The sequence below is a fragment of the Natrix helvetica genome, assembly GCF_964273705.1.
Source record: "Natrix helvetica genome assembly, chromosome: Z".
Classification (NCBI taxonomy): Eukaryota; Metazoa; Chordata; class Lepidosauria; order Squamata; family Natricidae; genus Natrix; species Natrix helvetica.
This window is the reverse complement of record NC_138554.1, coordinates 143098430-143227817: the sequence shown is the minus strand read 5'-3', so window position 1 is coordinate 143227817 and position 129388 is coordinate 143098430. Positions and strand designations below refer to the sequence as shown.

General features: G+C 53.0%; 5 protein-coding genes across 7 annotated transcripts in view; 4 read left to right on the top strand and 1 right to left on the bottom strand.

Annotated features, from left to right (window-relative positions):
* Positions 1 to 13978: 13978 nt before the first annotated feature.
* On the top strand, positions 13979 to 20929 carry LOC309381915 (calcium and integrin-binding family member 3-like; the record flags this gene model as incomplete). Of its 2 annotated transcripts, XM_081933239.1 has the most annotated exons (6): positions 13979 to 14029; positions 14365 to 14399; positions 17307 to 17418; positions 19382 to 19529; positions 20306 to 20501; positions 20878 to 20929. In XM_081933239.1, 6 exons carry the CDS (start codon positions 13979 to 13981, stop codon positions 20897 to 20899), a joined length of 564 nt encoding a protein of 187 aa, XP_081789365.1. In that variant the 3' UTR covers positions 20900 to 20929. The 2 variants fall into 2 exon arrangements, with proteins under 2 accessions (XP_081789365.1, XP_081789366.1); XM_081933240.1 differs by lacking the exons at positions 14365 to 14399; positions 17307 to 17418.
* A 19957-nt stretch (positions 20930 to 40886) lies between these two features.
* On the top strand, positions 40887 to 65044 carry LOC309381561 (sushi domain-containing protein 2-like). Its single transcript, XM_081932717.1, has 14 exons — positions 40887 to 41078; positions 42771 to 42975; positions 47338 to 47489; positions 47916 to 48083; positions 49203 to 49374; positions 50007 to 50208; positions 53700 to 53785; positions 54071 to 54339; positions 54830 to 54982; positions 56181 to 56339; positions 57276 to 57530; positions 61310 to 61582; positions 62224 to 62406; positions 63452 to 65044. The coding sequence occupies exons 1-14, from the start codon at positions 41015 to 41017 to the stop codon at positions 63517 to 63519; spliced, it is 2409 nt and encodes an 802-aa protein (XP_081788843.1). The 5' UTR covers positions 40887 to 41014; the 3' UTR covers positions 63520 to 65044.
* On the bottom strand, positions 65039 to 89359 carry LOC309381562 (SWI/SNF-related matrix-associated actin-dependent regulator of chromatin subfamily D member 3). 2 transcript variants are annotated; one of them, XM_081932718.1, is made up of 13 exons: positions 88773 to 89359; positions 76992 to 77248; positions 76287 to 76329; positions 75322 to 75444; positions 74908 to 75030; positions 74633 to 74728; positions 73511 to 73612; positions 71686 to 72090; positions 71155 to 71252; positions 70777 to 70912; positions 67864 to 67986; positions 66635 to 66736; positions 65039 to 66536 (listed from the first exon to the last, which is right to left on the bottom strand). In XM_081932718.1, the coding sequence occupies exons 1-13, from the start codon at positions 88848 to 88850 to the stop codon at positions 66483 to 66485; spliced, it is 1740 nt and encodes a 579-aa protein (XP_081788844.1). In that variant the 5' UTR covers positions 88851 to 89359; the 3' UTR covers positions 65039 to 66482. The 2 variants fall into 2 exon arrangements, with proteins under 2 accessions (XP_081788844.1, XP_081788845.1); XM_081932719.1 differs by having other exon boundaries at positions 71686 to 71847; positions 88773 to 89355.
* A 14057-nt stretch (positions 89360 to 103416) lies between these two features.
* On the top strand, positions 103417 to 107894 carry LOC309382057 (ATP-binding cassette sub-family F member 2). Its single transcript, XM_081933510.1, has 14 exons — positions 103417 to 103666; positions 104112 to 104324; positions 104418 to 104600; positions 104700 to 104871; positions 104961 to 105056; positions 105151 to 105253; positions 105361 to 105456; positions 105544 to 105663; positions 105756 to 105845; positions 105935 to 106045; positions 106156 to 106218; positions 106388 to 106516; positions 107017 to 107220; positions 107445 to 107894. The coding sequence occupies exons 1-14, from the start codon at positions 103504 to 103506 to the stop codon at positions 107583 to 107585; spliced, it is 1884 nt and encodes a 627-aa protein (XP_081789636.1). The 5' UTR covers positions 103417 to 103503; the 3' UTR covers positions 107586 to 107894.
* A 6316-nt stretch (positions 107895 to 114210) lies between these two features.
* DRC11L (dynein regulatory complex subunit 11 like) overlaps positions 114211 to 129388 on the top strand; it is a gene marked incomplete at its 5' end in the record, with an annotated part of 16706 nt that continues 1528 nt past the window's right edge. The window contains 16 exons of the mRNA XM_081970701.1: positions 114211 to 114290; positions 114403 to 114730; positions 117989 to 118108; positions 118191 to 118379; positions 118665 to 118736; positions 119266 to 119471; positions 121228 to 121312; positions 121416 to 121547; positions 121646 to 121721; positions 121995 to 122101; positions 122509 to 122619; positions 122697 to 122734; positions 126414 to 126496; positions 127967 to 128082; positions 128780 to 128971; positions 129237 to 129323. Coding sequence (XP_081826827.1) covers positions 114211 to 114290; positions 114403 to 114730; positions 117989 to 118108; positions 118191 to 118379; positions 118665 to 118736; positions 119266 to 119471; positions 121228 to 121312; positions 121416 to 121547; positions 121646 to 121721; positions 121995 to 122101; positions 122509 to 122619; positions 122697 to 122734; positions 126414 to 126496; positions 127967 to 128082; positions 128780 to 128971; positions 129237 to 129323 — 2022 coding nt within the window. The remainder of the gene's footprint in view (positions 114291 to 114402; positions 114731 to 117988; positions 118109 to 118190; positions 118380 to 118664; positions 118737 to 119265; positions 119472 to 121227; positions 121313 to 121415; positions 121548 to 121645; positions 121722 to 121994; positions 122102 to 122508; positions 122620 to 122696; positions 122735 to 126413; positions 126497 to 127966; positions 128083 to 128779; positions 128972 to 129236; positions 129324 to 129388) is intronic.

Sequence of the window (129388 nt, the reverse complement as noted above, 5' to 3'; positions counted from 1 at the left end):
TTAAAAGCAAGACAAAAGTTAGCACCACTAGCCAGGATGTTAGGAACATGAATACTCGCTTGTAAGAAAACCCCCAAAACATAGAGGTGGCACACTTTGCAAGATAACCGTCACCTGGGGTGAAAAACAGGTGACCAGAAATCCAAATAACCAATCAATATTATCTGTTATGCATGCATTATTAGGGGAAGGGCAAAGGGTTGAACGCGACCATCCCTTGACTATAAAAATTGCTGTAAGATTCCATTCTTGACCCTTGGTTAGCTTTTCAAACCGTGGTCCTTCTATCGTGGTACCAAAATAAAAGTACAATTATATATCCCACCTTGTGTCCGGTGACTTATTGGCTTCGAAACCAAGCAAGAGCCCAGTTTTGGGGACAACAAAAGCACCACCATTCTATGCTCCTCTAAAGGTGACAAACCGCTTATGTTGCCCTTCTTCCCATGGCTGCAGACTTCTTTTTTTTATATATAAAGACTTTCATTATTTTTCAGTTACAAAAATAAACATTCCATCTTTCCTTAACCAGTGTGTCATCTGGGTGCAACATCGTTCCTCTTTTGCCACATCTTTCACATTCATATTAACATTATTTCCCTAAGCTTAATATTATAATATATTAAATATTTAAATGTTTTAAAGCTCTCCATTTTTCTTCTTAATGTCTTCTAGTAATAATATCATATAAACATTAAACATCATTATTCTCATCATACACAGTTTTTATCTTATTTATATCCCTATCTAAGCGTATTGTCTACTTATTTTTTAGATTTCTTCATTTCCAAACTCCATTTCCCACCCCCAACTGTTGGTAAAATACTTCCCAGATCATATAATATTCAGTTTGCTCTTTCTGCTTAATTGCTAATGTTAATATGTTCACTTCTGTGCATTCTAATATTTTCCTTATCACCTTCTCATCAATCTCATCTCTTTTCTAATGTTGTGCAAATAAAATTGTGGCTGTGGTTAATACATGAATGATTAAATATACATTCTTTTTATTATAAATTTCAGGTAGAATTCCTAGCAGAAATGTTTCTGGCTTCAGCTCAAATGTTTCTGTTGTATCTTCCTCTCCAATCGTGTCTTAATTTTTGTCCAATATTTCTTTGCCTCTCCACATGTCAATATAAGATCCAGGTATTTGGTGGCACTTCCAACTTTCAGTTGAGTTGTCTTTAAACATCTTTGCCAATCTCACCGGTGATAGATGCCATCTGCAAAGCATCTTAATTTTATATGCAATTGACATTGTTAATTTGTAATTCCCATCCTATAATTTCTGCCATTTATCCAATTCTATCGTATAGCCAAAATCTTTCACCCATGGCTGCCGACTTCTGTGCCGGCATTCCTCAGAGCGACCTTCCCAGCCGACTTCCTGTCCATCCTTCTAGTCAACTTCCTTGCGCAGCAACCTTCTTGGCATGGTGAACTTTCTGTCTGACCACTGCGGCTGTCCCCCGGTTACTTTAAAAAATGACCTTTCTATCATGGCCGACTTCCTGTCCTTCCTTCTTAGTCACCCCTGCGCAACTTCCTTGTGCAGCAATCTTCTCGGCATGGTGGGATTTTAACGGGATTTTAAGTTTATTATTCTGTATCTTTATTATTAAACGGCATATTATTAACATTAATAGGGCAACATGAGACCCAGGAGCAGCATCACAGGCAAGAAGAAGGAATCCTGCTTCAAAAGCCTTAAACTGAGTTATAAAGACCCGTGATAGCTTCAATGCTATGACTAAGGGACAGAAATCAGTGCCATCCTGCGGTCTGAGCAGGTATTGCAGCCACACAAAAATCTTTTTAATAGCATTTAAGTTTATTATTCTGTATCGTTATTATTAAAACATTATTAACATTCACAGGGCGATAGGTCTACCAGCGTGAATTATAATCTTTAAATGCCATCGAAAAGGGTTTTTTGTGGCTCGGATGCCTGTTTTGACCAGAGGATGGCAGTTTTCTGTTTCTTAGCAATAGCATTGAGGCCATCAAAAAGGCTTATCTTGGCCTTCATATTAATGCTGTGGGACAGAAAACTGTGGCATCCTGTGGTCACAGCAGGTATTGAAGCCACAAAAAGAAATACAACTTTTTCATATAGCCCAATCTACCAAAAAAACTGACCGTAAAAGACAAGACTAGAAATAAAAATTAAAATAAGGAAGAAAATGATAAGAGAACTTCTATCTGATCTGACAGATTACATCCCAGAGTTCTGAAGGACCTGGCAGTTGTTAGCTTTAAAAAAATCTGGAGAACCGAGAAAGTACCTGAGGATTAGAAAAGGGCTGATATGGTTTCGAACTTGAAGGGGAAAAAAAGACAAGCTTACGAAACTACAGACCAATCAGCCTATACGTCAATTTTTGGGAAGATCCTTGGAAAGATAATCAAAAATTAGATCTGCGAACATCTAGAAACAAAAAGTGATAGCTAGAAGCTGGCATGGGTTTGTTAAAAACAGACCATGCCAAACCAATCTTATTTCATTCTTTGATAAATTGACTAAATTAGTAGGCCAGCAAAATTCTGTGGATATAGTATACTTAGATTTCAATAAGGCATTTGTCAAAGTAGACCACAACCTACTTCTTGGTAAGCTAGAAAAATATGGGATAGTCAGAATCACCACCATTTGTAACTGGCTGACAAACCGTACTCAACGAGTGGTCCTTAATGGTACTATATCCACATGGAGAGAAGTAAGCAGTGGGATACGACAAGGCCCCATCTTAGGCCCTGTACTTTTTGATATCATCATAAATGACTTAGATGAGGGAATAGAAGGGGAACTCATCAAATTTGCAGGTGACACTAAGCTGGCAGGAATAGCCAACACCCCAGAAGACAAGCTCAAGATCCAAAAAGATCTTGACAGACTTGAAAAATAGGCCTTCATCAACAAAATGAATTTTAATATGGAGAAAAGTAAAATTTTACATTTAGGCAGGAAAAAAAACAAAGGTATAGATTACAGATTAGGTGAGACCTGGCTTAAAAACAACATACAGTGGAACCTCCGGTCACGACTGTAATCTGTTCGGTCGTAATTAGGACTTCAATCGCAACTTGATTTGGTCATGACTGGAAGTGAGACTGACTGCGCATGTGCAAACCCCCCCCCTCCCAAATGGTGTGGAAGGCAAAATCACCATGGCTGTGTTTGATCACCACCCAAGGATGGTGTTTCGACCAGAGTGAAACGTATCACAGATTTTTTTGGTCGGCACACGATTTGGTTGTGGTTGGAAGCATTCATGACCCGAGGTTCCGCTTTACGAAGGATGATTGCAGATTTGGGGTTGGCTAGTTAGAGAAAAGAAGGATTAGGGATGTCATTACAGCAGCATTCCAGTATTTGGGGGGCTGCCCCAAAGATGAGGTGGGTGGACACAGCCTATTCTACAAAGCACCAGAAGGCAGGACAAGAAACAATGGATGGAAACTGACCAAGGAGAGAAGCAACCTGGAATTGAGGAGAAACTTTTCAAACAGTGAGAACAATGAACCAGTGGAACAGCTTGCCACAAGAAGTTGTGGGAGCTCCATCACTGGAGGTTTGTCAGAAGAGACTGGACAGCCACTTGTCTGAAATGGTTATAGTCTCCTGCTTGAGCAGGGGGATGGACTAGAAGACCTCCAAGGTGCCTTCCAGGTCTATTCTAGTCGAATGACCTTAAAATCCCATTAAAATGGTCCCCCCCCCTCCTTTTGGGGCTGCGATTCCTACTTTGACCACAGGAGGACATGTTTTCTGTCCCGTATTCAAGCCATCATAATCATTTTTAACTAGGTCTAAGGCTTTTGAAACAAGTCTCCGTCTTCTGTGCCTGCTCTGCAGCCCCTAGGTCTCCTGTTGCCCTATTATATTAATGTCATTTAATAATGAAGATACAGAATAATAAACTTTAAAAACCAATTAAAAAGGTCTATTTTCTTTTGTGGATGCTATTCCTGTTTTGACCACAGGAGTACACTATTTCTGTCCCTAAACATTAGCATTCAAGCCATCATAGGCATTTTTAACTCCATTTAAGGCTACTGAACAGGTTCATATTGGCTTTGGAAATTTTATTAAATGAAATTCGGAAAGACCAGGGAATAAAAGGTTTAAGACTCAAAAATGAAGAATATAAGGCCCAAGCCTATGCCGATGACTTAGTATTTGTACTAGAGGACCCATTAGAATCCAGTCGGAAATTAATTCAAAAATTAGAAGAATATGGCGAAGTGGCAGGATTAAAGATCAATAAAAACAAAACAAAAATGATAACCAAGAACATGACAAAAAAGCAAGAAGAGGAACTGGAAATAATAACCAATATGCAAATAACTAAGTAAGTGAAATACTTGGGGATCTGGGTGTCAACAAAATGTTCCACAATTAAAGATGATAACTATAACAAATTAGTGATACAAATAAAGAAAGAGTTAGAAAATTGGAAAAATATTCAACTATCACTCATGGGACGTATAGCGACAATTAAAATGAATATTTTACCAAGAATTTTATTCCTGTTGCAAGCCGCACCTATTAATCCAGGTAAAAAATTCTTTCAACAATTAAATAACATAACTGCTAGGTTTATTTGACACAGACGAAAAGCGAGGATTAAACTAAAGTCATTGCAAGACAGCAAAGAGAGGGGAGGTTTAGCATTACCAAATTGGGATTTATACGCATCGGCAGTATCAATAACATGGGTGAAGGATTGGATAGAGCTAAAGAATAAAAGAATTTTGACCCTGGACGGCCATGATTTGCAAGCAGGCTGGCACACATTCCTATGGGATGATAAAAATAAAACGCACAAATACTTTCAAAAACATTTAATTAGAAGAGCGTTATTGCAAAAAATGGCTTAAAATTAAAAAAAAACCCATTACGTGAAAATCCCGAATTGGCTATCACTGACAGAAAGGACGACTCATCCAAATTTTATAGATTGGAACAAAATGCTAAGATGTAGAGACTTAATTGATAGACAGGGAAACTAAAAAACAATTGAAGAATTGGCAGAACAGAACATGAAAGTGGACTGGTTAACTTACCTTCAAATCAAAACTAAATACAATAATGATACCAAATTATATGACATTGAAACAGAATCACATGAATTGGATAAAATCATTCAAAGCCCAGATAGAAAAATGATAGGGAGAATATATAAATTTCTCCTGAAATATAAAATGGAAGAAGAAATTGTGAAAGAACAAATGATAAAATGGGCGCAGAACTTTGGATATAATATTGAATTAGACAAATGGGAAAAATTTTGAGGAACAAACTTAAAAATGACACTCTCGGTTGCATATAAGGAAAACCAGTATAAAATGTTTTATAGATGGCACCTGGCACCAACAAGGTTAGCTAAAATATCATCAAATACCTCCCCAAAATGTTGGAAATGTGAATCGATACACGGAACGTATTACCACTTATGGTGGACCTATGAGGAGGCTAAAAAGTTTTGGAAAAAGATCAAAAACTGGCTGGAGGCAATAACGGGAGTTAAAATAGAATGGAAACCAGAAATCTTCTTATTAGGAATATTGCCTGCGAAATACAAAAAAGAAATCCAGTATTTAATACTACATATAATAACGGCGGCAAGGATTGCCTATGCCCAGAAATGGAAAAACAAGCTAACTCCAAGTGAAGATGAAATAATAAGAAAGGTTATGGACTGTACTGAAATGGACAAACTAACTAAAGAAATCCAGGGAAAAGAAGAATCAGAATTCTATCAGATATGGGATAAATGGTATAGGTGGATGGAGGAAAGAAATAAGAATCAATGAAGGAATGTAACAAAATCCCAAAATAATAGTTATGGGTAAAATAAGAAACCCAAATAAACCATAATCGAATGAAAAAAAAATTAGTTAATTCTAGGTGATAAATAAGTAGAATGTGGTAGCTCTTATAGATTGTTGTCGGTTTTAAAATGTTTATTCGCTGGCAGATAAGCCATTATGACATTTATTATAATATAAATATGAATGATTCTAGATAAAAGTACTTTCAAACAAATATAGTTAAATGAGAATGTTGGTATATTGACGGTATAAAGATTTTTGATTTAAAATGTACAATTTAATTTGAATGAAATATAAAGAATGATTGTAGTAATGCACGGAATTTAATTGTAATCAATCAACATGCTTGCTGGAAGATGTATTGAAGAATGTTTTTTGTGTGTGTTTTCTGTTTAATTAAAAAAAAGGCTACTGAACAGGTTCCCTTCTTCTGTGGCTGTGTTGCAGCCCCGGCGCCTCCTGGTGCCCTGTTAATATTAATAACAATAATGAAGATTGTTTGTTTGTTTGTTTGTTTGTTTTATTGGATTTATATGCCACCCTTCTCCCAAAGGACTCAAAGCGGCGTACAGTGTTAAAAAACACATATTACAAAAGTTAAAAGAAAATTAGAAACAATCCAAAAAACAAACCCCATTAATATAACACTAACATTTAAAAAATAAGTTAAAATTAACAGGCCAGGCCGGCTTGCTGGAAAAGCCAACTTTTTAGGGTGCTTCGGAAGGACCGGAGGTCAGGGATTATGCGAAGCTCCGGGGGCAGCTCATTCCAGAGGCTCTCCCCCTGGGGGTCACTAGCCGACACTGTCTGGCCGATGGCACCCTGAGGAGGCCAACCCTGTGGGATCGCACTGGAGGGTGGGAGGCTACTGGTGGCAGTAGGTGGTCTCGCAGGTACCCTGGGCATAAGCCATGGAGCGCTTTAAAGGTCATAATTAACACCTTGAATCGCACCTGAAAAACAACCGGCAACCAGTGCAGGCCGCCTAAAAGGGGTGTAACATGGAAGCACCTAGGTACCCCCATGATAATCCGCGTGGCCACATTCTGGACCAGCTGAAGCCTCAGGGTGCTCTTCAAGGGCAGCCACATGTAGAGAGCATTGCAGTAGTCCAGGCGAGAAAGGACGAGGGCATGAGTGACTGTGCATAGAGCATCCCAAACCAGGAAGGGGCGCAACTGGTGTACCAGGCGAACCTGGTAAAAGGCCCCCCTGGTCACGGCCATCAGGTGATCTTTGAAACTAAGCCGCGTGTCCAGGAGGACTCCCAGATTGCGGGCCCTCTTTGAGGGGGCTAAAATTTCTCCCCCTATCGTCAAAGATGGAACAAGATGCACAAATCGGGATGAAGGAAACCACAGCCACTCAGTCTTGGAGGGATTGAGCTTGAGCCTGTTCCTCCCCATCCAGATCCGCACAGTCTCCAGGCATTGGGACATCACGTCAAGTGCATCGTTTGAGTGGTTTGGGGTAGAGATGAAAAGTTGGGTAACATCAGCATATTAATGATACCGTACCCCAAAACCATGGATGATCTCGCCCAGCGGTTTCATATATATGTTGAACAAGAGGGGTGAGAGAACCGACCCCTGGGGCACCTTACAAGTGACACACCTCGGGGTCGATCCCTGCCCTCCAGTAAACACGAATTGCGACCGATCCGACAGGTAGGAGGAGAACCACCGTAAAACGGTGCCCCCCACTCCCAACCCCCCGAGTCGTCGCAGTAGGATACCATGGTCAATGGTATTGAAAGCCGCCGAGAGGTCTAATAGGACCAGGACAGAGGAGCAGCCCCTGTCCCGGGCCCGCCAGAGATCATCGACCAATGCGACCAATTCCGTCTCCATGCTGTACCCGGGCCTCAAACCCGACTGAAACGGATCCAGGTACTGGGGAAGCTGACGTGCTACCACACTCTCGACAACCTTTGCTACAAAGCGAAGGTTGGAAACCGGACAATAGTTGGCTAAAGAAGCTGGGTCCAGGGAAGGCTTCTTATAAACATTTATTTATTTATGTAACAGACATATACAGGTTATCTTATTAGGAGTAACATTTTTTCCCTCCCCTCCCCCTCCCCCCACCCACCCCCCCATTTCCCCACCCTAACCCCTGACTTCCCAGATAGAGTCAGAAGCATAGTTACCAGCAAATCTGAAAAACAAGTATCCCAATAATAATATGCATATATCAGAATAAGAACAAGATAATACAAAAAAGACAAAAAAGGAGAAGAACCATCATAACCTCCTTTCCAAAACCATTACTACATATTTATGAAACATTTCTCAACCAAATCCCATAGACACTTCCTTTGAGCCGTACCTTAATTTTACAAAATCAATCCAGGGATACCAATCTATAGTATACTTATCGTAAGAGTGATCTTTTAGGTATACAGAAATTTTATCCATTTCGGCAAGATTTGCTACCTTAGGTATCCATTCTTCTATAGAGCATAATTCTGCTTTCTTCCAATATTGTGCTATCAGCAGTCTAGCTGCTGTAATCATATACAATATTAATTTAGTTTCAGCAACAGTGCAGTCAGGTACTATGCCCAATAGAAAAAATTGGGGAGCAAATTTAATTTTTCTTTTAAAAATCTTCTTCTGCATTATCCACCATATTTTAATCCATAAAGCCTTAACTTTCTTACAGGACCACCAAATATGAAAGTAAGAAGCGTTTGAACAATCACACCTCCAGCACTTAGGATTGTAATTTGGATACATTTTAGACAGCTTAGCTGGATCTAAATGCCATCTATAAAACATCTTGTAAAAATTTTCCCTTAAATTCTGGGCTTGCGTAAACTTCCCATTTCTAATCCAAATCTTCTCCCATGTATCTAACATTATAGGTTCCTCTATATTCTGTGCCCACTTTACCATACAATCCTTAACTAATTCAGAAGCAGAGTCTCTCTTTATCAAAATATTATATATTCTTTTAATATGAAATTGTCCTTGGTCCCTAATTTGCTCAGTCAACTCATCATACGTATTCTCAATACCTATCCTCATATCTTCCTTGAACCTAAATTGTAACTGTTGATATTGAAACCAAGTCTGTACAATCTTTTTATCTATTAGTTCATCTATCAACTTTAGCTCCCAGTGATTATCTACCCAATCCAACAGTTGAGCATATGTAGTTTCATCGTGCCTCTGTGTTATACTAATATTTTCTATCATATGCCTTGGTATTACCCAGTCAGCAATCTTACATTGCATATTTGGCTAATACTTCTTCCAGACTCTTAACAACGCAGACCTGTATATATGCGTTCTAAAAGCAAAATCCTGCTTTTTACCATACAGGGAAGGCTTCTTGAGGAGGGGCCTCACCACCGCCTCCTTCAAGGCGGTGGGAAAGAACCCCTCTCTCAATGAAGCTTTGGTACTTGCCTGGAGTCAGCCTCTTGCCCCTTCCCAGGAAGCCGACACTAACCAAGAGGGACACGAGTCCAGCACACAAGTGGCAGCACTGAGTCTCCCCATAATCCTGTCCATGCCCTCGGGGGTTACAGGGTCAAACTCATCCCAGATTGTCTCCACAAGATTCATCCCCGTCGACTCGCCCAAATCTACCCAGTCAGAGTCCAAGCCTGTCCGAATCTGAGCGATTTTATCCTGCAGATACTGAACAAATTCCTCAGCCCTACCCTGCAAGGGGTCTTTCCCAGTTCCTTGGTTAAGTAAGGAGCGGGTCACCCTAAACAGGGCGGCTGGGCAGTTATCTGCGGACGCGATAAGAGCCGTAAAATGTTGCTGTTTTGCCACTTTTATCGCCACTAAGTAGGATTTAATATGAATTCTTACTAGTGTTCGATCAGATTCGGACCGGCTGGCCCTCCAACCACTCTCTAGGCTTCTTTTCCGGCGTTTCATCTCCTGGAGCTCCTCGGTAAACCAGGGAGCCACCCGGGATCGACACCGGGTTAGAGGCCGCAAAGGCACAATGCGATCCAAGGCCCCAGTGGCCTCCCTATCCCAGGCTTCCACTAGGCTTCGGTCGAGTTGTGAGCAAGGGATTCAGGAAAAGTCCCAAGCTCCATCAGGAACCTTTCAAGGTCCATCAGGTGCCTGGCATGGAACCATCTAGTTAGTTCCACCTCCCTGCGGCAAGGGGTAGCAGTATGGAAGTCAAGCCTGATGAGGAAATGATCAGACCATGACAAGGGTTGAATAGAAATATCCCCTAAATCTAGATCATTCATCCACTGCCCAGAGACAAAAATCAGGTCGAGCGTGTGTCCCCCATTATGGGTGGGGTCTTGAATTAACTGAGTTAGGTCCATAGCCGTCATAGAAGCCATGAACTCCCAAGCTGACTCGGATGTCTCGCCAATGGAAGATACAGAATGATAAAATCCTATTAAAAACTTAGAATAAAATAGAACAACAAAGTTGGAAGGGACCTTGGAGGTCTTCTAGTCCAACCCGCTGCCTAGGCAGGAAATCCTTTAGACAAATGTGTCAGGGGAAAAAACACCCTGTTGGAGATCAATGGACCGTGGCTGATTCCCTTCCGCATATCTTTTGAGATATTTAGAAAAGAAATAGTCTTTAAGAAAATATTCTAATTAATAAACAAACTTTAATAATAAAATAATAAAAGTAAATGAAACAGAAAATAACTAATTGGTTACATTTTGATAATGAAAGCTACGTTTGCCAAAGTTGGCTGCCGAACAAAGAAGAGAGGAATTTGGAATGTGTAACGCGTGCGCAATAAATCACTTTCAGATAACATTTTGTTTTATGACCTGCGCAATAAAGCTTTCTTAGTTTAACTCTTGAATGTCAGTTTAGGCAGTTCAGGCCTAGCAAACTTTTTAACATCGTGACAAAATGGTTATCCAACATCTTCTTAAAAACTTCCAGTGTTGGAACATCACAACTTTTGGAGACAAGCTGTTCCACTGATTAATTGTTCTAACTGTCAGGACATTTCTCCTCAGTTCTAAGTTGCTTCTCTCCTTGATTAGTTTCCACCCATTGCTTCTTGTTCTACCCTTAAGTGCTTTGGAGAATAGCTTGACTCCCTCTGATATATTGGAAGACTGCTATCATGCCTCCCCTGGTCCTTCTTTTCATTAAACTAGACATACCCAGTTCCTGCAACCGTTCTTCATATGTTTTAGCCTCCAGAAGCAGAAGCAAATAGATGCAGAAGCAGAAGGATAGAAGGAGAAGAGAGACAGAAGTGGTAAAAGACAGACAGAAGCAGACACATGGAAGCAGAAGCAGAAACAACAATAAGTAAAAGCAGAAGAGCAAAGATGGAAGCAGAAGCAAACAAAAAGATGGAGGCAGAAGATGAAAGGTAGAAGTAGAAGCAGAAGAAAACAGAAGCAAAAGCAGAAGAAAGAATCAGGAGAAACAGAAGAAGAAAAAAGCAGCAGAAGCAGCAGCAGCAGGAGGTCTATGGAGATTCTCCGTCATCCAGGTCATGCTTGTCCCAAAGGTGCTTTTTTCAAGAGACAACTGGAATTTCTAGTTTTTCTTTGAAGACGTTTTGCTTCTCATCCAAGAAGCTTCTTCAGCTCTTCCATTCCCCACCATCTAGTCAGAGCTGAAGAAGCTTCTTGGATGAGAAGCGAAACGTCTTCAACTGAAAACCAGAAAGCCCAGTTGCCTCTTGAAAAAAAAAAGCACCTTTGAGACAAGCAGAAGTAGATAGAACACAGACGCAAAACAACACAGACAGAAGATAGAAGTAGAAGAAGACAGAAGCAGAAAAAGAAGATAGAAGCAGAAAAAGAAGATAGAAGCAGAAGACAGATAAGGAGGAGAAGCAGAAGAAGGAATATGTTACTCTTTTTCATGGGAAACAAAGATCTGCCTCAGTCCACTTTCGGTAGGCAATTTGAACCAATCTCATCTGGACCAAAGTTTTTTGTTCATACGTGGCTTGAATTTAAAAAAGGAACTTGTGCTGCTAAACCATCCCTTTTCCATCTGTAAAGTTTCTTTCCTAACTGGATAATGGCAAGAAAACAATCAATATCAGTATAAATCATAAGGACACAAGCAACGAAGTTACAGTCCCTCGGTCATAAGTGGGAGGAGATGGGTGATAGGAATGAAGAGAGTTTGCTGAGCTCTCCCACCATTAAAACTTTCCTTGCTTGGGAAGGAAAACGGTTCAAAATAGTTGCCTTGGACTTCTGCTCTCTGCCTCTAACCCGAAGGCTCCTTGGTGGTAGCTGGTGTTCTTTCGACAGCCACCTCTGTGGTACTTTGATCGGTCCCTCCAAATAGCTCATGGTTTTAAAGAATTATAATTACCATATCGCTCCAGAATGAATCATAAACGACTTTTAAGTGGCCGTGTTGACTTTCAGAATTGTAGTATTTATTTTGAAGTTGTCTTTTTGTAGGGTAAGTGAAATGTTGTGAATGGGGAACAGGCGAGGAGCCATATTCCAACAATGCCATTTATTCAAGATAAGAGCAGACTATAAACCAACATCCAGTTTCCGGCCAACAGCTCCTTTTAAGGGAAGCTCTCAGCCAATTAACCAATAACTTTAAAATACATCCCGCACTTGCACGACAGTAGGAAAAGCCTCTGCTCATGCCTGCGTGGACTTTACTTTACTTTATTTCATATTTCTAGACCGCCCCCTCTCCCAAAAGGGACTCGGGGCGGTGTACAATCAAGGTAAAACACAAATAAGATACATATCAATAAATACCTATATACATAAATAAATAGAGGAGGCTATATACAACTGTACCATCAAGTAAAGTATTAAGAGCAAATTTAAAAACAACCCCTAAAAATACACCCATAAAATTCCCCAAGTAAAATATCTGCCAGGAGGTAAGATAAAACTATGCGTGGGCCAGGCCGGCTAATCGAAACAGGTGAGTCTTTAGTTTTTGTCGGAAGGAGCGGAAGTCGGTGGTAGTTCTAATGTCGGGGGGGGGGGGGTCATTCCAGAGGGACATAAGAGTAAGGCCCTCTCCCGTTCATATATTGTATTTTGCATGAAATTGATACAGCCCAAGGAAGTTACTTTTTCTTCTTTGAAAGGTTCTTCAGGGTTATTTTTGTAACGTATGTAAAAATATAACATTGTACCCAATGAGGCAAAGGTGTCTACTACATGAGCTCAAATTTAAAAGGAAAAGTGAGACATATGAAAAATGCTGAAATGGGGGAAACTCTGATGACCTGGAACGGGGGGTGCCCTCTCTCTGTGCCTTCACCCTGACCCTCATTTCTCTCCCAATTGAGGCTTTGGCCAAAGTCCCTGAGGAACTTCCCTTCTAAGGTGGACCTGGCTCCTCCATGGTGCTGGCTGTTCTTCTGGTGAACTTTCCTAACCTCCCACCTTCTTCGGAAGTCTTGATCTGGAATGAGGCCATTCTCTTTCCGTGCCAAGCACTTCTTTGGCCCTAACCCTCTTTGGTGCCAGCACGATGCCGCAGCAGGCGAGGGCCAAGTAGAGGTTCTTCCTGCCACTGATTTGGCTTCCACCATCCCTGTTGGATGCCATAGATGGGGACGGGCATCATGTGGCATTCTGTGCAGGGCATGCGTTGACAGTCCAGTGCCATTTTTGACAGTCCAGTGCCATTTTGACTAGATGGCGCAACGGCAGGATTCCACCAATGGCCGGTTGATCCTGTACAAATGCCAGCTGGACTTTGACAGCAAACACCCAGGAACTCATCTGTGGTTGGGAGGAGACGGTTTGTTGTAACTCTGATTGTAAACCTTCACACCCAAACAACTGATCTCCACACAGAAAGCAACGGGAAGTGTTCAGTGCTTGTGTGAGACAGAGCACATCCAAACCTACACCCATTGGGTAGCAAGACAGTTTCCAAAAAGCCATCCGATGCAGCTGGGTGCCCATGATGTAATCTGAGCCTGTCTGGCGCACGGCAGAAGCAGGGGGTGCTGGGCACTCACCACGTGCCACCTCCGCTCTGAAGATTTGATGAAATGCCCCTATTATGATCCAGAGATCCGTGGAGCAAAGCAAGCAGACACCTGATCCTCTCCAGCCTCCCAGAGCCCAGGGCTGGAGCTCTGCCTAATCTCCATCTCCTGCCTCTCTGGAAAGCCACCTTGGGGGCCGAGGAAACCATGGCTCACTGCGGGGGGCGCAGAAATGGGTAACAAGCAGACCATCTTCACTCCGGAACAGCTGGATGCCTATCAGGTTAGCCTCTCCCTCCCTCCCTCCCTCCCTCTCTCTCTCTCTCTCTCTCTCTCTGTGCTGCTGCTGCGTTTCTCAGAGGGGAGGGGGTTTGCTGCTCCTTGTCAAGGGAGCTTCTCCTCAAGGTGGGATGAATAGGGGAATGGGGAGGGGGTGGGCAGGGATGAGGAAGAACTTCTCCCCAATGGGCCTTCATGCAGGCAAAATAGGGGGTGGGGGGCAGGAGGGAGGGAAGAAATCTGTCAATTAGTAATAGATGATGCAAAATCGCCCAGCATTGAGGAATCCTATGCTAGCTGGCTCTCACGCTGCTCTTTTATGTTGCTTCCATCTTTCAGGATGTCACGTTTTTCACAAGGAAAGAAATCCTGAGGTGAGACCTGCGGCTGCACTGTCAATTCCTAGATCCAAAAGAGAAAGTCAGGAGAAGGTTTTTTTAGGAGGGTTGGGATAAAAGGGGCAGGTTTTTCGACTTCGGGGAGCTCCTTATTCTAGCTGGGAAGTGAACGTTGCCCAGGCTTGGCACCTTCTCCTTAGGCTGGCATCTGCACAGAGTCCCAGGCAACAGGTGGACAAGCAAAAGCCACCATGTGTCCACTCAGAAGGGAGTAGGGAGCCCCCCTCCACTACGGCATCCTTGACTCCAAGCCAAAGTGCACAAGATAACCACTACAATTTAAAAGCAATGCAATTTTAGGACATCAGTTTTGAACATAGATTGATTGGCACCCGACCCCCTGCTCCCTACAGAGGCCCTCTCTTCCCTGGGTCCTAGTTCTGGCGAGAGGACAGGACCCCAGGCACATTGGTCAGGATCTCCGAGGGAGGATACTCTCCGTTGCAATTAGTGACAAGCCGTGTCCAGGGAACACAGCTGGGGAAAAGCCTGCCGTTTGTGAAACCTAAGCATGAACCCATTTTCATCTCTGGGATGGGAGCCAAGGCCATAACTGCACCATGAACAAGGCCTGCATTATTAATGGGGAAGGGAGGCTGTTCGAAATGTTGGCTTCCTTCTGCTCTAACCCTAACTGACCAAGGCTGCCCTGAAAAGAGGGTCTGCTCTGCCCCCCCCCCACTGCAAGGACAGTGCTGACAAAGATGCCCGCCAAGGGAACGCCTCTCCTCTTGACAGCCGTCTGTTTGGGAAATGCCCCATTGCTACTTTTTCACCACTTCGGCCCCCCAAAGTTCCACGTTTGAGGGGCCAATAGCAAATTAAACAAGGGATCCCATCCCACGAACCACGGAAAGAAGCAACACACTTAGGTCGAAAACCGAAAGGCAAGCGGAGGAAGGAGGGAAGGGTGTGCAGGGGGAGGAAGGGAGAGCAAGAGGGTGGGGCTTTGGGGCAGCGCAAGCAGCAGCCAGGTGAGGCTGACCAAGCGTTTGCGTGGATTGGCCTCAGAAACTGGAATCCATCCATCCTCTATCCCAGGGTTCCCCAACCTGTGGGCCACGACCAACGCATGGGCACACGCGCACAGCCCCACTCAGGCAAGGGTAGTGGGGGGGCTCATGGCCCCACTTGCGAGGTGTCAGGGGTGCTCAGGGCCTCACGCGAGCATCCTCGCACAAGCAACAGGAGAGCAGCGTTGTATCCTCACCCCATCCTTCATGTTCCTCCTCTGGGGGCAAGGAAGGGCAAAAGGAGAGGCCCCACTGAGGCCACATGCACGGAATTTGCACAGCCAAAATTCAGCTGCCAAAAAATATTCTAACGGAACCGTTTTTCTGGTGGGAATAAAAGTGGTCGGTTTGGAGGCAGGAGGCTGTTGACTTTGTCCTTCCAGATTGACAAATTTCAATCAGTGCTTGATTTCAGACCCAGCTGAGACCTTCTGAGTTGGAGAGAGGGCGAGTGTGTGTGTGAATGTTTCCTGGTTATCAGTTGAAATAGATTCAAGAGTTCATAGTTAAGTAATTTATTGACAAGTTGCATGAAATTGCACAAAGTTTGTCTTAACCCCCAACATAATATTGTAACAAGTGTGTTCCTGGGATGAGGGGGAGGAATCCTTCTGGGGCCAAGTGGGCCAAATAAACGAGATGATGATAGATGACGTAGATTGGGGGGGGGAGGGGGGGGGAAGGCTGGCAAATAGTAAGAGCTGCAGAGCAGCCTCTATCGGACAAGCCCAAAGGACTCCAATGTCCCACTCTGGGATGCAGGATCTGACCCCGTATTGACACCTAGGGGTCTGACATGGGGAATAGGAATAGGAATAAAAGTTTAGCTTGCATCAACAGGATACACTTAGCAACTCAGAGAACGCCCCGTTTTTCTCCTTTGGTCCAAGGGCTAAACCGGAGGACTAAACCCCACGACAAACCATTGAGGGAATTCGGTGTATCTAGTCTAACCAAGAGGAGGACCAGGGGTGACATGATAGCAGTCTCCCAATATTTGAGGGGGGTTGTCACAAGGAGTAGGGGGTGGACCTATCCTCCAAAGCACTTGAGGAAGGTCAAGAGATAACGGCTGGAGTCATGGGTGCTCCGTCTCACACACACACACACACACACACCAGACATTTAAAGTGCGCCCAACTGTGATTCAGGGAAATTCACTTTCATGCAAAGACCGGTTCCAAAACCACCATCATGGCTGATGAAGAAGTGGCTGGAGGGAGCTGGGAATGTTTCATTTTGAGGTGACCGAAAGGTGGGATAGGAAGATGCTTCCGGAAGACCTCCTGCAGGAGGGTCTTTCAAAGGAAATTCTACATCCTGGAATTCAGAACCCGGGACAAAGTTGCAGGAAGAAGCAGACGGTTAGAAAAAGCTTGCGAGAAGAGCAGCAATTCAAGAGCGGCTCGACTGCTCAAAGAGCCAGCTCGGTCTAGCGCTAAAGCCCCCAGGCTAGAAACCAGGAGATGGGGAGTTCTAGTCCCACTTCAGGCATGAGAACCGGCTGGGTGACTTTGGGCCAGTCCCCCTTTCTCACTGCACAGGTGGGGAAACTGGGAGAAGGAAGGAGCCTTCGTGTGTTCCCCGCCTTGAGTGATCTATAAAAATAATACGGGTGGGATAGAAATACACAAACAAACAAACCCTAAGCAGGGGTGCCAGAGCAGCCAACAATGTTGCCAAGGCTAAGGGTTCCCTTGTGGTGGGAGTGCTTTGCAAGCCTCGTGCCAGCCGGGAAGATTTCCTGGTGCAGGGCAGCGTTCCTGGCCATCTCTCTTCTTGGCTCAGCAACTGATGGCAGGTGCCCGCGAGGCCAGGCCTGGGCCCACCAGCCGAGACAGAAACCTTTCCTCTGCTTCCTTCCTCACAGGCTGTTTGACAAGTACCGCGACTTGGCGCCCCAGTTAGTGCCACAAGACTACACCAGGAAGCCCAGCGTGAAGCTCCCCTATGAGCTCATTGCCAGCATGCCGGAGCTCAAGGTACAAGGATGGGTGGGAGCAGGGTCTCCTCTGCAGGGAGGGTGGCCAATTTGGGACTGGGCATGCTTGGGACACACATGAGGGGGTGGGTGGGTGGGGGAGGCAGGACATCCAGGGCAGGTGCTGCCTGGCGGTGGGCTTTGGGCCTCTCAGCCTGACTCTGTGCCTGGATATCACCAAGGAGTTTGCAAGACCCAGGAGGATTTACAGCAGAGTGATGGCCTTGGGTGTGTGGGTGTGTGCTGTGAGAAGGGGAGTCCATCCCTAACCCTTAGTCAGCCAAGACTGCAAATAGTTCAGTGGGGCAAACAAGGGGAGTCATGGGGGCCTGAAACCCACAAAGAGCCTTAAGAACCTTAACCATGGCTGCTCCCCTCCCCCTTCCTTTGGTATGTCTAGCCATGTTTTCCTTGAGGGAGGGGTCGCCTGCAATGCCAACTGGGCCCCACCCTTGAGAGACACCCTAAAATACCCCAAAAAGGGAGGCTAAAGTTGCTCCCCTCCCCAATGACACCCCATCCCTCCCAGCAGAGTATAGATAAATATCCACTGGAGAGCATTTAGGGTGGAAATAGGAAGGGCAGGTGAAAAGAAGGGAGGAGACTTGCAGCCAGAATTCAGCCATTTGGCACCCAAATTCAGCCGCAGCATCTCCTGATTCCTGGCACAGGGAGGTACTTTAGCTCGTACCTCAACCCAGCGAAGGGGGAAGCAAGGCAACGGGTGGAGGTAGCTTTAAGGGACCTGAATTGGGCTTCCCCCCTTCTCTTCTCCTTCCCATCCCTGCTGGCTCTTCTAGATGTCAGTCAGCGGGCAGACACAATCTTGGTCAGGTGAACTGGGGCCTGCTGGAGTGCCAGGGGTACCGGCATCTTCTTAGACCAGAGTGTTCGGTACTTAGATCTGGCCCACGGGGTCGCCCTGGAAAAAGTCAAGGAGTGGCCCATGGTGCCACTGCCAAGACCACCGGGAGCCTCTTTTCGCTGGCAGAGTGCTCGGGCCACCACGAGTGCTGACATCAGTGATGTTGAGCTGGCCACCCCCTTCCCAAGGTCAAGTACACCCTGATGCAATGAAATTGCATTTGACACCTCCGCCTTTGACTATGAAGCAGGCTTAGGCATTCTGGTTGATTAATCAAACTCTTTCTTAATTAATATCGGAGACTGATGATTGAAGGCAAACAAACAATAGGTGGTTGACAGTTGATAGGGAATTTGTCACAAATGTCTAAAGCGAACATGCAAAATGATCAAACAGGAAGCGGGGACTTTCCCTGACAGTTCTGAGCTAAAAGAAATTGAAATTGAAAGGAATCCGGGAAGAAATGTGGAGGCTTCATTTGGATCCAGGAGGAGCTTCAGGGAAAACGGGCAAGGACTCTTTTTCTCAGGCCAGAGAAGGAGGAAGAGCCACCTCCTCCTACTCAGCCTGGAGGACTACGCAGGTACTCCCACCCTGGAAGAAAAGGCAGGAGGAAGCTCTTGCCCATCATGGCTTGGAGGGGGCTTTTGCGGCGGGGGGGGGGGGAATGCCTTCCTCAAACCATAGTTCCCCCAGAACAAACAAAGGCCTCGAGGGCAATTACAGCACAGGGCTCGGGGTCAAAGTCTAAGCAGGCCACCTGCTGCTAAGGGAACCGGGCGCATTCGGCCTCATGGAGAGAAGGCTCAGGGAGGTTAGCTGTCTTCCTGTCCAAGGATTCTCCATGGCACCTGAGGGCAGAAGCAGAAGCGGGTGGAAGCTCATTGGAGGGAGATTCAGCCTGGAGTTCAGGATAAATTTCCTATAGTCCATGGAACAGCTGTGGGGGCTCCATCGTTGGAGGTTATCAAGAAAAGATGTGGCCCCCTTTTGTCCAGGAGGCTACAAGGTCTCCTGCCTTCGGGAGGGGGTTGGACTAGAAGACCTCCAAGGTCCCTTCTGGGCCTGTCTTACGATTCTACGCCTTCTCCCCCCGCAGGACAATCCCTTCCGCCAGCGCATAGCTGAGGTCTTCTCTGAGGACGGGGAAGGAAACATGTCCCTGGATGACTTTTTGGACATGTTCTCAGTCATGAGCGAAATGGCCCCGCGTGACCTCAAGGCCTATTATGCCTTCAAAATCTACGGTGAGTGGGCAGGTGCCAGAGGGAGGGGGGTATCCGCAGGGAGGAACCATGGGGCGCTCAGAGGGAGGCAGGGAGCTGCAGCTGCCGCGTTTGTCCCTCCCTCATTAGCACCACCAAGGACACCAAGGTCTCCAGCCAGGCACGCTGGGCTAATGGACCAGAACTCCCGGGGGCCCCTTCCTTTCCTTTGAGGGGCAGGGGGAAGGACCGGCCATCACTCAGGGTCACACCTGCAGTAGAGGGGAAGGAGGAAGGGGGTCCAATCCTCCTTCCTCTGCCAGGAGCTACTGAGGATTTAGAGGGAAGCCGTTCCAGGTGCCTCCACCAGCATCCGCTCCCCGTCCTCTGCTGGGAAGCTCTCAGGGCTGGGAAGCACCACACCTTCCTTTTGGGGGGGCTCCATGGAGGCTCAGCTGCCTATCCACTTTCTGTCTGTGTGTGTGTGTGTGTGTGTGTGTTTGTGTGACTGTCAGCCGTTTTCTTTGTTCTTCATTTTGTGGGAGAGGCAGGTGTGTGTGCGTGAGCAGCCGTTGCTCCTGCAAGTGGGGCTGTGCATGTGGGCACAGGCGTGTGCCCCAGCCACCCACTCACGGGGCCCAGTTGTGAAAAGGCCGCAGCATCCCAGCAGTGGGCCGCAGACCGACAGGTTGAGGGGGGGCTGTTCCAGAGGAAAGCAACGGCTCTTCCTTTCCATCTGTGGAGATCAGAGGCTGAGGGTGGGCAAAGGGAGGGTCTCCTCTGGCTGTCACTAAGCGTTGCGGGGGGTCCTTCAGCAGACTTCAACGATGACAACTACATCTGCAAGTCTGACCTGGAAAAGACGGTCAACAAGCTGACCCGCAAAGAGCTGACCCCGGAGGAGGTCAGCCTGGTGTGCAACAAAGTGATTGACGAAGCCGACTTGGACAACGACGGCCGTCTCTCTCTGGAAGACTTCCAGCACATGATTGTCAGAGCGCCCGACTTCCTCAGGTCAGGGGGTCTTCTTTCCGCAGCCCCACACCTGTCTCTCCCGCTCCCCCCAATGAAGAAGCCGGCCCTCCCTTCAAGCCAGCTGGGAATCCCAGCCAGCCTGGGCTTTGGGGAGCAACTTCCCAGAACCCCCTGAAGGAGACTAATGGGGGGGGGGTTGTGGAAGGTGAAGCCCAGGGGTCTGGGAGGTGCCAGGCCTGGAATAAGTGGCTTTGGCCAAACGTTTTGTGATTAAGGCTTTGATTAAGATCTCTGACTGCTCCCCTCACAAAAGCTCCTGAGTAAATTGTGGTTTCTTTCTTTCTTTCTTTCTTTCTTTCTTTCTTTCTTTCTTTCTTTCTTTATTTATTTATTTATTTATTTATTTATTTAACAGCACCTTTCACATTAGAATCTGACAGGCTCTCCAAGCGATGAACCTCATCCATACGCCTTCCCAATTCCCTTCTTTCCTTCTGGTGCTGAGCCGGAGCCGGAGCGGGTGACACCTGCTGCTCGCTCGGATCTCTTTCAAGCCGTCCAGACCCTCCTGGTGGCCAGAGGGAAGTAAATGCTCCGAGGAGGAGGAGGAGGAGGAGGAGGAGGAGGAGGAGGAGGAGGAGGAGGAAGAGGAGTACCTTTCCTCCTAAGTACACAGTTATGAAATGGGAATGGATAATTTTTTAACAGTAGGAAGACATTTGATTTTGTTTTTATAAGTCAGAATTCTTATCGATTTGCTTCGCCTGTGTAATGAGCCAAACCATTCAAGCACCAGTCGCTGCTACTGGCTGAAACCCATCGATGGATTATGGAGTATTAGGGGCAGCAGGAGTCAGATCTCATGCTCTGGGCTGAGTGCAGGACATTACTGGAACTGACCAAATGACCCTGAAGTGGACGTTCTCCATCGGGTATGGGGAGCGGGGGGGGGGGGGGTTTCCTTACGGGAGATCGAGCAGAGCCTTGTGCCTCAGAAAGAAACTGCCAGCCCTCTTCGGCTCTTCCTGGCTGTGAAATAAAGAACCTGATTGGACAGCTAAAAAAATCTGGGATGGTTTGAATTCAACTATATTTCATCGCGTGAGAATAAAGATAAAAGCCCAGGGGAGTCCATCCTTGTTTCCCATCACGTTCCTTTGGAGGGGGTGGAAATGTTTTTGCATCAACTGTCCGCCTTTCTTCCTAGGCCTGTGCACCTTAAAAGTCCTCCGTCCACATGCCCCGTCCTTAGTGACGCTCGTCCCCGTTTTTAAGCGACGGGGTCTCATTGTATCACCTTCCTCATCCCCAACTTGCTACATGACCAAAGTAGAGGTCTTTGGTCATCCTGAAATGTGACCCCAAACTTTCCCTAGCCCTAACCCGAACCCGAACCCTAACTTTCCCTAAACCATCTTTCCCAGCAGTCTCCATGTTTCCAATGTCTTTTTCCCCCACTTGAAACTGAACCCAGAAGGACGTTTCTTCCAACAGAAGTCTGCTGGATTGCCAACTTCCAGAATTTCCAACCGGAGAGGAAGAAAAATCAGGCATTTATACTTCCTTTACGCCCACAGACGTCAAGGCAAAGCCAAGCCAACTCTCCCTCCCCTCCCTCCGTCATCATGTTGAAAGAAATGTCCTCCTGGGTTTGGCTCCAAGTGGGGAAAAAGACACTGGAGACATGGAGGCTGCTTGGAAAGATGGTTTTAATGGTGGAAAAGACCACATGGCTTGAGTCCTGAACAGAAAAGGTGATCACATGCTTCAATGTTGGTGGAGAAGAAGAGAAGCTGAGTCCCTGGTTTTATGCCCTCTCTGGCCTTTGATCTTGAGCTTGTATTCTGATTGGTTGTCAGACTCCCATGGGGCCATACAGGGGCAACCCTCTAGGCTGCGTTTTGAATCCAGGTTTGGTTGAGTTCTCAGATGCCATGTGGTGAGTTGGGTAAAGGGCCAATATTATCATGCCTTAATCCCATCCCCCTGGAGCTGAAGGGGAGAAGAACTCTTTATTATGTAAAGGGACAGGCTTGGCCTTCTTAATGGCCCATTGACAAAGTGGGTGGAGGCAGGAAGCTACAGGGAGCTATTCTCTCTTTAAACCATATTTCTCCATTTTCACATCCAGGGAAATATTCTGCCTTTTCAATATTTTCTAGGATATTTCATTTTTCTGGGAGAGGGCTGGGTGATAACTTTCCACAATCAAAACAGGAATCTGGTAGCACTTTTTTCAACTAACGCATTTTACGAAAACTCAAACTTTCCTGACCTGCAGCTCTTCACGAGATATACTACATCACAATATTTATTTATCCATTTAACAAACATGTACAGCTGCCCATCTCCCAGAAGGAACTCTGCACGAGGAGCAGGTTTTTTTTTTAAGGCACAGCAGTGCATTACATAGCAACGCATGGCGACGCATGGCATAGAAGGGCAGAGCATAGCAGTGCAGAACACAGCAGTGTAGAGCATAGCACATCATAGCAGTGCGGTGCTTTGCATTGCATAGAAGCGCAGCGCATAGCAGAACATTGCATAGCACAGCAGTGCGTTGCGTTAGATTGCGTTAGTACAGCAATTCAAAAAAGCCACTTGAAGCACGAAAGCTTGTGCGTGTTTTTTTTAAAAACCGTGTTAGTGGGGAAAAGGCGGTTTGTGTCCGCTGCAGACTAACATCCCCCTCCCCCCATTTAAAGCAGGGGGTTGCAAAACAACCTTGGCACTTTTAAGAAGTGCAAAGCCAAACCCGGGATTTTCCAACCCACGTGCCCTGCAGGAGAACAAGACAAGCCTGGGCAGGTTCCGTTATAGAAACAAAAAAAACAAAAACACAAGAGAGAGGGGGAGGGGGGGGAGAGAGAGAGAGACCCGATGTCATCACCCGCCTCGCACCAATGAGAAACAAGGACTCCTTGCTCACTGCCCAATGGGAGGCAGCAGAGGGAAAGTATTTAAGCTCCGGAGACGGCAGGAGCCCCGCCGTGGCTTTGAGGTTCTCCTCTCTTTCTAATCCTAACTCACTGTCGGCTTCGGCGGCGCTTGGCCTCGTTCGCTGTTTTACTCGGTGGCTTTCACCAAACTGAAGCTCCAGAAAAAAACGCCAGTGATTCAGGGGAGCCTCCTCCGCTAGCCAGCCACGCGTTTCCACCCTTTCTCCGCCTTGGGCGTGCTGGCCTTCCCAGCTGGCACCAGCGCCCCCAAGGCCGCGGTCAGCCTGGTCCGGGACACTGCTACTGCAAAGGGTTCAGCCCTGTCCACTGAGGCGGCGGTGAGTCTTACCGAAGGGCGAGGGACCGGGGGGGAAGGGCTCGCGAGGGCTCAAGCATGAAGAACAAAAATGAGCAGTGCCTCCTGTCCCACTCACCCCTAATGAGTGGGGTGAGTGGCCGGCACCTCCCGGACACTCCAAGCCGAGGCTCCTGGGGAGAAAGGGAAGGGCTGCAGGTCGCCCAAGCGAAGGTCTGCTCTCCTCGGGCTGTGCGGGGCTGCTTTCCCGGCATGGCGACCATGGTTTAAGCCGTCTCCACTGTGGATTGGCCCAAAAACCTGGCAGTTGCTTCTGCATCTCACGGTCTTTCCCTGCGTTGATTAAGGGGTGAATGGTGGGGACCCTCGAAAGAGCAATGTGGGCAAAAGAAAGTCGAAAGAGTGGGCCTCGTCCCGGGGACACGCTTAGTCCTAGCTGCCAGCCCCGAAAGAACAGACTCCTGAATGAGAAATAATCACGTAGTACCAGGGGTTTGCACAACGTGTAACGTGTTCACACTGGTGCAATGGGTCTGGGGGTTAATAGGATTTATTGGGTTAGGGATATTGTTCTCTTTTTTGGTCCTCACTGAGTTGTGTTGTGTTGGGGTTGCGTTGAGGGAGCTCAACCAATCTCATTGTAGGCATGTTGTGCCCTGACACAGAATTGCTATTAGAAATGCTTTTTCAAAAAGGCAACTGTTTTTCCCCCCTTGAAGACTTCGTGCAAGAAGCTTCCTCAACTCACTGAAGAGCTGAAGAAGCTTCTTGAATGCCCTTTTTTCAAGGGGGGAAAACAACAGTCCAGTTGCCTTTTTGAAAAAGCACTTTGGGGACAAAGGTGACCTGGAGGATTGAGAATTTACACAGACCTTCTGGGTGGTGAGGTTGGTTGGTTTCTTCCTCCTACTTACACATCTCTTGAGACAACTGTGGCCTGCAGAAGCATTGGAAAACCCTTCAGCTTTTTATGTTTTACTCTTTTTTCTTAATGTGAGCCCTCCAAAGTTTAGGTTGCATACAAGTTTAATAATTTTTTACGAATATATTTTTGGGTGCTTGTCTCCACCGTAAGTAACGGATATTTTGCCCCCCCTTTCTAGGTGGGTGGATGACTTGCATGGTTAAACACAAGGCTTACGTTGGGGGGATCCCCCCCTTTTCAGGATATTTCTAGATTAAAGAAGTACCTTAGTAACATTCTGCAAGGCAGACCAGTTTTTTAAAAAAGGGGGGTTGGCTTCTCTTCTGGCACCAATACAGAAAATTATGAAATTATAGGAAGTTAGCACCCACCTCTCTCCTAGAGAAATGGAATATTTTAAAAAATATTAAAAGGACAGAATATTTCCTCTAAATGAGAGACAGAAACTCGGCTCCCCTCCACCTTTGTCAATAAGCCATTAAGGCCAGTCTATTCTACATAACAAAGATCTACTCCCTTCAGCTCCAGGGTGATGGGATTAAGGTATGATAGTATTAGCCCTTTACCCATCTCACCACAGGGCACCTGGGAAGATTACATCATCACCTAGCAAATCAAGTAAGCCTGGGAGACAGCCTACATGTTAGATACTTGCTCTAACTACAGTGGTTTCCACCAAGGTCCTCTGTTCTGGCGGGAACAGAGGTTTAATCCTATTGGTCGAAGGGTCTGACAGCTCCCTATAAAAGGGCTGCTGTCAGACTCAACCTTCGCTGTATTGTTCTCACTTGTTATACTTAATAAAGAGTTGTTGTTACCGTTAAGCCTGTGTGTGCCTATCCATTACCCAATCTAACACTGGCGATGAGGGAAGATTGGAAGGCAACTAGGCAAACTGAAGAGCGTAGCAATCCAGCAAGTACATCCAGCCCGGAGCTCAGGGCAGCTTCGAGCAGCCATTTTGAGCGGCAAACTCAAACGCCCTCTGAACACAAAATGGCCATGCACGCCCCACCGACTCTGTATGACCCAGTCACTGAGCACTGGGACTCGTACATGCTACGATTTGACTGCTTCCTCGAGGCAAACGACCTCATAGGCCTTTCTGAAGGCCGCAAGAAGAACATGTTCCTTGGGCACTGTGGCCAGGAAGTGTTTGAGATGGCGAAAGACCTCTCTGAGCCAACACTCTACAATCAGTCGCCTGGTCCGTGCTTCAGCAGACGCTAAGGACTCACTATGCGCCCAAGCCATCCAAGCATGTTCACCGGCATGAGTTTAACATCAGGAACCAGAAAGAGGGCGAGTCGATTAATGAGTATTTTGCAGCGCTCCGCAAGGCCGCAGCCTACTGCAAATTCCAAGACCTGGACAAGCTGATTCTGTAACGCATAATTTGCGGCGTACGGGACATTAACCTACAGAGGAGGTTACTTGCTAAATCTAACCTCACTCTACAAATCGCCTTGGACGAAGCCAGGGCGTCCGAATCAGCTATCAAAACTACTGAGACTCTGCAACGCCAAAGCACTCCACAAGACGCACGGAAGAGTACACACGTACATTGCGAGGCTGCAGAGCCCGAGAGCTCAGAAGGCGATGAAGATGACAGCTGCTGCATGCGCAGTAGCCGCGCCCAGCTAGCGCGCAAATTCAAATCATGTCTCCCGCCTTGCACTAGCTGTGGAGGAGACCATGCCAGATCAGCTTGCCATTTCCGCGATGCAACCTGCCAGCGCTGTGAGCGAAAGGGGCACATCGCCAAAGTGTGCCAGAGCGAATTCCCTGCCACTGCCTGGCAGCCTAGAAATGCACCAAACCGCCAACAGAGGCCCAACCAAGGGGCCTGGCAGAAGCCATCATGGTGCTCAGAGGATGACAATAGAGTCACCTACCACATGTCAATCGGCCAAGTCCGCACCAGGCGGCCAAAAAAGCTGAAGGTCACAGTCCTCATCGAGGACTCTCCATGTGAGATGGAGATTGACACAGGGTCATCGCTGACCATCATACCATGGTCTACCCTAAAGCAGCCTATCCCTAGCCTAAAGAAGCAGCATCTTCGCACCCCTGACATCCGCCTACACGATTGCCAGGGAAACCGGGTCCCCATCATGGGCCAAGGCACCTTCCAGGTGAAGTTCAAGCAGTTCAGTGGGAAACTCCCAGTGACAGTGGTCAGCGGCAACCTGCAGAGCCTCCTAGGGCTAGATTGGTTCCAAGCCCTGGGCCTAGAGGTGACCGGTATCAACACCTTGAAAGACGACGGTGCTGAAGCCATCTTTAAGGAGTTCAAGAATGTCTTCGGCACCGGTCTGGGTAAGTATGTGGGGACTCCAATTTCCTTTAGTTTGGACCCCAACATATCCCCAATAAGGCTAAAGCCCAGGAGAGTACCTTTCGCTCTCTACCCCAAAATTGACAGGGAAATTGACAAGCTCGTAGGCCAGGGAAACCTAGAGCCAGTTGATCACACACCCTGGGAGACCCCTGTCAAATCGATGGGTCTGTCTGCATCTGCATGGACTACAAGTGCACAATAAATAAAGCGCTATAAGAGAGCACCTACCCTGTACCCATTGTACAGCACCTCCTTCATTCATTAGGCCCCGGAAAGATTTTTGCTAAATTGGACATGGAGCAGGCATACCAACAATTGCCTGTAGATGGCACTACAGCGGAGGGCCAAACCACTGTGACGCACAGGGGTGCATTCAAATGTCACTGCCTGCAATTCGGCGTTAGTATCGCCCCAGACTGTTTCAAAGCATCATGGAACGGCTTTTGCAGGGATTCCAGGAGTCGTCCCCTATTTTGATGACATCTTGGTATCGGCTATAAATGAGGCGCAACTTTTAAAACATGTACAAACAGTTTTGGCTCAAATTAGAGACAAAGGTCTCTGTCTCAAAAAAAAGAAATGCCAAATTAACGTGCCAAGGGTTGAATTCCTAGGGTACCTAGTACCCTCTGGGATTCACCCGACCACACAAAAAATCAAAGCAATTCAGGACGCCCCCACACCTCGCAATCAAACTGAGCTGCAGGCGTACCTCGGGCTCCTTAATTTCTACAGCGTTTTTCTTAAACAGAAAGCCACCATTGCTGAATCCTTAGACTGTCTCCTGGCTAAGAACACGAAGTGGTCCTGGGGCAAAGCCGAGGCTGCTGCATTTGCTGCGGTAAAACGACTCCTGTCGGTGGATTCCTTCCTGGTACAGTATAGCCAGACTCTGCTGTTGGTGCTGACCTGCGACACTTCCCCGTTTGGCGTCGGCCACCGCATGCCCAACAGAACCGAAGCCCCTATTACATTTTACTCCAGGACCCTGTCCGCCGCAGAGCGGAAGTAAAGCCAGCTGGACTGTGAGGCTTTGGCTGCAGTGGCCGGGGTAAAGAGATTCCATGAGTATCTTTACGGCTGGGACTTCGAACTAGTTACAGACCACAAGCCGTTGTTGGGCTTACTGGCTGGGGACTGACCTACCCCAGTGTCATTATCACTCCCCATGACCAGATGGACCATTTTCCTAGCTGCCTACTCCTATCGTCTTATCCACTGACCGTGCTCCACTTTGGGGCACGCTGACGTACTGACCCTACCCCCGAGATGCCAGTCCTCCTCACTGAATGCCTTGAGACTGGTCCTCTCTCATCCAGTGACGTTGCCCATCACTCTGCAAAGGACTCCACCATCAAGCAAATTTTGAACTGGGTGTGGAGCGGGTGGCCCAACGGGCCTGTTGGGGCTGATTTCAAAATCTATTTTGCCAAACGCGATGAGTAAATGGCTGTTTACTGTGGGGGGACCGGGTTGTTGTTGTTCCATCCAAATTGTGCATTGCAGTATTAGAGGCTTTACCCATAGAGCATCCTGGAATTGTCAGGATGAAGTCTTTGGTTAGGAGTTATATGTGGTGGCCTAACATGGACAGGGAGATCGAAGAATGGGTGGCTACCTGCACACCGTGCCAGGAGTCCAGACCAGCTCCCCCAGAGGCGCCTGCTAAGGAGTGGGAGCGACCTCAAGCACCGTGGTCTAGGGTGCACATTGACTTTGCTGGCCCAGTTCACAGCCAGACATTTCTCGTAGTTGTGGATGCCTACTCGAAATGGTTAGAGGTAGTCCTGATGACCTCCACTATGGAAGAAGCAGTCATCAAGGTGCTACAAAGACCTTTCTCCACGCACGGCCTGCCCGACATCTTGGTCTCTGACAATAGGCCCCAATTCACGGCCATGCAATTTGAGACCTTCCTAGCAGCTCAGGGAATCAGGCATGCCCTGGTTGTGCCATTCCATCCGGCCTCCAATGGTCAGACAGAGAGAATGGTGAGATCTGCAAAAGAGGCCCTCTCTAGGATGGGCCCGGGAGATTGGCAAACATGGGTTGACCACTATTTGCTAATTCAGCACATCACACCGAGTGCCACTACAGGGAGAAGCCCCTCTAAGCTTCTCATGGGTCACCAGCTAAGGTCCCACTTAGACCGGCTACACCCCAATTATTCTGCCTCATCACCCCCAGACTCCACAAGCAAGATTCGGACATTTAGCATAGTGGATTTGGTATACGCCCACAACTACGCCGGGGGAACTCTGTGGATCCCTGCCACAGTGATAGGCACCACCGGCCCTCGCTCTTACCTCCTAGAGCTCGAGGACAGTAGGAATTGGAGAAGGCATATTGACCAACTCTGTGGCCGCCTCTCCAGCTCCACTCTTAGACAACCAGAGGTAACTCCTGCACGAGTTAGCCAAAGCCCTACCCAAACAGAGCAAACACTCACTCCTTCCACGGCCAGCTCAAGCCCTAGGGTACCGGGAAACTTATCTGGTTTTGTTGCAGGCCCACGGTGAGCTCCAAGCAAACCAGCTCTAGAAGCTCCAGCCGCGGCCTGTGAAAGGTTCCAGGAGCTTCCACCAAGCGGAGCTGCAGAGCAAACAGGTCTGTCTGACCTGTCCAAGGAAACTCCTCCTACTGAACTGCACAGGTCAGGCAGAGCTACCCAAAAGCCCGCCTACCTGTGTGACTACGTCACCAGTAGGATTGTTCCATCCAAGAGGGGAGGGGTGTTAGATACTTGCTCTAACTACTGTGGTTTCCACCAAGGTCCTCTGTTCCATTGGGAACAGAGGTTTAATCCTATTGGTCGAAGGATCTGACAGCTCCCTATAAAAAGGTTGCTGTCAGACTCAACCTTCGCTGGATTATTCTCACTTGTCATACTTAATAAAGAGCTGTTGCTACCATTAAGCCTGTGTGTGCCTATCCATTTGTGAATGCATGACAGTAGTTTGGTTCAGGCCTTGTTGAAGCTGAAACGAAAGTAGGCCATGAGAATGTGACCTTTAACATACATAATGCTTGCATAGGTTGATGGTTAACTGCAAATATCTAACTGTGTATAGGATGTTTGCTGACCACAATATTTAACTAACCGTTTATCTAGCTTAGCATAGCGTTTGTATAGGTTGTTGGTTAACTGCAAATATCTAACTGTGTATACGATGCATTATTAGGGATGTTTTTGAAAACCCCTTAACTGCTACATACCTATTAATTGTTTTCTTGTGGAAAATTGCTGAATGTACTTCTTTGTATGTGTCCACTCCCCCGCCTAAAAGAAACTGCTTAATAAAAGGGTCTGTACAGAACATGTCAGGAGGAATGTAGCCATACATCCTCCAGGCACTCTGTGCTTGCCTACCTCGAGCTAACTCTTTGTGTGGTGTCTTAATTTGCGGCCTTCGTCCACGTGTGGACCCTCCAAATTCCCGGTGAGGACCGGGGCTCGTTCTCCCACCCAAGGGAGAACCCTGAAGGCCCAGACAGGCGAATCCGGACTCAAGTATGTCGCGAACCTTGCAGCGACATCCATTACCCAATCTAACACTACAGATTTGCCTTGCATGGCCCCATGGGAGTCTGACAGCCAATCAGAATACAGGCTCAAGTTCAAAGGCCAGAAAGGGCATAAAACCAGGGACTTTCAACATTTCTGCCCTGTTTCTTCTTCACCCAATATCTTGGAGCATGTGATCACCTTTTTCCCCCAGGACCTCAAGCCATGTGGTCCTGTCCACAATTAAACCATCTTTCCAAGCAGCCACCATGTTTCCAGTGTCTTTTTCCCCACTTGGAACTGAACCCAGTCACTTCCGGTTTGCTCGTAGGATCATTTTTAGTCCTCTGGAGCCTTCAGGGAAGCCACCTGAAGGTCCCTGAAGGCTCCGGAGGATTAAAAATGCCCCTAAGAGCAAACCGGAAGTCCATTTCTGAACTTCTGATTTGCCCATAGGGCCGTTTTTTTGTGCTGCAGAGGCTTCAGGGAAGCTCCTGAAGCCTCCGGGGGGCCACTGGGGGGGGGGTGGGGGAGGCTGTTTTCACCCTATAAAGCCTCTGGAACCTGGGGAGGGTGAAAAAAGTATGCCAAAAAATGAGGGGGAGGGCCTGTCATGGGCACATGTGCACTGGGGGGGTCGTGCATTGCATTATAGGTGAGGCATGCCCAACCACGCCCCCCCCCTGCACTCCCCCTCTTATGGCACGCGAGGCAAAAAAGGTTCGCCATCGCTGGCTTAGACTGTGCTGTGAGTTCAAAGCAATTTACTTTTTTCAGCTACCAATGCACCAAGGTGGGGGCTATTGGGGGCCACCAGAGGTCACCCTTGCAGGGTGGTCAGCCCTATAACACCCCAGGATTTTAAATCAACCATTTAATCCAGTATTTATGGGCACTCACAATCAGAATCTATGGTGGCATTTCACTTATCAACACGGAAAGCGCCACCCCAAAAATGTGACACCTTTATTCATTTGTTAGCTAAACTCTGCAAAACAACAATAAGAGATGGAAATTCCTGAACAAAGTGCTCAGCTCAGCCTCTGCCATTTGCTATGACGAAGGGGAAGTCCAGGCGAGAGCCGGCTCGGTGCCAGGGAACGCCTGGTGGACGGGGAAAGTGCCGTGCAGGCGCATCTGAGTCCCAGAGTTCGCTGGGTGCCTCTGGGCTGCTCCTTCCTCTCAGAGTATGGGCGGCGGGGGGGGAGGGGTCTGAATGAGGGAGATAAGTAACAAGAGCCGCTTCTGATTGGTTTATGTGCTTGTTCTGAAAGAGTTTCTTCGATGTGCCAAGTACGCCTATCTCTCAAGATCCAGAAGGATCTTGAGAGATTTGTGCTCTGGGCAATGTTCCCTCTAATTTTTTTTCAATGTGAGCAGAAAAGTATAGTGTTTGAGCAGCACATTTTCATGCCTGAGCACCTGAATTTTTTTCACACATGTCACCTAAGCCAACGAAATCAGTATTATTTGAAACTCAAAGTTGTTTCTTCAAGGTACCCGCTTAATTAAAAGTGTTATATAATATTAGTATCACTTAACAATGCTCCTGCTTAGCAACCAAAATGTTGGCTCAGGAACTCTGGCATTGAAGTGTGTAAGTCTTAAAGCTGTCAAGTTACAAGACCCTTGCACCCCTAACCCTTTAGAAAAAAACTCAGGGTTGTTCAAACTTGACAGCTTTAAGACTTGTGGACTTCAACTCCCAGAATTCCTCCTCCAGTCGTTGGCTCAGGAACTCTTGGTATTGAAGCGTGCAAGTCTTTTTTTTTATATATAATACTTTTTATTGTTTTTGTCTTTTCATTACATTTTACAATCTTTATATCAACAGTTTGTACAATGTTACATCGTCATATCTATGTATGTTTTCCTCTCTTTACCATATATTACAATCATTATGTCATCTTATCTATACATTTTTATGATATTTTACATATTTACCTACTTTTATATACAGTTCTATGTTTATTTATGTATATTGTTTTCGGCTTAATTATTTTTCTTATTTTCCAACCATTCATACCACTTATTCCAAATTTCGTAGTATTCCGATTCTTCTTTGTCCTTTAATTTTAGGGTTAATTTGTCCATCTCTGCACAAACCAAGGTTTTTTTTATCACTAATTCGTCCGGCGGTGTATTATTTTGCTTCCAGCATTGGGCAAACGCTATTCTAGCTGTGGTTAATATATGTGTTAGTAGATATTTAATTTTTTTTGTATAGTTCCCTTTGATTATTCCTAGTAAGAAGGTTTCGGGTTCATACTTTATTTGTTCCCCCGTAATTTCTTGTGCCCACTTCCAAATTCTTTTCCAATATTTTTCTGATTCCAGGCAGGTCTACCACATGTGATAGAAGGTCCCTTGTTCTTTTTTACATTTCCAACAGGTTGGTTTCAGTGTTGGGTACATTTTTGCCAATCTTGTTGGTGGTAGGTACCAACGATAAAACATTTTGTATATGTTTTCTTTCAATGTTGCTGATCTCGTTAATTTATAATTTGTATTCCAAATTCTTTCCCAATCCGCTAGATCTATATTATAACCAAAAATTTTGGCCCATGCTATCATACAACCTTTAACTATTTCTTCTTCTAAGTTTATTTCTAGCAAATATTTGTACATTTTCGTTATAAATTTGTTTTCTGGGCCATTTAAGATTTTGTCTATTCGTTGCAATTCTGTATATATTCCATATTCTTTTACATCTTTTTTGTATCTTGATTGTAATTGGACGTATGGCCACCAATCTATATTTATATTATTCTCTTTTAATTCCTGATTCGTTTTCAGATTTCCCTGGTTATCTAGAATTTCACTATACCTAACCATTTTTGATAGATCTAGCGTATTGGGGTGTGTCATAGCTTCCATGGTGGAAAGCCATGTCAGTATTTTCATGTAGTGTTTTGCTTTAATTTTGTCCCAGACCTGTATTAGTGCTTCTCTGATATAATGTGTATGGAAGTATTTTTGTTTCTTTTTGCTCTCTTCCCATAGGAAAAAGTGCCATCCTGTTTGCAGGTCATGGCCTTCTATTGCTAATATTCTTCTGTTTTTTAAATTTATCCAGTCTTTGATCCAATTTAGTGCTGCTGCATTATAGTAGAGTTCCCAGTCAGGTAGCCCCATACCACCTCTGCTTCTGTCGTCTTGTAATGCTTTCAGTTTTATCCTAGCTTTTTTCCCTTGCCAGATGAATTTTAGTATTATTTTGTTCAGTTCAGTAAAGAATTTTTTCTCTAGTTTTATTGGGATAGTTTGAAATAAATATAGGACTCTTGGTAGTATGTTCATTTTTATAGTTGCTATTTTCCCTAATAGAGATAGTTGTAATTTCCCCCATAGTTCTAGATCTTTTTTTATTTGTTGCACTAATTTTGTGTAGTTATTTTCTTTTATGGTTGAGCACTTTGCTGTTAGCCATATCCCTAAGTATTTGACTTTCTTTACTACCTGGAGTCCTATTAATTTTTCTAATTCTTTATTCTGTTCTTCCTTCAGATTTTTGGTTATTATTTTGGTCTTTTCTCTATTAATTTTTAATCCTGCCACATCTCCATATTTTCCTAGTTCTTGCATTAACCTGTTCCCTGTTTCTAATGGATCTTCTATAATAAATACTAAGTCATCTGCAAAGGCCTGTATTTTGTATTCTTCATTTTTAATTTTGGTTCCTCTTATTTCCTGGTTTTTTCTAATTCGTATCAGAAGCTTTCTAGCGTCAGAATAAAAAGCAGAGGTGATAGTGGGCAGCCCTGTCTCACTCCTTTCGTTATTTCAAAAGACTCTGTATTCTCCCCATTCAATAGTATGTTTGCCTTTTGGGTGGAATATATTGTTTCTATTAATTTTTCAAATTTATTTCCTAGATTCATATTTTTAATTTGTTGTTTCATGTATTGCCAATTTAAATTATCGAATGCCTTCTGTGCATCCAGGAATACAAGTGCCACTTGTTTCTCTGTATGCACCTCATAATACTCCAAGATATTAGCTATTGTTCTGGTATTATTTCTAATTTGTCTTGTTGGGAGAAATCCATTTTGATCTGGATGTATGTAGTCATTTAGTATTCTTTTTAGTCTTTCCGCCATTATTGTTGCAAATATTTTATAGTCAGCATTCAGCAGCGAGATTGGCCTGTAATTTTGAATTTGGTTTTGGTCTGTACCTTCTTTAAATATTAACGTGATGTATGCTTCCCTCCATGAGTTCGGTATTTTTGCTTTTGTCAATGTTTCGTTATACATCTCCAGCAGTAGGGGTTCTATTGATTCATTCAGATCGTCTATTATTTTGTACCATTCTGCTGGGAATCCATCTGGGCCTGGTGTTTTTTTTAAACAAACGTTTTATTGGTTTTTTTTCAAGTATTTTGGGGAAAAGGGTACATAAATGTGGGAGAAAATTTTTTGACAGCTACATCATATGGAAGGTGGTACTTCCCCAGAATCTTACATCTCTTTCATGTTTTATATATATCATAATATCATTGTTACATTTATATTAGCAGTTATTTTACTCAATTCTTTAGCATCTTCAACCATATTTTATATCACTTCTACATTTCATTATATTAGCAATTGCAATATGTTTTTAATTCATTTCTGTGACCTAAGTTTCATTACTGTCTCCTCTCCCCTGTCTGTTGGCTGAGCCAAGGCTCCCCCCACCCTTTCGTGTCTTGTGCGCCGTCTCTTGTTTCACCTAGGAGGTCTTTATGTTTTTCCATGAAGGCTTCTGCCTCCACCACTGTATTAATTCTCACTCTGGCCCCCTCCCAAAAGATCAACAGGCCTTCTGGAATTAACCACCGAAACCAGATGTTTTTTTCATATAACCTTTTAGTTATAAAGAGGAATTTCTTCCTCTTATCTCTTATTCTTTTTGGTATCTGTTTCAAAATGGTTATTTCTTTGTCCTTATATCTTAGAGGTTCCCCCCTTTGAACTCCTAGAATCTCATCTCTTGTAGTTTTTCTGAAAAATTTAACATGAACCTCCCTTGGGACATTGTGTATTCTGGCATATGCTGAGTTGATTCTATATATCAGGTCAATATCCCACCCCAGCTGTTGCCTATCCCTTTTGGTATAGTCTGCTAACATTATTATCATAATCTCTCTTAGGTCCTCACCCTCTGTTTCAGGTATATTTTGAAACCTAAGAAAAAGAGACATCCTTTCAAATTCCATTTTTTCCAAGCAGCTCTCAAACCCAATTTTTTTTGTAAAGCCTTCATCTCTTCTCCCACCCCTACAGCATTCTCCTCCAGAGCATTTATTTTTTGACTATTTTGTACAGTCTGTTGTTGATTCTCTCTGAGTTCTTCCTTTAAGTCCGCCAGCTGCTTTTTTATTTCATCCTGTCCCTTTAAGAGTGTCTGAAACATTTGGTGAAATATGTCTTGAGACGGTTGTTCCTTCTCAGGGGCTTTTGGTTGCAAAAAGGAAGTTAATTGCGTTTACGGGAGAACCGGGCTTGAAGCAGCAGACAATGGAGCCGACGCTGGCTTGGGTGGGGGCTTTTTTGGAGGCATTTCAAAGTTCAGGAAAAGTTATAATTCAAAGCAGGAAAAAAATGGTGTCTGTAGGGATGCACCGCCGGGCGGGACCAGGAGTCAGACAAAGTCTAGTGTGGAATATCGATCTTCAAAACAGCTCCCCTCTGATTATATTCAATTTTCCCCAATCCAAGGGATCGTATAAAGAGATTCCTCTAGGATTCACCCAGGTTTTATAATTCCAGCCCAAAAGATTTTTCAATGACGGCAGTTCATTTGAAACAACAACACAAGCGCGGGATGAAATGCCATTTTGGCTCAGCCTTCCCCAGGGAACGGAGAACAGTCATTTAGAAAGTTTATTCGTAACTTTTAAGGTCGACACACTTTCTTTCTTCCGCAATTGTTAAAGAAGATCATTAGCCCATTGCTTGAAAGAAGTGAATATCAAAGGGTTTTTCCCCCCAATTCTCTCTTTGTAAGAGAGATAGTTTAAAGCCGCTTTTCCGAGAAGGGGGGGGAGAAACCCCCCCTCCAATCTTAGCACTTCGTGGAGATCAAAGAGTCTTAAGAATACTGCTAATCCATTTAGCTAATTGTTCAAAGGGAGTAAAAAAAAAGACCCGGGGGGGGGTTTCCCTCCTCACCGCATTTCTGCTGTTGCCTTCAAGTAAAGCATTTTCTTCCGATCTCCTCCGGACGAAAGTGCGCTTGGCAAGCACACACCCCAAAAGCCTCCCAGTGCCTAGGGCAAAGCCAGCAGCCCCCCTGCAACCGCTGCTGCTCCAGGGGGCTCCAGCAAGCCGCCCCCTCGGCAAGACACCCCTACAGGGCATCTTGTGCCCATCCCTTGACCGGGGGGGGGGGCCCACCGGGACGGCGAGCGGCGGACAGCATGTCCGTCGTCCACAGAAACAGGAAGTAGAATCTCCATCTGGGCCCGGTGTTTTATTATTTTTCTGTTTTTGAATTGCCTGTTTCAGTTTAATTTTTGTTATTTGTTTTGTTAACATTTCTTTCATCTCTTCCGATATTACTGGGGTTTCTTCTCCGTTTAAATGAAGCGTGCAAGTCTTAAAGCTGTCAAGTTACAAGATCCTTGCACCCCTAACCTTTTAGGGAAAAAAACACAGGGGTCTTCAAACCTGACAGCTTTAAGACTTGTGGACTTCAACTCCCAGAATTCCTCCTCCAGTCATGTTGCAGCGACATCATCTGCGCATGGATCTGCTCCATCTTTGGTTTCTTCATCATGGGCAGGGCTGCCACTGAAGATGCTGACGAGCCCCCATCGCCATCAGAATAACTGCTGCCACCTCCTCCTCCTCCTCCTCCTCCTCCTCCTCCTCCTCCAACAGCACCACCACATTTGCTGCCCGGCAAAGCTCCCGCTGGCACCCCCACCTGTGGCAGCAGCGCCTCCCCCTCCACTCGGAGCATCTGAGCTGAGCCCCGTGTCACCCCTGCCCCCTCCTCCTCCGCCGTGCTTTTGAGAAGCCATGAGGCCTTTTTTCCCCCTGCTCCCACCCCCTCCGTCGCCTTCCTACTGGCTCCTGCAGCTTCATGGCTCCTCAAAAGCACGGCAGAGGAGGAGGGGGCAGGGGTGATGCGGGTCTCAGCTCAGGTGCTCCGAGCGGAGGGGGAGGCGCCACTGCCATGCACGGGGATGCCGGCTGGAGCTTTGGCGACTTCACCTCAGCCACAGCACCGGGCGGCAAATCCGACAGTGCTGTTATTTATTTATTTATTTATTTGATTTGATTTCTAGACCGCCCCCTCTCCCTGAAGGGACTCGGGGCAGTGTACAGGTACCAAATTAAAAACCATACAAATAATCATAAATATAGTTAAAATCGAATTAAACTTTAAACCCCTGTACAAATTTATAAAAATTAAAAACTCAGCCTAAGACCACCCACGAAATTTAAAAATACAGACTGAGGTGGGAGAGCTAGAATTAGACCAAGCCGGCTAGATTAAACAGGTGGGTTTTTAGCTTCTTACGGAAGGAGCGGAGGTCCGTGGTTGTTCTAATATCAGGGGGAAGGTCATTCCAGAGGGTTGGGCCCATCACAGAGAAGGCCCTTCCCCTGGGCGCCGCCCGCTGGCACAGCCTAGTGGACGGCACCCGGAGGAGTCCCTTTCTGTGTGAGCGAATCAGCCGAAGGGATGTGTGGGGCAGGATACGATCCCGCAAATAGCTAGGCCCTGTGCCATGGAGCGCTTTGAAGATGATAATCAGCACCTTGAAACGCACCCGAAAAGCTACAGGTAGCCAGTGCAGCCCACGCAGGAGGTGTTACGTGGGAGTATCTAGTGACTCCCGAGACTGCCCGCGTGGCCGCATTCTAAACCAACTGCAGACTTCGGGTGCATCTCAAGGGGAGCCCCATGTAGAGAGCGTTACAGTAGTCCAGCCGGGACGTCACAAGCGCATGGGTGACTGTGCGAAGGGCATTCCCGTCCAATAGGGGACGCAATTGGCGCACCAGGCGAACCTGGTGAAACGCCCCCCTTGCCACGGCTGTCACATGGTCGTCCATTGACAGCTGGGTATCTAGGAGGACGCCCAAATTGCGTACCCGATCCACGGGGGCCAGATGTTCGCCCCCAATGGCCAGTGATGGAATCAGCTGGTTGAACCGGGATGCCGGTAGCCACAGCCACTCCGTCTTGGACGGGTTAAGCTTGAGTCTGTTACTTCCCATCCAGATCCGTACGGCTTCCAGACACCGGGACATCACTTTGACAGCATCGTTGGGGTGGTTCAGGGTAGAGAGGAAGAGGAGGTGGCAGCAGTTATTCCGGTGGCGGTGGGGGCTTCACAATTACCCTCAGTCACCTCGTGCTCATCAAACAAGTCCGGGGAGGTCCTTTGCAAGCGGCCAGTTCTAGCTGCCTGCAAAGGACCTCCCCAGCTTCCGGAGCCTGTGGCAGGAGAAATCACTGCGCGGCAGTTGAAAACTGCTGCACGGTGTTTTATTGCCACGTGTGCCGCTGCGCAGCCGTGCACCTTAGAGGGAACATTGGCCCTGGGCGCACCAGGTATAGTTGAATGGCGAGGAAAGGCCGGGGAAAAAACTCCAAATGCCGAGATACAAATTAGGGGGTACTGGCGAACGAGGGCTGCACCAACTGAGGAACAGTGTTGAGATGGCGAGTCATGAAGATGCCGCTTTCTATGACACTCGTGAAGCCACGCTTGAAATCCTGTGGGCAGAGACCCTAGAAAGCATAGGCCTCGGCCTCCCAGACCTAGAGGTTTTCACAAATAGACTGGACAACCAGAATGAGAATCGAGCTGATGAGAATTGAAAAAGAAGAATACAAATTGCAAGCATTTGCAGATGATTTAGTGTTTGTTATGGAGGACCTGATAGAAATGGACCCAAAATTAATAGAACAACTAGAGGAATATGGAGAAGTAGCAGGATTGAAAATTAATAAGGATAAAACAAAAACCCTAGTGAAAAACGTAACAGAAAAACAGAAAAAAGAAATGACGGGGAAATTGGACATTCAAATATTGGAAAAAGTGAAATATTTGGGCATCCAATTGACCTCAAGTTGTGTAACTATTAAGGAAGATAATTACTATAAGCTGAGAAAACAAATTGAAATAGATGTGGAAAAATGGAGAAACTTACAACTATCATTAATGGTAAGAATAGCGGTAATAAAGATGAATATATTGCCAAGAATTTTGTTTCTATTTCAAACAATACCAATAAAGAAGAAAGGAGAGGGAAAGAAGAAAGAGTAAAGGAGAGGAAGGCAGGGAGGAGAAACAAGAGATGGGGAAAGGGCAGAAAGGGGAAGAAGAGGAGATGAGTGGGGGAGAGGAAGGGGAAGAAGAAAAGGGAAAGGAGAGGAGGAAAGAAGAAAGTGGAGAAGAAAGGAGGGAGGGAGAAAAGGAAATAAAAATAGGGTTGTGGTAAAATAAAATAGGTGCATGGGATGGTAAGCAAAGCAATCCCGATTAGATATTTCAATTTTTATATTGAAAAATGAATAGTTAAAATCGTTAATACACAACATTAATAACAATGTATGTATGAGATTAAAAATTAAAAAACACTTTTTTTGAAAAAAAAATCAGAATAGATCTGGAAGGGACTTTGGAGGCCTTCTAGTCCAACCCCCAGCTCAAGCAGGAGATTCAATACCATTTCAGACAAATGATTTTCTAGTCTCTTCTTTAAAACCTCCAGTGATGGAGCAACCACAATTTCTGGTGGCAAGTTGTTCCACTGGTTAATTGTCTTTGCTGTTCAGAAGTTTCTCCTCTTCTGCCTTGAACAAAGGGTTGGACTAGATGGCCTCTGAGGTTCCTTTCAGCCCCAAGATCCCATGTTGTGTCTTCATCTGATTGCTTACAAAGTCTTCACACTGCAATAGGCTTTGAGTGTGAGATCCACAAAGAAGGAAAACGAGAGAGAGAGAGAGAGAGGGAGGGAGGGAGGGAGGGAGGGAGGGAGGGAGAGAGAGAGAGAGAGAGAGAGAGAGAGAGAGAGAGAGAGAGAGAGAGAGAGAGAGAGAGAGAGAGAGAGAGAGAGAGAGGCTCCTTCTGCTCCTAGCCAGAGCCTGGGTGGCACCCTGATCTGCCAAGACCTGCTTTGCTTTTCTCCAGGAATGTCAAAAATCTCAAAAAGCCCAGACTCAAGGAGCACCCAGATCTCGATCAACCCTAACATGGAACAGATTTAACGCTGGGCCTCACGACCAAACCCAGCCCAAGAGGGGGGGGAGGGGGGGAAGGAGGCAGGGAGGGAGAAACGCCTTTTTGGCAGCGCAGGAGCAAACCCAACTGCTGTTGGCCCCTGGCATCCAGTGGACTGTGAGGCAGGTCTGCCAGCAGTGGGTGGGTCCTCAGGAGGAGGAGGAGGAGGAGGAAGCTGTGTCAAGTCAGCATTTCCCAGTGACACTTTGAGCCCAGTTCCAAGCTCCCAGTCCTCCCTAGGGAAGGACAGGCTGTTTTTCCTCCTGGGGATCAGCGGAAGGAACTTCCACCAACGAGCATGAGGCTTTCGGGCACCTCCTGCGTCTTCCTCCTCTGGGTTATGATGATACTCCCCAAAGCAGGTAGGTCTCGCTCCCCACCTCCCTCTAGAAGGGAGAAGACTGGAGAGCGGCTGTGCAAGGAGGGGGACCCATCGCACGGGACCCTCTGATTAAGCCCCCCCCTCTCTTCACTCAAACAGAGAAGCCTCTGCAGGAGAAGGCAGGACTCCTGCCTCCCCCCCCACACACACACCTACACACACACACACACACACACACACCTTTTGCCACCCCAGGGCAAGGAGGGAAAGGGCTGCTGGGGAGACTCATGGCCTGAAAGACCCGGGAGGGCCCCTTGAGCTGGATGGAGGGCCGAGGGAGAAGGGGGCAGGGGAAGGCTCCCTCAGGGCGGAAGGGGCTGCCAAGAGACCCCACTCGGCCTCTCCAAAGGAGCCGGCTCCACCTGTGGCTTTTCCCTCCCAAACATTTCCCGTGATTGCAAGGGAGGAACCGCGGGGCCACCTCTGCCAAAGGGGACTGGGATGGAGGCAGCTACCAGAAGGCAGAATTGGAAACTTTCTGTGGCATGAAGGGAAAGATGAAAGGCACAAAATCCTCTCGGGCAGACCCTCCAATGCCCCTGAGGAATGGGGGCACCAGATTGGGCACTGTCCAAATCCGGATGCCAAGGCAGAGAAGGAAATGCCCACTCTGGCTCTGAAAGCAGCCCAACAGTTCTGCCCATCTCCGCTCGACACACCGGTGTGGGTTAGGGTTAGGGTTAGGGTTGGCAAAGCTCCCAGGGAAAATGACGGGAACTGAGTTCAAGTCTCACCCGAGGCCCGAAAGCCAGGGGCCGGCCCCTCCCCGTCAGTCCGCTGGTGGTCCAATTCCTGCCGCAGCCAAGGGATCCCACTCCGAACAAAGCAGGCCCTGTCCTGGCAGGGAAGATGCCAGGAATGGGTGGGTGGGGAGAAACCAGTTTTCCCTGTATGGGGATTGTTTGCTTGTCCTTTCTTTTGATTCAGTGTGATGGAGCAAACACTGTGTCAGTGCTTGGGATTTTGCCAAAGTAAGAAGCGCGATTGTGCGGAGGGGAGCCCTGTTTTTCCGCCTCAATCCTTGGGTGCAAAGACAGTGGGGCCCTGGCTGAAGCAGAGGCTTTCGGTTAAGGGCTACAAGGTGCAAATCCCAGGAATCTGGCTGGCTGGCTACTTTGGGGGAAACTGGGCGGGTCTTCATCCATCTCCCTTGGGATCATGTCAAAGGGCCCTTTCAGCAGGGCAGCTGGGCTGGAGGCTTCCCCACCCCCCTGAAGGCCATGAGGTCATCAGCCCATGAAGTGGGGTTCTTCTAGGTTGCAACTCCCTCGTGGGGCTTCCCTTGGGCTCGAGCAGCGGGGGTGGGTGGGTGGGGGGGAGAAGAGCTTCTATCCCTTGGCTTGGGTGGGACTTGGCAGGGAGGGGTGGGTGGGCTTTTTCTGGAGATGAGGGGGAGGGGTCTGATGGGATCCAAACTGATAGGTCTGGCAGTAGATTCCCCTTAGCCAAATCCTGGGAGGCAGTAGAGTTCCTCATTCCCTTCCTGTGTGTCGAAACCAACACCTGGGATATAGTACTCCGGTTACAGGAGGGAGGTGAAGAGGACTCAAAGGTTGCAAGGAGAATGGAGACAATGGCTGGGAATATTTCTCAGACTGCGACCCCTGGATGTAAGTGGGGTTTTTAGACCGATGGTATGAGTGATTGTTCCCTGTGTCTCTTTCCCACCTAGGGGGGCAAGCCTCCTGCGCCAGTCATTGTGGGGGCTTCCTCGCCACCTGCTCATGCCACGCGACCTGTGAGAACCTGGGAAGTTGCTGCCCTGATTATTGGAAATTCTGCGTGAAGATCTCACCCTCCTCCGGTACCCTGCTTGGTGGGAAAGATTTCACTCTCCTCAATGGGACTTTTGAGACCAGCGCCCCTGTGACCTGCAGGTGAGACCAGGAAAAGCATTTTGCTTTGTGACGTCGGGCGGGTGGGTGGGTGGAGTTCAGGGTTAAGGTTAGGGCCAGGCCTTAACTTGTCCATCCAAAAAAGTTCTTCAGCGATGCTCAGCCGGAATATGATGTGGTTAATTGGAAGATCATGAAAATGTGATGTAGCTGATGGAGGAAGAGATCAGCCTGCCTTAGGACCCCAGACACCAGGGGCCTGAAGGGACCCTGGAGACCCCTTCCTCTTGCTGGCCCTTCAATCTTTCCTTGAAAACTTCCACTGACGGATCACCACGTAATGCCAAGGGCCGGGCGATTCCTCAGCAGTATATCTATCCCTGGAGGCTTTTAAGGAGAGACCCGACACTCACTTGTCTGAAATGGTGTAGAATCTCCTGCTCAAGCAGGGGGCTGGACTGGAAGGCCCCTTCCGGCTCTATTTGGATTCTGATCCAAGGCCAGGATATGACTCCTCACTTCCAGTTTGTTCCTCCTTTGGGCAAAGTTTCCATTCGCTTCTTCTGTCTTCCCTTCCAATATTAACATCTTGGATGGCCTTTCTTCACCCCTTGTGGGGATCTCCCCAGATTAAGGCCAAGCCAGGTGCAAAGTCCTCCTGGCCATGTCTGAGCCACTGCACTCGGGTCTGGCTGCAGTTTCTGCTGAGTCTTTTAAGAAGGCAGCTCCCACCCCCCACCCCCGCCTGGAGTCCTTGGGGATGGTTAAGAACCAGCCTTGAGCAGGTTTACACACACACACACACACACACACACACACACACACACACACACACACACACAAACCTCTTATCCTCAGGGCTTGGGAGGGTTTTTAAAAAAGTTATTCTTGCTTTAATTGAGCCATTGTACTCAGGTATGTAAGCTATTCAGTGCTGCTGGTGGTTGGAGCAGCAGATAAGCTTCATAAAACAATAAATGGTAAGAGCTGCCAGCCCCCTCCCCCCTTGCTCCTCCCCAGGCTGGACCCCTCCAGCAAGGAACACCACCAAAGAGAGCCAAAGTGTAGGAAGAGTAGACCGGTCTGGCCTGCCTCCTTCCCAGAGGGAGGGTTGATCCCTTCCCGTCACCCCTCCTAACTCCCCCCCCCCCGCAAACAATTCTCCCTGGGGACCTGGCTGGAAGTGCTGACTAGGGAAGGAGCCACATTGCTGTAAAGCAGCAATGTTTTAAGCCATAATCATCACAATTACGACAAATCACGGCTTGAACTATCTTGCTTTGCATGTAATGAGTCTATCTCATATATTAGTTTCTCCTTTTAAGTTGCATTACTGAAATAAATGAACTTTTGCACGATATTCCAATTTTTCAAGTTTCACCTGTAGAAGTATGAAGTGCGATTGCTACTTTGCAAGTCCAAAACTGAGAACTTGCTTCCCTCCCCTGTGGGAGCGAGGGATTCAGGAGGATGCAGTCGTCCTCCAGGCTGACTCTGGCATGGCTGAAATGTAGTGTCAGGGTTCCAAATAACATCCAAAATTAAATCAGAATTCAAGGCGAAGTATTCCTCAAAGTTCCAATTTATTAAGAGAGTCATGTTGGCACATCTGGGAAAACCCGAATCTGAAAGCTTCCTGTGTTTTTCCCCACCTAGTTGAAAGTTCAAATTCCATTTTTTCCAAGCAGCTCTCAAACCCAATTTTTTTTGTAAAGCCTTCATCTCTTCTCCCACCCCTACAGCATTCTCCTCCAGAGCATTTATTTTTTGACTATTTTGTACAGTCTGTTGTTGATTCTCTCTGAGTTCTTCCTTTAAGTCCGCCAGCTGCTTTTTTATTTCATCCTGTCCCTTTAAGAGTGTCTGAAACATTTGGTGAAATATGTCTTGAGACGGTTGTTCCTTCTCAGGGGCTTTTGGTTGCAAAAAGGAAGTTAATTGCGTTTACGGGAGAACCAGGCTTGAAGCAGCAGACGATGGAGCCGACGCTGGCTTGGGTGGGGGCTTTTTTGGAGGCATTTCAAAGTTCAGGAAAAGTTATAATTCAAAGCAGGGAAAAAATGGTGTCTGTAGGGATGCACCGCCGGGCGGGACCAGGAGTCAGACAAGATCTTGCCCCCACACCCACAAGCCCATCCCATGGCCCAATCTTCCACTGCCATGCTGGCAGCTTCCACCCATCCAGTTCCGGTCAGGTGCAGAGGTGTAGAGGCAAAAGATGACCTTGGATTCTAGAAAGGAATTTTATTTTGACAACATCACATTCTACTCCTTACTATTGCCCCTCCCAATTCCCCATTAATGAAACAGCATAGTAGACTAGAATATTAGTGTGGCAGGCCAAAGATCCAGAAAGGAATATGAGTGCAGGCCTGACATGTAGGCAGGTAGCAGAGAAATGCTATTCTCTCCCAAAGGCAGGTAGAGCGGGAGGGTTCCGGATGGACATGGTGTGGACGAAGGGGCAGTTTGGAGAAAAGGGGCTTCCCTCTCTTACGATGCTCCAGGGGACGTTCTGGGGGAAGCCAAACCAGCAGGCGGGAGGTGGGCCCAGCTGGAACCAAGAGGCTGCTGGGGCAAGACTTCAAACTACAAGGCAGAAGAGCTTTTCAATTGAGCCCTGGGGAAAAGCGATGGAGAGAATCGGGAGGATCGCGGAAGTTTCAAGAATATTGCATGGCAGGAATTCTCAAACTTGGCGATGCCGTGACCAACAGAAATAAGAAATGAACTCATGTGACACCCCTTTGCATGAAAATTCTCAATTACTAGATGCCCTACCAAAAATCCTAGCTAGTGCATTTGAGCTGAACTGTCCAAAAAGGGGAAGGAACGACAGGAAGGAAACCAAGGCCCACAGACTAAACTCTTGTGCAGCGCCCACCAGTGGCAGCCACCTCCAGCCAAAACCAGTCCCGGAGATTTCCTCCTTCTGCTGGGTGGCTGGGAAAAAGGGATGATGCACTGGCAGAATCCAAGAGTGGAGACCACAATCTCCCCCAGCCACCATGGAGATGGCCTCGAGTGCCCTACGCAGCCTCCTCCTCCTCCTCCTCCTCCTCCTCCTCCTCCTCCTCCTCCTCCTCCTCCTCCTCCTCCTCCTCCTCCATTGTTTTGTTTCATTGCAAAAACAAGAGTCTTGCACTCTGTTAACTGCCAACACTTCCCGAGCTCTGGACCTCAAGGAGCAGAAATTACAAACATGGGAAGTTTCTCCTTCTGAAGATCTGAAGAAGAAATCCACTTGGCTACCCAATGGGGCCTCTTCTGCAGATGCTGGTGGGAACCATAAAATAGACGACGACGATGATAATGATAATAATAATAATAATAATAATAATAATAATAATAATAATAATAATAATAATAATAATAATAATAATAATAATGATAATAATAATATGCCCAAGAGCTCGTGCTGAACAGGCCTTTCCATGCCAGGGTTTGCCATCTCCAGGGGAAGGAGGAAAAATTGGGGCTCTTGGTGGGGGGAAAAAAAACCCTTGAGGGTCCTGGGGACCCCTGTGGCTGGCACGACCCCCATCTTTGTAGGGAAAGACCACATCATCATGGAATCCGAGTTTCCTTGCCAGGTGAGAGCCGGGAGTCTTCTGCAAAGAGTTCAGTTCCTTTGCTGTTGAGAAGCAACCCTAAAGGGCAGGTGAGGAAAAAAGCACCTGTCCTTTGGAGGGGGGGCATCCTTGGAGTGTGCTGTCCCCCCCCAAGGGGTTCTAGGAGAACGGAATTGCTCTCAAGCCAGAAATAAATTCCTGTTTCTACGCTAATGGTCAGTTTTAAATATATGCGTCTTGTTTCTATTGTGTATTATTACGTTGTATCATCGTGTTGGCTTTGGCTGATGTTCCTTTACACCATTTAGTTGCCTGAAACGGTCTATAAATTCAGAAACAAGACATAAAGAAAAGAAATCGGCCACAAGACCAACTTTTCAAGGAACAGAATAAATCTAGCAGGGAAACTCAGGAAACAGCTCCATAGAGAAGGGAAAGGAAAAGAAAACGCCATGGGAAGATGGGGAAACAAAGTGGGAATGTGTGTTTGTGGGGGGAGATGCAGGTGAGATGGTCATGGGAATGCAATGCCTCCTTGACCAGAGAAAGGGGGGCTTGCATGTCAGGGGTCCACCCTAAGTCTGGCCCCTTTGTGGCGCCCACCGTGCAGGGGTGAAATTCAGCAGGTTCTGGAGATCCGGTAGTGGAAATTTTGAGTACTTCGGAGAACCAGCAAATACCACCTCCAGCTGGTCCCAGAGTGGGGAGGGAATTGGGGATTTTGCAGTATCCTTCCCCTGCCCTGCCCAGCAAGCCATGGCCACAGAACCGGTAATAAAAAAAAAATGAATTTCACCACTGCCCCCGTGGCATTTGTCCTCAAACCCGGCAGGTTCGCCAGGACCACCGAGACCCAGGGATACGTTGGCCGGGATGGCCGGCTACACTGCATTTCCCCTTTGCTCTACGAAATCGGCCTGGTCAGCCTGGAAGTTTCTGTGGACGGTGGGAAGACATTTCCTTGGTCGGCATCTTGGAGTTCAGGTCAGTCGCTTCTCTTCTTTCCCTGATTTGCACATCCTCCTCATTCAGGCAGGGAGCGAAAACGACGCCTCCGTTTCCTCCAGTGACAACCGCTCTGGAGCAATGGGGAAAAGCACCTTTTCCTGCTCCCAAATCACAAAACAGCCCAACGAAATGGTTCTGCAATGCGATGCAGGCTGCAGAGATGAGACTGAGGAAAGAGCAACTGAACCGGCTTTGCCCCCCCCCCCCGGGCCTTTGCTGCTCCTCGGGTAGCAGGGAGGGGCAGGTGGGGGTGGAGGTGAGGGGGGGGGTAGAGACAGGGCCACCCCAGTTCTCCCCAGCAAAACAAAATGGGCCGGTGTATTTAGTGGAGATAATTGTCCTTCTTATCTGGCAACACAAGGAGCAAAACCCCATCACGTCCTCCTTCCTTTCCCACCACAGTTCATCACAACAAGGTTCCCCCTTCAGAGAAAAGCACGCTGGTGAATGAAACCAAGTGGCAATACTACGGCACTCCGGGGACGGGGGGACCCCTGACCGTCACATGGAACACCGAGGTGCTGCAGTCCAGCCACGTTCATCTAGAGGTCTGGGGGTACAACGAGACAGGTAGGTAGCTCTCAACCCTGCAGGCCACGTTCCCATTGCCAGGAAGGCAGATTGGATGGAAAACGGAGGGCAGAAACGAACCACCTGGCGACTGTCATCAGAAGGTCACATTTCTAGCGGACGGAAGGAGGCAGCCATAGGAGAAATCGGTCGCCTTCTGACCTGGCCTGGGGGCTTCCGAAGGCTCCTTGGTCAACTGAAGCTGAGGCTGCAGAAACAGCTGAGGGCGCTTTCTAGGCGTGTCGGCGGTCACTGATGACGTTACCCGGTTAGGGAATGAACAGCTGGCGATAAATCTCTGGTAGAGGAGAAAAACTGGCCTCCATATAGCAAAGGGCGGCTTCAGGTGGGCCATTCCAAACTCCATCTCGTGCTTCAGAGAAAAAGCAAGTTTTTAAAGAGTGGCCCGGCTGCAGTTCTCCAAATCCTCAGGTTGGCTTTTCCACCGATGAGGTGCCACCGTCGGGGAAGCGTGGCCCCTCTGCCCCGCTCTATGGTGTTTTCCTGTGCCCGCCCTCTCAAATCTCATGGGGCGGGAAGCTCTGATCACAGCTGGGCGGTTCCACCCATCAGCCGCCCTGTGCCATGGAAGGCTTCAGAGGTATAACGAATGCACCGAATTGCACCGGGAAACCTCTAGGAAGCCAGTAGCAGCTTGTGATCCGGTGGGGTTACTTTATGTGATACCCCAAAACTCTCTCTGCTCTGCTGCATTCTAAACCAATTACAGACCTCCATACGGCTTCCGACAGCTGCCCCACAAAAAGCGCACTGGCGTAGCCCAAGATGGCTGCTGCCAGGCAAAGCCAAGGGTGCCAGTCTTAGGGACAGGGGCCTGCCTGCCTGCCTGAGTGGAAAGTGAAGCTGCCAGGCTTGGGTTCCCAGGAGCCCCCCTGCCCCAGCTGCCGCTTTTCTTTCCCCCAGGGGGACACTGTAGGGGCAGACGGTGTGTGTGTGTGCTGGATCCAGCAGCGTCCTCCCCGCAGTGGTTTGTGGTGCAGCTGGTGGGATCTTTCATGTCTCTCCTTCCTTCCTTCCTTCCTTCCTTCCTTCCTTCCTTCCTTCCTTCCTTCCTTCCCTCCCTCCCTCCCTCCCTCCCTCCCTCCCCCCCTCATCCAGGCAAGCCTTACTCTGACAACTGGGCAGCTGAGTGGAAGTACCTCTACTCTCTGAAGCGGAACTACCCAAACGAGGGACGCTTCGTGTTCCTGCCTGCTCCCTCTGCTCAGTACGGAGGCTGGGAAATGGGCGCGCTGAGGATTTCTGCCAACGAGTCTTCCGAAGGCCAGCCGTGAGTATCCCAGGCGTTTCTGGGAAGGCACGTCGATGGCCTCTCGACCACAACCGGCAAGCAGGGGGGAAACAGGGAGGGAAAAAGACACGGCTGGTGGCCACAGGCTCCTGGCCCAAAAGGTCCCCTTTCTCTCAAGCAGCCCTCCCCAGTGAGCTCAGCCCATCGATCCCACTCAGTTCTTCCTGGTGAAGCTGCTTCCCACCCACGGCCCCCATCCTCCTTTCATCCAATAGGGGCCTCGTTTGAGTGGCTTCCTGGTCTGGAATCAATCCTAAACCGGGTCAGGCCCAATTAGTATTTGGTTTGGGGACCTCCAGGAAAAACGGCGGAGCATCCCTAGACTGGGAACTTCAAAGAATCTGGGAGAAAGACAGCGGTCCCGGCAAACCCCGGAGATTAACAGGGAGGACTCTGACGTCCCCACAAGATGAGGCCGGCTCAAAGGAGTGGCGACTTGCGCTTTTCTCCAACACAAAATGGATCACGCGAAGTCCAAAATGCCCTTCCTTAGAAACGAGCTGCTCCCACGGGCACAACTCAGGGCAGATTTGGCTGCCCACCTCGTGCCCTGCTGACGTTGCCAGCCCCTTTGAGTCTTCTCCCTCTGGTTCCCCCCCCCCCAATGTCAGAAACGTGGCCGCCATCTGGAGCACGGAGCACGCCATGGCCTGGCACCTGGAGGAGGCCTTCCGGAAGGACTCTGCTGCCTGGGCTGCGGCCAAGTGCCAGCAGTGGGACAGGAAGGAAGCGGACCTGCCTGGGTTTCTGGAGGAGATTCCCGACTGTCCCTGCACTTTGGCCCAAGCCCGAGCTGACTCCGGCCGCTTTCACGTAAGTCCCCACTGCCCGGCCCAGAGAGGATGCTTAAGGCAGGCGCCTTCCAGGCTGGCTGTTCAGGTGGCAGCCGGTTATTCTGGCCTCAGAGGCCCTGAAAGGAAGGGGTGGCTGTGAAGGGCTCTGGGTCAAAGCAGGAATTGGATGGGATGTTCAAACCCTGAGAACTGGGGGTGGGGGTGAGGGGGGCTTCCTAATGGTGGGGCACCCTGGCAAAAGCAGAGATGGAGAAGGCCCTGCAAAGGGTTTCCGTTGGGCTGGGGGAGGGGGAAGGGGCCAGGCTCTCAGAAGGCTCTCCTACCCCTGCCCCTCCCACTCTGGGAATGCTCTCCTGCACCTTGGGTCACGTTAGGCAGCGGCAGGAGGGGACCCAGATGGTGAGGCTGGCTCCTTATCAGCCGAGCATATGTTTCCTCTTGGCCCCAGCCCCTGCAGCTCCCTTCACCCACCCGCACCCGCTCCAGGGCACGGCCTAAGAGTGAATGGCGGTCCAAAAGGGCAGTGAGTGCACTAGAACTCTCCCATCTTCCCCCTCCCAATGGGGGCAAAAGGAAGGAGGATCTCTTTGACTCGTTGACCTCCTCAAGGGAAGATAAGTTTTACAGGCAAAACATCTGGGCAGCCAATGAGCTGCAGAGAGCGAGGCCTTTGGAGGGTTGGGCAGGTGGTCGCCAGCCCCCCCCCCCATTCCTCTCCTCTTCCTCAGACAGAGTCAGGACTGCCGAAAGCCCCCCCCCCAAGGTTTTTGGGACAGGAGGCGGGTTCATTTCCCTCTCCCCATTTATTCCTTTGTCATGTTTATGGAGCCTCACCCGACTGGCATGGGGGTTACCGCCTGCCCCATTCTCTCGATGAGACGGGCAGCACAGAAATCTAATCAATGCCATAAATAAAAATCCCTACCCTGCCACAGGGCAGATGCTGGCAAAGGGCACCACACCTTGGCACATGAGGAAGGAAGCTTGGCAGGGCCTCCTCCCCACCGCACTCTCCCCTGGCACCAAAGAAAATCAGCTCCAAGAAGAGAAGATGTGGGCAGGAGGCGTGTTTCGTAGATGACTAAACTGGCAGGTTTCGCAGGCTGTCAAAACTCCTTCTTTGCATGCCGGGATTTTGGGCCGAAAGGCAACGCACAGCTACCCCAGCCTGGCCCAAGGATCAAGGCACCAGGCTAGAACCTGGGAAAGCTGGGAGTTCCAGTCCCACCTTGGGCATCAAAGTTGCCAGGGGCGACCCTGGCCCAGCCACCCTCTCTGGGCCCAATCCACAGGGTTATGGAGGAGGAGGAGGAGGAGGAGGAGGAGGAGGAAGTATTAAGTGTGTCAGTTGCCTTGAGAGACTTACAAAGGTGGGATCAAAATGGAATAAACAAATAAGCTATTACTCTAAAATCATCTCCAACACTGGAAGGCAGAGCCAGGGGACCAAAGGGGAGGGGGCACCCCATATCAGCTGGGAGGGGTTGGGAGGCCCAGGGCCGATTTCTATGGATCGCTCCAGCAGGATCCGTGACCCACATCAGATGACAGTCAGCCTTAGCCTGCATAAAGTATGTATGGGGGGGGGGGAGCATTGCACTGCTCTGGTCCAGCCGAAGCCTCATCTGAAGGCCCTTCTGTGATGGGGGGGAGGCAAGTGAGGCAAGGGGACACCTGGCTGGCTCAGCATCTTCCAGGTGGTACGCTGGGCACTCCTTGGCCCGGAGCCTCCCCCACCCCCCCCACCTGGCTGCCTGCCTGCCTTGGAAAGAGAGTCAGGGTCAGGGTAGGCAAGGATTAGGGTGGCCATCCCTGGCAGAAGGACTGGGCAATGCCACTTCTCAAACTGCTCCCCCCGCCCAGCCACAGGGCAGGCCGCTCTGGAGAGGTCGCCTGAGGCAGGTTGTGCCAATTACGCCCCGGTGTGTGTGTGTGTGTGTGTGTGTGTGGAATTATCCAGGTACTCTACCCGAAGAAAGGAAGGCCCTTCCCGGGAGGGGGAGGTGGCAGCTGTGGGGTCCTTGGTAGCTCTCTGAGCTTGGTGGGTTTCTTACAGGTGTTTCATGACCCAAGAAGGGAACATCATCAGTGCTAGAAGGGAGGGGGGGTTATGGAGAGGAGGAGAGGGTTTTCTGCCGTTTCTATGTGCCAATCAAAGTTTTGGTTTGAACTTTGTCAGCTTAATCAGCCCATCCAGGGTTTTGTTCCCCTTCCTTCTGCCAGATCCAATATGGCTCAGGCCGCCCTGTTGCCGAACCTCTAAGAAAGGCAGGCGGAGGCCAACAGAACCTGATCCTCAGGTTCTGCGCCTCTTTGCCCCTCTGCTCCTCAGCTGCCCTGTTGGAGAAATGCCCTTTCCCTGCCCCGGCCTCTGGGGAGCCCTCACACACACACACACACACACACACCCCGGGCAGTTTGAAGGGCGAACGACCCGAAAGGCCTCCGAACTTCATGGACGCCCCTGGCCCTGCCCAGCGCCCCTGGGCTCCCTTCGCCAGAGCTTTGGTGCTGGTGACAGACGTTTCAAAGACTGGAAACCTAGTATGGACATTTGGTGGCCATTCATATCACAAATTGATAAAAGCACAAGAGATAAAAATACAAAATGTGAAATACAAATGTGTAAATTTATGTCCAGATGACAAGTTTTCTTTCTTTTTTTTGCTTCATGTCATAACCAGAAAAGCTTCAGTCTTTCTCGCTCTCTCCCTCCCTCCTTCTCTTTCTCTCTCTCCTTTTCTCCTCCCTCCTTCTCCCCCCTTCTTTTGGCACTCTGATAGTTTGTATGCGTTGGATAGTTTGTTTCTTGCCCCCCCCCCAAAAAAAACCAGGGTCCTTTTTTATATAAAGAAGACAAGACTACAATGATGATACACAGACGTGGGGTGTGAAAGGATTAAAAGGGAAGGAAAAGGGAATTTCAAGGTAAGAAAATAAGGAGGGGGGGGAGTAACTCCTTGACAGAAAGAAGAGTGGAGAGTATCTATCTATCTATCTATCTATCTATCTATCTATCTATCTATCTATCTATATCTATATCTATATCTATATATCTATCTATATCTATATCTATATCTATATCTATATCTATCTATCATCTATCTATCTATCTATCTATCTATCTATCTATCTATCTATCTATCATCTATCTATATATGTTGTATTTGTACTGATAAATAAATAAAGGGAGACTAGTATAGATCTATTTCGAGCTAATTAGCTCTCATCAGCTAGCCATACCCTTACTGGGATTTGAACCCGGGCTGTATATATTTTAGGCAGGAGTCTTAGCCACTAAGCCACGGGCTCACTTCCTTATCAGTTGAGCCAGGGAAATAGGTATGTATTTGTGTTACAACCCCTGGTATGCCTAAATATGGGAGGAAGGTCACTACTCCCTCTTTCTGTCCTTCGGCTTATCACAGAAGACCATGCAAGCAGAAAACCATATTTTTATTTTTAATTTTTCCAGGGATTTTGACTAAGCTCGGCCTCTTCCCATTTCAGACGGATTACGGGTGCGACATAGAGAAAGGCAGCGTCTGCACCTATCACCCCGGGGCGGTTCACTGCGTCCGGAGTGTTCAGGCCAGGTGAGGCTCTTCTGCCCTCCATCATCACCCCCACAGCCACCCGTCACTTGGGGGGGGGGGCACATACAAAAATTGAAAACAATCCACGCCCCAAAAGTATTGAAAAGGAAAGCGAAACTTCCGGCACCCGAGGCAACCTCTGGATCCGAGCCCTACGCTGGGGAAAGCCGGATCTCCGGAGCCTTCCTGGGGACAGGGAGCACCTGAGGGGCCCTGGCCGTCCTCGTCCTCCAAAGGCCTTCGGGCTTACGAGTCCTGACTGTTTCCCCATCGCTTCTCCCGCAGCCCCCGGTACGGCGCGGGGCAGCAGTGCTGCTACAGCGATTCCGGGGCCCAGGTGCTGACGGGGGACTCCATGGGGGGCAGCACCCCGGACCGAGGCCACGACTGGGGAGCCCCTCCCTACAAGAAGCCCCCCCGCATCCCAGGCTTCTCCCACTGGCTCTACGACGTCCTCAGCTTCTACTACTGCTGCCTCTGGTCCGACCGCTGCGCCGTTTATTTCAAGCACCGGCCCTCCAGCGGCTGCCAGAGATACCGGCCGCCCCGAGCCGGTAGGTTCTCTGCTTTGAGCCGCTGCTCCCTCGGGCCAGACGGAGCTCCATAGAAGCAGGTCGCCTCTCCTGGGTTGGGTCCTGGCAGCCATGAATCCCGGCACAGTCCGTTCCCTGAAGGGGGCTGGCTTGAGAGGCAGGGCAGTCCTAGAGCCACGTCCGGAGAGACAGGGATGGACGCCAGACTTTTGGGGTAAACGTAGTGCAGGCAACCCCGAAGAAAGCTGCCTATCCTATATTAGGCCGGGGAGGGGGGGCTCAAATTGGATGAGAGGGAGGACGGAAGGCATTCGGCTGACCTGAGCCTTCTCTCCACCGGTTCCCAGTGGGGGGGGATAGAGCCCGCCCAGGCATGCAGCGTTGGCCCCTAGCAAGAGAGGGTGGCGCGGGTGGGGGTGGGTTGAAGCTCCCTGAAAGGCAGAACTGCCAATGGGGAAAAGGAGGTCCCGCCCTCCTACTCTCTGCTCCGCTGTGTCTTTTTTTATGACAGCTTCGGCTTTTGGAGACCCCCACTTCATCACTTTCGACGGCCTCAATTTTACCTTCAAGGGCCTGGGAGAATATTTGGTGCTGGGATCCGAACGGACCAACTTGAGCATCCAAGGGAGAACGCATCGGGCTCAGCTGCTGAACGGAGAGCCAGGTGCAAAGCTCCCCCTTGGCTTTTGCCCCCCCTCACCCTCTGGAGGATTCATGGGGGGGGGGGTCATAGCTCAATGGCTGCATGAAACTATCAGCAGCCCTGGACTGCAAATGAGCAACCGGGGGGGGGCGCTCGTGTCCGTGTTCTGCCCCCCCATTGAGGCGGATGTTCTAATGGCTCTAATTGGGATGGTTCCCTGGCTTCCCCTCCCCCCCCACAGCAAGACCTGCCAGGGGGGCCAAGAACCCCAACCACTCTCCCTTAGCTGATGGAGCAAGTCAAAGGGGTTTTAACCTCCAGTCAAGGGCTTCCCTCACAACAGGCGTGGGAGGGGGAGCACATCCTCTATGGTCCGGCAAAGTCCGGCCAGCCTCAGGAGGGGAGGGGGGAAGGAGAAATCTAGGACAAATGCGAGGTTTGACCTAAACCCTCAACTCCCCCCAGGGACTCTAAATTCCCACTCAAATCTATTTATCTGATCCAGGATAGGGAGGGTCTCCACTCTTTTCCTTTCTTTTCTCCTTTCCCTCCTTCCCTGTATTCCCCACTGGGATTGACATCTCTTCTCTACCAGGGAGGAGGAGCTGTTGGTGACCCATCCCACTTACACACACACACACACACACACACACACCTTAAAAAGGTCCTGAGCACCAGTTTACAATTTCCCTAAAAACTTCCTTCAAGGAGACCAGGGGGAAAGGGCTTTGGACAGAGATTTGGGGTCAGTTCCTACGCAACACTACAGGGTCCCAATCCAAAGATCAGTTCCCCCTTGCTCTCTGCCGTAGCTCAGGTGAGCTCAGAGCAGTGCTGGGGGGAGGCTGAGAGCTGGAACAGGAAGGGGCCAGGCGCTCTCAACAAATCTCCCTAGCCAAAATAGACGCTCACAGACCAACCGCTACCTTACACACACACCTCAGTGGTGTCCTCACCTCATTCAGTAGGGTGTCCCGCTAGCATCCATGGTTGCAGCTCAAAAGTTTTGAATCCCACTGCTGACACCAATTGCCACGGAATCAAAGCACAAGAACATCCAGCCCAGAGCACGGTAGTCTTTAAAATGTCTCCCGCGATAATCTTTTTGTGGCTTATCCTAAGCCAAGGGTTGGGGGTTGGGGCAAATGGGCCAGGTGAAGTCCTTGGGGGGTGTTTGGGGGACCCCCATGGATCTGTTTGTGACTGCGCTGCCTGGCAGGAGCCAAAGCCAACGTGACCGGCCTGTCAGCGATCGCCATGCGGGAGAAGGACTCGGACGTGATTGAGGTTCGCATCCGAGAAAACTCCCACGGGTTGGAGGTCCTGCTGAATCAAAAGGCCCTCAATTTTTCTGAACAAACCTGGATGGACTTAAAAGGTGAGAGGAGGAGGAGGACAGTGGTTAAGGAGGGGTGCAGTGAGAAGCCTTTTGTGTCAAGGCCACCGGCGGCCATGCGCTCGAGAGAATCACAGAATCATAGAGTTGGAAGGGACCTAAGAGGTCATCAGGTTGAGCATGATTTCCTTCTGGCATTTTTCTGGTAGGAGGGGGGCTCTGTTGAACTTTCTCAGCATGGACCCCTTTAAAAGGTGGGAGGGGTCTTCTGTTGGCAAAGAGGCCATAGGACGAGGAAGAGGAGAGACCCCCTCCTCTCTTCCCCCTCTCTCCATTTTGAGTGCCCCCTTTTGGTTTCTGCTGGCTGTCCCAGCTCTGGTCAGTCACTTGTTTCAGATGGTATAGGTTCTGTTTGAACAGGGGGCTGAACTAGAAGACCTCCAAGGTCCCTTCCTAGTCTATTCTGTTCTATACTAAATGATGACATGGAGCAGTGCCACCTGGTGGCCAGAGCAGGATTGCTCCCAGGCAAGACTTTCCTCCCTTCCACTCCATTGCCGGCCGAGGCTCAGGTGTTGTGGCGTGGAATTGGTCTCTTCCGTGGCTCAGAGTCTCCCAGGAGGACCTTATGCGGAAGCCTCCTCTTGGCCCATCAAACTGAAGGAGGGTTCTGCTCTGACTCTGAGCTGCTTTGAGCTGCAAAAGTTCATCCCTGAAATTAGGAATCGTCCGGGGGTTCCAGACGAGACCCCGAGCTCAAACCCCGGAGGGCTCCAATGGGGTCAGAGGGGCCCTGCAGAGGGAGGCCCATCCCTGTTGAGGGGGATGACCTGGAGCTTGCAAGGCCTCCAACTTCAGAGGGAGGGGGCGGGAGGAGGGGTGTCTTGGACCCCCCCCCCCATGGGGAGCAGCCCTGCATTCTTGCCAGTCCCTTTGGCCTTGTGATTGCCGGGCTCTCTCCATGTCTCCACCTCCCAGGCCTCTTCCTCTACAGCAGCCCGGGGCACAACGTCACAGTCATGTTCTCCTCCGGAGCCGGCGTGGAAGTCGGTGGCCATGGAGGGAAGGTGCTGAGCTTGACCGCTCTGCTGCCGGAGACCTTCCAGGGCCAGACAGAAGGTCTCTTTGGGCTGATGAATGGCGGGCCACAGGACGACCTGACCCTTCCCAATGGAACAGCCCTGAGTGTTGCCAGCAGTGGCCCCTGGGAGCACTTCGCCTTCGGAGCAGACTGTGAGTATGGCCCTTGCTGGGGAGGAAGAAAAGGGGGGGAAACCACCCGGAAAGGATGGGCAGAGGTGGACTTTGGTGTGTCCCCACTCCCACCCCCAGAGGGATGCAAGACATCCAAAAGAGCCCCTGGGCACGTTTTCTGCAAAAGGAAGAGAATTTAAAACCGAATAAAAACAAAAACAACAAAAAGTAGGCAAATCATGGGCCGCTTGGAAGTAAAAGTAAAAGGATGCCTGGGGCCTCCACCAAATTTCTCAGGCCATTAAAAGAAGCAGCAGTTAAATATTATCCCAGCTGTGCTAATACGGCTCCTTCAGCTGTTTTTTTTTTTAATATAATTTTTTATTTTTGAATAAACATAAACAGACAAAACACAACAAACACCACAAAATATCTTCCATTAGAAATTGTAAAAAGTGTGTCAATTGGTTACAAAGAGCTTTCGTGTATCCCTTCCATAGTCATCACCTACAATTCATATCAAGTTATATATTTTAAATCAAATATTTATATATATTACTATCATCATACCTCAATCTTCATGTGACTATAATTGTTTTTACGTCCCTTTATATAAAATATTACAAAATTTAAAGCAAAACCACATGATGGCATTCCGTTATCTATTTTCAATATCATCCAGCAACATTGCATCTTTATAATACTTTCTAAATAAAACTTAATTATGTTTAATAACAAAGTTTTTAAACCTCCTTTCTTAATCACTGTTTACAATTTATATCCAATTTCCCTTTTATCATGTCAATACAAATATTACATTATTATCATTATCATTTATTTAACAATATCCATCATTTCTTTATTTTTGTCTTAGTTTAACTAAATTTAACTTACTCTTTTTTTTAATATTATAAGCTTTCATACATAACAGAGTTTCTAAACTTCCTTTCATGATCACCATTTAGAATTTATACCAAATTTCCTCTTATCAAACCAATACATATGTGTACATTGTTAACATTATCAATTATTTATCTAACTATATCCATTATCACCTCATTTTTAACATAATGCTCTAATTTTAACTAAATTTGACTAATATTTTGTTATTAGTTTTCATATCTCAACCTGTCTTTCCAGTAATAATCCAGTCTTATGTCTTTTGCCACTTGTGAAATTAATCTTCTGGTTATTTTCTTAATCAAATTTGTGTGGGCTTCTCTTCACAACTTGTTGCTTTTTACATATCTTGTAAAATCTCGAGACCCTCCATCAGCTTCTTTAATCACCTTATCTTTGGTTATCAGTAATGCTTTTGTCAAAGTTTCTCTCCTTGAATCCATCAATTCTTCTCTTTTTTCTTCTTCTATAGCTTGAAATTTGGGGTACAGCTCCTTTCCATCTATCTTCCCTTTCCATATTCCACTCTTTCCATCTCCAACCACACTCAGTTCACCATCAGTATTCACAATTATCTTGCCTCTTTGTTCATTCCTCCCCTGGGTTTTTTAGGACTCTAACCTCAACTTTTTCCATTTGCTGGATATCTTCAGCTCTTCATTGAATGTCACTGCATTACAATCTATATTTTCCAATCTCTTCTCAATTCTCTCTGTTGTTTCTAACAATTTTTGAATTTCAAACATAATCTGTTGTAATGTTATGGTTTCTTTTTGGAGCTGTGCCATTCTTCCAACTAGTAAACACTGCCACTCTAGTTTCAAAACCAGGTTTTGTTTTCTCTCCTGCTGCCAAAGAAGCATCCAACGAGCACCTACATAAACAACCCATGCTCTTCTCCTTATCTCTTCAGTAAACAAGCTGAAGACTTTGAAGTGCAAAGTCAAAATGATCAAAGAGAAAAAAGGGAAAGCAATATTTCCAGGACTCAACTTCCAACCTCCAAGTGGCAGTGCAACTTCTTTTCCCTCTGATATTACTACCCTCTTTATATTCCTTTTATGTCTTCTTTTATTTCAGGCTTAAAAGAAACAAAATTCTTAAATGGAGCAAAATAAAGAGGAAAAATCCCATCCAAACCAATATTATAAAACTAAAGAAAAAGATTTAATCCATAGATAAAAAAAGAAATAGAAGAAGAAAAACCAATACTTTCACTTTAAAAAGTAGGAAATATTTGCAAAACTTCCATCCATAAAAAAAGGATAACACACTGTCTAATATAGCTTAATTTCACCGCTTATTTTCTTTTCTTTGCAAGTTTAATTTAGCTTTGATTTTTTGGGGGGCAGTCTCTTTTATAACAATAAAATTTCCTCACCAGATGGACACACTTTCTCTTTCCGCTTTCCTCCCATTGCAGAGCTGTCCCAACTTCAGCAGCTTTTGGCTGTGCTTTTGTCGCCAGCAAGAAGAGTTTCTCTTGGATCAATCAGGGACTTTGCGATGTCCCTGAGATCAACAAGACGTACTCTTCCCTGTCGCCGTCTCTTCGGGACGGTTTATGTCCAAAAGGACCGTCCAGCGGCCAAAAAAATCAACTGCGATCTCGGAGCTCCGAGATTATACGTCGTACCTTTGCGACATCATCTCCTGCCTCTCAGCTCCTTCAGCTGTTAAGTCCCCTCCGTCTCAAGGAGCGACGCCTGCCCTGGCCGGTCAGAAGTCTGAGTGGGAAGGGCTGCTGCCCTTTTGCCCCACCCAGGAGAGGCTGCTGGTTGGGAGCCGTTTTAAATCACGAGATGCCCCCCCCCCCTTTGGGGCCAAGCTATCCCTTGGATGACTTCGTGGGCCCTTAACGGTTTTGTATTTTTTAATTTATATTTTTGTCTCTTTGGATATAGGTGATTTTTTGGTACATTGGTTCCTTAAGTATATAGGTTGAGCAGCTAGGAGGAAAACCTTAATTTAAAATAATAATAAAAATTAAAATTAAAAACCTTTCTGTTTCTCAAGAATACCATAGCCAAGCCAAATATACCCATTTCAAAGACTCTGAAGCGGTCATAAATATGAACCAATTGTCAAGTATCTGAATGTAAATCATGTGGTCATGGAGATGCACGCAACGGTCAGAGGTATGAAAAATTTGAATGGTCACTAAGTGAACTGTTGTAAATTGAGGAGTAGCTGTACTAGAATTATATATGGATCTTTAGTTTTGCACTAACAATATTAGAAGGAAGTGGTTGGCTTTGTGTCTATTTCACTGAGGGCCACATCAGAGTTGTGTTTGACCTCGGTTTCACTGCATTGTAATTATCTGATATGGCTGCCCATCCAACACAGGTTCTTATTAGAGGCTATGGCTCTCACCTAGGAGGGGAAGATGGCAGTAACCACCCCCATTTCTTTCTCTTAAGCCAGGGGCCTCCAGCTTGTGTGCTGCAGCCCACTACCAGGCCGTGGCCTTTTTGCAACTGTCCGTGTGAGTCTCACACGAGCATCACGGGCACTCACGGCCCTACTCGCACAAGCAACAGGTGCATAAACAACGTGTGCAAAACCATCCCCTTTCCCCTCTCCCTCCCAGTCCAGGATGCCAACCCAGACACTTCATCCACACTCATTGTGCACCCGTATCAATCATCCACTCCCAGAGACTCCTTGTTTTTAAGAAATCTATCAAGGACCCAAACAACTCACTTCAATAGGCAAACTAAAGGACGTTCTCCCTAACCCCTCACCTCACCCCTCTTGGAAAGCCACTTTGGGAGAGCAGTGAAAGCTGGTCTAGAAGCCACCCGAGGAAGCCGAGATGAGTCAGCGAGAAACTCTGTGCTATCTTGGAAGTGTCCGATCCTCCTCCTCCTCCTCCTTCAAGACTTGAAGCGACCGTTTTCCTTTCTTCTTTTCAGGGGCAATTAGGAACGAAACGTCCCTTTTCACCTACGACACCCAGGACCTCCTGGACACCTTCGTCTCTGGACCGAAGCACCACTCGTCTTTTGTCCCCCTCTTCTCTCCTCCCCAAGACACCAACCAGACCTTCATGCAGCAGGTGGCTGCCATCTGCCAAGCCGACCCCTTCTGCCGGTTCGACATCCTGACCACCGGAGACGTTGCTCTGGGAAACGCCACTCGGTCTTCCCACCAGCGCTTCAGAAAACTCCAGGAGAGCTTAGAGCCAGGTAGACCCACCCTGTCCCCCAAAATCCTCAGCAACACGGAGACTTCACCTCTGAGTCTGCTGCCTGCAGTCGGTGGCATTTTACCTCCGGCACGTCCCCAAGGGTGTTCCGGTCACTGCCCATCCAGCCTTCAGCTCAGTCCCATAGCCAGGGGACTGAGGTTTCCTGCAGCCACCAAGTGAGGGGAATTATAAGCAGCCATAGCAGCTGAGGCTGTGGGTGGTCGTTGGGGGCAGCTTTTAGCCAAGATCTTCTGCGGACAAGGAACAGCCAACCCAGATCAGATGCCAGGTGGGTGGAGTGGCCTTGGGAAGGGCACCAGTGACTCCAACACACACACACACACACCACCACCACCACCATGTGCGCTCTAGGGGAGAAAGGAAGAAAAGGGTAGGGGTCCGTCTACATGGCCCGGCTCAGCACTGCCACTCGGTCACTCCTGAAACAGCCCCATTAGAGCCCCATTCAGTCGACCCAGGGAGGCTGCCCAAGCCTCAGCGGCTCTCCCTTCGGGGGGTGGGTGGGTGGGTGGGGAGGAAAGGAGGCTTTTATCTCTAGACTTTGTATCTGCAACGTGCCCGGCCCATTGGAAGGGCCCCATCAAAAACCCTCCTGGTGTGTTCCCCCCCCCGCTCCAGTGATTTCGTGTGGCTGGCTGGCTCCCCCCTCCAATGGGGAGAAGGAAGGGACCACGTACCTAGCGGGGTCTCTGCTCCACTTCCGCTGCCATCACGGCTACAGCCTGGTGGGCTCGGTAACCAGGAGGTGCCAGGAGGATGGGACCTGGTCGGGACCCCCCAGCAGCTGTGTCCCCAACGCAGGTAGGGCCTTTTAACCATTTCATCTCCCCAGCCCATCCCCTCCCCCCCGACCCCTAAGACAGAGTCAGTGCCATGGATCTGGGCTTGCATGCTCAATCAAGGGGAGGAGGGGGGGACGGGGATAATGGGGGAGCGGGGGGTCGTGCTGGGAAAAGGGGCTGCGCAACTAAGAGAAGCTGCTAGCAGCCCTCCAGGTGTCATGTCTCCCCTCTGGCCTGACAGGGAAAGAAGCCCCATTGTGACCTTATAACGCAAGCTCCCCTCCTTGGCTAGACACCTTGCAATGGGAAGACGGGTGCCAACACAACCCTCCTTCCGAGGCCCCGGCTTCACTTCCTCTGCGAGAGAATTGGGGAGGGGGGGAAGGAAAGCAAGGCAAGCAGGGGGGTCAGGTGGGGGGGGAGGAGAGATTCCAGGAGTTCCCAAAGACTCACAAGATAAAATTCAATCTGGGGGAAGTTGGATTCACTTAAGAAAACACAAGCTTGCTTAACGGCCACTGTAAAAATGGTCGTAAAATTGGTGCTGATCACACGGTGACTCGACATACGAAAGCATCAACCTGGAAGCAAGATTCCAATCCCAGCCCTGGTCGTTAGTCAAGGATTGGCTGCAATCTGAATTTGCTTCGCTTCCTCACAGCCTCCATCTCAGTGCAGGGTTCCCCACTTACGGACGAGGTTTTTGGAGGCCGTCGAGGAAGGGCTTATGTGTCGCTCATGGGCCCAGAACCCCTCTTGGGGGTGGGAGATAAATGCCCCGACTCCCAGTTAGCAACCCCTGTATCCCCCAATGAAGGGGCCTGGTGAGACCGAGGCTGTTCGGGTCACGATGAAGCAAGGCAAGCCATCCCATCTCCATCTTGACCTAAAGGGATCTGCTAGAGTCAGTTCCCCACTTCTAGTTCCGGGCGTATGCAATACAGCAATTATGCCTTGCCATATACCTAGGGGTCATCTAGTCCAGCCTCCCCCACCCCGCTTGTTCGGTGCAGGACTCCTCTCCCGCAACTTCTCTGCTGAGGGCCTTGGCTTTTATGTCCCAGGAACCAGCCTGCCTCGCTCAGCACTTGCAATCCTGAAGGCTGCCTTCATCTTCTGGATAGTCTGGTGACCCTGCTAGGAGATGATGCCGGAAGAAGACCCTCTCCCCACTCCACACACCCCTCCCCTCATGAAGTCGACCAGAAGAATCCCTGCTTCGGATGGACCCGGCCTCCCCCTCCCAGGCAAAGGGGCTGCACATCCAGCCGGCCCTTTCGTGGGAGGGGGGGGGGGAGACCATTTCATCATTAACCAAACATGTAGATCACTCCTAGGGCAACTTTGTGCCCGGGGGCTCCCCCACAAAAGATGGCCCCAGGAGGACGAGCGGAAGGGAGCAGGTGGGCAACCGGTGCCTAGCAGGGTCTCCTCAGGAGGCAGGAGCAACCCCAGACCTGCCCCTCCTTTCTTGGGGAGGGAAGGGACGCCCGGAATGAGAGGATCCTGGCTTTCTCCCACTTCAGAGTCCCGTGTCAGGAGAGTCTTTAGATCAGGGCCCCCCAAACCCGGTCCCCAGACTCCATCCGTGGGATGCAGGCGGCACCCAAAACCAGCCCCCCTCCAGTCCATGGGAAAACCTCTTTCCACGGAACCGGTCCCTGGTGCCAAAAGGTTTGGGGCCACCTACTGCCCTAGACAGCTGGTTTCAGTCGAGCCTCATCACCGGGTCAGGGGTGAGGGCCTTCCTCCAAGACCCTTAGCTGATCACTGGTGTGCCCAGGGCAGCCCTTTCTCCCTTGGGGGTTAAAATGAAGGTCCCATCCAGAGCAGAGCAGTCCCACAACTCAAGACTTCCTGTGCAGAGGCCCCAGGTGGGTCAGGTCCCTGTCTGCAACCCACCACCACGAATCAGGCCTGAATGATTTGGTGGTGCTTCCCCTGTCCTCTGCCACTGGAGAGCCCACCCTCCGTCCTTAAAGGGGGCCCTTCCCCTTCCAGGGTTAGGACCCTCACCCAATAGCCTTCACCCACCCCACCCCACCATCCGTGGCTGTCCCAGAGGAGGAAGACCAGTGGTGAAATCTATTTTTTTTGCCCACCGGTTCTGTGGCCACGGATTGGTGGTGGTGGTGGGGTCATGTGACTGGGTGGGCGTAGCCAACTTTCCTCACTTTTTAAAGAATTGTTTTACTACTGGTTTGGACAAAAGAGGGGCCTAAGATCACATGGGTCACAGATGTGCCACGAGATTGTTGGAAGCAATCGTCCCTATCTGTTCAGCTGAACTGGGCCCAACTGGGAGGATTTCATCCCAAAGGGAGACCAAGGCCATGGCCTGGAAGCCTCTCCCAACTTCTGCCCCACTTCTTGTTGGGGTATCTGGCACTTTCTGGAAAAGAGGGTTAAGAATGGGACCCTCCCCTCACCCCACCCCGGGGACAGCCATACGCTTCCAAGACCGCCAGGAGAAAGAGGCAGCTGATGGGTTTAAGCGCCTTGAGCAAACGGGACCCCTCTTCCCTGCCCTCTGGCCAAAGCAGGGACCCTCCCAAATGCAGCCCCCTTGATTCTTCCTGCTGTCGTCATTTCTCTCCTGGCCAGGTGTGGGGAGCCAGCAGCCCAATAAAGTGGCCCTTGGACGGAAGAGATACAAAGCAGTGAGGCTCTTCTTTATTGAATGCTCTTCTACAAATCACTCGGCACCAAACGACAAAGAAACGGCAGCCACAGTGGGGAGGAACATGGGACTCGTGATTCCCACTCAGCACAGGGACCGGCAGGGCAACTGCACTGCCAATGGGAAAACCATGAGTTTAAAACGGGCACCGTGAAACAACAGCACGCTCGGTTGGTCGGTCGGTCGTTCCACGCTCTGCCAGCCAGCCAGGACGGCAGGCCCAATTCTGATCACCTGCTGGGAGGAACTGTTGGTAGCCTCCGCCTCCCTTGGCAGTCCCAGCCCCCTGGGGAGGAGGAGGCAAGGGGCGCACAAGTTGAAAAAACCTTGCCCTTTTTCAGTCGGGGGGGGAGGAGGGGGAGGAGGAGGTGGGGGGAGCAGCTTTTCCTTGCTTTTCAATGCTGCCTACCCCCACCCACCCCTCTTTTAGGGGCTTCATGGCAGACACGCTAGCGCAGACGTTGCCCCGTGTCACATTCCACGCTCTGCCAGCCAGCCAGGACGGCAGGCCCAATTCTGATCACCTGCTGGGAGGAACTGTTGGTAGCCTCCGCCTCCCTTGGCAGTGGCTAGCCTGGCGCCCCAAGGCCTGCGTGGCACAACCACTCCAAGGAGAGTCCGGGACAGCCTGCCTTCCCCTCGTGCCTCAGGAGGCGTCGCGGTGGATGGATCTGGGCAGTGGCCACCCGTGGCTGGCCAGCAGAGCTCTACAGCCGGACTCCAGCAAATCTGGTGGGAAGGATAGGCCCAATGCTCCTGCTGTGAAGGAGGTCTCTCAGCACTCGCCTGGGACCCCCTTCCTCTTCCCCGGCTTCACCACACACAAGGAGGGCTCCCCAACCAGCCGCTTGTTGTCGGAGAAGCCAGTCAAGTTTGGGAGGAAGAAGCTGCTCTTGGCCAGTCTTCCGGGGCCACGTCAGGCTTCCCCCAGTTTTGTGCGTGGTTCACTGGATTCATGCAGCCCCCAACAGGGTGCCCATCGGATCTCCTCCTACAGCTGGGCTGGTTGTTATTGCTGAGACCGAGGAATGCCTGATGCAGAAGCCTTAGCACCGAAGCACAAAAGGGCAGGCTGGCCACAGGATAGAGCTGCCGTGAGCCTCTGTGGGCCGTGGCTCCTTGCCTCCTCCCTCCGGGAAGCCCACGCACCGGTCTCCATGATGGGGATATGTGATGGGGCCGAGATCTCTCCTCGTCTTGAGGTGGAGGGTTGGAGGGAAGAGGACGGGGGGGGGGGGGCAAGGCAGACTCTAAAGCTGGTGATGCTGGTGCTGTGGTGGGACCCCCAGGCCGGTCCCGGAGCCGGTCCGTTCTCAGCGGGAGGGTCAGGTGATGGAACACAGAAAAGTCCATGCTTGATGGAATGGGGGGGGGGGGAGACAGGGAATGTGGGGGGAACCTGGGCCAGGAGACGTTTATGTGTTGCGGACCCCCAGAGACTGTTCCAACTCTTGCCGGCGCTGCTGGATCTGAAAGGGGGGGGAGAAAGCAGTGGGTTAGGCTGCAGGAGCCACTGGGACCAAAGAGAAGGGGGTTGGAGAGCCAGCCCCCTCCCCAGCTGCCTTGCCTTGCAGTAGAAGTATCTGCTCACGGCCTCCTGGGACCACGGCTGCTGGTAGAAGTCGGCCCTCCGCTCCTCTTCCGGATTCCCCACCACATCGGTCATGACCTGCCGAGTGAGATAAGCCCCCCTGTAAGCAAAGGCTAAAGGCGGCTCCCTTCTGGTCTCAGTGGAGAAAAGCCAACGGTGTGGACTCCCCCGGGGCTTCCCCCTCGGTGCTGCACATCGTTTCCCCCAAAGCTCCTGAGCAGACCTTGGGCCCCGCGGGTCTCCCTGGCACGGCACGGCTTCTTCCAAGAAAGGGGAGGCCTTGGCAACCTCAAACCACAGCCAACTAGATGGCAGGCGCCCTCCGTTCATGGCGAGGCTTGAACCGATTGGGTGAGAGGAGGTGGGCTTTCCAAGCGGGGTTTCAAACGGGGCCTGGGTGGCCTTAGGGGAGACATGCAGCTCGCTGAGATGCACGGAAGGTATTTCAGTGGCAAAATCTTCCCAAGTTCTGTCTGCCTTTGCTTGCCTACGAATTCATATGCCGGAAGGTCAAAGAAGGGAGGGGCTTGTGGAGGTGGTCACCAAGAGCAGCAACGTTCAAATCTTTGATATGGTTAAGCAGGCACTGGCGCATCTATCGTGTTTCCCTGAAAATAAGACCCTTCTATGTCTTTTGCCACCAAAAAAAGGCACCGGGTCTAGTTTTCAGGGGGTGTGTGTCCTCCACTGACTCACCTCACTCGCACGCATAGCCCCTGGCCTTTTTTTTACTGTCAGAAGCCTCCAAGGGCAACGACTGCAGCCGGCCAGGCTTCCCCGAAGGCCTCTGTAGCCCATAACAGTGCTCTGGATTGTGGGGGTGGGGTGGGGGGGTGAGGTCTGGCTGCAACTGTCCGAAGGTAGGGCAGCTCCACCCCCCCATCACCACCCTAGCTTCATTTTTACCCATGCACCCTGGAGTGGATGGGGTCTTAATCAGGGCTTTTTATATTGGGCAGACGTGTAAAATCAAGCTAGGACTTACTTTCGGGTCGTATTTTTGGGGAAGCACGGTAAAGTCCCATGCTTGTCCCACCTCACCCTCCGGATGTGGAAGGGCAAAGCCCCCTCCTCCCGTCCTCATGCTACCCCAAGAGCAAAGGAAGAAGGAAAAGGGGTCTCTGCAGAGGTCCGACCGCAGCCCCAGGGGCCGGCTCTCACGGTCCCATCCCTGCTTGGACCCTCAAACGCCCAGAGCCACCAACCTTGAGATCCCTGCTTTGGGAGCGGAGGAGGTCCTGGATGTAGCCCTTGGGGTCTTTGGAGAAGCTCAGCATGAAGTCCCGCTGTATCTTTAGCTGGTTGATGGACTCGATGGTCTCGTGGATCTGAAGGAAGGGAGGAAGCAGAGATCCCTTTCTCAGCCGACCGGAAGCATCCTCCTCGGCTTCTCAGTTTCCCCAAGAAAGTGGCCGGCCTGAGCAGAGGGAGCAGCCCAGCGCTGGAGAAAAGAGTCAGGGTGCCTCTTGGGAGACACCAGGATCAGCGCTCCCATCTCTGCACAGTGGGGGCCGGTCAGGGATGTCTTAGGCCAAGGGGAAACTGCTGGCACTTCATTGAGATGAAAAATATTCATGAAAAGTAGGGCTTCCCCCCCTGGTCGGGCAAAATCTCTGGGCAGGCCCCAAAAAGGCCAGGTGCAAAGCTTCCCCTCAACCTACCACTGCCCTGCCACCCCCCACCCCACCCCCACCCCACCCCCGGAAGCAGCTGCTCGGATACAAATGCTCCAAAGGGAGAATGATGGCCCAGGTGGGCCAGATGAAGGGGCGCCTTGATTTGTTTCTGTGCTCTTAGGGATATGGCAGACCCTCCTACAAGATTTGTAGGAGGGTCTGCCAAGGAGGGGGACATAACTAAGGCAGAATATCAGCAAATAGCCCGAGCCTGTAAAGATGAAGTGAGGAAAGCTAAGGCTCACAATGAAGAAAGGCTTGCCACAAAAGTAAAAATTAACAAAAAAAGCTTCTTCCAACATGTTAAAAACAAGAAAAAAGTTAAGGAAACAATTGGTCCATTGCTAGGAGAAAGTGGCAAGAAGGTGACAAGCAACAGGGAGAAAGCAGAACTATTTAACTCATGTTTTGCATCTGTCTTTACACAAAGGGATAAAACAGTCCAACCTATCAAAAGCAGCACCACAAAATTAGGAACACAAATTGAAATAGGGAAGAAAATGGTAAGTGAGCACCTGTCTACCCTAGATGAGTTCAAATCACCAGGACCGGATGGATTACACCCCAGAGTTCTGAAGGAACTAGCAGACGAGATCTCAGAACCACTGAATTATATCTTTCAGAGATCCTGGAACACCGGGGAACTACCAGAGGACTGGAAAAGAGCTGATGTGGTTCCCATCTTCAAAAAAGGGAAAAAATTAGATCCAGGAAACTACAGACCTATCAGCCTAACCTCAATACCAGGAAAGATTCTGGAAAAAATAATCAAGCAACGAATTTGCGAACACCTAGAAGCAAACAAAGTAATAGCCAAAAGCCAACATGGATTTGTCAAAAACAGATCATGCCAGACTAATCTTATTGCATTCTTTGATAATGTGACAAAATTAGTGGACCAGAGGAATGTCGTTGATATAGTTTACTTGGACTTCAGTAAGGCTTTTGATAAGGTAGACCATAACCTACTACTAGATAAAGTAGAAGAATGTGGGTTAGACAGCATCACCACCAGATGGATTGGTAACTGGCTGACCAACCGCACTCAACGTGTAGTTCTCAATGGAACTGCATCTACATGGAGGGAAGTATGCAGTGGAGTACCCCAAGGCTCTGTTTTAGGCCCAGTACTCTTCAACATCTTCATCAATGATTTGGATGAGGGAATAAATGGGGAACTCATCAAATTTGCAGATGATACCAAGCTGGCAGGAATAGCCAACACTCCAGAAGATAGGCTTAAGATACAGAAGGATCTTGACAAACTTGAACATTGGGCACTATCTAATAAAATGAAATTCAATGGTGAAAAGAGTAAGGTTCTACATTTAGGCAACAAAAACGGAATGCACAGGTACAGTATAGGTGATACCATACTCAGTAGTAGTAACTGTGAAAGGGATCTTGGAGTCCTAGTGGACAACCATTTAAATAGGAGCCAGCAGTGTGCAGCAGCTGCCAAAAAAGCCAACACAGTTCTAGGCTGCATCAACAGAGGGATAGAATCAAGATCACGTGAAGTGTTAATACCACTTTATAATGCCTTGGTAAGGCCACACTTGGAATACTGCATTCAGTTCTGGTCGCCACGATGTAAAAAAGATGTGGAGACTCTAGAAAGAGTGCAGAGAAGAGCAACAAAGATGATTAGGGGACTGGAGACTAAAACATATGAAGAACGGTTGCAGGAACTGGGTATGTTTAGCTTAAGAGAAAGAAGGACTAGGGGAGACATGATAGCATTATTCCAATATCTCAGAGGTTGCCACAAAGAAGAGGGAGTCAAACTATTCTCCAAAGCACCTGAGGGTAGAACAAGAAGCAATGGGTGGAAACTAATCAAGGAGAGAAGCAATTTAGAACTGAGGAGGAATTTCCTGACAGTGAGAACAATTAATCAGTGGAACAGCTTGCCTCCAGAAGTTGTGAATGCCCCAACACTGGAAGTCTTTAAGAAGATGTTGGATAGCTATTTGTCTGGAACGGTATAGGGTTTCCTGCCTGGGCAGGGGGTTGGACTAGAAGACCTCCAAGGTCCCTTCCAACTCTACTATTGTATTATTGTATTATTATTTGTCCTCAGATTGTGGCCACACAGTTGCCTTCTTTGGGGTGTCCCCCCTCCCCCCCCCCCACTGTGGGTGGTGGTGGTGAAAATGCTGCCTTAGAAACTAGGAGGCTCTAGTCCCACCCGAGGCACCAAAGCCGGCTGGGTGACTTTGTGCCAGTCCCTCCCTCTCAGCCTCTACCCACCTCACTGTCATTGTGGGAGACATGGGAGGAGGAGGAAGGCGCATTAGGTATATTGGCGGCCTTGAGGGATTCATAAGATCATAAGGGCTCAATAGAAACCTAGCCTAATATAGTTTCATATGCCAGACATCGCTGGCCCTTCTCGGCATCCCTTTGTCCCCAGCCAGCCCGGGGGGCCCCCAGCGCCACCTTGTTGTCCAGGGTGGTGATCTCCTGCTGGTTGGCGGTGGAGAGCAGGAAGCTGCTCATCTGCCCTTTCAGGGGGTCTTCCACCTCCACGTCAATGTCATAGCAGGCCGTCTTCTTCTGGTCGTTGGGGTCCACGCTGAGGGAGGGAGGGAGCCCAAAGCATCAGCCCCTGTCCTGGGGAGCCTCCCTCCCTCCCTCCAGTACCCCCTGGCAGAGCAGGGGCTCTTCGGTCCCCACCACAGCCTCCCCTCCTGCCTTGCTCAGCTTACCTGGGGAGAGGGGGTGGGGGGAAACATCACCGGGGGGGAGGGGGTACCCGCTTTCTTTCGGGGGGGGTGGCGGCGTTTAGGGCTGCCCTCGCCCAGCAAAGGTGCTGACCTGATGATGTGGTTGATCACGATGGGATCTGGGGGCAGCAGCAAGTTGGTCAGCCTCTGCGGGATCTCGGAGAACTTGAGGCGGGAGCAGTCAAAGATCTGGAAGGGCAAACAGGCTAGAACGTCGGCGGCGGCGTTCACCCCAAGAAGTGGGGGGAGGGGGCATCGGTTCCAGCCCCCCAGAAGGCCCACCCTCGCTCAGCACCAGCTGCAGGGGCCTCACTGGGCATCGTCGGTGGGCAAGTCAGATGGGCCAAGCAGGCAGGGCCAGAAATCCCTAGAAGGCAGAAGGGGTGAGACCGGGCCCAGGAGGGCGGCTGGCCTCTGCTTCTCACCCTCCTCACATTTCTCTGAGCTTTCAGGGTAGCCTTGCCAGAGTTACTCCCTCCTCTGCCAGCTCTGACGGGAAGTGCCCGTGGGGTCCGGTTGCCCAGAGTGCCTGGCTCCAGAGCTATTGTGGACTGGTCCGTGGGGAGGGGGGGGGTAAGGGTTATGCCACCATCCCCAAATCGTGCCCCCATTTCTCGCTGACCTGCTGGAAGTACTTGTCGCAGTTGATGTACTCCTTGTCGTGGGAGTCCTGCAGCTTGTTGGTCTTGATGTACTGCCAGAGGGCCTGGATGATGGCCGAGCGGGTCTGGGTGTGGATGCCCAGCAGGCGGGCCAGGCGAGGGTCCAGCTTGAACTGGGGAGGCTGCGGACAGAGAGCCGACCCCAAGGGTCCCCTTGGGCAACTGAGGGTCTCCTTGAACTCCAGGAGGCCGGAGGGCTTTGGGGCAACGGGCCCCCCTCCGGCCGGCCCATCCAGCAGGGCCAGCCTCTCTCGCCGGTCTTCCCAACGGGGACCCCGGGACCCCTCAGCCCCAACGGCCCGTCGGCACTCGCTCCCGGCCTTCCTCGCGGTGGCTTTCCTGGATCTGCTCAGGGCTTCCACGTACTTGTTGCGACAAATAAAACCGGGTGTTATTACAAAGAAAGTCCTTTGGCATTCTGGTCTGGCTGCAAAGGGCCCTCCAGGAATCCCGCCCCCTCCCATTGTAGGCAGCAATGATTTATTGGCTTTTTCATTGATTATATTCAGGACCGCGAGATGGGCAGCATATAAATGGGATAAATATATAAACAAATGCTGTGTCAGAGGTTGCAGCCGCCTATGTGTCTGTTGTAATTCTGGACAGCATGGAAAGTTACAACCACTCGTTAAAAGACATCAAGCTGCAAACGCTAGCTGCAAACACACACACACACACCACTAACAAACTCACAAAAAGACCAGGTTCAGCCCGCCTGCCTTCCCAGGCCTGGGGGGTGGCGGAGCAGACAGCCTTGCATGACTCCCCAGCCCACCAGTAACCGTACTGGGGTCTCCTTCGTCTTGGGGAGAGTATGCCCCAGAGGGACCGCCTGCTTCCTGGTCCTGGGAGGGGGCACTGCTGGTTCGGGAGCAACAGGGACCCCCCACCCCTGCTGTGTCTACTGGTGGAAACCGCCAGAGGAAACCACCTGAGCGGGAAGGGGCTTCCCAGGGGGGCAACTTTGAATTGTCTCCAGAAGCCCAGCTGCTCCCAAAGGGCACAACTGGCGCACAAGACGCACTTGTGCAAAAGGTCCTCGTGGCTACGGCTGCCCAGGCTCTCCAGACAAGGGCTTTGAATTCAGGGAGGGGGTCTCACATCGCTTTTCTGCTGGGGGCTGGGCACCAAGAAAGACCCTCGACAGGCTGCGGCAGAGAGCGCTCACGAAGAGCTTGCCCAGTGGCTTTATTGGAGGGGGGGAGGAGGAGAACGGAGGGCCCACCCAAAGGAGGAGTCTGCCCGCCCTTGCCACTCACGGCAGGAGGGGGGGGTCTTCCGTGAACCAGGGCTCCCAGGCCTGAATCCAGACTGGGGGGAGGGGGGGAGACCGGCTGAAGGACGTCTTCTGGGGCTCTATGAATCAGCAGTAGGCGCCCCTCTCCACAGCCTTCCCTAAAAAGGTTGGGTATCTTGCACTGCCCACTCCCGGAGCCCACCCACCTCTGCCAAACGGGGTCTGGAGACACTCCCCTTGCCAGGCACCACCCAGCTCAGTTCCCCGGCTGCTCTCTGGTGAATACAGGATTAGAGGCAGGAATCCGGAGTCAAGGCTGCAGGGACGCCCGGCCCTTCCTCTCCCCCGTGCGCCCGGGGAAGGCTTGGCTTTTGGGAGAGGGAGGGCACCACAGTAGACGAGAGCAGAGACGTTCGGCTGGCATGGAGCTCGGCTGCAGTCAGGGTCACCACAAACTCCCCCATATTCCCCCCCCGAAAAAACAAACAAACTCAGCGCCCCCAAAAGCCCAGCCCCAGAGCCCCCTGCTCCCAAAGCCCCCTCCCCACCTGGTAATCCAGCATGAGCAGCAGGGTGCAGCGCACGCTGACGTCTCCCGGCCTCTTCACCTGGAAGCCGTCCGTCTCCTGGGTGGTGGGAGTCCGGTGCCACTGCCAGAAGAGGCGAGAGGGCAGCTCTGAGAGCAGAACCCCCCAAACTTTCCCGGTTGGCGGGGGGCCCGGGGAGGTGGGAAAGAGGGGTGACTTTTCAGGAGGGGCAGGCGCAGGTACGTGTGTGCCTGTCCTCTGGCCACCCACGGACATTGGCCTGGGACACCCAGACGCCCGGGCAAAGGCCTCCTTCCTCCCTCGGGAGCTTCTGCCAAGGAAGCCCCTGTCTGCACAGAGGGCACCTATTATCCCAGGCACGTGACCCCCGCCCCCCGGCCCCACCATCCTCCTCCTGCAGCACGGAGGTTGGCCTGCATAAGCCTCCCCCACCTCCTGCCCCCCCCACCTCTAAAACAGATGACTCCTCCTCGACCCCTCACCTCACCCACCAATACTGAACCGCACAGGGTCCTCCAAAGCCCCAGCATCCCCCACCCACTCATGCATCCTGGGCATCCGGAGGGCCCCTTCTCTGCAGCCTGGGGTGCCTCCCCTTCCCCTGTGTCCGTGACGACCCTGGCCAGCCACTTCTCCTGCTTTCTGCTGGGCGTTTGCCCCTGGCAGAGGGTCCTTATGAGGAGGGGCCCTCTCCTCCTCCTCCTCTTGGTCTTCCCTTGTGCCAGAGCAACCGAAGCTTTTGGGGGGGGGGGGGATTACAAAGGAAGGCTGTTTGGGCATAAAAGAAAAGGGGGGGGTCGCCGTACATTTAGGAAGATGGCAAGCGGGAGGAGCTTGCCTGCAACAGAGGGTCTGAGAAAGGCAGGAGGAGTCTGGGGGGGGGGGGCGGCACCGGAGTTGCAACAGGCAGACCCAGAGCAGGCCAGGCGTCTCTTCGGGGTGTCTCAGGGAAGGGGGGGCAACAGAGTAACTGACCCACAAAGGGATGAACTAATGAAAGGGCAGACTTCTCTCCCCCACAGTCGGCCTCCACTGAATTCCCCCCCCCAGCCCAAGAAACGCACAGCAGGCCGAGGAAGGAGCCCCCCTGTTTCTTCCTGGGGGGAGAGGCAAGCCAGTTACCTCCACCAGGTGATTGTCTGGTCCGTAGAGGTCCTTGTCCAGTTCAATGACCAAACTCTTGAAGAAAGAGGAAAACTTCCGCTTCTGTTTGCTGAGCTGGGGGGAGGGAGAGGGGGGGGAAAGAGTCCCATCAGCAGGCAAGGGACCCCCATGGCCTCGGCTCCTTCCCCTCCCGGCTGCCCCACAGCCAGCCGGCCTTCACGGTTGCACCTGGCACCTTTGGGGAGCCCCGGCCTCTGTCACCCATCACCCTCCCCCCCCCGGCTCTGTCTTACGTCGTCCAGCAGCTTCCCCTCCACCCGCAGCTCCCAGGAGGCGATGCTGCCGTCCGAGTCGTCAGCGTCCGACTTGGCTGGGTTGAAGGTGTTGGAGATGTAGAGGCGCAGCTTCCGTTTTTGCTGTGGGCCGAGAGAGACCCCAGTCAGGGCCCACTGGGAGCCCCCTCACCCACCCACCCGAGGGTCACTTGCTTCCAGGGTCTTCCCAGGCTGCCTCGGGGCCCCGGGGCCCAGTCTCCCCCGACGGAAGGCTGTAGCGAGGGACGCCGAGTGACCATCCCCACAAACTCTGGCATTGAGCGGCCCTTAGCAGGGTTAGAAGCCCAGGGGGGCTTCTAGAAAGAGGGAGGAGTGTGGGGGATGCAGCTCATCCCCCCCCCCAATCCAGGGGAGGCCTCCGTCCGCTCCCACCTTCATGGGCCTCTTCAGGGCCTCCTGGATGTCCACCCGCTTCCGCATGATGGTCTGGTCCAGCTTCCGCTCAAAGGCCAGCAGGTCCATGTAGGCCTGAGACTCGGGCACCAGCTCTCGGATCTGGGGGAGGCAGAGAGTGGCTGCCACACTGGAGGGGAGGGGAAGGACAACTCCCCCCCCCTCGTTTGGAGAAGTCCCCATCTCAGATTTGCTGGAAAGGGACTCCCCCCCCTCCCCCGAAGGAGGTTTGCTCCTACCGTGGCAAAGGGGGGGACCCACAGCCGAGTTCCCTGGAGGGGGTGCTGGGGGAGGTGGGTACCCCAAAGAAGGCCAAGGGCTCCCGCCAGGCACCACAGGGCCGCAGGAAGCATTTGGGGCCAGCAGCTCTGCGTTCCCCACCCAGAGAGGTCCAGGCTTTTGTCTTGCTGACCTCCCCAGACCCCATTAGCAGCAGGGCAAGGCCCCTCCAGCAGCCGCAGGTCTCCTGCCCACCCCACAGAGGTGGCATTTTTGCACAGGGCCTCCCCAACCCCAAAGCTGCCTCCATGCCCAGCAGGGCCCTTCCTTCCTCTGCCGGAAGGAAAGCGGTGGCCCTGGGGGGGACCACAACCCCTCCTCTCCCCCCCCCCCACAAGGAAGGCTGCTACGCTGGTGGGAACCCCGACAGCTGCCTTATCCCAGCTACGCCCAGGTGGCTGGGGAGGCAAGAGGAAAATGTCAGCCTCAGCCCAGCTCCTCCTCCTCCCCCTCCCCAAACCCCACTTCCGTCTAGCACTGATAATGTTACCTAGTTTGGTAATGAAATGTTTGCAACAAAACAACCTAAGATCAGGTAACACCGAGTTACCTACAGTCCTCCCCCCTCCCTCCCCCCTTGCTCCCCCTCCCCTCAACCCTGGAGCTTCTGGGGACACCCACCTCCCCACAAATCAGGGGGAAGCAAGCCGGAAAGCGCCACTCACCCTTTGAGGGAGGATTTTGTCTGCCATCTTCCTCCTCTTGGCACTGCGTAAGGAAACAGAGACAGATGGCCATGGTGCCTGGGGGCCAGAGGGAGGAGCCCCCCCTGACCGGCAGCCGAGCCTGGCCTCAGGAGGAGGCCTCCCATGGGCTTGGTCCCAGGAGGGTCTCTGGGGTCTCCCCTTCTCATACCACCCGCAGGCTTTCGCTCAGACTCCCAGGGGTGGGGCAAGGACACGCTCCCGGTGCGCCCACCTGGCTTCCCCTAGGTGCACTATGCCCAGCAGGTGGATGCCAGCTGGCACACGCCCAGTGACTGGTCGCAGAGGGTGAGAACCACACGCCCCACGTCCCACTTCGGCCACCTGAATGGCTTTCCTGAGTGGATTTGGCTGGCAGAGCAGTTGCCCGCTTCCTTCCTCTTCTGGGCTCCGGGCGGCCCACGAAAGAGATGAAGCCCCGGCCTCTCCTGAGGCTTGCAAGGCTGCCCTGCCCTTCAGCATCCTCCCTCCCTCCCCCAGGGAAACCACTTCGGAAGAGGGAGGGCTCCTGCGTGGCCCCCATCTCCCCCCCCCCCGTCCATGCCACGGCAACTCCTTCCTCGCTGGCTCTGGGCAAAGGCAGCTTGGCCTGGGGGAGGGGGCCGAAAGGTGGGGAGGGGGCTGGATCCGCCTTGGGCCCGTCACCCCTGCGGCCCCCCCGCTCACCTCCGGGACCGGTTCTGCGGGGCAGCTCCCTGTGCCTGCGCCTGCTGCTGTGGCGACTGTTGTGGCTGCTGTTGCTGCGTCTGTGTCTGGGCCTGTGGTGGCTGCTGCGGCTGGGGGGCCGCCCTCTTGCGCGTGGGCTCCATCACCGCCTGCGGCATCCCAGGCCGCACCGAGGGGCTTCCGACGTAGGGTGGGCCCGGGGGACCCATAGGGGCCCCCTGGTGGGGCATGCGAGCACCGGAGGGCATCCCAGGACGCTGGAAGGGAGAAGCAGAGGGGCATGGGGCACAGGGGCAGGGGGAGTGGCAAGCACGGGCCCACAGCCCCACTGGCTGTCCTGATGCGACCCACTGCCCGGCTAGCCTCTTGACAGGATGCCCACAGGTAGGATGCCCCCTTCGGTGCCTTCAGCCACAGCGTGTGCCCAGCTTAGCCGGTCAGGGGCCAGAGGGGAGCCGTGCGGCTGAGGGCATCCAAACGCTCTTCCCCAGGGTGGCCCACGCCTTTCACACAGGCGGCCCAACCGGAGTGTTCAGAAGCCCCCACCCCCAACCCATCCGGTGCCACGGGGCAGAGGGCTCCTGCCGGATTCAGCAGAGAGAAGGAAGCTACCAAGGGCCACAAAGCTACCGCCGGACAAGTCAGTCCTTGGCCGGCGCCTGGGATCAACTGAAGGGCAGTGGGGGGGGGGAGATCATGAATGGCTCTTCTTGTGTGTTCCCCCCCCCTTGGCAGAGAGTTGGCCCAGCTCCAAGGAGGGGATGATGAGGAGCCCCCCCCCCCCAGGATGAAATTAATTGGGCCGGGAGGGGGAAATGAGCTTTCGTCAGGGCGGTCGGGGGGGTGGGGGAGGAATTCATTAAAGATGCATTGAGGGAAACCGGTTGGGGAAATCTGAATGGAAATTAATTGGGGGGGGAGGAATGGCTGGATGAGCTAATTGAAAAGGAAGGGAAGGTGGAGGGTCTCCCAAGCGGAGCTCCCGTCTCCCGTGTGGCTTGCCAGGCAGAAACGGGTCCCCATCAGGCTGAGCTGGAAGGGCTGAACCTGGACACCTTCAAGGGATGTGGCCATTCCTGCCATTAAGAGGGACTGGCAGGAGCTGGCAAGGGGGGCGGGGGCTGACCTTCCTTCCTCACTGGGAGCCCCCTTCCCACGGAGGGGAGGGGAGGGAGGAAGGAAGAAAGGAAAGAAGGAAGGGGCAGGGAGGAAGAGAAGGATGGATGGATGGGAAGGAGGAAGGAAGGAAGGAAGGAAGAGAGGGAAGGAGGGGCCTGAAGGCTTAGCCCCAAAAGAGCAAAAGGCCAGAGCCAAATTGGAAGCACCAGGAGGCACACAAACTCTCCACCTCCCTCCCGCTGCCCCCACCCCCAGCCAGACTCCTTCACGGCAGCCCCCTGGAGCCCAGCGCTTCTCCCAAGGAGGTCCAAGCCCCTCCCCCCTCCAGCCAAGCCCCTCTTCCAGACCTGGACCGGCTGCCGGTCTTCCCCCCACCCCCACAAGCCCAGAGGCTTGGGGAGAAAACCAACAGGAGGGGCAGCTGGCAGAAGGACCTCGGGCCAGAGCAGGCGAGGCAGACTTTGGGTGAAGCTCCAAAATGGGGAGCTCAGAAGCCGGGATGGCGCAAGCAAAGGCCCTGGAGCTTCTCTAAGAACCATCCTCCTTTCCACCTCCAGAGGAAAAGAAAATGCAGCCCGGCTGCAGCCCAGGGATGCCTTGGAAAATAGGGCCCACCTTGCCAGAGACAAGGAGGGGATCGTCTGAGGCCGCAGATCTCGGCCCAGAAGCCAAACGGATGGCAAGGAGGAATCTCATCCGCTTGCCCTGTGGTCAAGGGGTCTCCGGCAGCCATTTTGGAAATGTAAAGTCCTCCTCTGCGGCAGCCATTTTGTGAGACAAAATTTGGCCAAAAGCTCCTCCCCCCCCGCCGCCCACGTGTGACGTTTCTAACCCAGGGCTGAAGGGGGAGAGAGGCGATCTGCAAGCAAGCAGGGAGGACGGCTGACCCTGTGGGGCCAAAGATTGGGCCAACGAGAAGCAAGAGCATGGCGCCAGCCCTTTCCCTTCACCCAGCAAAGCCCAGAGACCCCTGGAAGCCCCTCCTCTGACCCCCTTCTCTCGGGAATCCGCCATTGCTTCCCCAAAGGCCTGGAGGGGGGGGGCACAGCAAGCAGAAAGGACACACAAAGGGGGCTAGAGAGGAGGAGGAGGAGGAGGAGGAGGAGGAGGAGGAGGAGGAGGAGGAGGAGGAGGAAGAAGAGGGGAAATTGGGTGTCAGGAAGGACCCCCTTCTGAGCTGGGCAAAGATGCCGGGCACCCTGATGTGGCTTCTCTGGACACGTCTGTTTAAAAAGCCTGAAGGGGAGATAGGAAGGGCGGAAGTGGACTCCCCTGAAGAGGCGTCTGCCGGGGCAGCTGCAAATGGCCGGCAGAGGCAGGACGGAGGCAGAGACCCCCAACAGAAGCCGGGCAGGAGCCCCCTGCTGCTGCTTCCCAAGGAATTGGAATCCTCTGGGTGGGGGGAACTTCCGCTTCCTGGCCCCCGACTGAAGGCCCCACCACCACCACCACTTTTGGAGAGCAAGGGAGCCCCGGCCGGTGGGACGAGGGTCCAGGCGCTACAGGGCAGGCCGCTCACTTGATGTTTCCCCCCCCCCCGACAATCCTAGTGGAGGCCATAAAGAGGAATATTTGGGTTGAGCTGTAGCCGCCTGGGCGGTTTTCTAGCTGACGTTACATTATGAAACTAGGTTACATCTTCTGTGCTGGGACTGATGATGTTACCTAGCCTGGCATGAAGAGCACCGAGAATCCCCCTGGAGCCCTTTGGATCCTTCTGGAACGCAATCCACCCAAACCCACCACCAGTTGAGTTAGGCGAGAACCGCTAGACACACAAAAGGGTTTTGTTTCAGCCAAGCCTTTGACAACACACACACACACACACACACACACACACACACGCACAGTGAGTTAACTGTGGGCAGGTAAGGAGACGGCAGCTCAATTCCTGGTTCCCACCGGACCGGCTCATCCACGTTTTGATGAATGACTGACAGGTCCGAAGGCTGGTAGGGAAACCACAGAAGGAGACGGCCCCCGATGTCCAGGGTCCAAAGCCATCGAAGGGCCCACGAGGGAGCTAGGCCTTCCCTTCGTGGGCTGGCAAGGCAACCGGGCAACCCCAGGAAAACGCGTGTGGAAATCAAGGTGACACCGACAGGAGTGGGAGTGGCCTTTTCCTTCATCCAGACAGGCATCTCTCTGGGATCGGCTTGCTGCCCAGAGAGCCAACCTAGAATTCGAGAGACCATTTCCTGACGGTGAGGACCAGCTTAATCAGTGGAACAGCTTCCCTCCAGAAGCCGTGGGTGCTCTCTGTCACTGGGAGGCTTCTTAAGAGAAGAGACGGGGGACAGCCGCTTGTCTGGAATGGGACAGGGCGGGGCTGTCAACCTTGCGGCCTGCAGGCTGGACGCATCACGCACTGGCCACTCCCATTCCTCGGACGGATCGCAAGCCAGCTGTTTCCTTCCAAGGCTTCACAAAGTAGAGAAAAAGCCAAAGAAAGCCAAATAAATGGCAACCAGGGAAAAAACGAAGCTCTGAACCCCACCCCTGGGCTGCTCCTCCCTCCGCCCGCCTTGCCCCCACCGTGCACGTCCATTGCGTCAGGATCGCCTCCGTTCCCCCCAAGCACATCCTTCTTGGCCTTCCATCCCTTCCGCCTGCTCTGCGTCCAGGACCAAAGCAGCTCAAGGATACCCCTTTGGGGTATCTTGTGCTGCCTGACTCCCGGGGTTCTCACATCTTTCTTTTCCCGAGTCTTCTGTTCTGCATTTATCCCATATTTGTCCGTCCCCACTGGATTTCTCGGCCCCTTAACACGCCCGGCTTTCCTTCCTGTGCAAAATGGTGGGCAGAAACCCATTTTCAGCGCAACCGTTTTTGCTCCTTCCCAACAGGCCACAAAATTGTCCGGTATCCCATGACCCTCTGCGCCTATTAGCTCTCCTCCGTCCATCTCCTCTCTTCCTACCCCCTCCCCCCCCGCACATCTCTCCACAACTCTTACAAATATTCTCCTTTGGCTCTGATGCCCAGCCATGCCAAAGCCCCGTGGAGCCCTGTCTGCACACAAGGCACACATTCAGCCCCACGCTGTCCCCTCTTCCACGGAGTGGTCCTTAAGCCCCCCCCTCCCTAAACGCATTAAAGAACCAGGGGCTCCATGCGTTCCTATCCTGAGCAGCCATCCCCACCTTCCCATCTGGGCCAAGGATTCTGGAGTTAAGGCTCACCTAGGCCCCTCTGTGCTTTCAAATCCCTGAATGCGAACCGCCTTTCTCGCTCTCGGATGGGGAGCGAGAATCTCTTCATACCGGGCCCCACTTTCACCTGTCTGAACTTTAATAGAGACACATATTGGCTGGCTCAGGAAGCAGAGAAAAGGCAGGTGCAGGGCCCAGAGGGAAGGCAACTGGGCCGGCCCCAGCTCTGAAAATCCCACGGCAGCATTTGGGACGGGAATGGAAATGGGGCAGGACCCAGCAGCGCCCGGGGCTGCCAAAAAGGCATCCAGGACGGAAGCATAACTCTGAATTATCTCCATGGAGCTGCATTTCAAGACAGGAAGAAGAAAGAGAGAAACAAAGAAAGAGAGAGAGAGAGAGAGAGAGAGAGAGAAGGAGAAGAAAAGAAGGGATGAAGTGGAAAACAGGAAAACGGTCTGGTGGAGGAATAGGATCTTGGCGTTCCTCGGATGCCTGAAGACAACCACTCAGAAGGGGAGAAGGAGGTCCATTCCTTTTCTTGCCTTTGTCCATCAGGGGGCTTATAGGGCCTCACACCAAAAAAATTCTGGCTGCCTTGCAACACATCCAACGCATTAAATGAAAAACACACAACAGGAACAACACAGGTACCCTCGACTGAAACAGCATTCCCCAACAAGACTCGGAGTTTAACCGAAGAGGCCAGGAACGGCCCCCAAGAGGCCAAAATGACCAGGCCTTAGGCCCTGAAAGGGGCAGAATCGACCCCTCAAAGCCAACTGCAACCCAGTGCGGATTGTGTGGCAGTGATGACACAAGAGCTTCACGAGAAACCCCTGTATCCGCTATCGAGCGCATTTTGTACCAGTCGTAACTGCTGGAGGAGGCCCTTCCAGGGACACCCCAGGGACAGCGTATTACCACAGTCCAGTTGTAAGGTATTTAGGGCACGGCTGACCACCTGAAAGTCCATCTCATCATAAAAAAGGCACAACTGGCACCACACAAGAAGAACCTGTCACAGAGAGGTGGGGGAGGGGATGCAAAGCTGTTTTCTAAGGCACCCAAGGGCCAGAGAAGGAATCATGGATGGAAACTGAACAAGGAGAGATTCAACCTAGAAATAAGGAGAAATTTTCTGACATTAAGAACAATCAACAATCATGGAACAGAAGTTGCCTTCAGAAGTTGTGGGAGCTTCATCCCTGGAGGATTTCAAGAAGAGACTGGACTGCCATCGGTCAGAAATGTTGTAGAGTCTCTTGCTTGGGTGAGGGTTGGACTACATGACCTACAAGGTCCCTTCCAACTCTGTCAATCTGTATCTGTAAGGCCTGCCTGAGCACACCTGTACTTTAAGCAGCAGCTGTGAGTACAGGAGGACCCCCAAGTTGCACACTTGCCTTCAGTAGCGGGAGTGCCGCCCCCAAGACCACAGATGAGAAAGTGTCTCGCCCAGGCAGCCATGGCCACGCGCTCTTCCCAGGACAGAACTGAAGGATGTTCCATCCTGTCCAGAGCCAAACTCTGGGACGGTCCACAGACAGGGTGGCCTACACCGTCAGGGCTTGAGATGCACAGCTGGGTATCATCGCTGTGCAGCTGATGGTCAAACCCCCAATTGAAGGATGGCCTTGTCCAACGGTTCCATGTGAATGTCAAACTGAAGGTGTGCCGAGGTTGAACCCCTGCCGCACCCCACGAGTGAGGGACTCCCGGTGCAGCCACTCTCCTCTCGTCAGCACCAACCGGCCACTGAGGAAGGAGGGGAAGCACTGCAACACAGAGTCATCCCCCCCACTTATTCCCAGCCCCCCCTCCCTGTGAGTCCAGAAGAACCCCACCCCCACCTGGTCAGTGGCACGGAGCGCTACTGCAAGTCAAGGACCCACCCCCACCCTGGCTCCTACCAGAGATCCACAAGAGGCATCAACAAGGATGGGACTTTCCTCCCTCCTGGGGCGACTCCCAAAGGAAGTGGGTGCAAGAGGCCCTCTGCAACTCCAGTCCTTTCCCCAGAATGGGACGGTTGGAGAGTGGGCAGCAATTGTCCGGAGGAGAAGAGGAGCCTATCTACAAGGGAGACAGGAGGCAACCCCCCACCTCCTCCCTCCCTGGAAAAGGCCACGTCACCTGGACCTGCTGACAGGTCACTGCCCAAGCTGCCTTCATCACCCGGGAGGAGCCTGGATTTCACACACACACACACACGAGTTAGACACTCGCTCCCCTTCCTCAGGAGTCCCAGAATCAAACTTGGTCCACAATCCCAGTCCAGGCAAACACCACAAGGTTGTGTTCCACACAACTCGTCCCAAATAGAGCCCAACTGTGTAAATCGAATTAGCCAGGGTAGATATCAGAACCACAGAGCTGGAAGGGACCTTGGAGGTCTTCTAGTCCAGCTCCCTGCTCAGGCAGGAAATGCAATTGGAGTGGCTGTCCAGTCTCTTCTTAAAAAGAGTGATGAAGCCCCCACACCCTCTGGAGAGAAGCCGTTCCACTGGTCAATTCTTCATTCCATCCATCGCTTCTCTCCTCTGTCAGTTTCCATCCGTTGCTTCTCGTCTTGCCTGCTGGTGCTTGGAAAACAAGTGAACCCCCTCCTCTTTGGGGCAGCCCCTGAAGTAGTGGAAGGCTGCTATCCTGTCTCCTCTCAGTCATTTTTCTCATTAAAGTAGACACCCCCAATTCCTGCAACTGCTCTTGGTATGTTTTAGCTTTTAGCTTTGTATGTTTCCCCACCGGCCAGCAGACACTCTTGTGACCTGCCCCTCTCCCGCCCCCCCCCCAGCAAGGAATGGGTCACCCTAAGCAGGTCCAACTGGGCCATAGGTCACCTGAGGTGGGCTGGTCCAACGTGCCCATGGGTGCATGACAACAGCAAGTGGAAGGGCAAGCAAGCCCCTGCCCATGGCTATGGACAATGGTCACATCCTCTAACGCCACATCCCATCAGGAAGGACCTCGAGACAGAGATCAGATCTAACATGGAACCATCACCCCCAGTCTGTGTTGGGCCCAGTACAGCTTGGGGGTCTGCAGGGGGCATGAACAATAAGCTGTCCCAGAGTCAAGGGAGATGGATTGAAGCCCCCACCCATCCCGTAGTTTCAATAGCTGCAGCCACTGTTCCCAGGGGACCAAGGGCAATGGGAGGGGCCGGCATCCCATGAGCCGTGGCCTCCTCGCTTCCCCTCCATAGCCGATGCAGACCCTTGGGGGGGGACCTATCATATCAGGAGAGGAAACCCCCTCTGGGCTCACCCAAGTCTCGGGAATGCCCACCAGGTCATAGTCAAGTTATGGATGAGGAGAGCCTTGTTACCTGTGGATCCGGCCTTTGAGGGCAACAGAGAGAGCCCAGGACCACCAGGAATCCTAACAGATCCTAACAGAGTTGGAAGGGACCTTGTAGGTCAATCTAGTCCGACCCCCCACCCTCCCAGCAGATCGCCTGATGCAGAAAGTGACTTCTTCTGGGGCAAGATTGTTCTCCAACAGCTTCCTTGTAGGTCATCTAGTCTCCTCCAGCCCCACCTGTCTTCCAAACCAGGGTCACTCCAAGGTTTAACTCCTCGTTCTCTGATTTGCTTTTGTCTTTCATCTGAGGAAATGAACCAGACTAGAGCTGGAAGGGACCTTGGAGGTCTTCTAGTCCAGCCCCCTGCTCAAACAGGAGACCCTGTGCCATTTCAGACAAGTGGCCATCCAGTCTCTTCTTAAAAACCTCCAGTCTGGTGGCAAGCTGTTCCATTGGCTCATTTTCCTCACTGTCAGGGCGCTGACAACAAAAGGCTCTGGACACCCCCACCCCCACCTCACACACAAAGGGCAGGCAGAGTGCCCACCACCCTCCCAATGGGTAGCTGGCAGGACAACTACGCGACCAGACCCCAAACAAAAAAGCAGGTCCAGCTACCCCACATGTTCCACTCCAGACCCCGTTTGGGCCTCTGGCCAGGCCCCTCCTCCCAAGGGCCCCATAGCTCCGCTTCACTTGGCCAGCCTCTTCCCTCCCCAACTTCTTCTGGAGCCCAAGTGGCCTTCTTTGCCTTCGAAGACCCAGCAGGTGACAGGCAGGCAGCTTTCTCCCTCCCCCCTCTTCCCCAGCCCACGCACTCTGCCTGCCTGCAGCTGGGAGGGGGGGACCAGACTGGGCCGGGCTCTCGGGACCCTGCCCCCATCCATACTCCCCCCCGGGATGGGGGAAGGCAGCACTGCGGGAGCCAACACAATCCTCTTCCCAGAGCTGACACCTGCTGCTGCTCTTACCAGCCCTTTCCCCCCCACTCCCCGTCCACCACCAGTGGGACCACATGCCCCGTCCGACTGGCCCAGGACGTCCCCTGGCGCCTTCAGGCAGCCGACTTGGGGCCGCCTGTTGCTGCCTGTTCTGGTTCCCTCCCAGGAAGCTCAGCTGCTTCCCATCAATCACAGCTAGAGCCTGATCAAACCATGGTTCCCGCCCTGCTCTCCAGCCCGCTGGGAACAAGAGCTGCCCAAGAGAGCCTCCAAGCCCCCAAGGAGGAGGGATGGGGTGGGTGGGCAAAAGGAACAAAAGCCCCTAGGACGTTCAACACACAAAGAGTTTGTAGCGAAAGCGAATGCCTGCGAAGGACGGGGGCTGAAAGGCGAAAGGGGAAGCACTAAACTCTGCCCCATAGTTGGGTAGACCAGGTTGCCCCGATAGACCCATCTCCCCAGAACAAAACCCTTAGCCCCCAGGATGCTGTTTGCATGGGGGGGGGGGGCTGGGCTCTTGGCAAGCATCCTGGGAGACCAAATGAGGCTTCAAGGAGGAGGATGAAGCAGGCAACCTATCGACCTCCCCGTCCGCTTGAAAGAAATCATGGGACGCGAACAGGGTCTCAGTCAGCGGCCCCCAATCTTTTGGGGACAGCCCCCCCCCACTTTGCTTTGCTTGTTTATGCCATCCGGTTTCTGGCACCCCGCGGACCGGAGTCTGCCCACGGCCCCTGGCGGAGGGGAGGATGGGGGACCCTGGTCTAAGGCATGAAAGCAAAGCCCACGATAGGTCAGAGCAACCCTAAACCTCCTCGTTAGGTCAGAGGGAGGCTGGGGGTGGTGCATGCCATGACCTCAGCGGGGCTTCCCCAAGGCCCTCGGTCCCCAGGGTCCTTTGATTGGCCAGAAGGCAAAACACAGACGACAGGAGGTTGCCGTCCCTGCACACCCAGACGGTCGATGGAAGGACACCTGACTGACTCATCCACAGGGAGAGCGGTGGCAGGCTGGCGGCCTCCCCCTCTGCCCACATCGGCCTCTTTAGACGTCCCCCGGCTGAAGGGAGATGGGAGATGACGCCAGAGCAGCCTGGGTGGACGGGGGCCCCAGGGGCTCCCAGCGGCCACCTGGCCAAAAGCGGCACTTGAGAGGCCCTCAGCCCTGTGACCTCCAAGGACAGAGGCTGCATCCGATCCCCCGTGGAGCCAGAGAACGTAACTAAGCCCCCATGGGGGTGCTCTGGGAAACTTCGGCCTTTTCTTTCATGCCCTCCCTGCAATTGCTGCTCTTATTGTTTGGGTGCAATTAATATGGCAATGGGTGTTTGTAGCGGGGGGGGGGGGCTTCAAAGCTGCTGTGCAGAAACCGAAGGGCCCAGAGGTTCTCCAGCCCAGAGGTTCCTCTTACAACCCATCCCCATCCAGCTACACAGCCCCCCCCAAAAAAAAATCTTCCTGTTTTTCTTCTCCTGGGTTCTTTAAGTGGGGGAGGAAGAATAAGAAGCAGCCTCTGTTGGGGGGGGGGGGGAGTGAATCAGGCAAGCAAATGCCCCCAGCTGAAGGGTTTGCTGTGGACTCTCCAACAATTCCTCCTCCTCCTCTTCCTTCCTCTCCCTCCTCCTCCTCCTCAACCCCTCCCACCCTAAGGCAAAGCAAGTCAAGAAGAAACTTCACTCAGCAGGATGCAGAGAGTTTGGCGGGAATTCAGTGCCAACTACAACTTTGGGGAGCGATGGAGTCTCGGAAGCTGCCACTGGAGCTCCTCCTCTTTCGTTTTTGGTAAAAAGGACCAAAGGCCCTTAAAGGAACCAGACCTTCCTCCTGCTGGGACTCCCCAAGCACGGAGGAGCGTTTGGGAGGAAGAGATAACTCCCATCCCACCACAGGACAAAGAGAAGCCATGGCAACCAGCGCTTGAACACATCTCGATATGTGTGTGTGTGTGTGTGTGTGTGTGTATACACACATACATACATACATATAATATTTATGCGCCTCCTTTTCAGCTCCACTCCACTCCAAGCTGCTTCTAGAGAGGCTCCAGCCAGGCCCTGCGAGGTTAAAGGGCTCCCTCTGGTTTGGTTCAAGGCCTCCAGAGGTCTCCCCATCTGGCCACCATCTAACACACAGCTCCACAACCTCTGGGCCGGAGCCCACTAATGGGGTGCGTGCAAATGCTGACATGCACAGCCCCACTCGTGCGAGTGGCATAGGCATTCATGACCCCACATGCACGAACAATGGGTGCTCACACACCCCCTGTCTCTCCCACAACACCCTCCCCTCTTTCCGCCTCCCCCCTCCTCTCTGGGCCGCTGGGGGTGCTAAGAGATGCAGCTCTGCAGGCCCTCCTGGCCCCAAAAGGGCTTCAGGGACGGCCCCACCGAGGCTGCTGCCAGCCGGGTCCACCAGCCGGGGCTACAGTGGGGGAAGGAGAGGGCTGGAGTGGGGTGGGTAAAGAGAACCCCTCTGCTCCCTGCTCCATGGCAAACCCTACGCCAGGCACCAGGCCTATGCATCCCGCTTCCATTAAGTGGCTCCCTGTGATCAGAACTGCCCTTTCCTGCCCGGAGGAGGGGCCCCCTCACTATGGGCAGCGGGCCTTAGGCACTGACCAGCTGCTGGACTCGGTGGCCAGACGGCTGGGCAGCCGCCAAGACAAGGCTAATGCCTCCTCCGGGTACCAATCCATGCTGCATTGGGGTCCTCTGCCCCCTGCACTCCAGAGGGCATCTATTTGCCCCCAATGCCCTTTGGCAGCTGCAGTGGAACCCGGGGCCCCATGGTGGCACAGAGGAGACACGGGCGTCTGGCAGAAAGGGAAGGTTTCAGCAGGGCCACATGGATTCAAGCAGCCACACTGGGAAGGGCTCCTCAGGGGTGCAGCTGGACTTCTCACTTCAGCCTCCCCCCCCCCCGCCGCCAATTGCCTGCATTGCCCGCTGTATTGCCTCCCCTCCCACAGGCATCCCCCCCTCTCCAGCTGAAAAGTGCCCGTCTGGCACCTGGTGACCCCCGGCATGGTGGAGGGGAATGGTGGGGTGGGAAACCTCGGTCCTCCTCCCTACCATCAGGAGTCAGAGGGTTGGGGAAAGAACCCTCGCGGGAGTCGCCCCCCCCCCATACGCACCTGCTCCCCAAGCACATGCTGGAGAGAGGGGCGGTGACCCCCCCTCCCCCCGGGTCGCGCGCCCCTCCCGCCCCGAGCCAGGCCGCTTCCCGGCGCCGCGCCGCCCGAGTCCCTAACTTTCCCTACTCACCACCCCATGGACTAGAAACTCGAAAAGTTTGCTTTTGGTGGCCTTCCGCGCGCCCCCGGTGACTTCCTCGGCGGCCATGGGGGTCGCTCCGCTCCGCCTCTCCGCCCGGCAGTCCCCGGCCGCCTTCTTTCTTCCCTGGTTCCTCCTCTGCCGTTTCTCCCCCTCGCTCCAGCCGAGCCCTCGCTGGGCGCTCCGCTCACACTTCTAACAGCGCCGCCGGCCGAGCTGGGAAGGGGCCCCGGCAGGGCGGGCGCGACGGCCCACGGCGGCGGCGGCCCAGCGCCTTCTTCCGCGGACAAGGAGGGTCCGTGGGGAGCACCGCGTCCGGAGGAAGGGCAGCCGTCCGGCGGACGAGGCCCGATAGAAGAAGAGGAGACGGCGACCGCGCAGCCCCCGTGCGCCTGGTCGCCGCCTGGCCGGCCCCTCCGTCTGCCCGTCCTTCCCCGGACACGCAAGGACTGCCCGCCCGCCCGCCGTCGCGCCCCTCCCTCCGCCGCTTCCGGGCTTCATCCTTCAGTACTGGCTGGCCGCCCAGCTCCCGGCAAGGCCGGGCAGCTGCCGCTCTCCGTCCTGGGGCGACGGGCGGGGAAGAGGCCGCGATCCCGAAAGGCGAGCCGCTGAACAGCCCAGCTGACATCCGCCCCCCCCCCCGCCCGCTGTCCCGCGGGAGCCGAGAGGAAGCAGCGACACCCCACCCCGAAGCGGTGGCTCTGCGGGGCGAAGAGGAGAAGGAAGAGGAGGAAGCGCCCTCTGCGTCCGCTCCCGGACCTGCTCTGCCGCCGGTGGCCGGAGCGGCAACGTATGCCGGCATCTCGTAGCGCGCATCGCCCTGGCAACAGAGGCAGCGTTGCCAGGTAACGGGCAGGCGGGGTACCCAAGGCCAGCGGTCTCGGCGCTATGAGCTCCCGGGACAGCGAGCGGAGAGCAGCCAGAGCGGGTGCCAGCGCTCTACCTCTTGCGGTTCGCTTGGCCGGACCGGGGGCGGCCTCTCCCGCTGGAGCGGACGGACCCCAGAACGGCCGTGTCCAGGGAGGGAATCCCCCTCGCGCCCCCCCCGTCCGGCTCAAGCTCGGTTGGGGTGGGACCAAGCGGAGGGGAGGGAGCGGGGTCTGACCCCCACCCACTGGGCTTCTTCCGACACGGCCCCTCTGATTGGCCCGCCCCGTTACCGGGTTCCCGCGGTGGAGAGGGAGCAAGGCAGGCGCATGCGCAGCGCCGACGCTCCCCCCTCCCTTCTGAAGGTCAGCAGAGCGGACTAAGGGAAAAGGGGGCGGGCGGTAACTCCTTCGTGGCCGGCGGGGAGCCCAGCGCTGACTTTGCCCCTTCCTCTTCGCCCTGGCCAGTCTCAGGCACTGCCGTTGGGATCCACCCTCCGGGCAAACAGGGCTGTCTCTCACGACTTTGACCTGCGGGGCGCGATGCCAGCCCCGCCGCTCTGCCCAAGACCCACCGCGGACTCTCGGGGGCCAACTGCCCGGCTCCCAGTCGCCGCATCTCTGGGCGGGACGGGCAGACCCCTCCCATGATGGAAGCATGGAAGGGCGGCCTCTCTCTCTCCGGGTGGCCGTGCTCTTCTCCGCTGCCCGTTGCAGCCACCATGAGTGCCCACCCTCGGGGCCGTCCGCAACGAGACTCGTCGGAGGTTTATCCGTCGGCGGTCTGGCGCTTCCTGTCTCCGTGAGAACCGGAGCCAGTCCCGGCTTATTCGGCGGCTGGCCGGGTTGAGCTGTCCAACGGTGTCTGCTGAGTTCTGTATCCCACCCCCAACCCCTCAAGGGCAGGCCAGCCTTGGCTCCCTGTGCCATCCACAGATGCCTGCGGTTCTCCCCCTCTGCGTTGCCTCTTAGGAGATGGCGTGTCCCCCTCGCCCTCCCCCCATCTGAGCAGAGCCCAAAGGAAGGGATGCTCCTGGCATAGACCCATAGAACCACCGGTCTAGACACCACCACCACCATCACCACCACCACCACCGGCTCACTGGAGCAGAAAAGGAAGGGCTCCCAAGGCTTTGCCAGATGTGAGGAAGTCGCTTGGCAGGCTCTCTGTCAAAGAGGCTCCGGCTCCATCAAGGGCTCTGGGTGAAGAAAATCACCCCCACCTACTTAGAGTCTGCAGTGGAGAATGAGGGGTCCCCCTGGTCGCCCGCCCCCCCTCCTCAGAAAGCAACGTAACCCAATCAGCCCAATGGAGAAGCAGGGATTTTGCTCCCGGCTCTGGGGGCCTTCCCAGTAGGACAGCCCCAAAATATCTAGGGTCCAGGGGCCACAGGACATGTGGATCCACACTCAGGGTTGCTCTGGGGCCCAGCTAGGCCAAGGCTATTGGACTGGTGGGGGTGGCATCGATGACAAATTGTCCCAAAGATGCTTTTTTCAAGGGGCAACTGGACTTTCTGGCTGTTCTTTGAAGACGTTTCGCTTCTCATCCAAGAAGCTTCTTCGGCTCTGACTGGATGATGGGGAATGGAAGAGCCGAAGAAGTTTCTTGGATGAGAAGCGAAACGTCTTCAAAAAACAGTCAGAAAGTCCAGTTGCCGCTTGAAAAAAACACCTCTGGGGTCAATTATGACCTGGAGGACTGAGAATCTCTTGCCATTGTCATCGGTGGCCAAGTGGGCCGGAGCTCCTGCTTTCTGCATATACAGCAGTTCTTGCTTGGGGGGAGGGGGGCACAGCCCTTACCCTCTCTCTGGACTTAACCCAGGAGATGCCAACCTGCAGTTAATAGCAAAGGGGAGCAGAGAAAGGGGGAGTGGAATTTCCTCCTGCCAGGGAGGTGCCCTTTGGAGCACCTGGCCAACCCTCCTGCCTCCCCCCACCCCCCAGGCGAAGACAAGGGGGCTCTTTGGAATGGCTCAGCCAGTGGCAGGCTGGCAGGCCTGTCCAAGCAAGACCTTCTGCCTTCCCCCAAGGGCAACCCTGTCAGAGAAGCTTTTCTGCCACCCAGTTTCCCTAACTCTAATGAACCCGATTGGGGGATGGATGCCACTGCAGTTCTGGCCTCAGTTTCTTGGGGGGCCCAGAGAGCCCTGTGACCGAAGAGCAAGGTCAGCTATGGGACCGATGGATGCCCCCCCCATGGGGGTCCTCAGTGGCTGGGGCAGAGCCCCCAAAGCCAGAAAGACCCACCGAGGCACCCCAGTCTATGCAGAAGGCCAAGGGAGTCTCCTGCAAGGGATCCTCCTGCTACGTCCCATGCTGAGCCACAAAAGAAAGGGCACCTGAAAGGGGGTGGGGGGGAGGGGGACAAGTAGCTGGGATGCAGCAACTCCTGGAGAGGCAAAGGGTGCCAAGGCCAAGGGAGGCTTAGGTGAGACTGCTCTCTTGTCTGGGGCCGGCCAGTCCTCCCGGGGCAGCACCAGAAGGCCTCCAGCTGTGGGCCAGAGCCCTCCCCACTGCAAAAGCAGAGCTTGGGGGGGGAGCTCTGCTCTGAAGGCCAAGAGAAGCAGAGATCCTATGGCCAGACCCATCCCCTCAGAAGGGGGCAGCCTGGCACCGAGGAGCAAGACTCTTGGAAGGCCAAGGAAGGCCTCCATGGGGCTCAGGTGGGGCTGGACCCCCCCACATGGCTTCCAAGGAGCCCCGGGAGGGAATTCCTTTGCCAGCTGCCAAGGCCAGCTGGAGGGCTCCTTGGGGCCTTCCAGACGAGGCTGCCTACATTACCTGTCCTGGCCCTTGGGGGGTCAGCCAACTGAAGGCGGAAGAGTGGGGGGAGGTCAGGGACTTTGGTCTGCCCCCCACCACCACCGGCTGTGTAGCTGAGAAGACCAGATACCGGCCCAAGCACCCTTGGGAACACACACACACACACACACACACACACACACACACACACAGAGAAATGAGATTGATACTGAAGCAGGCAGGACAGGCTGGGCCCTGGCAGAGCTCAGCAGAGGGGGAAGAGCTGACCCAACCCCGCCTCCGTCTAGTGAGGAGGGGGGCTTGGCTTGGAGCTTCTTTATTCCTCTTTGAGTGCCCCCCCCCACCGTCTGATTCCAAGGCTGCCGGTCACCCATCATGGGGTCCTGTCCTCACATTTTTTTGGGGGGGGGGGCATGTCGGCGCAGGACTAGGAACTCTGCCTCACTTGTTCTGGAATAGAAAAGAGGCCTTTGGTGGGGGTCACAAGAGTGAAGCAGGGCAGGATCCGATGAGTTGGGGAGAAATAGATTTCCTTGAACCCTAGAAGCCCCCCACACACACACACACCGCTTTTCTGAGCCATACCCTGAAAGAGGGAGCGAGTGGAATGGGGCCAGATGCAGAAACCCCACCCCACCCAGGTGATGGGCTTAAGGAACAGAAGGCCCCGTCCTGACCAGCACCCCCCCCCCCTTTCTCTCTGCTGGGGGGAAGCAAAGCTGCCCAGGGAGAAGGCAGGCTGGGCTGACCCCAAAGTGCCTCCTACGAGCAGGAAATTTGGGTAGCTCCTACAACAGGGCCTTCACCCCCACCCCCTCCAGAAGGCCTGCACTGCTGGCAAGGGAGGGAGGGAAACATTAAGGGGGGAACAGCCCTCCCACCGAGTCCCAGAGATCCAAGAGCTTTTGCGCCCCCCCCTGCAGGTTGACTGACCCTCCCTTTTCTAAGGGAGATTTCAAAGAAAAGGGACAAAGAAAGGCAAATCCTGTCCCTTGACAAGCCCCCCCCTCTATTGTTACAGCTGCCCCAACAGACAACAGGTAGAGCATGAGACGCCCCCACCCCCCACCCACATGCAGGGCATCCAGGTTCCCCAGCCTTTTATTTTGGCCCCATGGCAAAAGCCCCCAGACCCTCTCAGCACCGCCATCAAAACCCACGGCCCCCGCAAAGGCTGCCCCCCCCTCCCCTGGTCCTTTGCTACCAATGGCCTCACACAAAAGGCCAGCAGGAGGTACGGCCAAGGGCTCCCTCCTGACCCTTGGCCACCCACCGGATCCCTTCTGGGCCTCCAGCCCAGGGGGAGGCGAGGGAGCCCTGAGCTCCAGGTTTCCTCCAAGGGCCATGGATCCCTCCCCCTCCCCCCCCAGCCCTCCTCTTGGAGGGGTGCTGACTACTGTCCCAGCTGCTGGGAATGCCTCCCCCGCACCTCTTCCTGCGCCTAGCTAGCAAGGGAGGGCCCGGCCCCTTTGGAACAGGGGGCAGCAAAGGCCACACAGACTCCCAAGAGGAGGGAGGGATCAGGCAGCTGCTGCACCAGCCGTCCCTCAAAGGTGCCATCCTGCTCAGGTGAGTTGAGAGTCACCAGGTGTCCCTTAAGGGAAAGGGGGTGGGATGCTAGACCCACTCTAGACCTTAGAGTGGGTTAGAAGACAGGGGCCACCCCCCCCCGCCAACACACACACACACACACAGCTTGGCTTGAAAGAGGCCATTTGCAGAGGACAAGCCAGAAGAAGCAGAAGCCCCCTCCCCACGGTGTTTTACCCCTTCAGGGCTTGAGGCCCAACATGGCCAGACCTCCATCCATCTGCGCCTTCCTGTCTCAGAAGGGCCCCTGTCTGGTGGACCCACCACTTGATATACCACATGTGCTACCACGTGCCATGATACCACATTAAATTACATCGTTTTACCCCCTCAATCGTGTTGAGAGGACCAAGAATTTAAAAAGTGGCTGACCAGTTGAGGGACCTGTGGGAACTGGTTCCACCACCACCACCCAGCTGGTTGCCAAGGACACCAAGGCCAAGAGATGGACCCCTCCACCAACCCAGAGGGCTTCAGTCCATTCTAGCAAAGTCTCAGGCAATGCCCTTTGGAGCCCCCCACCCTCCCACTAGCCCATCTGCCTGCTGGACTCCTCCTTTCTTCCAAACCCAGGGAATCCCCCAAAGGCAACACTGGGGGTTGGCAGGGATGGGGGGGGGCACTGAACATGGCGCTTGTCCTGTGGAAGAAGCCAGCTGGCTCGGGGGGGGGGGGGGGCAGTTCTGATGAAGGATAGAGAGGGGTGGCTAACACAGGCCTTACCAAAGGGACCTTTTGCATAGAGAAAATGATGGAGGTGTGAAGATTGAAGCCTCTCTTGTCTGGATAGATGGGGGGGGGGGGTAATGACTGATGGATGCTACCTTCAAGGTCGCCCCCCCCACTCACCCCAGGCCAGCGGGTGGGCTAAGGCTGTCCTCCGGTCCTGCTGCTGCTGCCCCGAGGCGGCCAGCACCCCCCTCCCGCGTGGAAGAGCCCGTGACCACCTGGTTCATCCGCAGGGCTTCCAAGGGGGGGGGGGGTCAGCTGCAGATCCTGACCAAGAGCATCATCGCCCCCCCCCTGAGCAGCGGAAAGAAAAGGGCCCGGCAGGCCCGTGAACGGCCCCCACCCATTCAGTCTCAGGTCTCATGGGGGAGGGGGGCTTTGGGAGTAAAGTGGAGGAAAGGTGCGTGGCCTTTTGTTTCGGCGGGAGGAAGCGAGATTCTCTCTGGCTGTGGCCCGAGCTAGGCGGGGTCCAAGCGGCTAAGGCGGAGCTCTCCGCCTGGGAGGGTCCCCGGCTTTGAACCTCCCCGTCCCCTGTGGGATCCGCAGCGCTGGCCAGGAGGGCTTCCCGGGCGCCCCAGGGTAGCGTCAGCCGGCTCTCTGGGTTCAGCGCAGCCGGCTCTCCGGGAACGCCGGCGCTTCAGCCCGAGGCTACCGCGAGCTGCCCGCGGCTGCCCCATCCCTCGGTGCCGGCTTCTCCGGGCCCTTCGGCTGACCCCAGCTCCCGGGGTCGAGGCGGCCGCCCTCCCCCGGCCGACTCCGGGGGCTTCCCGGGAAGGAGCATCCCCTCACTTACCCTGCCGCGGCTGTTGCTGCTGCTGTTGTGGCGGCGGCGCCGGTGGCGGCGGGGCTGCTGCAGCCCCCTCCCGGCCTCAGCCCAGCGCTCCTCCGGCTCTTGAGTGCCTCTCAGGCCGGGCACGGAAGTGCCAGCCGCCCGCCCGACTCTGCCAACCGGTCCTCGGGAGCTGGAAAGGTGGGCTCCGCCGCCAGGTTGCCAACACGCCTCCCCGGAAGCCGGAGCCCTTCAGCCAGCGGCGGGTCTCTCGGCCGTTTAGGCAGACAAAGAGCTCCGCAGCTCCGCCAGGCTGCCAAGCGCCTCCGCCGGCTCCCTGCCCGCCTTCCCCAATGTTGCTGCTGCTGCTGCCGCGGCGCCGCCGCCGGAGTTTCCATGGGAACCGTATAATGCCATCCCCGTTGCTGGGGAGATGCAGCCTCGCACGGCCCGCCGGAGCCTTCTGAATTTGGAGGATCCCGCAAAACCCCAGGAAGTGGGGGGGGGGTAGTGAGGGAGAGGCTTTGCAGGCTCTAGCTGGGCACACAGACAGACAGACAGACAGACAGACACAGGGACACAGACAGAGAAACGCTCGCCCATGATTCTCACTGCGCCCTATGGCAAAGGATGTCCTGGAAAGACGACACCGCTCTTGGCATCCACCTCACCCAAACAGCCCCACTGAAATAAGCAGAGCCTACTTTGGGGCTTGTGGGGGCTTGTGTCTGAACCAGAGGCCTGTTACCTTGCCCTCCTTTGCTTCAATTTTTTAAACCCAATGCCACAAAGGATGCCAGGTTTAAGAATATTATCACCACCCGCCATCCCGACCTTCTGTTCTCCAAGGAGCAGGCGCTTTTCTGCCAGCTGAGCAGACGCCTGCTCTTGCCCGGCTGAGCCTCACTCTTGGCTGGGTTTTGCCCACCAGGGCTAGACAGAAATATTCCAGGTGGGCACCTGGGAATCCCCAAAGGAAAGCAAAGGCGCCCTTTAAGAGAGGGGCCCCAGAAGACCCATCCCGAGGGCCATGGGTTGACGGAGGCCACAAGATCCTGTGGCCAACACCAGGATGGCAGTGCGTCTACTCGGCAGCTGCACCCACTAGCAAAGGAGGGGGGAGAGGGCACCCGATCTGGGGAGAAGCCCAGAGGGAAGGGGAGTTCATCTTGGCAGGTCTGGCCTTGCCCTCTGGCCTGCTCCGGGTACACCCTCCCTCACCCATTCATTAGGAAATTGATATGGCCGCCTACTCGCACACAGGGACGCCAGGCGGCTTACAGGGCTATAAAAACCATCATATGTAAAAAAAGAAAATGAATATAAGAAAGTAATCAAACCATGGAACGGGGTCCATCCCGCTCTGGGTTCGCCACGCCCTCCCACAGTTTGGGGTGGCAGTTTCCATGGGGGCGGGAGAAGTAATCCCCAGCCCCACAGCAACCTTCACTGGGATGAGTAAGCCCAACTGGGCTCCTCAGGAACAAGGACCCCAAGGGAAGCACGTCCTGGTGGCCGGTCCGTTCTCTCGCCGGCCTCCCTCCTCCCCATCATGCTGACAGCTTGAAGGACGTGGCCTGGGAAGAGAGAAAGGGAGGCCAAAGGGAGACCAAGAAGCCCTGGCAAGCCACTTATTCCCAGCTGAGGGGCTTGAGACGGAAGCCCCCATCCTCAAAAAGGAAGACCCGGCAGACCAAGGTGCACCATCTATGCCGGGCGAGCTCCCCTCAGGGATGGCACCGTTTGGGCGGGGGTGACAATGAGGGGTCCGATGGGGCTTTGCTCCAAAGGGGGGGGGGACTCAAGAGGGAAAAGGGTGGAGAAGAGCTGGCCTGGCAGGAGCACCTGTGAAGGGATCCCAGGGTCACTGCTGACCGCGAGCTGAACAGCCAAAGACGTCAAAAGACGATCAGGGTGCCTGAACCGGAGCCCTGACACCAATCCTGGGAAGCGCACCCTCCTCCCTGTTGGCCCCTGGCCAGGCTCCCCTCGGGAGAACCGGGATCCCACGAATTAAAAAAGGACAGCAGCAAAGCAAGGCTAAAAGGTGGCTAGCAAGATGGTGGGCTGGGAACCAAGGACAAGGAGGGGCAGCGGAAGAATCGCTTGGGGTGAATTAAGCTCCAGAAATAGAGAAATTGCCTTCCTTTAGTTGGAAGCAGAATCGGAATAGACCTCGGAGGGATTCTAGTCCAGCCCCGTTGAAGGAGACCCTCCACCATTTCAGTCAAGTGGCTGTCCAGCCTCTTCTTCAAAAGCCCCAGTAATGGAGCACCCACAACCTCCGATGGCAAGCAGTTCCACTGGCTAATTGTCCTCCCTGTCAGGATGCTTCTCCTAGTTCCAGGTTGCTTCTCTCCTAGATGAGTTTCCATCCGTTGCTTCTCGTCCTGCCTTCTGGTGCTTTGCAGAAGGAGTCGACCCCCTCCTCTTCGTGGCAGCAGCCCCTCAAATACTGGAAGGCTGCTATCATGTCCCACCTCCCCCCCCCCCCCCCCGGTCCTTCTTTTCCTTTCTCACCCAAAGGGTTTATGGGGACCAGTTTCAGGTGAGACATTACGGCCAGGCAGCCAGAGTGGGGAACCAGGGGAGCCTGTGGGCCCCCATACAATGAAGGAGCCGTGCTATTCCCCCCCCCAAGATGGCGGCGCGCTTAGACGCTGCGGCTTTCAGCTCCTGGCGCCACAGTAGAGTTAGGCAAAAACTAGTCTATACCCGCAGGGAGTTGTTAAAGATTGGATCTTCTAGTCGACTAGGTATTACCAGCGACTTCCAGCAGTCTCATAATATACCGAGTGACATAATTAGACTGCCAGGCTCTCCATGGATCATTGTTGGGCCTAGGAGGCGGCGAAGAGAGCGAAAGCAGAAGCGGGGACGCAGAGCTGGTTTGCTAGCTGGTTATGGAAGCAGCCTCACAGACCAGCATTACCCAGCATTTTTCTAACCAACTCTAGATCCTTTGTGCACAAAACTGATGAACTAGAGCTATGGATGACAGCAAATAAGCTCATTCGCCACTGCTGTCTGATGATCATCCCAGAGAGCGGGCTTCATCCACTTGTACCGGATGCGTCAGTGGAGCTAACTAACCGCACCCCACACTGCTTTGACAGAAACAACAACTCTGGTAAAAGCAAAGGCGGAGGACTTTGTATTTAAACACATAATAACTGGTGTACTAACAGTAGAGTTGCTTATACTCACGGTTCTGCAGATGTGGAATTCTTAACTGTCATTTGTCGGCCATTTTATTTACCTAGAGAGATTTCTGTTACACTTATCACTCATGTCTATACTCCACCTGATGCAAATGTTAGGGCAGCACTCTCTAAGTTACATGACGCCATCGAGAGGCAGCGGTAAACTTACCCTGAGGGCGCTTTTAGCGTGGCTGGGGATTTTAATCAAGCCAGTCTAAAGTCTGTTCTCCCTAAGTTTGTGCAGTATGTGCAGAGGTAAGAATACTCTAGACCATATGTACTCAAACTTAAGACGGGCATATAGAGCAATCCCCCTCTCCCATCTGGGTACCACATCTCTCTGCTACTGTGCTCAAAGTGTACCCCCCTTACGAAAAGGATACGACCAGTCTTGAAAACTGTCAAAATCTGGCCGGAGGGAGCACTCTGCCAGTTGCAAGACTGCTTTGAGACCACCGAGGGGAGTATATTTGGAGCTGCAAGAATTCACTGACACTGTACTCTCGTACATTAAAACATGCACAGACAATGTAACAGTGAATAAGCGCATCAGAGTTTACAGTAATCGCAAACCCTGGATGTCAGCAGAGGTACAATCACTTCTGAGAGCCCGAAACTCCACCTTCAAGGCAGGAAACAAAGACAAATACAATGAAGCCAGAGCAAACGTGAGAAGAGGCATTACGGCAGCTAAACAGAAATACAAACAAAAGGTAGAGAAGTATCTGGAAGATAATAACTCAAGACAGGTGTGGCAGGGGCTACACCACATAACCAACTATAAGGGCAATGCGAAAAAAATAGCCAGTGCTAATGCCCTGCTAGTAGAGGAGCTAAATAGCTTCTTCACCCGTTTTGAGGTCAAAAGATCAGTCTCTGTGGCTGTAGCCCAAAGGCCCTCTGACCTCCAGCCACTCACCTTGGATGGACATCAAGTGAGAGCTGAGCTGAAGGCTGTAAATCCCAACAAAGCTGCAGGTCCAGATGGGGTGTTGGGGAAAGTGGTCAAAAACTGTGCTGATCAATTAACAGGGGGTCCTGACAAGGATTTTTAACCTCTCCCTGCAACAGGCTAGAGTCCCATCATGCTTGAAAGCACCCACAATTATCCCAGTTCCGAAGAAAGCAGCCATAAAAAGCTTGAATGACTGTAGACCCATTGCACTGACGTCTATAGTAATGAAGTGCTTTGAGAGACGGGTCCCGCAGCACCTCAGGTCCTGTCTTCCACCAAATTTTGATCAACACCAGTTTGCTTATAGAAGCAACAGTCGACAGGGGACGCCATCCCCACTGCTCTCCATATTGCACTAAGCCAGTGCTTCTCAAATAGTGGGGCGGGCCCCCCAGGGGGGGCGTGAGGCTCCGTAAAGGGGGGCTCAGCTCAAATTATTTTATATATTTTTGTTTTGCAGGTTAAAGTTTTTTTTTAATATTGTGTTCCTTTAAATCCTGTGCTCCTTTAAATCTTTTCTGCTACAGTTAATAAAGCTATTCTTTGTTGTAAATTGATCCACATTTCTTTCTTTTTTTATTCTCTTATACATTAATAAGGATACAGTGTTATGCAGAGGTGTACTTATAACAATTTTATAGACAAATGATACTATTTACAGTCGCGCGGGGCGCACGAAATGTTTTCTTCTTCCTAGGGGGGGGCATGACAGAAAATAATTGAGAAGCACTGCACTAAGCCACCTTGAGAAATCTGGGAATTATGTCCGAATGCTTTTTTTTTTAAAAAAAAAATTTCTTTAAAAAAGACAAAACAACACATACAGAACAAGAGCAAGGAGGAGAACAATTTCATCAAGCATGTCGTTTGGTTACAAGTTTTTGTGCAACGGTTTTTACAATTAAGAATAAAGTCACTGATTATCCATTAAACATAGTCAAGTATTTCATTGAGCATTGTGTGTTCAAGTTACCATTAATATTCTTTCATTTGTGACAACCCTTGTTTCCTTACATCCATAATCATCTACTAGGTAACAATAAGTCTTTATAAAATTATATCACCAATCTCTAAAAAATAAGAATAAAAATTAAGTCAAAAAATTCCCATTAATTCATATTACACATTTCTACTTTCCGTTAACCATAGAATTTCCAATCATCCACAACTCCAAATATAATTTTCCATTATTAATTATCAATCCATGTGGTCATTAAGTATTTCAATCTATATTTATATCCATTATTCATTACATCATCGTTATTCCATTTTATATTATAAAATAGTCACCACCTACAATCATACCTAACAATTTAAATCATCTCACTCTTATACATTAAGTACATTATTATTCTTATATCGTATAAGTAAGTAGTCTGTTTCATAGTAAAAAATTAACATATATAAAAAGAGAGAAAAGGAAAAAAAAATTTTTTCACAACATTAAGTATAGCTTTCCATTATTATTACATATAAGATAAGATAAAGGAAAAAAGAATTCATTTCCAGGTTTTTTTATCCAGCCATTGATAAAACAAATCCCCTACTTTATAGAATTGCTCATCCTCTAATTCTCTAATTTCAAATGTAAGTTTACTCATTTCAGCACAGTCCATTATTTTCCAAATAATTTCTTCCTCTGTTCATAATTTCTCATTTTTCCAGTTTTTGGCAAATACAATTCTAGCAGCTGTTAACACATTTATGATCAAATATTTCAAGTCCTTGTTGTATCCTTCTGGTATTATACCCAATAAAAAAGTTCTGGTTTCAAGTCTATATGTTTATGTATCATTTTCTTCAACCACATGTGTATTTTAGTCCAGTATCTTTTAGCTTCAGGACAAGTCCACCACATGTGGTAGAATGTGCCCGACGTATGTTGACATTTCCAGCATTTTTCAGACTTATTCTTCGACATTCTTGCTATTCTCGATGGGGATAGGTGCCACCTATAAAACATCTTATACAAATTCTCTTTATATGCAGTTGACATTGTCATTTTATAATTTTGAGTCCACAGTTTTTGCCATTTTTCTAAGTCAATCCCATGTCCAAAGTTTTTTCCCCAAGCTAACATAGTTCCTTTAACTTGTTCTTCATATAATTTCACCTCTAGTAGATAGGCGTAAAATTTTTGAATTACTTTTTCGTCATTACCTGTTAAGATTTTATCTAATTCAATCATTTTATCATAAAAGCCCTCATTTTTTTTGATCTTCATTATATCTAGAATGTATTTGCACATATGAATACCAATTGACTTCAATACCTTCCTGTTTCAATTCTTGTATGGATTTGAGTTCACTCTCTGTATTCAATAATTCAGCATATCTAACTGTTTCTTCCCTTTTATATATTATTGGATATGTCCGAATGCTTTTTATAGACTATAGCAGTGATGGCGAACCTATGGCACGCGTGTCACAGGTGGCATGCGGAGCCATTTGTCAGGGCACGTGAGGCGCTGCCCTGTCAGCTGGCCAGCGCGCATGTGTGCGCTGGCCAGCTGAGTTCACCCTTTTTTAAAGCCATTTATCGCCCTCCCCAGGCTCCAGAGGCTTTATAGGAGCCTGGGGAGGGCGAAAAGAGGTCCCCCGCTCCCCCCGGAGGCCCTCCGGAGGATTCATGAGCTTCCTTGACGCCTTCGGAACCCCTAAAATGACCCTCTGGTTTGCTCGGAGGGTCGTTTTGAGCGCTCCAAAGGCGTCTGGGAGGCCTCCGGACAGTCCCTGAAGCCTTTGGAACGCTTAAAACGACCCTCCGAGCAAAGCGGAAGTCACTTTCCAATATTGTTCTATGTACATTTTTTGTTTTATTGATTGCATGTAATATTCTAATTTTCTGAGATTGTGGATTTGGGGTTTCCATGAGCTGTAAGCCATAATCATCACAATTACGACAAATCACGGCTTGAACTATCTTGCTTTGCATGTAATGAGTCTTATCTCATATATTAGTTTCACCTTTTAAGTTGCATTACTGGAATAAATTAACTTTTGCACGATATTCTAATTTTTCGAGTTTCACCTCTATACTTATACTATTCATCTGCGGATGGGAAGCCCACCCACGTGGGGCCACGTTCAGCAGAGAGACCCAGTCAAGGGAGGAGGACAGCCCGCTGGGCGGAGGGAATCCGGAAACCCCCACCGGACCGGGAGGCGAAGGGAGGGCTCTGGTGGGGCTGACCCTCATACACGGGGAACGCAGGGGGGCACATTGGGGGAGACCCCACCGTCTTATGCAACCCCCCCCCCCAAAAAAAAACTTTGTACCCACCTCCCCCAAGTTCGGGAGAAGCGATTGGCGGGCTTTGCCCAGCCGGAGCAGCCCGGGAGGAAGGAGGGGAGCCTGCGGCACGGAGGGGGGAAAGCGCCCCCCCTGCCCCCCCCCCGGGACTGCAAAGGAGTTCCGCCAGGGAAGCTCCGAGCGGAGGGAGGGAAGGGAGGAGCCGGGGATGCTCGGAGGGACTCCAGGCGGGGCTGCAGGGCCCCCGGGGGGAGGGTGTCCCTCGGCGAGGGGGGTGGGGGCGTCTTTGGGGCAGGACTGGGGGGGGGGGACCGCTCCTAGGAGGCGCGCAGCAGCCCGCCCCGCCTCCCTCCCCAATGCCGGACTCTATTTCCCGGCCTGCTCCGGGGCCTCCTCTCGTTCTCGCGAGAGCGGCACTATTCTCTCCCGGCCGGCCTCGCCCCACCGGCGCGGATGACGTGGCGCGCGAGGATTTGGCGGCGTGTGGGAGTGGGCGGGGCGGGCGCACGCGGCCGCAGCTGTTCTGCGGAGGGAGGGCAGGCAGGAAGCCGGATCGGAGGGAACAGCAGAAGCCGCCGCCGCCGCCGCGATGCCGTCCGACCTGGCCAAGAAGAAGGCGGCCAAGAAGAAGGAGGCGGCCCGCAGGAAGGACGCCGGCAAGGCCAGGCCCAGGCCCGGCAGGGGGCCCGACGAGGAGGACGAGGGAGGAGGAGGCGGAGGAGGGGAGGCCAACGGGCGCCCGGAAGAGCCCGGTAGGAAGGAAGGAAGGGGGAGGGGAGGGACGGGAGGGGGGAGTAAGAGGAGAGGGAGGAGGGGGAGAGAGAAGGGGAAGGGAAAGGGGCAGAGAGGGAAGGAGGGGAGAGAAGAAGGAGAGAGAAGAGGAGGGAGAGAGAAGGGGAGGGAGAGGAGGGGAAGAGGGGAGAGAAAGGGGGGAGGGGGGATAGAAGGGGTGGTGGGAGAGATAGAGGGGGAGTGGAGAGAGAACGGGGAGGGAGGGGATGAGGGGAGAGAAAAGGAGAAGCGGGCAGAGAGGGTGGAGGGGAGAGAAAGGGAGATGGGGAGAGAAGGACGGGGGAGAGAAAGGGGGTGCAGAGAGGAGAGGAAGGGGAGAGAAAGGGGGGGAGGGCGAGAGAGGAGGGAGGGAGGGGCAATGGGGTCCTGAGCTGCGGTTTCTCTTCCCCCACCACCCTCGGGCAGAGCTAGACGAGGCCTTGCGAGCACTGGAGGCCTTTGAGCTGAAGAAGGCGGCCGCCCGGGCAGTGACGGGAGCCCTGGCCTCGCACCCCAACAGCACCGATGTCCACGTGATCAGCCTCTCGCTCACCTTTCACGGCCAGGAGCTGCTCAGCGACACCCGGCTGGAGCTCAACTCTGGCCGCCGCTACGGCCTCATCGGCCTCAATGGCACCGGTGAGACTCCTCGGATGCGAATCCAGGAAGGGGGGTGGGGCCGGGGCTGCCACTGCCACAGCGCCACTTCTCTCTCTCTCTTTGTGCCCGCAGGCAAATCCATGCTGCTTTCGGCCATCGGGAAGCGGGAGGTGCCGATCCCGGAGCACATCGACATCTACCACCTGACGCGGGAGATGCCGCCCAGCCAGAAGACACCGCTACAGTGCGTGATGGAGGTGGACACTGAGCGGGCCATGCTGGAGCGGGAGGCCGAGCGCCTGGCCCACGAGGACGGTGAGGCTCCGAGGTTCGGTCAGTGGGCTCTTTGGAGGGGCCGGAGCCCCCTGGCTCTGGCTCACAGTGCCCTTCCTCCCCCTTCTCCTCTCCCCACAGCCGAATGCGAGAAGCTGATGGAGCTGTACGAGCGATTAGAGGAACTGGATGCCGACAAGGCGGAGGCACGAGCCTCCCGGATCCTGCACGGCTTGGGCTTCACCCCCGCCATGCAGAGGAAGAGCCTGAAGGACTTCAGCGGCGGCTGGCGGATGCGGGTGGCGCTCGCCAGGTGGGTTTGGTGCTGCTCCCCACTCCAGGAACCCCCGGGCAGCCTTCGTCTCCCTCTTTCCCGTTTCCCTGACGGGACGTTCTCCGCAGGGCCCTCTTCATCCGGCCCTTCATGCTGCTGCTGGACGAGCCCACCAACCACCTCGACCTGGACGCCTGCGTCTGGCTGGAGGAGGAGCTGAAAACGTGAGTCAGGGAATCGGGGGTGGGAGGGATTTGCCGTCTTGGAGGGGGGGTCCTTTGGCCGGGGTGGTGGTAACATCTGGCCTTCCCGTTGCAGGTTCAAGCGCATCCTCGTCCTGATCTCGCATTCCCAGGACTTCCTGAACGGTGTCTGCACCAACATCATCCACCTGCACAACCGCAAGCTCAAGTACTACACGGTAAGTGGGGGTGGGGGTGGGCAGACTCGTACCTACTGGCTCTGAAAGGGCGGGGGGAGGGGCCCGTTTCCGCTCGTGGGACCCCCAGCGCCTCTTCCTCCCTGCAGGGCAACTACGATCAGTATGTGAAGACGCGGGTGGAATTGGAGGAGAACCAGATGAAGCGCTTCCACTGGGAGCAAGATCAGATCGCCCACATGAAGGTAACCGGCCCGGCTCCTTCCCAGGCGCAGAGGAGTTTTGGGGATGGTGGCCTCTGAAGCATCAAAGAAACTTTTCCCTCCTTGTAGAATTACATCGCCCGCTTTGGACACGGCAGCGCCAAGTTAGCCCGTCAGGCTCAGAGCAAAGAGAAGACGCTCCAAAAGATGATGGCCTCTGGGCTGACTGAGCGCGTCATCAACGACAAGGTTAGGGCTAGCGGTCGGGATGGGACCCCGCACGGCCCCGGGTGCGAAAGGAAAGAGGTGCCAAGATGTCCACTCTCCTCCTGTCTCCTCAGACGCTCTCCTTCTACTTCCCCTCCTGTGGAAAGATCCCGCCTCCCGTCATCATGGTGCAGAATGTGAGCTTCCGCTACAGCAAAGACGGGGTGAGTAGGTAGGGGGGAGGGAGGGGCAAGAAGAGGGGGAGGAGGAGGGAAGACGGGATGGCCAGACTCTCTCACTTGCCACCCTCCAGCACTGGATCTACAACAACCTGGAATTCGGCATTGACCTGGACACGCGGGTGGCTCTGGTGGGGCCCAACGGGGCCGGGAAATCCACGCTGCTCAAGCTGCTCACCGGAGAGGTAATTACTACACACACACCACACACACACACACACCACTCAGACCCCTCTGCAGTGTGTCTGATGGGTGGCCGAGCTCTGCCTTTCCTCAGCCGCCTCTTCCTTTGCAGCTGCTCCCGACGGACGGCATGATCCGGAAGCACTCGCATGTCAAGATAGGCCGCTACCACCAGGTGGAGTTGGGGAGGGGGGTTGCTCCTGGGAGGCCCTTCTGGGCTTGCAGGGCGTTGGGGACCCTGGTTAGCTGGGCCTGGTGCTGTAGAGACCCCCAGGAAAGGCTTTCCAGAGGGGGGGGGGAGGGAGGGAAGCCTCTTATTCCAACGGGACCATCCCCCACCCCAGCACCTGCAAGAGCAGCTGGACCTGGATCTCTCTCCGCTGGAGTACATGCTGAGGTGTTATCCCGAGATCAAGGAGAAGGAGGAGATGCGCAAGATCATCGGCCGCTACGGGCTGACCGGGAAGCAGCAGGTGTGTGTGTGTGGGGGGTCCCCTCTGCTCTGCCTAGGGAGGGGGTCCAGCAGTCCAGGACACCCCACACAGATGCCTGGCAGGTTTCCAGCCGCAGGGGATGCTACCCTCTTGGGGACAATGGTAGCAGCCATGACAGTCTCCAAAAGGAGGAGTTTCCTTGGTTTATTCCATGTATTCAATCTCTCTCTCTCCCCCCCAAAGAGGCATCTCGGGGGAGGCAGGCCCCCTCCCTGCTCCCACAGCCCCGGGTTCCTTCCCAGCCGCTCTCAGCAAGGCTCCTCCGGCCACCCCAGGCCGTTTCCTTTGGCCTCTCCTGCCTGGGCCTTGGAAGGGGGAGGGGGGCTCTTGAGGGTCAGCAGGAGAGACGTGGGGGGGGGGCAGTTATGGTTGACCCCTATGGGTGGGGGCAGCTGGAGAGGACAGCAGGCCAGCGGAGCGACCCGACCGGCTGCGCCCTCTTGCGGTGGGTCAGAGGGGGCCTTCGTTCCCTTTGGCAGGTCAGCCCCATCCGGAACCTCTCTGACGGCCAGAAGTGCCGCGTCTGCTTCGCATGGCTGGCTTGGCAGAACCCCCACATGCTCTTCCTGGACGAGCCCACCAACCACCTGGACATCGAGACCATCGACGCCCTGGCCGACGCCATCAACGACTTCGAAGGGGGCATGATGCTGGTCAGCCACGACTTCCGCCTCATCCAGCAGGTGCGTCCCAGGGAGGGAGGGAGACACACCACACACACGCGCACACACACGGGGGGGCAAAGCCATTTCTGGGGCGTCCTTGCCAGGCAGAGCCAGGAAGGAGACGTTTCGCATCTCCTCCCCCTTTCCCCCCTTCTCCCTCTCCTCTTCCTCTTTCCCATCTTCCTTTCCCCTCCCCGCCCTCCCCCTCCGCGCTCACAGTCACCCTCCCCTCTTTTCCGCAGGTGGCGCAGGAGATCTGGGTGTGTGAGAAGAAGACCATCACCAAGTGGCCTGGCGACATCCTCTCCTACAAGGAGCATCTGAAGTCCAAGATGCTGGTGGACGAAGAGCCTCAGCTCACCAAGAAGATGCACAACGCTTGAGCAGGGCCATGTCCCCCTCTTGCCCCTGCCCCCCGGGAGGGAGTGGGGGATTGGGGGCAGCCAGCTTCTCCTCCGCCCTGGGAGACCCTGGGGGCAGCCTCCCCCGGGGGAAGATGGGCAAGGCTGCCCCCGTACTCCCCTCGGCTTCCCCCGCTGCCGCTGCCCGCAGCCCTGGCGGGGACCGCAATAGCCTGGCTTCCTGCTTCGGATCCACCACTCCAGAGCCTCCATTTCTTTTTCATAAGTATTTATTAGTGTAATTGCATTCCTGCCTGAGGAGTCTCGGCCAATAAAGAGAGGGGGGCTTCACGCTTCCGCCTGCTCCTTTTGGGGAGGGGTTGGGGGAGGCGATGTGGGGTTGGCAGTACAGACTTGGCCTAGCCTTCCATTGGGGTGAGTCCGTTTCCTGGGCAACGGGACCCGTGGCTGCCCTGGGGGTTGGGGGGGCACACGGTCCCCCTCCTCCATGGGAGGAAGGTGGGTGTGCAGGGGCTGTTGGGGGCTACGGGGGAATTGAAGACCACCCATCTTAAAAATTGCCCAGGTTGGATGGGTCCCGATGGCCTCAAAAGTCCAGAGTCGGCAGAGGATCCCCCCCCCCCCCACGCCCATTCAGTGGGCTGAAGAGCACGGGGATGCCCCCCCTGTTTCGGCTGGGACCTCTCTCTTGGGGGGGGGGTGTCCCTGTGGCCTCCCCTCCCCCAGTCCTCCTTCCTGAAGTAAAGGGGAGTTTGCCCTCCACATGGACGAGGGGCAGTTTCAGACGTGGCCGTTGCCAGGAGGCTCTCCGTTTCCGTTTTGGGCCCTAGGGGTGGGGGGGTTGGGAGTCTCCCTCCGTTATCAGACTCTTACCAACCCAAACGCGGCACAAGCTCAGCCGGCGGTTGCAACGACTGGTTCTTTCTGAGGAGGAGTCCTAGCAGGAACATCTCTTCATGGTCTCTGCAGCCCTCCAGACCCCCTTCAGGCCAGTGCCAGCTCTCCGCCATCGGTGGGCCGCCATCCCTTTGCAAAGGCGGCCCAACTGCACACGGCCAAAGCCTTGGGAAGCGACTTCGTAGCACGGGGCCCTCCCCTGGCGAGACTCACCCTGGAGCTGGGCCTTCGGTTTTCTTCCTTTAAGCAGCCTCCATCTTCAGAGCATCCCCAAACCGCTGGCTTCGTCCAGGCAGGGTGCCTCGCTTTGAGGCAGAATCAGAATCGAGCTGGAAGGGACCTCGGAGGCCGTCTTGTCCAAGCAGGAAACCGTAAACCGTTTCAGACAAGCGGCTGTCCAGTCTCTTCTCCAGAACCTCCAGGGATGGAGCACCTGCAACTTCTGGTGGCAGACAGTTCCACTGGTCAATTGTCCACACTGTTAGTAATTTCCTCCTGAATTCCAGGTTGCTTCTCTGCTTGGTCAGTTTCCATCCATTGTTTCTTCTCTTGTGCCCTAAGGGTGAATATTTATTCCTTCGACTTTCCTCCCCCCACCCTGCCTGTACTGTGGGCTGAGTGGAAGCCCCCGGCCCACCAAGCTGGCTTCCCTGCCTGCCTGCCACAGGGAACCGGGGGAGGGGGGGAAATGTCACTTGCTAGCCCCACCCCCCTCCGCCTGCATGTAAACCCCATAAACCAGACAATGCCAATGTAGCTCAAGGGGGCAGGGGGGAACCAGCCAGGAGTTGTGCATCTCGAGGCCCCCGCGAACCCAGTGAATTGTGGCAAATTAAAACCCAACTCCTGTACATCTTGGTACAGGTGGTCCTCAACTTATACCAGTTCATTTGGCGACCGAAGTTACAGCTTCGCTGGAAAAAAGGACCATTATTCACACTTACGTCCTCTGCCACATCCCCACGGCCACGCGATTTACATCCGACTCAGGGTTCTGGCATTGCGTGTTCTCCTTTTGCGACCTTCTGACCGGCAAAGTCAAGGGAGGGGGCCAGATTCACTTAACGGCCGTGGTGCTCATTTGAACAACTGCAAGGATTCACTTTAACAAAGGAGGTGAGGAAAGTTGTATAACGGGGCAAAATTCACTGAACAAGTTTCTCACTTAGCAACAGAATCATGATCGTAAGTTGAGGACTACCTGTGCTGAAAAACGTGTGCCTTGCTTTGGCCCCCTTACCCTAAGGAAGAGGGGGGGGGTTCCCTCTGTGGCCACCTACTGTTGGAGAAGCCTAAGAGTGACCGGTTCTTTCAACTGTCACAACAGGCCCCTCCTGTGCCTCTGGTGACTCGTTCCCAGAGCCCAGAAGTTGTCGGCTGCTTCTCTCCCTGATGAGTTTCCACCTGTGGCTTCTGCCTCACCTGCCGTCCTTCTGGCCGCCGTCGTCTTTGCCCTCTGCTTTCTCCTCACTAGATGTTTCTACGTCATTTGCATTTTGAGCTATTAGAGCCATCAACGCAGCACTAATAATGGAGGATTGAGCTTCTCGGCTCAAAACTAGCCCTCTATGTCTTCTATATTGTCTCTTAATCTCCAAAACTGAACAATTCAACAAGAGAATAATTGTGGAAGCTATCGAAATAGAGAAACCCCCACAACATGAATAAACGTGACGATACCTCCCGCCTACCAGACATCTGGAAACCAGCCCTAGTGAACAAACAAGCCCCACCCACCATCCAGGCTGTTACAACACAAAACAACAACGGACACACGGCCAGCACCAATCTACCAATCATGATATAACCACACAACCAATCATTCCACTTACTGAAACAATGCCAACACTCCACACACACACACCAAGATTTATAGAAAGATGACAGTTCCGACCACGCTTTAAGCCCAAAACCCAGCCTGAAAATATGCTGGTCTTGTTGTATATTGTATATACCTACGCTGGTCTCTTATCTATCTCTATCTCATTATCTATCTAAAATTTATTTCTTGTCCATCTTATGGATAAAGTGACTCTTCCTTTCCTCAATCTGTATTCAGCACAAAAGTGGAATCCATGAGTCGAGGCCAAAGGCAGCCTCCTTGCTCTCTTTGGCAGGCCTGCAGACAATCTGTCACCTTCTCTCCACACCACAAATAGTAGTTGTGGCTTTAGCAACTCCAATGGGGACCGGCAACTCAGCTGCTAAGTGTCCTGGTTGCTAAGCAGACTGACCACTTTGGGACCCTGACCTCACTTCCCCTTCAGTTGTTAAGCAAAGCATCACGTGGCCAGGCCTCCCCCCACACCCACGCACACCCACGTGGCTCTCATCAGATTTCATATTGTGGGAAACCCCCCAACCTTAGAAGAATTAAATATTTGTTTTACGGTGGTTCTCCTTCTACCTGTCGGATCGACCCCCAGGCGCGTCACTTGTGGGGTGCCCCAGGGGTCGGTTCTCTCACCCCTCCTGTTCAACATATACATGAAACCGCTGGGCGAGATCATCCGTGGTTTTGGGGTACGGTATCATCAATATGCTGATGATACCCAACTTTTCATCTCTACCCCAAACCACCCAAATGATGCCCTCGACGTGATGTCCCGATGCCTGGAGGCTGTGCGGATCTGGATGGGGAGGAACAGGCTCACGCTCAATCCCTCCAAGACTGAGTGGCTGTGGTTCCCGGCATCCCGATTTGTACATCTTGTTCCATCTTTGATGATAGGGGAGAAATTTTAGCCCCCTCAGAGAAGGCTCGCAATCTGGGGGTCCTCCTGGATACGCGGCTTAGTTTAGAAGAACACCTGACGGCCGTGACCAGGGGGGGACTTTTACCAGGTTCGCCTGGTACGTCAGTCGCGCCCCTTCCTGGATCGGGATGCTCTGTGCACAGTCACTCATGCCCTCGTCCTTTCTCGCCTGGACTACTGCAATGCTCTCTACATGGGGCTGCCCTTGAATGCGGCGGCACGGGTTGTCATGGGGGTACCTAGGTGCTCCCATGTTACACCCCTTTTAGGCGGCCTGCACTGGTTGCCGGTTGTTTTCCGGGTGCGATTCAAGGTATTAATTATGACCTTTAAAGCACTCCATGGCTTAGGCCCAGGGTACCTGCGAGACCACCTACTGCCACCAGTAGCCTCCCACCGTCCAGTACGATCCCACAGAGTTGGCCTCCTCAGGGTGCTGTCGGCCAGGCAGTGTCGGCTGGTGACCCTCAGGGGGAGAGCCTTCTCTGTGGGAGCGCCTTCCCTCTGGAACGAGCTGCCCCTGGAGCTTCGCATAATCCCTGACCTCCGGTCCTTCCGACGCGCCCTAAAAAGTTGGCTTTTCCAGCAAGCCGGCCTGGCCTGTTAATTTTAAATGTATTGTCTTTTAATTCGGTTTGTTTTTGGATATGGATTTAATTTTTTTTTTAACTTTTGGGATGTATGTTTTTTAATGTTGTACGCCGCCCTGAGTCCTTTTGGAGAAGGGCGGCATGTAAATCCAAACAAACAAACAAATATTTTGGGAGATATTTTTTTGGGAGATATTTTTTTTTAAAAGGCAGAATATTCTAGTTCCCTTAAAGACAGAAAGCAGGCTCCGTTTTTCTTAATAGCCCCCCCCCCCCAGCAGATTATTTGTGCCCATTAAGAAAGATTGGGCCAGCCTATCTGCAAAAGAAAAGGCCTTCAGCTGCAAGGAGATGGGATTAAGGACACAATAGGATGAACCCACCACCACTTGGCAGAAGACACACAGCTCACTACATTGCGCGCACACACACACACACACACACACATCCTCCAGAACAGTCCAAACTTCAAAGTCACAGAAACCTATAAAGGGGCCCATGATCCATTCATTCAACGGTTTCTTCAGCTGACCCAGAATGGCCTCCCTGTCTTTGTGGTTCTGCTTCTTCGTCAATAAACCATTTTTCTTTCCAAGCCAAGCCCCCATCTTTCCAAGTGTTTCTCTCCCAGCTTGGAGCTGAAGCAGACTGGTATTTCTTCCAACAATCTGACTCTTTGGCTGTCCTTTTGTCCCGGTATACAGGCTGACCTCTTCAGGTCTACCACCAGCGCTGTGCTCTTCAAATTTGCTGCCTTAGATTGGCTCACGACCTCTTCCGTATTTCCTTTATTTCTGTAGGTGTCCCAGCAATTCCTGAAAGCTTTCCAACTGAATAAGGACTGTCAATCTAACTTCCTCTTCTCTCACTGGAGATTCTTAGAATTAGGAAATATTTTCCAAGGTATTTTGGATGTTGCCACTTCTCCACAGAATAACCAAGTTGGAAGGGACCTTGGAGGCCTTCTAGTCCAACCCTTTGCTCAGGCAGGAAACCCTGGAGTTCTAGAACATTCCAGACAAACGAATAAAGGGCTGCCCAGTTTTTTCTTGAAAACCTCCAGTCCTGGAGCACCCACAGCTTCTCGGGGGTGGTGGAAGCCGTTCCACTCTCAGGAAAGTTCTCCTTGCTTCTAGGTTGCCTCCCTCCTTGATAGGTTCCCCATCCCTTACTTAAAGGGGGAGGGGCTCCTGCGGAGGATACTGCTCCCCTCTCCCCTCCCTGGGCTAAACTGGAGCAACCAGGACATGGGCAAATTGCACAGGCAAAACATCTGGCATCTGGGGCGCCCTTCCCTCCCTCTGGCACTGATGCTCCCCCACCCGCACCTTAAACCCATTCTCCCTTCTTCTTTCAAACAGAAAATAATGAAGATTAGTAGAACTGAACTTGGAGTATATTTAGATAACCATACAAATGAGGACAAGGGATAGCAGTGTAGGAAAAGGATGAATTGTATTTGTGGTTATGTCTACAGAGAATCATTAAAACTGCCCAGAATATCACCGGGCTCCAGCTACCAGCCCTAAATGACATCTTCACATCTCAATGTTTGAGGAAGTTGCATAACGTTCTCAGACTCTTCCCATCCTGCTTACAATCTTTTTAGACTGTTGCCTTCTGGCAGAAGATACAGAACAATTAAAACTAGGACCACACGTCTCCTGAATAGCTTTTATTCCAGAGCTACAAAATGCACTCAACAATGAATTAAAGGGCCACTGTCAGTGAACTGTTGGGCAGCACTAATTGGCTGTTGTGTGGATACTTGGGTGGTTTAGGGGCAGGGAATTTTTTTGGTGGGTGGGGGGAGTGTTTGGGGATTGTTATGTGTGTTGGGCCTTGTCTCTGGGGGTTATGTGAATTTCCTTTTATGTGTAAACTGTATACAATGACAATAAAGTAAAGTATAAGTGTCAAAATATGTATGGAAATGAGAAGTGCTCTGGCTCCAATATTTTTAATGTGTATTTAATAAAAACTTTTTTTAAAAAAAAACCCTTCTCCTAGGTGACATCAACCCTTTTCCCCGCCCACAAGCAGCCGGTGAAAGAGCCAAGGGGACGTGGGATGGGGCGGGGTGGGCGGTGAGGCATCCCGAACCGGTGTGGAGACAGCGGAGACGTCTCGCTCCAGACCGCCGGTCTTCCCTGGCCAGGCAATCCCCATGCTTGAAGCCAGTCTTGCTGGCTCTGCAGCCCACTCCCCACTCGGTGCAGCTGGCGGTGTGGGGGGGATCTGGCGGTGAGGGCCAGAGCAGGTGAAAGAGGTCTCGCGTGCTAGGTACTCCACCCGCGCCCATTGAAATTTTCGCGCGTGGACTCGCTGCCCTGCAAGGTAGGCCAGGCCTGTCGCCCTCCGGGTTCGCCCGTCTCTATGGGAACGGGGTGGGGGTGGGGGACAATGCTGGTGGGCGGGGCTTACACTCCGACCTGCGAAGCGCCGGGCTCGGGGCCTGATCCAGGCGGGATCATGGCTAACAGGTGGGTGAGAAGGCGCCGCCCTGCGCTGGGGGAGGAAGGAGGGGGGGTGCTGGGTGCAAACGACTCGTGGGCCTTCCCACCGCCCACCTGAGCGTCTCTTGTCCGTCCGCAGCACCTACGGGAAGCTGTGGCTGGAGTCGCGACGGATCCTGAAGGAGCTTTTGGATCAGGAGCTGTCCGCCGAGCCCAGGAAGCCCGAGAAGAACCGGGCCGTTTTCTGGCACCGGTTGGCCACCCTCTTCCTGCGCTACGTGCAGGTGGCGCGGCGCCTGGAGGCCTGCTACGACCAGGTGGTGCATCCGCAGAAGCGTCTGGCGCTGCGCCCGCTGCTGGACAGCGTGCTGGGACGTATCTTGGAGCTGAAGCAGGAGCTGGTGCAGCTGGACCACTCCGAGTACCACTACATGGACCACGTGCTGGAGGAGCTCAAGCTGACGCCGGTCAGTCAAGGGTCGGAGGGAACCGTCCCCACACACATGCGCCCCTGTCCTGGAACCGACCCCAAACAAGGCCAGCAAGCCTATAAAGCGCGGGTACACGGCCCCACCCTTCATCCCAGGAAGCCTCGTCCTGCTCCTACAGCAGGGGTCACCAATACCCCGCCCCGGACCACGGCCCATTCCTATTTGCGCTGCGGTGGCTCTATTTTCGCTGCGGGGGCGCGTGCTCCCCCTCGCGCAAATGGAGAGCACAACCCTCCGATCTCCCCCCACCCCCGCAGGTCCCCAAAGCCGGAAAGTTTGGGGTCCGCTGCCCAGTGTTTAGATTGAGTTCATTTTACCGAGGGCATTTCAGATGAACAGAGTTGGAGGGGACTTTGTAGGTCATCTAGTCCAGCCCCCCACCCCACCCCCACCCCCACCCCGCCCAAGCAGGAGACCCCACACCATTTTTAACAGATGGCAGTCCAGTTTCTTTTTGAAAGCCTCCAGGGATGAAGCTCCCACAACTTCGGAAGGCAACTTCTGTTCCATGGGTTGATTGTTCTTGCTGTCAGAAAATTCCTCTTTATTTCTAGGTTGAATCTCTCCTTGGCCAGTTTCCATCCATTTTCTGGCCTTCAGGTGCTTTGGAAAACACCTTGACCCCTTTCTCCTCTCTGTGGCAGCCCTCAAATATTGGAAGGTTGCTATTTTCATGGCTCCCCTGGTCCTTCACTAGATGAGCCATGCCCAGTTCCTGCAACCGTTCATCAGATGTTTTAGTCCCCGAATCATCTTGGCTGCTCTTCTCTGCACTCTTTCTAGAGTCTCAACATCTTTTTATAGAGTGGGGACCAAAACTGGATGCAGGATTTGTCATATGCAATAAAAAAGATGCTGAGACTCTAGAAAGAGTGAAGAGAAGAGCTCACCACCTGAACATGGAGAAGGAGAGGTGGTAGAACTGGAGAGGGAGACAGTTCTGAGATTTGTCCAACGTTTGGGACTGGAGCCCACTTTGAATTTTTGGCTCCTTTCAGCTTAGAACTGCTCCAAAGGAGGCCCAGAGATCGGCTGATAGGTAGGGAAAGAGAAGTCCAAAAGTTAGAATGGATGACCTCACAGGAAGAGCAATGGGCCCTTGGGAGCAACTTCCAGCGATAGGTTAAATCATCAGTAAGTCACTTTAAACATACAGTACGTGGGATAAGCACATGCCCATCACCCAGACAAAATTTAAAAAATGAAATCCAGGGGAAAGAAAGAAAACTTATTTTTTAAAAATAAGGGAGAAAATGGACCCCCAGGTCTTTTCCTCGGTTTCTGTGAGACCGTCCCTGCTGCCCCCCCCCTTGCTCCTTGTGCCCCCCCTCCTGTGATTAGCTGTTGTTTGGGCTAATCCAGGCCTCCAGATGCCCAGTGGAGCCAGCCTCTCTATCTGCCCGTCCCAGACTAGCCAAGAAAGGTGGTGCCAGGGCACCAGGGGAGAGACTCACAGCAATTTAAGGTGATCTTGGGCTAATCCCACCCCCTTGGGAGCACCCACCAGCTGTACTGACCACGGAAAGATTTATGGCAGGTGCCTGGGAGAAAATCCACCTCGTGTGGAGTCTGGGGGTTTAGAGGAAGGCAGGAGATCAAGGAACTGGTTGTCGGAGTCTGCTGGGAGGAGGGGACACTCTGCCACCCATTTGCCCCAGAATGGGCATCAAGCAAGAAGAGCAGATAATCCACCCACGTTGCCAGGCCAGCTTCAGCTATCCTGAGGGGTGAGGGTCCCCATGGAGTTGGCATGGGGGGGGGGGTTGGCTCTCTCCTCTAGCTTTGTGGCTGACCCCTTCAGTGGGTCACTACAGCGGGGGTCAGGGGTCTGCCTCACCCACTCAGTTGGGCCGTAGCATGACTGGGGTGCCCTTCACTTCCCAGGCAGATGGCTCCAGGCAGAGCTCACATCATTGGCAAATTGGATCAGTGCCCTTCAACTCTCTTCTACAGTACTTTGCAGAAATAAAACAATTTATTTATTTAGCAATGCAGAGGTTGCCTACATTCTTAGCAGTTCGGGGGGGAGGGAGGCTTAGGACGGATAACAACACAGGGAGCCCCAAGGAAAAGGGCCAACCAGAAGTAGGACACCCCCCAAGGCTGTTCCAACAGGAATAACAAATGCAATGGGGGACCCCCACCCCACCCCAAGCCCTTTGCACAGCAGATGATCCGGGACAGAGGCCTGCTGCAGGCAGTGCTTGGTCAGACTCCCCTGTGAGCTGAGAGGCCCACCCCAAATCTCGAGGGCCGGTCGGCAGAGCTGCACCTGCTTTGTTCTCAGTCCCCCCCCAAAAGTAGAGTTTGGCAACCAAGAGACTCCTCTGAGGGTCCCAGTTTGAACAAGGAAAAAAAATTCCTATTCCTGGAGATTCAGAACCTTCTCAGTTAATCCAGCTTTTTTGGGGAGAGGCAGGGATCAGCATCAGAGGAAGTGAGCCTCTGGTGTTTGGTCTGGATTGTGGGCCGGTTGCAAATCTGGAGATCTGGAAATCTTCAGGATCGAGGCTGGGAAGCCCACAGCCAAGTCTCAGGAATCACACTTTATGGTCGCATTGCGATTCTATACTTTAAAATGTGGAGTGGTTTTTTTTTTGCTATTTCAACTTAGGGACTTATTGAAGGACAGGATATAACAATATCCCTTAGACTTCCTGCCTAAGCAGGGGGTTCGACTAGAAGATCTCCAAGATCCCTTCCAACTCTGTTATTCTATTCTAGTATATACTGCTTCACAGTGCTTTCCAGCCCTCTCTCAGCAGTTTACAGCCTCTTGCCCCCAACAATTTGGGGCCTCGTTTTACCCACTCGGAAGGACGGAAGGCTGAGTCAACCTTGAACCAGTGAGAATTGAACTGCGGTTGGCAGAATTAGCCTGCAATACTGCATTCTCACTCCTCACCCCTGCGCCACCGCAAGGCTCATCTAATTAGTATAAACAATGCAAAAGGCAACAACAGATCAGTCCATCCTTTTCCCTCAGTCCCCCTCGGTGAGAAAAAGTCATAGGGTCGAATTCCGGGGGGGGGGAACAGGGGGAAGGAAAAATTCGGGCCAAAGCGACCTCCCCCACTCCCAGTGTTTCTGATGCCACCCCGATTCTCGCAGAGTTGGGGGCTGCCCTCCTTCCCCCAAAGACCTGGGCTCCCCATACTTCGGTTGACTGTTCGAGCCCACCTCCTCTGGGTGGGTCTGGCTCTCAAGCTCCCACGCGCCCCTTCGTCTCCCCAGGCCGAGATGGAGGTGCCGATTCCCAAGTACTTCGTGAGGGAGCGGGCCAAGGTCCTGCAGGAGCGTCAGGAGGTGCTGGCGGGGCTCCTGGCCCGCATGGAGTCCTCCAGGGCCATCCCTGTGAGTACCGGGGTCCCCCCCTCCCCGCTCCCGTGGCCCCCCTTGGCTCCTGGCTGAGCAGCCCCTCCTTCTCTCTCCCCAGTCCCCGCATTCTCTGATTCTGCGGAACGAGGCGGTGAGGCTCATTCAGATGGCGGAGCGGATGCGCCAGGGACGACTCCGGGCCCACTTCATGGCCGAGATCCGGAGGGACGAGGAGCGCGAGCGGAAGGTCAGGGAGGGAGGCCCAGACGAGCCCAACCGGGACACGGCCGCCATCTGCATCCAGAGAGTAAGGACCGCTTTTGGCCCTTCCAGCCCCCCCCCCCCCCCACACACACACACGCATGGCACCGCCTTCTCCCGCAAAAGCTTCATTGCTTCGAACCTCCCGAAGGTCCCTCAAAGCATGGAAACCCCCCCTGAGCTCTCCCGGCGCCAGAGAAGGCAGAGATCCCGATCCGGCATCGCCCGCCCGAGCGCAATGCCGGTTGTCGGGAGGTTCAAGACTTTGGGGGGGGGGGAGTTTCTGGGGGTCCCCCAGAGGCGCAGAACAAGCCCCGCTTCTTTCGCCCAGATCTGGAAAGGCCACGTGCAGCGAAGGCTCACTAGGATAGCGCGCACGGCCGAGATGGCCTTCATCGGCATGGTGAGCGCAGCGCCCGCCAGCGGGCAGCCCTGGAAAACCGGGAGGGAGGCGATGGGCAACCGGGGACGGGAACGTGGGGGGGGGGCGAGGGGGCAGGACCAGCCGCGCAAGGAGAACCGTCCGGATCCCCCTCGCATCGCGCGGAGACACCCGGGCGCGCCGCTTGCGGTCCGCATCCCGAGCCGAGGCGGTGGCCGGCAGCCGTTCTGCGCGGTCCCCGCCCGCCCCGCCGCCCCCTCCCATTAGCGAATGTTTAGTTCAGCGTTTTAAATAATTGTGTCCTCGGAATGATATTTAAAATCCATTTGGGGCGCAATGAGGCGGGAAAGTGCCTGCGCGCCGCGGCCGCTGCCGGGCAGGGAAGCGCCGGGCGGGCATATTAGAAACTCATTACGGGGTAATTTACGCCTGGCGCCCGGCTCCATTTCTCCTAATGGCCTCTCCGGACGCCCACCCACCCACCCACCCCCACCCGCGTCTAGCCCGTCCCGCGCGGGGAGACGCTGACGGGACCCCGTCCCGCCCGCAGGAACTGGAGCCGCACCTTGCGGGCCCCTCGCCGGCCACGATCCGCGCCCAGCTGTGCGAAGAGCTGCGCCGGATGCGCCAGGCGGACTACGAGGCCGAGTACCGGGAGGCGCAGGAGCGCATCCGAGACTCCCTCCTGGAGCTGGAGGCGCCCAACCTGCGCGTGCAGCTGCGGGAACAGCTCCGCCAATGGTTCATCGAATGCCGGTGAGAGGGACGGGGTGGTGGGGGTGGCGCGGGAGGAGGTCTCTTCTCCAGTCCCTCCCTCCCTCCCTGCCTCCTCCCTCCCTCCCTTCCTTCCTTCCTTCCTTCCTTCCTTCCTTCCTTCCTTCCTCCTTTTCTTATTGATTGATTGATTGATTGAATTTATATTGCCATCTATTTGCTCATGGTGACTCCCTCCCTCCCTCCCTCCCTCCCTGCCTCCTTCCTTCCTTCCTTCCTTCCTTCCTTCCTTCCTTCCTTCCTCCTTTTCTTATTGATTGATTGATTGATTGAATTTATATTGCCATCTATTTGCTCATGGTGACTCCCTCCCTCCCTCCCTCCCTCCCTGCCTCCTTCCTTCCTTCCTTCCTTCCTTCCTTCCTTCCTTCCTTCCTTCCTCCTTTTCTTATTGATTGATTGATTGATTGAATTTATATTGCCATCTATTTGCTCATGGTGACTCCCTCCCTCCCTCCCTCCCTCCCTGCCTCCTTCCTTCCTTCCTTCCTTCCTTCCTTCCTTCCTTCCTTTCTTATTGATTGATTGATTGATTGAATTTATATTGCCATCTATTTGCTCATGGTGACTCCCTCCCTCCCTCCCTCCCTTCCTTCTTCCCTCCTTCCCTTTCTCCCTCCTTCCCTTTTTCCCTTCCCCTTCTCCCTCCTCCCTCCCTCCCTTCCTTCCTCCCTCCCTCCCTTCCTTCCTCCCTCCCTTCCTCCCTCCCTCCCTTCCTTCCTCCCTTCCTTCTTCCCTCCTTCCCTTTCTCCCTCCTTCCCTTTCTCCCTTCCCCTTCTCCCTCCTCCCTGCCTTCCTCCCTCTCTTCCTTCCTCCCTTCCTTCCTTCCTTCCTTCCTTCCTTCCTTCCTTCCTTCCTTCCTCCTTTTCTTATTGATTGATTGATTGATTGAATTTATATTGCCATCTATTTGCTCATGGTGACTCCCTCCCTCCCTCCCTCCCTCCCTGCCTGCCTCCTTCCTTCCTTCCTTCCTTCCTTTCTTATTGATTGATTGATTGATTGAATTTATATTGCCATCTATTTGCTCATGGTGACTCCCTCCCTCCCTCCCTCCCTTCCTTCTTCCCTCCTTCCCTTTCTCCCTCCTTCCCTTTCTCCCTTCCCCTTCTCCCTCCTCCCTCCCTTCCTTCCTCCCTCCCTCCCTTCCTTCCTCCCTCCCTCCCTCCCTTCCTCCCTCCCTCCCTCCCTTCCTTCCTCCCTTCCTTCTTCCCTCCTTCCCTTTCTCCCTCCTTCCCTTTCTCCCTTCCCCTTCTCCCTCCCTCCCTCCCTCCCTCCCTGCCTTCCTCCCTCCCTTCCTTCCTTCCTTCCTTCCTTCCTTCCTTCCTTCCTTTCTTATTGATTGATTGATTGATTGAATTTATATTGCCATCTATTTGCTCATGGTGACTCCCTCCCTCCCTCCCTCCCTTCCTTCTTCCCTCCTTCCCTTTCTCCCTCCTTCCCTTTCTCCCTTCCCCTTCTCCCTCCTCCCTCCCTCCCTTCCTCCCTCCCTCCCTCCCTTCCTTCCTCCCTCCCTCCCTCCCTCCCTCCCTTCCTTCCTCCCTTCCTTCTTCCCTCCTTCCCTTTCTCCCTCCTTCCCTTTCTCCCTTCCCCTTCTCCCTCCCTCCCTCCCTCCCTGCCTGCCTTCCTCCCTCTCTTCCTTCCTCCCTTCCTTCCTTCCTTCCTTCCTTCCTTCCTTCCTTCCTTCCATACCCACGGATGCCTGGAGCCTCACCCTTCATCCTGCTCCCTTCAGTGACCTGACTGGCCGTTTCCCTGACTACCCAGAGGAGGAAATTGGGGGCTGTGAGGTCCTTTTTGCCCAGAAGACCCCTGAAGAGGTAAGGCCTGGCAGGGGTGGGCAACTGGCTCTGGGGATGGCAAGGCCACCTCTGCTCCACCTTGCCTGGCTGAGAGCCCCCTCCCCGTCTTCCCCGTCCCCAGGTGAGGGCTGAGCTGGACCTGAGCAGGATGGACTCCAAGAAGGAGAACGAGCCCAAGGAAAAGGCGGAGAAGGAGCCGAAGGAAAAGGAGGAGGAAGAGAAGAAGAAGGGGAAGGGGAAGGAGAAGAGATCGGTGAGGTGGGGGCCTTGGCTGGTCTTTCCCCACCCCACCCTCTTTGGAGAGGCAGCCGCTCGAGAGGCAGCACTGAAGGGTCTGGTGCTTCACCCCAGGAGGAAGAGGAAGGGCTGAAGATGGCTCCCTCCAGGTTCCTAGCCACCATCCATCAGGGATTCCTGCGGTACACGGGTGAGCAGGAAGGGGTGGGGGGGTTGTCTCACACTCCCCCCCCCGCAGGAGTTTCTTTGAAAGACCAGCTGGGAGATGCAGGTGGCAGGCGGGATCTCTCCCCTCGGCAGGGCAAAGGCCCTCACTCTCCTGCTTCCATTGGCTGCTCTTGGGCTGCCCGGGAAGCCCAGCAGCAATGGGAGGTGGGGGCAGATGGGGGCTTGCCAGCATGTCAAGTTCCCTTCTCAGTTGGGGAGGGGGCTCATGGGCCGAGGCCCCTTGCCCCTTCCTTAGGCTGCTGGAGCGAGAACGACGAAGCCACTAACTTCGAGCAACGCTACCAGCCGGATCTGATCAGGGTGCAGAAGAGGAGAGAGATGGAGACCGAGATCCGGCTGCAGGTGGGCAGCCCCGCCGGTGGTGGTGGTGGTGGTGGTGGAGGAGGAGGCCAGGCTGGGTGTCGGTTGGGCAGTAGCCAGAGAGGCGTCATTGGCGGGGAAGAGACAGAAAGAGAGGAGAAAGAGAGGTAGGGGGAAGGAGAGAGAGAGAGAGGAGAGGGAGAGGGGGGAGGGAGGGAGAGGAGAAAAAGAGGAAGAGGGGGGTGGAGGGAGAGAGGGAGGGAGGAAAAGAGAGGAGGAAAAGGGGGAAAGAGGACAGAGAGGAGAAAGAGGGGGAGAGAAGGCAAGAGAGGAGAGCGGGAGAGGGATGAGAAAGAGGGGGAGAGAGAAAAGGAGGAGAAAGAGCACGGGAGAGGGAGAAGGAGAGAGAGAGGGAGAGATATGCCCTCTCCCCGCCTTTTCTCCCCCAGGTGGACGAACTGATGCGGGAGGAGCTTCGGCAGCTGCGCCTGGCTGTTGACCAGGAGGAGACCAGGACTCAGAAGGCCTCCAAGAAGGGCACCAAGGTCAGGTCAGGGGGAGTGCGGGGGGGGGACGACCCCAAAGCCCATCCTCCACCCTTGGTTGATAGGAAATGTTCCCTTTCTCGAAGCAGACGAAGAAAGGGAAGAAAGAGAAGGACCTGACGCCAGAGAGGTACTCTGCCCCCTCCTGCCCCAAAGACTTCCTGAAGGGGACCGGGACTGCCTCTGTGTGTGTGTGTGTGTGTTCCCCCCCACCCAGCATCACCCCGCAGCCTCTCTTTCAAGCCACCCACCCTGCAGCTTGTGTGTCCCCCACCCCCCACGAAGAGGGTCCCGGGCTGTCCAGTGAGATTCCAGCCGGGCTGCCCCATGCCAAGAATGTGCCAAGATTCGGCTTGTCGCCTCACCGGCGGATAACAACGTTCTGTGCCTCTGATGGAGCGCCATGTCATCTCCCAGCCCGCGGGGCAGAATAGCTTCTTCTTCAGAAAATGGGTTTTTGATGCTTTCGCTACAGAAAACTAATAGGGCTGACCCCCTCCCTCCCCCCCATGGAAATTCCGGCATCCCCTTCCTCTCTGCTGTGCCCTGAATCCTGCAACGCTTGGGAACTTCAGAACGTTTTAGGAAGGGGCTTTTAAGGTGCCCGACACAGAAGAGATCGTGGGGAGACCTCAAAGGGGGGGGGGGAGAGAAGTTGGTTGGCCTCCTTCCGCCTTAGGATTGCTGTTCATTTCTTGCTAAGCCTTTCCCCAGAGAGCTCCACAGACGCCCCCTCCCCCCACATATGGCAGGCTTCGGGCAAACCCTGCCCCAAAGAGACTAAGTGACCTCTCAGGTGCCTCCTCCTCCTCCTCCCATGGTTGAAGGGAAGGGATACACTTGTGAACCTGGATGTGGACATGGGCGGGTGGGGGGGAAGCATATAAGCACCGATACAATGGAAGAGAAGCAGCTGCACCCTTAAACCCAGGAAGGGCCTAGCGAGCCAGGCAGGTGACCCAGGGAAGCTGGTTCCGGAGAGACAAAGCCAGGACTCCACTCATCAAAGTAACTCATCTTCAGAGAAGTTCCAAAATTCTGGGACGGGGGGAGCGGCTCACGAAACACCCTCTGCTCTCCCCCCCCCCCCGTGCATGCAAAGGAGATCAAACGGGTGCAGACAGAAAATGGGACTGGGGGGCTGCGCTTCCTCGGCAAGGAAAGCCAGAAAGAAACCCCCAAGACACCGAGGCAGCTGGGTGCTTGGAAGGAAAGCTCAGACCAAAAGCATCTTCACAACAAGAGGAAGGAGACGGAAGAGATGCCAGGATTGGGGAGAGGACGGGGCTCCCCAACTCCCCCTCTGCTCTTGCCCCCTCCCCCCAAAGGAGCTGGGTTTGGGGGGTTTAATCAGGTGGGTAGGGAGCCTGTGGCTACCAGTCCCGAGTCCCCCACCTGAAGGGGCTTCCTGATGCTGCCTTGGAGCCCCTTTGGGAGGTCATGGAGGATGGGGGTGCTGCCAGGGGGCCTGGAGAAGGCCTTTGCCCTTCAAGAGAGGAGGAGGGGGAAAGAGGGGCTAGGCAACCCACAGACCTGGCAGGAGTCCACAGCGGCTTCACAACTCTCTGCCACAGATGGGAGCCCTGAGCAAGGAAGCAGTGGCTTGGTCTTCCTGGGCGTCCCTCCCACCTTCTTCTCCACAGAGTAATCAAATTGGGGTCCCAGGGGATGTGACGGGCCCCGGATGCGTCCGCTTCTCATTTGGCAAATGAGCTTAAAAACAGGCAGAAAGCAGGCTCCCCTTTGGGGGAAACACGGCCGCCAAACCAGGCCCTGGACCGCTGCAGAGGGCTTGGATGGGGGCCGAGGGTGTTTGGTGTTCTTTGCATTGACGGAAGGCAGGAAAAGCCCACAGAGGCTGGGAAGCTGCAAAGCACATTCCAGCCAAGCCCTCTGGGGCCTAAGAACCATGAAAGCAACCAGGAAAGGGGGTGTTTTTTGAGGGGGGGAGACCAATCTGGGGTGCAGCACCAACACACAAGGAGGATTGGGCTGGTGAGTGCTAGGCTGCTCGGGGGCCAACATCAGGGCACAGCTGCAGACCCTTCCCCCCTCTCTGGCCCCTCTCAGGGCAGCTTGAGTGCAGCAGCACTGCTTTGGGCCCCCACGTTAGCCTGGTGAAGAGCAGGAAAAGACCCTTGTCGGGGCTCCAAATAGCATCCAAACGTAAATCAGAGGCAAAGGATTCCTCAAAGTTCCCATTGATGAAGAGAGCCATGTTGGCCCATCTGGGAAAAACCAATTCTTAAAGCTTCCTGGGTTTTTCCCCACCCAGTTGAAAGTTCAAGATCTTGCCCCCCCCCCCCACAAACCCACAGGCCCACCCCATGGCCCAATCTCCCACTGCCACGCTGGCAGTTCCACCCCTCCAGTTCCTGTCAGGTGCAGAGACAAAGGATGACCTTGGCTTTCTAGAAAGAATTTTGTTATGGCTACCTATCATCTAACTCCGTACAACCCCCCGTCCCATTTTCCCACAATGGAAAATGCATAGTAGAATGATAGAAAGTGTGGCAGGGACAAAGATCCAAAAGAAAAACAAGGCTGCAGGCCTGGCAGCTTTTCCTTTCAAACTTTGCAGGGAAACCTCCCCTCAGAAAGTGGGTCTGGAGAATAAAAATGGAATGTTTATTTCAACTGTGTGAATGTGGGCAGGCACCCACCCTCCCCTTTCCTCCCCTTGCCTCCCCTTGCCTTCTCTTTCCTTTTTCTCCTTCCCTTTCCTTCTTTCAAACCTTGCCACTTCCCATTTACTGGCACATCTCCAGGTGAGTTTCCTTCTGGGGTGGTGCTGAGTTGGCCCCACCTCCAGTTGCCCAGGGCGAGTTGTTCTCCACCTACCTGGAGGCACCCACCTGGCCACGCCCACTAGCCCTGTCCTCCTAGGCCCGCCAGGGACGGTCTCTTCTTCAGGCCCATAAGGCTGGCGGGCGGGGGCCAGTCCAGGCAGTAGCAGGAGGGGGAGGGGATGGAGCTCATTTCAGCTGCAAGGAAGCAGGTCTGATGCTGGAAAGCATCCCTGCCGGTCACTCGTGACACAAGCGGGTCTCTCTGGCAGCGCTGGGACTCCTGTGCTGGAGGTGAGTAAGAGGCCGAGTGGCCCATCACCACGGAGGTCGGAACGGTTCCGCAAAAAAAGCAGGCATGAAGGTGGCTGAAAACGGCTTCTCCGCAGCCAGCCAGGATCTCAGCGAGAGCAACGGAAGCAATAAATGGTCAGGTCCCGGGCACAAATCCCCCTGTACACCACGGACACTTGTGAATCGCATTTCACACTAGGGACCCAAAAGGACCCCCCCCCCCGAGGAGGAATTCTGCCCCTGACTGTCCTGAAGTGGGAGTTGGTTGACCTCAGGACAGGGATGATTGTTGCCCGGAGATTTCTCCTAAAGGACACAATTCCCAAAGGCCAATTCTGCCTTAGGAGTTCTTGCTCCTACAAAAGTGTGGAATATTTACATTAATTGTAAGTAACAAATAATTGCTACGGTTGTGTGTGTCTTATTCCCCAAATGCCTGCCTTGTGTGGAGGGGATTTGGGGGGGGGATGGCCCCTGGGCAGACACCCCCATCTTTCCCCCGTCAGGTATTGCAGAGGGTTCAAATGGCCATCTTAGCAAGCCCAGCCTCCCCCGAGACCCTCCGAGGCTTCAAGCTGCCTCCGTTCAGAGTCTCTGCTTGACTCCCCCCTGCTCATCAGCTCCTTTGCTGGGCTGAGTGTGGGGGTCCCCTTGCCCTGGGGGCTTTCCCTACCTTCTTCAGCTGAGGCTGCAGCAGCACCCAAGGGGGCCCTCTTCTTTCTCCTCCAGGACCATCGATTCTCTCTACGAAGAACTGGTGTTCCAGGGCATTATTAAGAAGTCCCCGAAGGTGCAGCTGGCCGATTACTCAGGTCAGTGGCCATCCCCATCCCTCTCCTGGTCAGAAGCCCCCCACCCAGTGGTTGAGGACCTTGGCAGGCCACAGCCCATAAAGTTCTCTTGCTCTGTGGCTGACCAACAGCAGAGGCTGTGGAACATGGGTGGCATGGCCACGTCCCCCTCGTTCCTCACCCTCGGTCTGGTTCAGCTTCCTCCCGGGTGCTTGGGGGTCCATGGGGGCTTCCTGATGTCCCCTCCATGGCAGAAGGTGGAGGGTCTCTTGGCTGGATGGTGTGCCACTGGCCGATGCCGTAGTGGATTTGCCCTTCCCGTTGCAGGTCCCGGATGTCTGCCTGCTGGGGCTATTTGGGGGGCTTGGTTCTGATATTTGGGGGTTGTCCATCAAGTGCACTTCCCACGGTGGTGTCTGCTTCAGGTGTCCTTGTAAACTCCCACCCTTCTCCTCACCACTCAGCCGCCAAAATGCCACTGGCCACCCAAGACAGGAACCTGAGCTCAGGTGGTAGAGAAGCCTGCTTCGTCCTGTTTTTTGGCCAATGCCCCTCCCCTTTGTGGAGCCACCTGGGCTTAGCTTCAAGTGGCGGCTGCAGCTCTGGCACCTGCCCCTTAAAGTGTGCAGGAGGGCTCAGGCAGCACCTTCATCCCGCTTAACAAACCGTCACCTAGGCTGAACCATCCGGATTAAGGTTTCCGGCTGTCCCAGCTTTCCTATCACCCTGCACCATTGGGTGGGTGGGTGGGGGGGGGGAATTGAGGGGATAAAACCTGCCACCCTCAGCCAGCCTAGCCCTCTGAAGGTGGGTGGGGAAGGCTCTGCTGTGGAGGGTGGAGGCTCAAGGGCAGCTCGGGGACTCTGGCAGAGGCCCACCACAGCGGTCTTTTGCTTCAAGGAGATGAAGGATGGCTTCTCCCCAGGTGCCAGGGTGGCCCCAACCAGCAGCCCTCCAGAGGCAGACAAGAGGGCCCTTTTCCTGGGGGTGGGGGGGGAGGCCTGCAAGGGAAGGCCAGTGAGGAAGGACCCTTTGCCCGGTGCTTGGCATTCTTCCCAAATTCTTTCTGCCCTGGATTTCCATTTCAATTCTTAGCCTGCTCAGCTCCTCTGCCACTCTGTGGATGCCTCGCTCATTCTGTGAAGTGGTGGGAGTCTGGATCCGGTGGCACAGGGTGTCAGCCGTGCTGGACCAGGGAGAGATTCCCCCAAAGCTGAAACCCCTCCAGCCCCATTGGAAGGCTGCCTATCTGCCCCCGTGGAGGCGGCCCTCGAGCCTGGGTGCCAGGAAGGGCCTGTGGGATGCCCAGCTCCTCCCCATCTTCCCCCCCCCCCCATGTAGACTCACCCGGGCACAGTTGCTGTTGGTTCCCGGCAGCTTAGCTGGCCCTCCTTGGTTGAAGACCCCTGTCAGCCCTCAGTCCCCTGTCCTGGAGCCCTTCGGAAGAAACCCCAGCCGGCCTTCCGCACTGAGCATCAGCTCTCCTTGCAGGGGACTTCTGCTACCTGGGGGCTCTCTTGCGCCAGAAGAACATCGAGCCTGTTCCTTCCATGCTGGACGTCCGGCAGAACATTGTCCTCTACGCTATCCTTCCTTTGGGTAAGCCTGTAAGCCCCTCCTCCGGCCTTGGGGTGTGTGTGTGCCTGGGTCAGTTGGGAGCCTTTGGGCCCCAGTCCTACTCCAACCTTCCTCTCTCTCTCTCTCTCTCTCTCTGTCCTCTCTCCTCTCCTTCTCTCTCTCTCTCTTCTCTTTCTCCCTCTACCTTCTCTCTTCTGTCTCCCTCCCTCTACCTTGTCTCCCTCTCTCCCCCTCTCCTTCTCTCCCCCTCTTCTCTCCCTCCCTCTCCCTTCTGTCTCACCCTCTCCTTTTCTCCCTCCCTCTACCTTCTGTCTCACCCCCTCCTTCTCTCTCTCTCTTCTCTCCTGCCATCTACCTTCTCTCTCTCTCTTCTCTCCCTCCCTCTCCCTTTTCTCCCTCCCTCTCCCTTCTCTCTATCTTTTCTCTCACTCCCTCTACCTTCTCTCTGTCTCTCTCTCCTCTCCTTCTCTCTCTCTCTCTTCTCTCTCTCCCTCTACCTCCTCTCTCTCCCCCCTCCTTCTCTCTCTCTCTTCTTTCCCTCCCTCTACCTTCTCTCTCTCCCTCTCCCTCTCTCTCTCTTCTCTCTCTCCCTCTCCCTCCTCTCTCTCCCCCTCCTTCTCTCTCTCTCTCCTTTCCCTCCCTCTACCTTCTCTCTCTCCCTCTCTCTGTCTCTCTCTCCTCTCTCCCTCTACCTTTTCTCTCTCTCTCCCTTCACCAGGTTCCCAGACCGTGCATGAATTGGCCCCCCAGGTGAGGTCCATCCTCCTGGCCGGCCCCCCAGGCACAGGGAAGAAGATGCTGGTCCACGCCGTCTGCACTGAGACGGGGGCCAATCTCTTTGATCTTTCGCCAGACAACCTGGCCCACAAGTATCCGGGCAAGGCCGGCCTCCAGATGCTCATCCATCTGGTCTTCAAGGTAGAGAGCCCTGGGGTGGGGGGCGGGGGAGGGGCAGCCTGTGGGGAGAAGCCGGAGCCGATTGGGAGTGGCAGGGAAATGCCCCTCGCCAAGGGGAGGGGGCTCCCCTCTTTTCTCTCCCGATGCTGGAGACGCTGGCTGGGGAAGAGCAGCTGGAGGGTTTGGGGCACCCTTTCCAACTGGACCCCCTGAAACTCTCCTAATCTTAATTGTGACCCCAGGCTCCTGCTTCCTCTGACTTTCTGCCCCCCCTCCCCAAACGCAGGTGGCCCGCATTTTGCAGCCCTCCGTGCTCTGGGTGGGGGGTGCGGAGAAGATGTTTTACAAGAAGGTCCCCAAAGAGGAGAAGGAGGTGAGTGGGGCCTGCGGGGGGTGGGGGGGGGTGGAGGCTTCCCTCTTCCACTGGCATATGAATTG

Bases quoted from the DNA above. Each gene is read 5' to 3' on its own strand.
- LOC309381561 (XM_081932717.1), top strand. From the start codon at position 41,015: ATGAGGCTTTCGGGCACCTCCTGCGTCTTCCTCCTCTGGGTTATGATG. The intron at 42,976-47,337 runs GTGAGACCAGGA...CAAACCCGGCAG, and splicing joins AGCGCCCCTGTGACCTGCAG to GTTCGCCAGGACCACCGAGA. The intron at 54,340-54,829 runs GTAGGTTCTCTG...TTTTTATGACAG, and splicing joins ATACCGGCCGCCCCGAGCCG to CTTCGGCTTTTGGAGACCCC.
- LOC309381562 (XM_081932718.1), bottom strand. From the start codon at position 88,850: ATGGCCGCCGAGGAAGTCACCGGGGGCGCGCGGAAGGCCACCAAAAGC. The intron at 74,729-74,907 runs GTAAGACAGAGC...CCCTCCCCCCAG, and splicing joins AGGGGAAGCTGCTGGACGAC to CTCAGCAAACAGAAGCGGAA. The intron at 66,737-67,863 runs GTTGGTGGCTCT...CTCACTCGGCAG, and splicing joins CCCAAAGCAGGGATCTCAAG to GTCATGACCGATGTGGTGGG.
- LOC309382057 (XM_081933510.1), top strand. From the start codon at position 103,504: ATGCCGTCCGACCTGGCCAAGAAGAAGGCGGCCAAGAAGAAGGAGGCG. The intron at 105,254-105,360 runs GTAAGTGGGGGT...TCCTCCCTGCAG, and splicing joins GCAAGCTCAAGTACTACACG to GGCAACTACGATCAGTATGT. The intron at 107,221-107,444 runs GTGCGTCCCAGG...TCTTTTCCGCAG, and splicing joins ACTTCCGCCTCATCCAGCAG to GTGGCGCAGGAGATCTGGGT.